Raw genomic sequence first — 144179 nt, 5'->3', positions numbered from 1 at the left:
TTAGCTCCTCAGCATCCCTCCCGGGTTAGTAAATCCTCCCATGGCAAGAATAGGATAAATATCTTGTGTTTTTAAAGACACTTTGAAGGTCCTGCAGCTGGCTCTGCTGGTGGTCTGCAGCTCAGGCAGAGCGGTGGGTTTTCCCTGGCTGAGAACAGGCAGGAGTCTGGGCAAGACAGGGTGGGTATGGGCAGAGAAACTACACAATGCAGGGGGGGTACAGCAGCAGTGCCGGATACATCAGGCTCCTGGAGCAAGCACTGCGCAGGAGATCTGACATCTTCAGCACATGTAGAGCTTTCTGACCATATAGAAACCTCCTCCAACATTTGTGCACAGCAGGTCCAAGGTGTCCAGGATGCACTCAACATATTCACCATGTACGGCTTGAAGGTGACAAAGGCCTGTGGGATTTGGAGATGCTGTCAGCATGCTGGGCCCCTGTGTGGGAGCGCACATGAACCGCAGAGCCCATCTGACCTATGTCTGGAAACCCTGGGAAGAAACCAGGCTATCACCAAAATTCTGCCTTTCGGGAGGAGCAGCAAGAGACTGATAAGAAACTGTTTTCTTGACAGTTTAGCAAAAATCCCAGGGGGAACAATAACTGGAGAGGGGCTTGGACAGTCTGAGGTTTGGCAATGGGATATGTCTCAGCAGGGACGTTTCTACCTATCAAAGCCTTCCTGTTGTCTGGGCCCAGGACAGAGGGGACAAATTGTTTCCTTTTGCTTCCTTCCGTTGGCACATTGTGGGGTCCAGTCTTCCATTGGAAACATGTTTTGGGTGTTGAGGACAGCCTGATCCTGTGCCACATGGCTGGGGCATAGAGAGGTGGCACTGGATGTGCCCAGGTGCCTTCCCATCCTGCACTGGGTGGTAGCTTTGGCCTGCAAGCTGTGCCGTGGATGTCCGTGCTGCTCTGGTGTGGCACACAGGTAGAAAATTACCGATCCTTCTGTCCCTGACTGTGCAATGTGCCTCTACCTGCCTGGCCAGAGAAGGAACATTTCATGGAGAGCTAGTGGCTGGTGGCATTTGTCCTCAAGAACAAAATAAAAGGGAGATGTGGAACTTAATGTTAGGTGGGGAAAGGTGATGTGGATGCTGTTCCAACACTTGCACGGATGCTTTAAAGGGAACAAATGGGTGGCTCAGCGCTTTCTGCCAGGAGTGGCACTGTGTGTTGGGCCTGTGACAATGGCAAACGCCATACGTAGCTAAAGGACCTCTGCAAACTCACTTGAACTGTAAAATCATCAGCTGCAGGGGATTTGCATCTAATGTATTTCTTGGCACAAACAGGACCTTCCCACCAAATCAGCCATCCCCTATCTGTTTTTGCCATAATAGATAATGCAGATCAACAAATCATCACCATTGGGGAAAACTAGACACTTCTATAAGCAATTTCATAAAAAGATGCTTCTCTGAGCCCACGTACAGCAGAAGCTGAAACAAGAGATACAACACAGCGACAAATCCATCCATCACCAGCAAGGTGTTTGGGAAATTTCATGTCTTTTTCTGTCTCACACACCTATTGCAAAATTTTGTATCTTATCAGTTTTTTTAAACAGTGTTCAGCTTTCCTCTGTAAATCATTTTTAATTCACAGCCATCACTTTGTAACTGTTAATGACATTATTTACAAGACATTTTTTACAGTTACCAGAAGCTTGATGTATATTTATATTCCAGTGAAAAAAATAATTGAGCAGCAGACCAAAGCATGGAGGTTAAAATGTCGTTTTACGACTACTGAGGTGCAACAGGGAATCATAGAAGAGATTCACAGAATGAGTTGGGTTGGAAGGGACCTTAAAGACCATCTAGTTCCAACCCCCTGCCATGGGCAGGGACATCTTCCACTAGCCCAGGTTGCTCAAAGCCCCGTCCAACCTGGCCTTGAGCACTGCCAGGGAGGGGGCAGCCACAGCTGCTCTGGGCAACCTTCTCTGCCTCATAACCCTTGTAGTGAAGAATTTCTTCCTAATATCTAATTTAAATCTACCATCTTTCAGTTTGAAACTTTTACCTGTCATCCTATCACTAAATTCCCTGATGAAGAGTCCCTCCCCAGCTTTCCTGGGGAAGGAAGAAAGTCTTGGTGGGAGAAAGAGAGAAACCTCAGCGTCAAAGTCTCGGGGCCATGGCTGTGCTTCCTGCTGGGGATGCTGGGCTGGGGAACAGGCTTTGCTGTTTTCAGCCAGCTGGAAAACCCTCTCCTTTTCCCTGGGAGTGGATTTTCCTCAAACAAGCCTTCATGACTACAATCCATACTCCCAGGGGTTTTCATCGAAGGCACAAGCCCATGGAGTGATGCTGGTGAGGCAGCCACCACCACTGCAGCCCTTCCCCGGCTAATGGGCTACCCCGGTCTGGGACCTACCGCTCACCCCCTGCCCCAGCCTGCAGGGACTCGCCGGCAGCGCCGAGCCCATGGGCAAGCCAGACCTTGTTCAGGGCTGAGCACACAAAAGTCCTTCCTGAGGTACATTCCCGGCCTGACCTCAGCGTGCAGTCGGCCCACAGTAGGGACATGTGCGTGGGAGAGCAGAAAGGGAAGGGAAGCGTAGCTGTGAGGAAGGGGAGAGGCTGAGAAGGAAAATCTTGGAGCACCAAGAGCCTGAAGGGAGAAGCCAAAAGGGAAGTGGCAGGAACTGAGATGTAGAGGAAGGTCTGGATCCTGCAAATGCCACCAGGGCAAGGCTGTCACAGCCCAGGACAAAGCACATCAAGACCTAGCAGAAGTGTTTGTCAGAGCCACGCTTCTTTGATGCTGCTGTGGCCAAAGTACATTGAAAAAACCCAACTCATTTAAAAGAAAATAAAGGGTTTAACAGAGCGTATCAATTCGGTAATAACAACACTTATAAAACCCTCAGCTCTCTGCTGGCCTCCAATGCCTCGCTTAGTCATGAGCAATTACTTAGTGCATTTTGCTTTCTAAATAACAAGAAGTTCCCTGCAGAAAGCAAACTCAGAGGTGCTTCTTTGGAGAAACTAATATGAAGTGAAGCAACACCCCAATTACTGAAACCCCTGCTGCGAGCCAGCATGTCAGGGAAGGAGAGCATCTCTCTCAGCTTCTCCTCCTAGCAAACATTTCAGAGGAAGCCTTCATCAAAAATCCAGAGCGTGCCCCCAGCCCAGGCCCACTCCTTTTAAACGTCATCCCTTTCCCCAGGCTTTGCAGCAGGCTTGGGTGGGCTCAGCTGAGCCTGGCATGACAGGAATTTCTTAAAAAAATGATCTGCATGACTCCCTTGAGCCTCCTCATGCTCGCACTCCCCCCCACCCTGGGGAGGCAGGAGGACTTTTCGAGGCTGCTGTGGTCCAGACAGACTTGAAGCAGCTCCACAGGCATGATTGATGGGTACTCTGGTGGTGGGAGTGCTGAAAATAATCCCAACACATGTTTCCCAGTAGCACCTGGCAGCCAACCAGAAGACAGAACTAGCATTTCCTAAATACTGGAAAAATGACTGTCACCGCAGATGCCTCGCTAAATATAACCCCAGTGAGGTGGCAGCCTGTGAAAGGCTGGAGAGGGGCAGCTACCCGGGACGTACATACAGCTCTGGTCCCATCTGAGCACTGGTTGTCATCCCTGGGCTGCGAGATCCCCAGTGCTGCTTGCTGCACAGGCTTCGAAGTCCCAGACCTGATGGGGAAGTGTCTCTCAAGGAGTAGGTGCCAATAAAATATTGGAAATTGAAAATAAGGAGCTATCTGAGCAAGCCAGACTCTTACTGTCCATGGGCAGGAGGTATGATTTTGGGTGTGTCTCCACCCCTGGGGCTCTCTGCGAGGGGGTTTGCCCCCTTTGAGACCAGGTACTTGGGACCATGGGGTGTGTGGTCCTCCATGGTGCCTCTGCAGAGGGATCCAGGCAAGTCCCTTCGCGTGGCAAGCTGCTGGGCAGCGTGCACACCTGAAATTTCCTGGCTTTTGTGAGTGTTTCACAGAGCAGTGTTATGCAGTGTCAGAGAGGTGGAACACAGCTTTTAAGTTTTTAAAGGAGATGGGGATTATCCTTCTCAGTGCACCCCTCTCCCCTTTGCCCCCCAGCCTCACCTCAAGGATTAGTTTACCAGCAGAATCCAGTGGTTCCTCGGGTGACAGCACTGCAAAGCATCAGTCCTAAGAGTCGCTTTGTATTGTGTTACAGGGCGCGTCAAGGGGCAGTGCTGCCAGTGTTTGCTTTAGCAGTTTGCTGGGCCACCATATGCATCCAGATACATGGTTCTGACTCTGATACGTGAGTCTCATTTTCCCAAGTTAGCTTTTGTAGGAGGGGAGTAGAGTTGAAGGGACCTCTCAGGTCATTCTTGAAATCTGGCCTCTGGGACAAGCCCCTGTCAAGTGTTTCATGCATCTGAGACTCAGATGTATCACTTTAAGAGACAAATGTTGGCTAACTTGCCTAGATTTGTGCTTCTAAGACAGAAGACTTTGTCTGCAGAGGTTTCATTTGTTCTTCAGCCTGCTATCGCCCATCAGCATGAAGTGCATAAGGTCAGTCCTGGGCATGGCTGCTCAGCTGCAGATACCAACCTCTGTCATGAATCCTACGAGGGTAGAACCGAAGGGCAGAAATCAGAATTTTTTTCTTTGCCACTTACTCCCACCATGGGACTTGTGAGCCATGAGGAGTGACAAGCAAGGTGGTGGAGGAGATCCTTCAAATCAGGGAGCACAGAAAGCCCCCAGTAAGGAGGAGATGAAAGCCTGGGTGAGGTTGCGGAGCAAGGCGGTCACTGTAATACGCCCAGTCTATCTTTGTCTCACTAGCAAGAGGAAGAGCAATGAAAGCACCATGGCCCTGCTTTTACCTGACTGTTAATCAGGTCCTCAGCAGGTTTGTTCTCTTGTTACTTGTCCTTGATAAAGCTCATGTCATGGCATCCTTGCTAGAGATGTGCTAGCATCTAACGTGTGCAGCAGTCATGCTTCACCCTGCTGTGTGGAAAGACCCACAGATAAGGCAAAATAACTCATTTAGAATGTACTTTTCTGGGTTTGTATGCTAGGAAATCATGGGATGTATCTTGGGAAAGTGACAGGAACAACCTTGCTAGACACTAAGCCCAATCTTCTAGCAAGCATTGCCCAAGAACCTCTGCCAGATAAAGAAGGGCTAAACAGCATGTTTCTGGTCTAGATTTTGTAGTCTAGGTTGGCCTACTCGGTGCAGTCAATGGGCATTTGTCTCTTGGCTGAAGAAGCTCACACCAATATTAGATGCCACTGCTGGAGTATTTGCTGGTGCAGCAATTTTTGATTGGTTTTACAATGTCTGTTGTTGGATGTTTGGCATCTAACAATGCCAGAATTTGAACGTCATGTTGGACATCAGTTTAATTTCAGCAATGCAGAGGGAGCATCCGAGTGGGAGATTTGTTTTTCTGGATTTGGCCTTGCCCTTTGATTCTGAGCTGTGTGAAGCTGCAGGTAACCTTTTCCCAGCTCTTATTCATGAGCAGAATAAAAAAAAAAGAATAATGAGCAGAAAAGAATAAAAAGCCCATCCTGTGATGTTACTGTAAACTCTGGGCTATGTCCTTTCTATATGTTTGCACATTGCCTGCTACAGCAAGCCCAGGGGTCCTGGACACTTATCATCAGACAGGTAGTTAGCAAAGGAAGGCAACTGCAGACTTTAATTGAAATCCATCACGTAACATGCTAGCAGAGGGGAATTTTGGAAATCATTATCTGAAGCTGCCATCTTCTCGATGCAACTATGCAGCTCTAACCGCTCTTTGGAAATCCTCGCTTGTCCCCTTTTTTAAACGATTCAGGCTTCAACCCATTGAGATGAACAATTAATTTCTGAACCGAGGAGCGCAGGGTTTCAAACTTGCAGGTGTTCTCTCTAATAGGAGCTGTCATAGGAACAGTTCCTACAGCAGAGTAGGTAAACAAACGGATATAGAACATAGTCCTCCATAGGACAGCTGGCGAGAAAAGCTGTAAGGGCAGAAGTGTCATTTAAACAAAAATATCTAATTTGGGATCTCCTGTACAAGACACAAGCCCTTATGAATTGCCAGTGTCTGCCCATACTAGAATGTATGGTTATGGCTGATCCATTTTTGCCTCCAGCATTATCTGTACAACCCAGAATGGAACGTGTGAATTTTTTTGATGTAATACTCTGCAAGAAACAGGCAAACCCAATCTCAATAAAAGGGACGTGCAGCTTCATCAGCACTACACGCATTTCTTAGTTTCCTTTTTTGCCTTGCACTTCCCTCCAGCCTGTCTGTCTGTGTCCACCTGTTGCCCCTGCTCTTATGTTTCGATTGTAAGTGCTTTGAGATAGGAAGTGTTATCTTCATCTGGGGCACTTGTGCAGGGTGTGAGCTGCTGGCCTTAATGCTCTGACATTATATGTAATGGTCTCCTATAGCACTACAGAAAGATTTAGGAGCTTTCTGCACTCATAAACCCACAATTCTGCCTGTAGGCATGTATGAAAGCATGTGCTCACACGCATGTGCACACTGAGTGGTGTGGCATGTTGTGACCACTGGAGGATGGTGTGTGAGCACATGGGAAGCGCTGGGGTCGGACCAACAGGCATGGAGCTGGATGTGAGGGCTGCTGAATCACCCGCATCCCAGCTGGGGGAAGGGACACCTCCTGGCTATCTTGGGGTTCTGCTGGAGCATGGTATGGTTCCCCCGGGCAGGCTCCTGGGAGGCTTGCAGGATGGGGCAGCATGGGGATGCAGTGCATGGAATCAGCAACTCCTGATCCAGAGCGAAGAGTAAGGTCTTTGGGAGAGAAGCACTCAGCTGAGGCATGAGCGATGAAATTCAGTCCCCTTCCCAACATGTTGCAGGGTAAATCACCTTCTCAGGGCCTTGTTCCCACCCTCCCATTTGTGTCTTTTCATCCTTCATCTCATCTCCTTCCAGTGTCCACCGCTGCAGAGCTGGCTGCGTTTCATACCCATGTTTGTGGCATGTGCTGAAGCAATGAGGAGGGAACGGGGTCCTTCAGCCCACCTTTCTGGTGCCTCCCTGCCTCCTGCACAGCTGTCCTTCAGGCAGTGGGAGCAAAGTGGCTCTGTCTCCTGGCAAATCAGCTGAGCTTGACTCTTTGAGACTTCATTGCACCCAATCTCATAACCTGTAAGGAGATTTTGCAGGGTTCTCCCTCACTCCAGTATGCTTGACGATGCTCTCAGGTGGTTTGGGAAGAGCAGTCCTCCATGGCTAAGACTAAGAGCTCTGGGTGTCCGCACTTCAGCTGCCCTACAGCGGGATGCTGGCTCCCAAGAGGCGTTTAGAGGGCATGAAGTAAAATCAGCATATCAAAGGCTCGCTTAGTCTTCATACTCATCTTCTGGAAGACCCATTGTGTGTCTTCCATTCCATTCAAGTATTAGCAGAGTTAACAGGCACCTCAGGATCCATTAGGATTTTAATATTCACACACTTCCATAACTGTTCACTTCCCAGTGCCTTTTCTTCCTGCCAGGAGATGATAATGTTCCTTGCCTAGAGCCAGATTCCTCCAGCTCCCTGACTAATTTTCCTACAAATTTTGCAGCAAAAGCAGTTGGCTAGTAGACCTGTTCAACGCTAAAACGGTACCTAGGGTGAACTTCATCTCCCCATCTCCAGGTACCTCCATCTAGCTGGTTGCCATCTAGCCTGCTGTTGTCTCTTTAGAGTCAGTAGCTTCAAGCGGGATTTATCTCATGATATAACAGATGCCCAAAGTCAATTACACTCATCCTTCTCTAGAATGTGTTACGTGACTGTGAAGGGAGGTCTGATAAGACACCAGTGTTGTGAATGTCTAAAATGCTGTGAGATAAATCTTACTCTTGCACCATAAACATTGTCCTCCAGTAATTAAAGCTGGTTAAAAAGGATGTAAGGAACTACGAAAAATCCACAGCTGCACAGAAGTCATCAAAAGCCCTGACTTCTTTATAATTGCTCTAGATGAATAGTTCCTACTACCTCCTAAGCCCAAACATCCTCTTGAACATCCCAATCCCAATGACAGGCCCCAGGAAGTTTATATGAAGCTTCTGTATCAGCTTTCTGGGTATATGCAAACAATTTGTTATATTATCTGTAATGAAGAGTCCCTTTCTGTATCTGAACTGCAGGTTTAGATGCCAGAAACAGCAGCTTTCAAGTTCTGTAGACGTGAATTTAGGGCAGGCTGATGAGCTGTACATGTGCTTTGCACACCCATGCCCTCACCAAGACAAACATGGGCAAAAAGAGCCCTAAATTCTCCTGAAAGCCTCCAGGTAAGGATGAGACAAAGTTTCATTTTGGTCATGAATCCTGCATTTTCACTATTCTGAGTATCTATAAAAGCTTGTAGAGTCTTTCATTTAGTGGGACTTTGGCACATGCCGAAAAGCAGCCACCTAGTGAACTTCCCTCCTGAATAGAGTCACTAAACACCAGAGCCCTTTGAACAGAGCATTAGTGTTTATTTTAGGTCTTCAGGCAGAAGTTATGCTCTTGCTGTATGGTTGTTCAATGAACTGGAGACTGTGAGTCTGCAGATAGACACATGCACAGACACACAACTGGTTTGCAAACTATCAATTACAGCACTAAAAAAGAAAGTTCGATATCTGCTAAGACACCCAGCTGAAGAGGAAAAAAAAAAAAAAGCAAAAAAAAAAAAAGCACAGAACTGGCAAGAGAACTGTCCAGAAGTAATAAGTGAAGTTTTTAAACTAAGTTTGAAGGCTAGCTGCAACTTGCCACACAGGAAAAAACAGAAGACAAAAGCACCATTATGCTTTCTTAAAAACGTAAGAGTACAGCACACACATTCCCTGACAAGGTCATTAAACATCGGTTCAGAGACCCACAGCGGCATATGCCCAGGTACAATGGGTGTTTACTCTTTGATTCAGCGAGGTGCTGGTATGCATAGGGGTTGCTGTCGCCTGAAGAACATCATTTTTGGACCCGTGTGGATCATAACCTCTTGGTTTGGTTAGTGCACAGAAATGCGGCTAAACCCACCCCTTCAGATATCTAATTTGTTTGGAATGACAGGCATGTCCTGACTAAAAATTAATTCTGCCAGGTGATATAACTTGTTTGAATTTGCAGGAATTTGCCATTTGGAAAAAGGAAAAAAGAAAAACATTTAATTAGGGATGGAGCTAAAGCAGCTAATTTGATCTTTCAATGGAAAAAAATAAATTACAGGTTAAAAATGAAGATTATGTGCTGTGGGTGAAGCATGTTCCCGTCTTTCAGGTATGCTTTGATGAGGCTTCTTCCCCTGCTAAGAAATGCAGTGCACGTTTCTTTCAAAGTAATGGCAGAACTAACTTGATCTCATTGTTATCCTCCTGCCTCTGTCCCCGAGCAGATGATCCAGCCATGCCAGGGATGTATCTGGGGAGTTGTGCTCTGCCGTTCAGCTCTTGGCACCATGCAGCACATCGCCCATGAGGAGGGGAAAGGCAAAGCTGGCTGCTGTAGCTGTGGGGTACAAACCTGCCTCTCCAGGGCTTGCCACCCCATGACTGTCCTGGCTCAGCCTGTCCCCTCTCCTTTCTGGGAAGCAGAGCCCGTACAGCCCTTCCTCTTCCCCAGAACCGGGCAGTCCCTTTTTTCCACACTGTTTTATCACACCAAAACCCCATGGCACAACCTTGGCAGCAGAAATGGTGCGGTGGGGAGCCAGTCGGGTGAGCGTGGTGCCACGGGGGTCTGGGCTGGCCCAAGGTCATGAGACCACTGCCCACAACTTTTCTGTGCTCTGGAAAGCCCCAGGGCAGCCCTGAAGGAGCATCTGGGTTTGCCATGTCCCCAGAGCCACCTTGGCCCCTGCCCAGGTAAAAAAACAAGCCTTGGAGATGTGCTTGACCTCAAGCCCACAGAAACCAGAGTAAAATCTCCGGTTGATTCCAGCACTGCAGATCTTTAATAGCACAAAGGACATGTCCCAGCAGCGATGGCTTTTGGGCTTCCTTCTCCCAGGGGAGGTTTGGGACTCCATCACTCCTGCTGCCTCCCCTGGGACACCCCACCCAGGGGCACAATTCAGGAGAGCTTCGGTGCCCATGTCGGAGCATTTCGAATGCAGACGGGTTCAGACCCGCCCTTTCCCTGGCCATGAGCAGATGGTCTAGACCACTGAAACCACACTTTCTGGAAATAGGTTCTCAGATGGACTCACTTCCTGACAGAACTCTTTGTCTTTTATCAAGAGGAGCATAATCAGAAAATAGCTAATTATTTACTGGAGGGATTTTTATTTTTTTTTTTTTAAATCTTTTCTCTTATTAGTGTCCTTCCAGTTTATTACTCATCTGTGGCTTTTTTACAAGTTGTCTTTCAGGTGAGGCGCAGCGAAGTGGTGTTACATTCCATACATGTAGGGGCTTAGCTGCAGTTTCATTGTGTATTCAACCCTATAATTAAGACTCAGATGGAAGACTTTATGCCTTTAAAGCAAAGAAATTCTAGGTTTCTTGGCAAAACATTTGGCTGAGTACATAGAGAGCACCTTAAGTACTTAAATGGTCTCTACGTGAGGAAACCTGATGCCAGAAACAATGTACCTTAAAGGCAGGCTGTTGGGAAAAAGCAAACAAACCAATGCTAAAACGCTTGATGTCTTGAGGTGCATTCTTTCTGTGTATTACTTTTTCTTGGAAGATGCTCTGTGAGAGGGATTATATTCTCAAAAACGACTTGTTGCTGGCACCCAATCACTATTAATGTGAGCCGCATAAGGCGTGGGAGTCAGCAAAAACTACCAGGCTGGTTTTCAATAAATGATGAGGGACTCGACCATTGCCTTTAAGCAAATCAATACAGCCCTGCTGTGGTGTGCCAACAGCCAGGAAAATTCAATGGGAGGAAGACGGAGTCTTTCTTAGGGCATTACCATGCCCAGCCGCCGCACCTGGCCCCATCGAGGGGGAGGAGGGATGGAGCGAGGCATGGGGCCGTGGGGCCGTGGGGCCGTGGGGTAGGCACACGGTAGGTTGGGCTTTCGGGAGGGCATGGGGCATTGGCACAGGAGGGCTATACCCATGAGAACACCCCTGTGGGGAAGGGGAGCAGAGTGTCCCCTCCAGCCCGCAGCTCTGCAGGGGACACACGAGGGCTGTGTCCCTGCCCGGGGAAGGGCTGGGGCAGCCGCGGGCGGGAGGAAAAGCTCTGCTCTTCACAGTGGTGTTTTCCCACTTGGGTGTGTGCCCATCGTCTTCCCCCTTCCCTCCTCTCTGCGTGCCGCCCTGCAGCCTTGGCTGCATCCCTGCGGGTGTGCGAACCCAACCCGCTGCGGGAAGAAAGGCTTCGGCGATGGGGGTCAGTGGAGCAGTGCTGTGACCCGCCGCTCCACAGGGATCACAGACCAGTTGGTCTTTTATTTTTTGTCTCCTGCTGGAAGGCAGCACAGATCAGCACAGACTTTGAAGCTGGAAACAGTAGTAGAAAGAACACAGTCATTAACTCAGGATAAGCTGCACAGGTCACATCTCCCCATGCAAACAGAATCACCCTGCTTTTGCAGAAGGGTGTGCTTGTGCTCCAACACCAGGGTGGTGCAACATGGGCTATTAAAACTGCCGTGTTTATAGACACCAGTGTGGTAATAAAAGGCAATAAGAATATTAATGCTAACAATAATGGTGTTCAATTCAGGTAGTTCTTTTTCCCCCAGTCGATCTCAAGATAACACAAAAAGAGATCAATAACATTTTTTTTTATCGATGGAGAAACAGTGGCACAGAGTGGTGACCTTGTCACTGTCATCCAGCTGGCTGGTGACAGAGCCAGCAACAGAATTAAAGTCACAACCCATGCTTTTCTCAGCCTAAAACAAACTCAGCTTTGCCATGGTGACTTTTCACAGTGCCATTTTAAAATTTGGCAGAGAAAAGCACACGTATCCTCCACTCACCTCCCCTGTGTTTGGGGTCTATCAAATGTTAAATGAAACGGCACAACCAGAGCAATAAAGATTTCTATCAATGAGGGACCTCCCACTGCACAAGGAATGTATTTAGTTTGACCTTCAAAAGTAAGCAATTTGCCAAAAGTCAGCCCAAGCTTTTTAGGGGTATCTGTGCTTCTTTCAAGGAGATGGTCTGTGTATCAGATGAGCCAGAATCCTTTGGGATGTGAAAATTACAACAGCCTCTTTTTTTTTTTTTTTTTTTGTTATTAAGCATCAGAGTAAATAAGTATAAGCCCTACATGGAGCATCTTGTTGGGGCATACACTGTATATGCTCCAGGGCGCAAATATTTTACACACCCTCCCCTTTGATTTTTTTTAATGGAATATGCAAATCGTACATGTTTCAGCTGGGATTGTCTCTTTTTGATCTGACTGTTCTCCATCCTGGAATTTCTCGCAGTGGGGAGAAACTGAACTGAGGCGTGCAGCGAAAGGGAATTTCACCCTGCACTTTCTCCAAACCCGTTGGGGGGCCAGTAAACTCACTACAAAGACCTTGGATGGTGGCGGCAGGTTTGGAATAAAGTCTCTACACAGGAAGGGCCAGAAAGCACCATCCCAGGCCATTTCAAAGGATGAGCAGAAGGCTTGTGTGAGTAGAAGGCCTTGTGTGCCTCCCTCCGTGTGCGAGGATTCACCTACAAAGAGGATGATTATGTGAAAGAATGTGATGGTTTCCTTTGAACTGCAATGCCTGTCCTCAGCGTGAGATGGTGGAGGCACTGACAGCTGGGTCTCGTGAGCGTGATGGGTGCATGCCCACGTGCAGCAGGATGGGGAGCAGCGTCTGGCTCTCCTGCCCAAGCGAAGACCCACACCAGCCCAATCCCTGGCAGCACTCTTTTTTAGTGGTGTTATCAGTTTGCCACTTTGCCCGGCATCTCTTGCCCCCGCAGGGTCTTAAAAATAACGCAGGGTGCAACCTGTCTAGGGGGAGGACCTTCAGGTGTCCTGCTAAGCATGAGCCGCTTCGTCTACAAGCAAGTCACAAGAAAATGGTTTAAAAAAATGCACCGTGGGGGAAAGGCTGGTGTGAGAGCCACCTGCATCCAGCGAGGAGGCCAGGGCAGGCGCCGCAGAAGAGGTCAGCTGAAACAACAAGCGGTGCCTAGGCTACGCTGCCAAAACAGCTCGCGCCGGGGCTTGAATTACCGCCTTTGTGCAAACACCCTGCGTGGCTGCCGTGATCAGTTCCCTTTCTTTGATGAAGCAGATAGGGCCGAAAGGAAAACAGAACAGGGAGAAAAAGCAACATATGGCGATACGAGTGGATTTGCTGGACGAAACGTGCTCCTGCTCCTGCTGGAGCCAGGGGAAGTTTTGCCTCTGACTCCAGTGACAGCAAAAGCGGAGCTCAGGGGACCAAAGGAGTGTTTTGGCACACAGGGACATAAGCTGTCGGTCAGGGACGTATCCATGGCCAGGAAGACTGGTCATCTGTATGCCAGGCTATGATGCAGCAAACCAAGCGAGTTTACATGTATTCAGAAAGAATTATTTGAGTTGTCTGGAAAAAATTATACTAATACTGGGGAAGAGAGAGAGGAGGGGAGGGGGTCCTTCCTGAATTTGGAAAGGATTCCTGTTTATTTCTGCTTGCCTGTGGGGGAGAGGGCAGCATAATGAACCATCCCTGTCACATAAAGAGCACAACTAAGATTTTACCTGAGAAGAAAGCTTTTTCAAGGCTCATAAATGCTTATTGATTTGTTCTTTACTATTTGTGTGCCTCTGCATTTCCAGGAGCACAAGTGGAAAGAAAACATCCGTGAAAAAAAAACCCTATTACCAGAGGTCTGACCCTCGGCCCCTTGACAGCATTGAAGCCACTTGCCTCCAGTAAGGGATTTAGTCCATCCTCTGCTGACAAAAGCAAACCATCCCCAGTGTGCGGAGCCCCTGGCCTGCACCAGAGCCCTCCTGTGCTCCCAGCTGCCTCTCACCTGCACACATTTGCCTTTCAGGCAAGCCCAGGACACTGCCAGAGGTCAGCGGGGGGGTAGCCAAGAGTTTGGCCCGCAGTGTCTTGGGGCTTATCAATGGACCGTTGTTCAGCTTGGGATTCCTGAGTTCCTTAGTCACGTCTTTGCAGGTAACTATAAATCACCTTCTGCAGAGCCTGGGGTTTTGCAATACTTGGCCCTTTGCAATTTTGCCTCTTCTGCAAATAACAGGAGTGGCCATTTTTGTTCTGCTTGAGACAGTCTTTCAAGTTACAGCTCTGGGTTCCTGAAGAATTAGTTGGACTGATTCTGCTTCCTTGCCAAAGTTATTAAATATGATTAAAAGCAGCTAGAAACACATTAAGTTCCTCTATGCTCTTGTTTTTCCATATAAGGAATAGTTGCCACTGGGCTGGAAAATTGGCAAAAGCATCCATAAAAGCATCTCTAAACAAGCTCGGGAAAAAAACTGGGAAGGGATTGCATACCTGGTCAAGTTTACATCTCTGATCCAGGACCTCCACTGGTGGGTGACCTTTCCCCTCAGGTGAGCTCAGTGTTGGTCACTAGCTGAAACCCTCCTGCTGTTGCTGTGATAGTGATCAGCTGGGCAGAGGCAGGTGACTTCTGGGGTCCCCCTTCCCCACCCCCATCAAATCCCATCCACCTCTAGAGGTGATGGAGTCCCAGAACACAAACCCTGCACCCACGCTCCTCCCCGGTATTTCATGCTGTGCAGCTTCGCAGTGCAGCAGTTTGGCTGAGAGCATGACTGCAGGGATGCACCTGCAAAGCTAAATGTGGGTCCCAGGGTGGTCTTGGCTGATGGTTTAGGAGTGCTGTGCCCATGGCAAGGCCTGGCATGGGGCAGGAGCCCTTGCCACCACTCTCAAAAGTGCTTCAGGACCAAGGGAAAGCGCTCCCTGGGGAGCCAAAGCTGAGCTGATTTGCACCAGCCATGGTGTCCCCCAGCCTCAGGTGCCAGAAAACTTCTGTGGGGGTTTGTTCTGGGGCAGCTCATGCAATGGCAAAGTGTCCCTAATCCCTCAGCCCTGAGCAAATTAGGACAGAAACAAGTGCATTGCAGGCTTTAACATTTACTGCCTCATTTTTCACACAGGCTCTTTCCCTTTCTAGGAAGTTCTAAAATCACGGAAAAATCCCACGCTATTGCAGCAAACCATCAGCATGGCTGTCATGTCTCTGTCTCACACTCGGTCAGCTCTGCCCATGAAAGCAGCTGCTGCATTGGCTACTGAGGCTGCTCAGGTCTGGATTTTTTTTTTTTTTTTTTTTGATTATTACGGGAATAGATTTGACTTTTCCACTTTTCAGGTTCACTCACCCTCTCGTTGGTGCCTTTCCCTCTCTGAGCTCGTTTAATAATGCATGACAAGGAGCACAGGCTGCTTGCTCTGCCACAGCCGCAATAATGCAGCGCGTACCCGCTCCGTGCCGGGTCAGGTTTCTGCCGCTCGGGAATTCGACAGATGGAAACGCTGGGATTCTTTCCATGGCCCTCCTCCTTCTCAGGCCCTCAGGATAGCAGAAGATTATCGGGGGCATATCCCAGCACAGTCACTGGCATGGGAGAGGGAGGACCTATGGTGAGGGCTGGGGGGAAGGAGAGATGGCAGAAGTCACTATTTTAATTAAACTGTTGAAGATGAGACCCTTTCCTCTGCCTGGGAAGGCAGCACAATCATAATTCTATTGATAATAAAATCAGTTTGGCTTCTTTAAGCTGATTTATTTTGACAGTCATGAGCCAATTAATTGAAAAATTCAGAAACAAGGTTCCCTTGCCTCCATCCTCAAACTGATGTGCTGGTGTTTCCTCTCCTTTTTGTTTTCTCTGCACCAAGTCACAAGTCCTCTGTTCCAAGGCAGTCTGAAGAAAGTGCCCAGATACTGGGGTCTGCCCAGACCACCTCACCCAGCGGGTATGAGGCCGTGGTTACAAGCTGTAGTGCTTCTATATGAACATTGTGCTGCTGCCCTCAAGCCACTGCTAGTTCTAGATACCCTCTTCTAGAGGCGTAGGGACTGGCCCATACAATCAGGCACTTCCCTGTTCATGCAGGGGACTTTGCTTTCAGATCAGTCCAATTTGTGCCAGATGCCCCATAGGTACCAGCCAGGTACAGCAGAGGAGGAAAGGAATTTTGGAAGCTGGTCTGGTGGATAGAGGGATATATATCTTACTTTTCTTATCTTTATTAACTGTGAGAGCTAGAGCCTTCAGGTGATAGAAAGATGGGACAGAAAAACCTGGATTAGGAGGAGCAAAAAAGCACATGAGGTCACTGAAAAGAAGAGCAGCTGAGAAGGTAATCATAGCCAAAGTAAAAAAAAAAAAAAAAAGAACTAAAAAAGACAGCTCATTTGAACAGGTTTGTATTCAGAAAACAAAGCATCAGTGGTGGTTTTCTGTGTCATATGCCTCTGTATCTTCTTTATGTTGAGAAGTATGGATGGGAGCAGCAGGGTGCCCAGGGATTTGGGGCTTCCAGGATCAAGTGTGAGCCCGTGTTGGTGTGTATGCAGGTGAGGCCATCCTGAAAGATGGGCTGAAATCCATGCTCAGCCCTCAGCCCTGAGGATGCCTCCCATCACCTCTCACATTCATCGGCATTGTGGCATGATGGTTTCCAACGCTGGCCCCAATCCATTCTATATGGGGAAAGACCTGGCCTTCTTTGTCACCAGGAGTCATCTTGCCTTCTAAAAAAACCCCATCTACCTTCCTGATTTCATCCCAGATTGAACGGCTACTTGTTTCAGCAATACTGTCTGTACTGTAACAAAAAGATTCTTCTTAATTTTAGAGTATGAAACATGGCAAAAGTCAAAGCTGACTATATTTTGCAGTTACATCAGAGCTGTCTGGAGCAGTGTCACAAAAACGGCATTGCTGTCAGAAATGATTGCTGTAATCTGAACACATCAATGTGGTAGATTTCGTGGAGTTTTGGGGACCATTCAACTGCGTCTACAGCTGCTTCCAATGGGGAAAGTATTAAACAGGCACCTGTTACCTAATGCCATGCGATATCAGCGTGTACTCAGGATGCTCAGTTACGGCACAGTGAGAGCCAGTTGGTCCCAGCCTGGGACCCCTGTTTGCAAGCCAGGGGCTGCCGAGCCAGGGCTCCGAGAAGGGCACATGCTGTGCTCCTCCTTCTGCATTTGCAATCCTCATTTCATCCCCTAACACTGCCCCACACAGCAACAAAGCAGATAAATATGAGTCTTAGACATATCCGTACTGTGAAGTCATTGATTTTTGTCTCAGCTGGGACATGTGGGGTGCTCTGGTGGCTGTGGGGCCAGAGCCTGCAGGAGCAGGAGTCAGGATGCTCCCAGGCACTTGGGAGGGCTGGTGCAGCCCCAGAAATCCATGGCCAGCAGAGCAGGAAAGGGAAGGACATCCCTGCTGGGCTTTCACATCCTCAGCTCCCGGTCGGGGTGGCAGGGAGGAGGTGGTGTGGTGCAGCGGGGCTGCCCGGGGCCTCTCCCGGTGGTCAGTGATGGACATCTGGTGAGCAGGGACATCACCACGGGGCATGGCGAGCCGCCCCTCGGCTCTGGGGAGGAGAGGCAGGGTATAACACAAAAAGTCGGGCAGGCGTATCGTTTGACTTTATCCCTTCGTGAGGCCACTTTGTGGTCTCTGTCAATCCCGGATGACATGATCTGTAGATGGAAGCCAGCATTTGCTCCATGTCTCAGTTTGCTCTCTCCAGCCGTGTACAGAGGCTTAAAGCGCCTTGAGAACGGGGACAGAGACATCTCCTGCACCAAAATATGTCACTGCTGGCTGACGCAATCCAGCCAGAGACAAGGGGACTTAAGACAGCTCATGAAAAAAATGCCATTAGACTCGCCTTTAAACCTTGCCTTCAGGCTTTTGGACTTAAAAATAACACACACTGTTGGCCATTTATGTTTAGCTCACTGAGGGCTTTCTTTCCTGCAGGAATGCGAGGATTAGATGGTCTTCTCTGCTTGTTCGGTGACTCCACCAGCGCCCTGCAAAGCGATCATGTTCTCTTCTAAAGCCTGGGCTGGATTGGCAGCAGCGGTGCAAAAGCAGATGCATGAATGAGATTCCAGCGTGCTGTGTCCCATCCAGGCGGGAAGGAGGGGACCGCTGTGCAGGACAGGCTCCGTGGCAGGCGGGAGCAGGACCTCTGAGCCAAGAGAAGACTCCAAGATAAACCTGTGTGGCATTTAGCTCCGTTTTACGGGCAATGAGACCTACTGATTGCAATGCCCCGATTTCTGAAGGTCAGATCCAGTTGCCTGGCTAAAACCTGTGATGAGCTGCCAGCAAGTTTCAGTGGACTAAAGTGATTGCAAATAGGATGTGGGTGCAGAGGTTTGTTAAACAAGACTGTGTTAGAAAGGCAGGTACTTAGCAGGATGCAGCAAAATCCTCAGAGCAGAGAGGTGTAACACTGCGCTGCAGTTGGAGCTAGAACTGGAGCCGTGGCTGGGGATGTTGGGGGCTCAGATATCTCAGTCTGCTCTCAGAACTCAGTCTGAGCTCTCTGCAGGACATCAAAATAGGGTGTGAGGTAAAACAAGCTATGGGTCCAGTGCTGGCTCCCCTCCAGTTCTTCTGCAGGACAGGCACCTGAATCTGAAAGATGCAGCCCCCAGCCTCAGTCTAGGGAGCAACTTCCTCTCTGCTTGAACAGTAAATATACGGGTGCAGTCTCAAGGCACAACATGTCAGCCTGCCAGGACAGAGCAACTGAATGCAATCTCCTCCTGCCCCATGGATAAGAGGCTGCCCAAAATGAGCAGCTCTTCTGGGCATCCTGGGCAGGAACCAGCACATTATACAAGGGGAAGAACAAAGTCCTAGACCCCCCCTTGGCTGCTGGTCTCACTGGTGTGCACCTTGGGGCCTGGAGAGCTGTCATTAGTCAGGATATTTCAAATAAATCAAAGTGTTTCCTGAGCTGACACTTTTTTTTTTCTTTTTTCTTTTTTTTTTTTAATTTTAGTTAAGCAAGGGCAAGTAACAGTTCTGGGGATGGTGGGGAAGATAGAAATAAAAGAGAAGGTTTACTGGAAGATGCCTAGCATTAGCAATCACACAACCCAAGAGCAGGTTTACTTCTGAGACTAAACCTGAGATGCAGGCTCTGCATCACAGTAGAAGACTACTTTGTCACTGGGAGAGAGACTCATGTTTTCATCCCTCAGGGGAAGGATGAGTGATGGAGCGGTTCCCCAGAGCAACCCCGCTGTGCCTGGAGACTGTTTTGCAGATACAGGGAGACAAATCTTCAGAAGGAATTTCGTTAGCAGGGACAGTGAGGTTGGACTAGGTGCCTGCTGCCATGCTGGTATTGCTGAGCTTTCCCCAGGCAGTACCAGCCCTCTGTCCTCGCGCGGGAGCACTCCCGCCAGCCAGCCAGAGGGATGCGGCAGCAGACACCGCTGAGCTCTGGGCTGTGCGCTTTGGGATATGATTCACAGAGGCGCTGGGCTTCCCCAGAGCTGGGGAAGTGGTTTCAGCCCAGATAACGCAATACCTTCCCATCCATCACAGCAGCTCAGGACATCAGTGCTGCCTCTCAGAGACTGCTGAGTTTGCCATGACTTTCTCCTTCAGACAGTTTCAGACTTTCTTAATTCCTCCTTCTAGGGTCATTTCACCTGTTTTAGGGTCTAGCTGAAATAATTCTGTGGCTCCCTTCACAGAAGTGCCTCTTAACACATTTCATCTCCAGCTGTGAGAAGAGCTCATGCTGTTACCTCTGTTTCACAGAGCCTCCTAAGGTGCATTGCATTCGGAAGCTCTGTTATGGTATCACTACTACACATGAGTATAGCCACCTCCAGACCACTGGATTACATTGAGGTAGGCAATCTTCCTCCAAAACTGCTTCAGCCTTCTATGATCTTTATGGAGCAATTTATTATGTTAAGTGTAGGAGGTAGCATAGGACATCAGGGCAGTGGTCCTTAAAATATGCTTGTTAGAGAAGGAACATTTGTAAAGGTGAACTTGAGGTGAGAGGAACACATAGCTCAGATGTTAAATGCGATACTGAAAAAGTGTTTGGAGCTGAAATAAAGATTGGCAAACCCTCTTGTGATGGCTGGTTTAAGAGATTGAGTATTGCCTTTGGGCTAACTGTAAAAATCTGGAGCATCTAAAGACACACAGGGACTTGTGAAAGAGAGAAGTGGTGTGTGATCATTCATACCAATCTAATAATGTTGGAAATAATTAGAAACAAATTAGTAGTGGAAAACAGACAGTAAAAAAAAAAAAAAAAAAAAAAAAAAAAAGGTTGTAGCTATTGCTAATATTTCTTGTCCTGTATGAGCGAAAAATATTCCTTGTGAAAAATTGGACTCTCCAGCCAAGTGAGAATGTGTAATTGTAATTCATGGGGAGAAGAAACTGTTGGTTGTCATCATTAGTGATAATATATTAGTACTGGATGTTCTGATGAGGGCCTGCTGTGGTCAAGTAAACATGCCTGCAAGGCTTAGCTATAGTCTTTTCCTTTTAGAGAGTGCCTAATTACATCTAGAGAGACCTATTGCACCTTAAATCATGATAAATTATCATTGCTGTTCTTCTGACACTACAGTTGCCCATCTGCTGAGCAGTGGTAGAGATCAGGAGACACGGTAGGTGGTTCCTTAGTAAAGCAGAAATCACTACCACCATCTGAGTACATCATTAATGGCTTATTTCCACACACCTTCTCATCTCCTGGGTCTGAGCTGGCCAAATGACACCCATGATTTTCTTTTCTTCTGACCTCCCAGCCCATTGCCAAGATCAAGTTCCCAAGAGGCAAAACACCAGGAGATGGTCTACCACAACCATTGACCTGACTCTCAGGATGAAAGGAGGTAGCTCACCCAGCAGGTCTTCACAGGACTGAGCGCCCTATGGAGATTCATGAAAAAGCCTATGTTCAACCATTGCACCTCAGGACAACTCCAGAGGTATTTACCAAAGCATTTTGCTTGTGAGGGGAAGAGGTCGTTTCTGCCTCCTGGGTCCTTTGAAGAAACTAGCTTGAAGAACACCAAACCTCCTGGTGATCCCCCTGTATTTATGCAAATTAACTCTTAATAGGGAAAACAAGAAATTCAGAGCAATTTTTCTGGTCACCTTTCTGATTTGCAGCTGCAAAGTTTTATCCAGTGGTACCTATTAATATGTTTCTTGAGAGCCGTTGGGGTGGCAATGTTCAGGCAGGCCAGGAAGAGTTCAGAGAAGCAAACTGGCTCTCTTGATGCAAATGAGCCCTCTGAGATAGCTGGAAAGCTCTTTCTTGTGGGCTTTGCTAAATACCGTGGTCTAACGGGCCGTTATTTGCTCTTTTGTACTGACTGTACATGCTGAATGCACACCCTGGCATGACGTTATGTTGTTTGTCCAGACTGCAGGTTGGGCACTAAAATTAAATGAGCACAGACCCACTGAGCTTGCAAAAACAAGAGGTTCAGAAACCACTTTCAGCTGTACACCAAGTCACACAGGTACAGGCCTTGCTCAGGCTGTGTTTGCCCTTGTTTTCTACTGGCATAACCCTGATGACTTCACTACTGTATAAATGGGAAGAATCACATGGTAAGTGTCTATATGCTGACAGAAGGACTTGAAGAGACAATCACAGAATCATCTCGGTTAGAAAAGACCTTGAAGATCATCCAGTCCAACCGTTCACCCAGCACTGACAGTTCCCAACTACACCAGATCCTTAAAGCACTAAATCACCCAACTCTTCAACCCCCCCAGGGATGGGGTCTCTCCCCCTGCCCTGGGCAGCCCATTCCAACACCCAACAGCCCCTTCTGCAAAGAAATGTTTCCTGACATCCAGTCTAAATCTTCCCTGGGGCAACTTGAGGCCATCACCTCTTGTCCTGTTGCTTACTACTAGGTTAAAGAGACTCATCCCCCCTCTCTGCACCCTCCTGGCAGGGAGTTGCAGAGGGCGATGAGGTCTCCCCTCAGCCTCCTCTTCTCCAGACTGAACCCCCCCAGTTCCCTCAGCCGCTCCTGACCCTGCATCCTGACCTGTGCTCCAGACCCTGCACCAGCTCTGTTGCCCTTCTCTGGCCACGCTCGAGTCATTCAATGGCCTTTTTGGGGTGAGGGGCCCAAAACTGAACCCAGGAATCGAGGTGTGGACTCATCAGTGCTGAGCACAGGGCTCAGATCCCTTCCCTGTCCCTGCTGGCCACGCTATTGCTGACATTGGCCTTCTGTTCAGCCAGCTGTCAATCAACCTCCCCAGGTCCCTCTCTGACTGGTGCAACATGCCTGCTTCTAAAATCAGGTGTGTTTCCTTCAAGTAACCGTATAGAAGAGACTGGAGAGGCACAGTCATGAGTGGATCTGAGACTCTGCCTTAGTGTGCTGCTGGGACAGCAGCTAAGCAAACTCTAAAGCACCAGAAAGCCCTTAGCTCACTTAAAAGGTACGTGATAATCCCTCAATGGCTAGGGAAATCAGGCAGGCAAAACCCTGTGGGTGAGGTCCCAATTCAGCAAAGTCCCCCGCCATGGGTCAGCACGTGGTCTATCCTAAAATACCAATAGCAGCCTGGCAATGATGTGCCTAATGTTGAGTATGAGCAGTTTGTCAGCTCAGTGCCAATGCGAATGCAGTCCCACAAAAAAACATTGTCGAGAATTCCTTAGTCTTGCTCGTCCCGAGACAGCAGGAACTGCGCCCAAAAGGCTTGAGCCAGTTTGCCACCAGGCTCTTCTCTTGTAGCCAAGTCAACAAAGCCCACACCACACAGGCAAAGCTGCAGAGAGCTTCTCCATGCACATTTTTGCTGGACAAGGTTGTCAGGCCATGGTGGCTTGAGGGTAGCTCAGGGCGTGCTGGACCGCCACACTGGAGCAGTCACGGCATCCATGGTGGAGCTGGGAAGAGCTGGTGGAGTGAAGAACTGCTGTGAGCCTTGGCTCCCCTATAGCATCCAATTGCAAGTTGCAGCTAGGCAAAGAGAGGCTGTTTCTCTGCACTCTTAGCTGCTTTTTGTCATCTTTTCAGCATTGGTTCACATCCTGTTCCCTTTTCACTGTACCTTTGAACTCCTGTCCATAGCCCTTCCAAGCCTGAAGCAGTGAGGATGCTCTGCCCTGCCAGGACATTTCCTTGGGAAATCTCCCTGCCCTGAGTCCCTGAGCCAGCCCTTTGCACAGGACAAGGGTACATAGTGACATTTATTTGCCACAGGGCATCAGGGCTTGAGACTCTGGTTTGCTCCTGCTTGCCTGCACATTCCCGCCAGGGATAACAGTATTGTCTCAAGGAGCGGCAGGCGTAGGTACAGGATCTGGAAACTTGTTTGGTCATGCCACAATCACAGCAAGAGCTCTCTTATCTGCTCTTATCATGCAGTGCTACAGCGTGGCTTTGCTGACGCAGCGGTCCCCCTGAGATCCGGTCAGCACAAAGGCTGCCAGAGCGGGACCGGAGACTCCAGCGCAGCAGCGCTGCCCAGAAATCGCTCAGGCTATCCTCCCTGCACTCACAGCCACCTTCGGCTTCCGTGGGGACCCCAGAAAAGCGCAGAGGGATGGGAAAGAGTGAAGGGGGAAACCTGTGCGTTCGTTGCGGCTTTCTCCCCTGGCTGGCCACTGCTCTGAGGCTGGGGCCAGCCTCTCTCCCTTGCAAGCAGCGCTGTGTACAGACACTACACCTGGCCATGTTGTAAACCCAGTGAAGGGGGTTTTGACTGCCCATGAGTCTGTACAGGGAGCATCAGGGCCCCCAGGAAGAGTGTCTTGGCATCGGCCACTTCAGAGAACACCCATCAGCCAGGAGGTGCCTGTGCTGCCTTATCCCTGCTACAGCCAGCTATCCTGTGCTTGTGTTATCTGCTTATGAGCGAGCTTCGAGAAGGCTAATCCAACATTTTGGGCAGCTTGAGGGGTCCAAAACAAGAAATAAACTTCAGCACGGTGTTTGCCACCCCTCCAAAGCCCAGCTGGCACTGTCTGCCCAGTTTCTGATCAAGAGCGAAGGCAGGTGCCAAGTCCGCTATGCACTGCAGCCCTTTGCACAGAGGGTGGCCTGTTTCAGGCAGCAGCAACCAGGAGCAGTTAATTAACCCTGTCTTCTTTGAAATAATTGCTATGCAAACCAGATGCATGCTGGGCTGGTTAATGCACGCCCTGCTCTGCAGTCGGTTGTCTCCTGGTGCTCCTGGACAGCCGGGGTTCAATGGTGGTTCACTGGACCTCACCTTATGGAGAAGCTGGAAGGATGAAAATTCACACCCTGAGAGATGCCCTGTGCCTCCCTGCCACACATCCCGCACACGTGGGACATGACGAGGCAAGAAAATGAAACAGGAGTGGAGATTTCTGATGGAATTTGAGCAGAAGGAGGGATTGGTCTTTAGAGACTCTGGGTTCAGGCTCGTTTCTGTACTGCCTGTTCAGAGGAAGTGTCTCTAGATTTTTCCAAACCTGCTAAAAATGATGGTGAGCTTAGCAACCATATTTCAGCATTTTGTCTCAGACCTTCGTCACCGTGAAAATACTGTGATATCCAAAAATACAGGGGTTGGTCATTGGTTTCAAGTCCTGAGAAACTTTGGGTTGCGTCCAAGTGTGGGCAAATTGATGTTGGGCTGTTGCTGTTGCAGCACCAATTCTCTCTTCCTCACTTTAGTGCCCTTGGGGCTGCTGTGACTGACAGCATCCTTACCGACCTCCTCCAAAGGCAAGAATGGAGCTTTTCCATCATGTGAAGACTGCTGTGATTTATTGCAGAATAATCTATGCAAGGGGGTGGAGGAAGTGGGCAGGACAGGGGAGGTCACCGTGTCCTGGGCAGGGGATGAAAACAAATGACACAAGAGGCTTTAGTGCAGAGCTGGGACATTGAAACAGTACAGCTGCAAGGTGTTAGCCTTAGGGTCAGCAAACAAAGCTGCTGACTTCAGTTTCAGGCTGCAGGATTGAACCCGGTGCAATTAAAATATTGCAGAGAAATGGGCAAAGACTGTTGTGGAAAGTAAAGCACCATCACTTGTTTGCTTTTTTCCCAATATACTGCAAGGAGCACTAGCAGCTAAGCAGCATCTCATGGGTTTGTCCTGCATGTGAAGCATTGCCAGCATCTACAGACCCTTCTTGTATATTACTTTACAATAAATCACAGCAGATCTTCCTCTGATGGAAACTCTGTTTGTTTTTGGATTTAGGGGGAGAGGCGTGCTGGGGGCTGACTGGGCCAGGATTGAATGTGTTTGCACATTCCCTCCCCTTATAGGATTGAATTCCTGTCAGCCCAGTGATGGATGCACTGCTGAGCCAGTATATCTGATAACCAGAATCATTAACTAAATTGTTGGAGGGTCAGGGGTTGGAGGGCCAAGCACTGTTCTTGCTCCTGGTTTTACAAGGTTCCTTTGTCGCATTGTGTGCGAGCACAAGTCGTGTAGGCAGGGAAAGCCACCGTGGAGCCCTGCAATAGTGGTCGAGCCACAGGGGGATGTGGCGAACAAGAGACAAGGTGTTTGCACAGGGATGGGGAGAAAATTGCAGGGCTTGGGTCGCTCAGCCACTGGATCTGCCCTGTCTTTGGAAACAAATGAAAGATTTCCCCACGCTCGCAGCTTCGTTTGAGAATGGCGTTTGCCTTTCCTCTCTGCAGGAGAAAGGGCACTGTGATTGCACTGGTGTCCCCCACCCATCTTCCTCACTGCCCTCCCCCTCCTCCTCCTCCTCCTCTGGGAAGGGCCATTTACGGGACACAGCCTCTCTCCCTGCTCCATCAGGGCCTCCCTGCAATTTCTAGCTGTCACACACATGCCCAACAACTTTTCTGGAAAATTGCCCTCCATTTACTTATGTCTGATGCACAAACACATGCGGAGGCAGCTACTTTCCCAGGCAGATGTCTCCAACCGTTAAAAAAATAATCAGCTGCAAGCTGGGATGCTCCTATTCATCCTGGAGGGCAAACTGCAGCCAAAAGAAAGGGATGTGTCCATCTCCTGGCTCTTTATGGAGGGTCTGTGGCTTAAGAGACTGTTGAACCAGATTCAGTGCACCACTGATGCATCTAAGAGGGGATTTAGGGACTTAAAATTTGCCTGCGGGCACTGATACACACTTTGTGAACAAATGGCTGCAATCCCTGAAGAGGTTATCAGGCTGCCAAAAAAGAGGGAAGAAGCAGTTGGCTTGTGTTGGGTCAGACAAGAGGGAATGGGATGAAATGGCAGCAGGAGGTTCAAATGGGCCCAAAATGGGGAGCAAAACCCCCAGGATGAAATTCCTGAGCAGAGGCATGTGCTGCCCAGCAGCTTTGGGAAATGCGCTGGGAAAAGTGTCGATGGAAAATGTGCGATATTAAGTACATCCACTTCAGTGACCAAAAATACTTTTGCTCATTCTTCAGTGTCACAAGAAGACATTTTTGACATAGCTTATTTAGACAGCTGCCTGCAAATATTCAGGTTGAGTCCTTTTCTGTCAAGAAAAAAATAAATAAAAAGAAAAAGAAAAGGAAAAGTTCAGTTTCACAAAAATATTGAAGCTTTCTGTGGGAACACAGAGCTTTCAACCAAAAGTGACTTTGCAAGAAATTACACTGGCACTTTCCTGCCAAGGTCAAGATATTCTCTCGGCCTTTTCCAAGCATCTTTTTCCTTTTTTCTTTTTTCCTTTTTTTTTTTTTAAAAAAAAAAAAAAAACACACACATTTTCATTAATTTTTAATGCATATTCTATTACAAACAGCAGTGCAGTTCAGAAAAGACTGAGCCTGGAATGAGGAGCATCGATTGTATTGATGGAGAATGTTCTTTTGACATCTGAAATCCCACTTGTGCCTCTGGAAGGATATTTCAAACTTTTTTTTATTACATTTTGGTTTGGAACCAATATTTCAAACTCAGATAAGTTTGAAATCATATAACACACACACACACCCCCCCTCCCAAAGGAAATTCTTATCCTACGTAGCTTTACTCGTTTTCCCTGCAGACCTGTGAAATGTGTCATCGCCAGGGCTGCTGCCAGGCAGAGGGGTGAGGAGCTGCAGAGCTGGCAGAAAGCCACTTACGGGCTGTGGGGAATGGGAAAGCCTGCGAAAAAAAATCCCCATCAACCACCTCCAAACATGGGTGTTCTTAAATCAAAAAGCTGCAAGTATCCAAACACAGAGCGCGGGGGAGCTTGCCCCTGGTGCAAATTTATCGATATCCACTTAGCATCAAAATGATTGCAGAGAAAATTTCTTGAGGAACACCTATGAGGAGCGTGAAAGGCAGTGAGGTGTAGTGACCCTGTTAGCATCCCTTGGTGAGGGGGGTGCTGCAGGCAGCACAAAAAGGACTTTTTCCGATTTTGGTCCAAATAATGCCCAATGCCATTTGTGGCCTGGGCTCCAGCTCAGGAGGACTGTGCTGTTGATTTGTGACTGTATTAATGCTACCTCTTGCTGCCCTTTGAAAGGAGACAACCGGGCTGCAGTCCCTGGGGAGGTGCAGGCAGAAATGGAAACAGGAGATGGAGATGGACCCCAGGGGATATCCAGCTTCATGACACACTGCGGTGGGGAGGAAAAAATGCTGAAAAGCAGAGTATGCAGAGGTGCTTTTCTTCAGCTGCTCTTGGCGTGATTCCACTCCCAGAGATGTCAAAGGGTCATCAGGAAGCCCCGCTGCAGACTGCCTGGCACGGTGACACAGCTGCAAGGGAGGAAACTTTGCAGAGGGTCTAACAGCCGCAGGACCAGTGCGGGCACGCAGTGGAGATCAGATTAGAGGGGACCCAAATTCCTGGGCTGTGGAGCACTCGTCAAACAGGTTCTCTCACCTGCACCACCAAAATTTGAGGGCTTCTGTGGACACGATGGATGCACACCACAACGTTTGTGGAAAGTGATGCTGCACGGCCGCGGCCCATGCCAGGGGCTGGTCCCACACCAGCAGCGCTGAGCTGGACTGCTGGGCATGCTCTGCAGTCCTAGGCAGGCTGGGCATCCCTCCCCCACGGCTGGCTCCAGACCCAGACACAAGCCCAGAGCCAAGGAGCAAGCCTGGGAGTGTTTCTGTGCATAGGTAGAAACTAAGCAGGTGCTCTCAGAAGGTCTCATTGACTCTCCATCAAGTAACTCAGCCTCTGGATACATGGGGGGAAGGCAGAAGAAAGAAGCTGCACTAAACTGGACCCATGCAGTCAGTTTTATGCACATTTTCCTCTCGTATGACATTCTCCCTCTCCTATGAGATCCTGCCCAAAGAGCCCTTCGGCTCGCTTTGTTCACAGGAGATCCACAGCTGGATGGTGTCCCGGTCCCATTGCAGATGTGTGGGCTCCAAACCCTCCACACCTGACTCCCCATTTGGGAAACCACCTTGAGGTCACTTGGGAAATTTGGCACCTTGAGGTTTCAAAATTGCAGCTGACTCGGACAGAAGTGTGCAGAAGCTGCTGCCATGACCTTGGTTTGTGAGACGACCGCACACATCATCTCCGACACGAGAGCTGATTAATGCCACCTGGGCCATTGCTGGGGCATTTGCTGAATCACTTCACTCCTCTGCCTCCGATGGGCCTTACTTATTCATCATGAGGAGGACAGCTTCCTCGTGTTTGTAAGCCATAGGCTGCTCTGTGGCGTTCTATTTGTTTTTCAGGAGAAGTCTGCTTGGTCTCGTGTCCAGATTAAAAGCAACAAATATTAAACATTCCTTCTTCTGAGGACGGAATGATTTACAGTAGGCTAGTAGAAAGGTTTGAGTATTCCTGTGCAAAAATTTCATATTTTAAAGGAGAAATTATTTGATAAACAAACAGACCTCATGCTATGACCCCTTTTAGTGACATTCTGTGGATCGGTGGATAAAATGGTCAATTGCCCAACTCTGGAGTCAGCCAGCTGTGGGCAAATGATTCTTAAATTGTCATCTGAGATGCAACACTACACAGAGGGCAAGAAAACACTTACTTTGAATCAAGCTAATAATTCCCAGCAAGGAATTTTTTTTGGTGAACATGAGTGAAGTCCCTGTGAATTCCTTGGAATCATTGATTACAGGCTTGGGTTTTTCTTGGCAGATTGTAGGTGGGGAGTTTTGTTGGGGTTTTTTTTTTGGCTTGTTGTCAGAATTTCAGGTGCATTCTGATGAGAAATGCAGGCTGTGGCACATGTTTCTGTCCCCTGATGAACCAGGTAAAACTCTGCAGAGGATCTGCATTGAGAGAGAACTTTCTGTAGCAGGAAGGACCATTCAGTGGGGATCAGTAATTGTGGCCAGGGCATAGAAATGGGGGTGAACTGAGCTGCTTGGGGCACACATGGAAGAATGAATAGAGAGAAGGAATAAAATAATAATACAATGAGCTTAGTTTGTCAGGCAGTCCTTGCACGTTTTTATGAAGTCCCACTGTGCCAAAACTGACAAGCCGTGAGACTGATGGTCCTCTCGTAAAATAGCCATTACCATGGCTCCAGTGAGGGTTTGGTTACAGCTAGCTCCAGGGCTTTAGCAAGTCACTGCTCCAAGACACTAGCATGTCATTGCTTAGGATGTTAGCATGACACTGCTTCGGGACACTGAAATGTCATTACTCCAGGACATTAAGGTGTCGCTGGTCTGTGAAGTGAGCAAAGCCAAACGGGCTAATATCAAGCGAGTCTTAACAGAGTATGCAGGCTCTGCAGTACATTTCTGTTCTGTAATGCACTAAACCCAGCTCAGGGAAGGAGCTGCAATTGCAAGGTGATTCCTGTGGACAGAAGGACAATTCAAGAAGTGTGGCCCATGGTACAGATCCAATGTGCCATTTCCCTGGTTTCTTACCTCCAAAACTGGATGTGAGACCATGTGTTGCCAAAACCTGGGCCCAGAATGAGGTCCCAGGAGCTCTTTGATTTTTCTGTCCTAATGGGTACCAGGCCAGGCACTAGCTGGCCAGGGAGCAAGTGGGTTTTTCTCCCTGTCCCTGGTGCACATCACAGGTGCTCCTGGTTCTTCTCCAAATGGGGCGAAGCCAAAGGCACAGTGAGGTAAGCACAGCTCTTGGGCTTTGCCTTGGGATGGAGGGAAGGAGGAACGTGGCTGTCTGCTCTGCACACCACAGGTGGAATGCAGAGGGAAGGGTGCATGGGGGGGCTTCCTTTGGGTGCTGAGCTAAAATACATGCTGTGGAAAGGAAACCTCTTTCTCCCGTGAGTAGCTCTGTCAGTCAAGGTCCTACATCCTGAACTTCCTCATTCCAGCCCTCTCTCAGAGCTCTGGGGCCTCAACGTATTGCTGTAACCTGACATGAATAGTCCAGATTTTAGATGGTGGCATTTTTCCTCCAACATTCGGGTGCTCTTGGTTTTTTTTCTCCTTTTCCTAAGATTATTTGAAAAGCCCCTATGTTAATGACTTGAGCCTGCTCCTCTTTCCGTATTTGAGTCAATAGCCCTCCTTGAGCACGTGATGGACTCAAAACACCACTGATTGTTCCCCACAGCACTATCATCAGACCTACCCTGGCTGGTCAGGGATGTTGTTTGGGATGCCAAACCCCATGTCCACTGCAGTACCAGGCCCTGAGTTGTTTCTCTGCCCCCATGTTGTGTTTTCATCACCTTTATCAAGTCATGCCATCTCTGAACAGCACTTGGGTATTTTGTCAGGCTTCACACTGAGAGGAGGCTGGTTTTCCATCTTTTAAAATTCATTGTTTGTTCTTTGTTCACTTCCTTCTGCTGGTTCCATCTGCTGCAGAAATGAGCTGTTGCAAGGTGGCTCCTCTGAGGCTCTGGAGAAGCTGTGCACTTGGGCAAGGTGCAGCTATGACCCTCGCTGCTCTGCAGAAACCATCAGCTCCGTGTCCAGTGGTGATCATCTCCCATGGAGGTGCTTTCCCAGAACCTGTTGACAGGAGGATCAAAGACATAGGGAGGGTCTATGGGTTAAACTCATCCCAAAGAACCTGGTTTGTTCACAGGCCCTTTCCAGAGCCTGAGGAAAAATGAAACATCCTCAGTTTTGAGAACTGGAAGACCAGGTTTCCCATGCTGATTGCCAGGGATATATATTATCCATCATGGACATAAGAGGCATAGCAGTAGTACAAGGACAGGAGAGGAGGGCACATCTTAGAGGCAGCCTCTTAAGAAGCTGGGTCTGTCCTTAATTTTAGCAAAGAGTACTGAGAGACAGCCTGATATACCTGCTTCGAAGGGGTGACAATATTCACTGGGATCTTTAACATTATGAAAGGTATAGGCAGTTTGAGAGTTAAGGACAAACATATTTGAACCAGAAGGAAAGCACACGACTGAACAACGATGGTGAGCAGTTATTGGGACAAAGAGAAAGAGGCACTCCATCTCCCAATGTTGTCAGAGCTATGTGAGCTTTAGTGAAACAAGCTACTGAGCTCGACCAATTGAGCTCAGTGATCTGGGTAAATCCAGATTTAGCAACTACTTCTGCCCATAAAAGCTACGACCCTGCTGGTTCTCACAGTTTACTGGTGGGAAAGGGCTGAATTTGGTAAACTCAGACAGAAATGTCATGTGCTATATTTACACAGACCAGCGCCGTGTTCTCCTTGTAGGGGAGCAGCCCCGTCCCTGCGTGGCAGCAGTCATTCACCGAAGGGTGGCAGCAGGTCTGGGATGGGGGGCCACCCGCTGGGAGGGTGCCTGGAAGCCGTCCACAGCTGTCCCGGGGTAGCGGTGGTGCTGGCATCCCAGACCGGCTTCTCCGCTCCCAAGGAAGCTCAGAGGCAGAGAGGGAGGGTTTTGTACACCCAGAAAGGCACCTCTAAGAGGTCCAACATTGGCAATGTCCTGCAGCACCTGGAAATCAGCCTAACACAGAGGACCATGCTGTTTCTGAAAATGTCAGATAAACAGCATCTGCATTGCTGTGACCAGATCTGTGATGGTCTGCTTCATCCCACATTCATGTAAACGCAATTCTTAGAACACGCAGAGACCCATAAGCTTTACCAGCCAACTACACTAGCCCTAACCCACCGATCCCACCAATAACAACCCCAAATGGGTTAAAACACTCCAAGAAATACAAGCTTTGTAACTCCCCAAACCCAGTTTGGTTCCAGTACTTTGCTTTTGCAGGACAGAGGGCAGTTTCTGGCTTTTGCCTGGAAGACAGCTTCCCCTCCTGTGCAGAAGCCCCTGGCACCAGCCCTGCACTCCCCCGCAAGGCACGCACACGGGTAACCAGAAACGCTACCCCAAGCCCAAAGCTGAGCTCGGGCACTAGTTTCTTGTAAGACTTGTGGTATCAACCAGGCCTCCTATGAAGGGATCTTGAGCGTGGAGGGTAACACGAGGAGCAGCATGAAACCCATCGGGGAGAGTAACCAGAGCAGCAGCATCACTATGGCAATGGAGATAAGGGGCAGCCCTCACACCACAGCTGATGAGTGACATGTTTTCTAGCCCTTTCAATGCCTTGAAGTGTTTTCCTTCTTAACTCAAACTAGAAGTAGCACAACTTAAAAACAATTAATGTCCCCTTGGAGGGAAAAAAAAAAAAAAAAAAAGCAGCAATTTTTCCTTCAATTTTTAAGTCTCACTTCACCACAATAGCTCCAATATTTCACTCCTGACTCAAAGGCAAAGTCCAAGGGAGCAGGATATGCTGTAGGGTATCTCTCTTGCCACACTATTCGTGTTATTTTCAAGTTCCTCTCTCCCGGGTTGATCTTGGCAGCAGATCACAGCGCCGGTACAGCACAATGTAAACCGGAGCCATTGTTACTCCATCTCCCGCTCCTCATTGCTGCAACAACATTTCCCCACACGCCTCCCAGCAAATTGTTGCCATGTCCCGTCCCACTTCCCTCCCCCCTCCAAACTCCATTAGACTGCTGCAGTTCAGCTATTCATCTAGCCCCCTCGGAGGCACCAAAATAAAACGGTTTCCCTTTGTCGGCTGACATTACGCAGGGCTTTGACAAATGGTCTTGGTGACAGGGGTAGGCAACTGTGCTGCAGGGCTGCCTGAGGTTTCATGTCATGTGCGCTGAGCAGGCAGAAAAAGGTAGTAGGGAAGGGGGCCACTATCAAAATGGCCTTAAATTGCTTTGTCCCATTCCATCACCTGGTGAAGGTACTGTGGGAGGTCTGGTGGAGGGCTGGGGAGTGAGCCCTGCACATGGGATTGGCCCGTTGAGCCATCCAAGGAGTGTACCAGGGTTTGGACTGACATTCAGGGGTGGCTTTTGCTGATGGAGCCAGAACTGAGGATGAGTTGCAATACCAATGGAGGGCTGAGGACCTCAGTCTTCATCAGTGGTGACCAGTCAATAGCAGCAGACACTATCTGCTGGGGCTTTTGCTTACAAACTGTTGGCTAATGAGGCCCTAATATACATAAATATGATATATATATCTGTGTGCATGTCAGATCACTCCTTCAGCAACACAAACCACGTTACCCTGGCCCCAGCAGCTGCAGCAGAAGGATGCTCAACCAGCAAAGTCAGCCCCATCCCTACAGAAATCCTCACGGATACGCTCTGCCCAGGCTGGTGGACGGTTCCCAAGATGGGCTGGGAGCAGCGATAAAAGTGACGTCCGTGGGAGTTCACCGCCAGCTTCAGTGAAACAGGATCAAGTCTTCTGTCACTTGGCAACCCACTTTATCAACGTGAACTTGTATCTCTCTGTGCTGCTGTTTTTCCAAGGGCTATTCATGGTTCAAAGCTGTAGACAATACCATTCCTTTCTTCACTCACCGCCACCTAGTTATCTCTGGCAGAGTGTGACTCTGGAGAGAAGCAATTTGAGAGAGGAAATACATTGGCGATGGAAATAGCATGGAAGATACAACAAGGACTCGACTTTCTTGTTTCTATCTTACTCAAGATTATGTTTCCTGACTGCATCCCCAAAGTCATTTGAGTTGTTCTGAAAATTATGAAAGGAACAAAAAAATTGTTTCATGCACACTGCAGAAAATCCAGAATAATTCTGCTGACTTTCACAGTGTGGAAGTGGGAAATGAGGGTCAGCACTTGGCCCTTGGCTAAAGCATGAAATACAGGGAAGGTGCAGGGAGGAGCATGGAAGAAAGAAATGCCATGTCCCAACCAGATACGTACGCGGCAATGTTTCTCTCAGCATCCCAGTTCATAGCTCACTGGAAAACACACCTTGGTCTTTGCAAACTTCAAAGTCATAAAAATTCAGTAGGTGGACAGAAAAATATTAAAATGGAAAATTCTACAAGACTGTGGCCGGGCAGGTTTAGCTGAGAGAAATGACTGATGAAACCCAAAGCCATAGGTGTCAAATCTTGGGTGTGCTCCCCTTCCCTGGAAGTCTGCTAGATGAATTCACCTGTAAGGCAAGGAGGTTTGTCATCTCATCCTGGGCTTACCCCAAGTTTCCTAAGTTTACAAATTGGCTAAGAAGCTCTCACAAGCTTCACTCATGGAAAGGTGAAATGAAATCAGTGCACACAAAGACAGGACAATTTTATAGTAAGGACTTTTTAATCTCAACAAAGCTTTTCTTGGAAGGCTGAAGTTATTCTCCCGTGGGTAAATTTGATCTAATTGATTTGATTTGCTGAAAAATGTACACACAAACATCAGGTGACAGTTTGTAATGAATTAACAAAAAGGCATAATGAAGAACAAACAGAACAGAAAGAAAATGACAGGGAAGTTGTAAAAATAATAACCTTGAGAAACCACAAAAAAAATCCAATCAGATTTTTCCCCACTTAGCTTACCTGCAACAATTAAAGCTAAAAGGTCACCTAGGCTCTGTCGGGAGGGCACAGTGGCTCTGCTTGGAGCAGTCCCCTGAGGCTGGAGGGGGCTCAGGAAAGCACCCCGTGGGGCAGAGCTCCTGCTGCTGTGCCACCACCCGGGACCCTTGGCACCAGCCAGGACACCAGTCTACAAAGTGGCACTGGGACATGAGCTTATCCCCTCCATATTTCTGGGTCTGTGTGTCAGAAAGCCTCACCGAGAGAGCGGTTCTGAAGAGATCCTGGGCTGCCAAAATGCCCAAACTAAACTTTCTGTCTGTTTTGATCAAATCCAGTTTGATCACAAAGCTGCCTGATCACAAATAGATTTGCAGACTGGGAAATTTATGAGAAATAAACAGCTTCAGTTAAATAAACACTTGCAGGCCTCTGGCTATCCTGGCAGAAAAGAAAAAAAAAAAAAAAAAGAAAAAGAAACCTGACAGCAAATATTAGCAACAGATTTTTAACAGGTGGAAGAATTATCGTATGTATCTAGGAAAGAAAACAAAACAGGCACTCCTAAATCACCAGCGCTGATTTAAACATGAGCTTTTAAATATAGTGTGTGAGCAGCAAATGAGTTCTAATTGAGGAAAGCTTGTAAACAAACAAGAGCTTTCATCTGCAGCATCACGCGCAACACAGGCTTTGTGCTGGGGTTTGGACCGTGCTGCTGTAGACCAGGTCTGGGAGTGGAGATGGGTACGGGCTCTAGTCTTAATGAATTTCAAAGCAGAAGCATCCTGGAGCAATGAGGAACAGCAAACCTGGACTCGCGCTTCTCAGGGTCCGGATGAGCAGAGGGAGCAGTGTTGGGTCAGTGAACCAGGCACAGGGAAGGATCCTGGGGCTGCTCCATCTCCTCCAGGTGCTGCAGAGAACCCAAGCAATGTCTGGAGGCAGCCTCGGAGCAGTCAGCCCACGGTGAGAGTCACTTTTTAAAACCACCTTTGAGAGATGTCATTTGTCATGAAGTAAGAGAGTTGAGGGCCCTTTCCAGCGCTCATGTGGGCATCTGATCCTTGCCACGTTCACTCTTCATCTCCCGCTCTGGGTAAAGACTTGCCTCAACATCAAACGTCTATCGAGCACCGTGAAGAAGTATCTGAGGAGCAATCTGGGAGAGTGGGAGTAGCATAAAGGAGGGAACGTGGCTGGAAGCAAGCCACTGAAAGACAGTTGGGGCTGTGGTCAGGAAAGAAAGGTCTGTTGCAGTAAAGCATGCAAAATTAATGCTCGGCCTGTGATGCAAGAGCAGGGGAGATACAGCATGTCAGGAAATGTCTAAGCAATGCAGATACAATCAGGCTGAAAACACACAGAGCATGCTAAGGAAGTAACCTTGAATGTCTCCTGGTATTTTTCTCTGAAAAGAAACAACAGGATATTACAAAGGGACAGAAACATGGACATCATTGCCAGAGCTTACCTAGATACATAAATTACCTGCCCTGGAAAGAAGCATGAAAGGGAAAAGTGTTAATGTCTGGTTCCAGACCAGGGCTCCTTAAAAGGCAAGCGCTGGCTCTGCTGGCAGCGGTGCCCTGCCGAGCTGCCGCAGCCGGCTGCAGGTTTTGACAATAGGATGGTTGCATTCAGCATTAGAGCTCAGCATTTCCACCGGGTCTGCAGGGGACAGGCCATGAAAAACACTCCCGTTGCAAGAGAGAGGAACTGCAGCGGCCGAGCTGTGCGTGCATCAGGCATCTGCTGATAGGAAAAAGTAGTCTGCCGTAATTCAGTTTTTATTTCCACAAGTTTTAATTGCTCCCTGCTCCAATAAATGATTAATCACTCAGATGAGCTAACCAGAAACTGGCAAATCAAAGCCACCCTTGTTTTGAAAACCCTTTGCCCACAAACCCCAGTTTAGTACCATACCCCACAGCAGGAGAAACACAAACCCAAGCAGAATATAGCACCCGCAGCTCCCAACCCAAGTACCAAATTTAGGCATGTAGATAGAGCAGCTTAACCCTGAGGATTGCTGGGACCCATATAGACCACCAGAGTCAATGGAAGCAGCAGGTGCTTGGAAACACTCTGCAAATCAAAGCACTCATTTAGGGCACTAAATATAGAGCAAAATTTAAACACCCAGGCTGGAAAATGTCGGCCATGTAGTCCCTCCGCTGCATTTCGCTGCGGGTCCTGCGCACCCAGGCTGCAGCCACACGATGCCCGTAGAAGGTGCTGGGTCTCCGCTCCCACCACCACTGCTCATTAACACGTTTTTATCCATGGTGACACAGTGCAAAGTAGGTTCTCCTACTCACTTTTTTAGAGGATATTGCTGCACTTGAGATAACCTTGCTGGTTTATCGGTACTGAAAGTGATGTCAGCAGGCTGTCAGAACACCTCCCTGCTGACCTGCCATGTCCGTGGTACCTCGGGGACACGTGCGAGGGTTCTCCCTGTGCCACCACTCCAGGGACCCTTGCCAGGCTGAGGTTTGCATCCAGGCAGCCCCCAGCAGCCCACTGGGGTCCAGGGAGGCAAGGCAGCACCCTTGTGCTTCCCAGTGCATGCTCAAGGCCAATGGCAAGCAGAGTTCTTTGTTACCTACTTTTTAATCTTTTTTTTGGGCTGTCATTTTATTTAAAAAAAAAAGAAAATGGAGGGCAGAGGGAAGCAGAGAGGAGACCCTGCTGATCCAACAGTCATCTTTTAACTCATCCAGGTGCTCAGCTCCAGCAATGTCTTATTTTGCCTCCTGTTGAAAAGCTGCTGCACTCACCATTTCCATCTGCTTTTCAGAAGTGGAGATTAGAAAATGCTGCAGCAGTTGAACCTTTGGTGTCTTGCAGCAGGGCCCGCCCTGCACAGGGACTTCCAGCCCCACGGAAGGCAGGCCAGGTCAGGGATGTCACCCTGGCCAGAGCGAGGGCTGGCTTGCACATCTGTGCAGGCTAACTTGGATGTTCAGCACCAAACGGCTCTTTTTCACATCCCGTTACACCTCCTTGTAAGTAACACACAGAGGATTTCGGAGTGTAGCCCAGTCGTGTAAACATACATCAGTGAAGTGACCACCAAAGAGGGAAAAGTTAGATAAGCCATGTGGCAAAGGAGAAACAGATACAAACAGTTCCTAAATTTCTAATCCACAGAGAGACGACAGGTTCTGGGACTGCATCTAGTAAGGATACCAAAGGAGGGACAACCCCTCTCTCCCCAACAACTATCCTAGATTATTTATAAATTATGTAATTTTATATAAAACTACAGCTCCTAAATACACAAAAATGTAATTTTGAGCCGTTTCTGAATGGAGTTGGTTATGTTGTTGCTTTTTCCAGCACTGGCAGGTACCAGGACCTAGAAAAGCCCTGCCACAGTATTTCCTCTGCTCCTGAAACAGGGAGCTGTCTGCAGCAGTTCTTCGACGTGAGCTTCTCCAGGGAGCCTGGCACCCAGAGCAGCGGGATGCAGACAGCTTTGCACCCTCGCTCTAACAGGAACCAGGCTCATGCAGAGCCAAGGCATGAAACAGCCGTCTCCATTTCCTCATCAGTCTTGAAAGCAGCAGGGACCAAAAAGTAACCAGCCCACCAGGGAGTGTCAAGAGAGGATCTGAACGAAGTGGAGAACAGTGCAGGTCTGTGTTGGGTGCTCACGCAACAGATGCTGTTGAGTTTGGTCATCCCAGCTAAGTAGTGGCAGAGAATAATTTGGAAGGGCACAGAGCTCATACAGGAAAAACAGCTGGAGATGTGGAACAGCATCTCTGCAAGTGGAGACAGAAGACACTGGGACTCTGAAAGCTAAGATTTAGGAAGAGAGGGGCATCTGCACTGTAAATCCCAACGTTGTGGAGACAGTGGAGAGGGAACAACTGGTTGCTGTATTCACATCACCTTGCCAAGGAAGAGGTTCACAACAAACAGAAGGAAGCACATGTCCACCCAATTCATGGTGTAGTCGTGGAAACTCATTGCCACAGGACGTTGTAGATGTCTAAACCATAAAAGGGATGATATGACGCCGTGGAAAAGAAGTGCGTATCAAACATGTCTGGCTCAGGAAGCCCCCAAACCACTGATCAACAGAAGCTGGATGGGTATGAGAAGGGCTCACACTGCAATTTGTACTTTCTTGCTCTAAGTATCTTCCAGTGGCCACTGCAGGACACAGGATACTAGACTAGATGAACCTTTGATCTGCACCAGCATGGCTGTTGGTTGAATCAACTTCCACCCACGGGTAGGGCTTTGTTAATTAATAGGTGGGGTTATGCCCAGAGTTATGCCTCCAGGCAGATGGCCAAACCTTCAAAGGACCTTATGTGTGCCGCTGCCACAGCAGTTTCCAAACCTGCTCCACAGCTCCCTGCTCAACCTTTTTTCATACGTAGCCTATCGGCACGGCAAATCTGCCGCAGGGAGAAGTCCCCTCCAACCCCAGCCTCCTTCAGATGGGTGGGAGAAAAAGATAGGAGAGCAGCTGAGAAAGATCTACAGGTTAACAAATCTTTCCCTACCAAACAGGACTGCAGGATTTGCATTTGGTTAGTTTTGTGGGGGTTTTTTTGACAGAACATTTGATAGCGATAGACTCTCTTGGAACCTGTAAGCCAGAAAACAGCATGACTCCCTGGTTGTGGTCCTGCATCTTTACAGGACTGTCACATTTACACCTGCAAAGTAATCCTTCTGCCTTACTCACCACTGAAGAGACCTTAGTTTGGTTTTCAGAAGGGCACAGATTCTTTGTGTCTCTGTGGTTATAAAGAATAATATGGATGGAGTATCATTAATATGAACAAAAGTATAATGCCTCCTAAACAATGCCTATTTAAGGTTTCCGTGATATTTTCGCCCATTTAGAAAAATTTGAAGCAGCTTTGTTGCCAGGGTAAAAAAAATTAACTGAAGTTCCTCCTCTGAGTTTCTAAAGACCTGGGGTCATTTGTCACCCAAGCTAGTTGATTTACATGCCCCTTTCATAAAGGCATTGCCAAGTACCCTTTGAGAAGGATGTGCTCCACCTGCATAGCTGCAGGAACAAGTTACAGGTATGAATTATGGAACTTGTTATTGGCTGCAAGAATCATCAAGACAGCATTGTTCAATCTTTGGGAAATTACATGCCTTGTGCAAATCATGCTGATTCTCTGCAAATAACCTGGATCATTAACTTTGAGGCAAGAGAGTTGGATCCCTGTCTAGCTCACTTGTAAGACTGACTTGGTGCTATGAATACAGACACCATCCTGTACAATGTCTGTTTCTTCTTGCTCCAGAAGTAGTATGTACAGTGTGGAGATTCATATAAACCACCCAGATTTTACTGGCTTTTACAAGGAAAAAGGTGACCCAATGGACCATGAAACTCAGTGATGCTTGCAGAAAAAAAAAAAAAAAAGAGACATCCTATTTAAGAATATTAGCTATGACATTAATTTATAAACAGTCAACTGCAAGCAGATGCTTACAATTCAGTGTTCGAAGAGAGATTTTTCACTTAGGCTAAGACCCTGGCATGCTGAGAGAAATCACTTGCATACAGAGCAAGAGCAAAAAGTTCCACACACCCGTACAGAAACACTGTGTGCATGAGAATGATGCTGTAAAAGGGATGATCATGGGAAGGATTTAGTCATATCTCATTCCCAAGGGGACATTCTGTTCCTTTACTGTTTTATAACCCCATTTTTCATTCCACCATCTGTGATGAAATTAGAACAAGAGGCTAGTTAGGGACTTTGCAGTAATGAATGGAGCAAGTCTGAGATTCACACAATTTTTCCAAAGAGAGTGCAGGATTCCTACTACAAGCAACTCAAAACACCTACTTTACCGTTAAGAAAAAGCACAGTCACGCTCTACCCTCCTTGCTCACAACGATCCCCCAAAGGTCACAGCCAGAGAGCCTAGCAGAAGGGATGCTGACTGCCTAGGACACTTCATGAGCTATTCGAACTCCTCTTCAGGCTCATCCTTTCTCTGTTGCATCCAAAGGACTATGACAGCCCATCAGCACCATGAGACAGATACACCACACATGCAACTGAACTAATGCTAATTCCTGCGAAAGTTAATTCCATGCTACCCCAACCCCTTATTGTCCAAGCTACAACTAGCATTGCAACTAGTGTACTCTGCAGCTTCCAAGGCAGTGACTAAAATGCCTTTCAGCTTTTAGGTTGTTCTTGAAAAAGTACAGGACAGCAGTGAGCTACTTTGCTATACGAACTAACTTTCTATCCAAGCAGAGTTTGACCTCAAAAGGACTAATTATATAGTCTGCTGGAGAACAAACGAGACAACAGCAAATGGCCAAAAGAATCAAGCTCACCAAGTCTTTCAGGTTGGCATCAGATCATGAAGAGAGCAGCATAGGAGCAAAATTAACCTGAAACTACTAATTGCTTAGAAAAATCTCAAGGAAAAGTCCACTTAATGGTTTTCCTCCTTACATAGTTCATGTAACATATGATTCTGGAAGGAACATAACGCTTAGCACACAGGCACAGCAAGACGTTGAGATGTGCGAATTCAACATTTCATGCCAAAATAAGTCAATAAGAAACAAAATTACTGAATAAGGTGATGCGGAGCAAGTAGAGATGACATGCAATTAATTTAAGAGCACAGTAATAGAATCTGTATAAAACAGATCGAGGTTAAACCACCCAAGTCAAAAGGTTTGTTCACCCTCCTCTTCACCCATCTTGTCTCACATATCTCAGTCTACATAGCTCACCCTTGGTCATCACGTGAAGGCGGTGTAAAATAATTCTTGGCAGTGCTGTTTGCCTGCCAAAACCAAGCTGAACATTTGTCCATAATGGTTTCATGCATTCACAGGGGAACAAGTCCTGGAGACAGCATCAGCCATCAGGGAACACTCTGACCCTCCGCTCAGAACAGCGGGTGACCACCACTGCTGTGACCCCATTACTTTATAAACTGTTTCAGTAATATGACACAGCAGAACTATCACCTTCAAGAGCAGGGAGCCAGCTCCCTGCTGCACAACAGAACAGCAACAGCCCTGTGCTATACAGATATAAAAATCTATTCTTTCTCCTTTTGCCTACAGCTGCCACACCCACCACATTTATTTGTATTCATGTAAAACCTCCAACAAGGCGCATTCTCTCAGCTATTTTAAGTACATCGTGGGTATCAAAAATTGCTTTCTACAGCAGGTACTCACAAACACTGCAGGCTCAGAGAATAGCACACCTTACAAAAAGACATTTTTCTAACCTGGAACTGTCCTGAATGGTTACAGCATTGCTCCCACTCTTTCTGAGGAGCTAACGCCAGCCACCAAATATGCCCAAGGCACTGCAGAGTTTTTTTCCCCAATGATGACATTCTAAAATTAATGTTGGTTCCTTATCTCAGCTTTGGATTTCCCCTAGCCCATCAGCCTTTCTTCAAGCGCAGGAGACAGATATTTGAAAAATGGAAATCAAAGTTAACAACAGAATTTGATTGAGAACTAACTTGGAAACAGCTCTCACATATCAAGGTAAAGACAAACCAATACTCCAAGGAAACTAACAGCTAAGTAACTGTATGATGACTGAAATAAAAACTCTGCTAGGATCTAGAATTCTGCTTCAGAGGTTGATAACTACTAGGAAAAATTCAACTATGCTACTCCATATTGTTTTACGTAAGAGTTCACCTTTTACTACAGAAAATATTCTGTATAAAAGCCCTTCCAGTCACCATAATAAACAGGCACAGACCTACTAGCTGAAATTGGAGCATGATAAGTTAAAAAGTCTGAATGGCTGCAGAAGAGAGGAGAAAGGCATTATTTAAAAATCCAACCGAATTTGGCAAGAATACCTCAAGCCCCTGCACGCTCAACAGCCCTCATATCACCCAAGAAAGGAAAATGACACTGCTTAGACAAGCCTCTGCTCAGCAGCTGAGAGTAATTTAAAATCCAGCACATTGTACACATGGTCAGTAACTGTCAGCTGAAAACAGCCTCTGTACTTTGCACAGAGGCAGCGCAGGGAGAGCCCTGGTTTAGGTCCTGAAGGTGCCTGTCTCTAGGCCACGTGTGGGATACCAGCTCCTACGCAAACCGTTAGTGGTGCGGCAGTGGGCAGAGGGCAACGCTGCCAAGTTGGCTCAGGAAGTATCGGCACTTGTATGGAGGCTGTAAGCTCAGCTTACAGGAAGCACCGTGTTATTAAATCAGGACTTTCGCTCCTCCTGCGTTCAGCCACATCACATCAGAACTCCAAGCACTTAGAAAGCAAACACAATCTGAGGTATCTTACACACAATGAGGGAATCATTTTATTAGATTATGGAAGACAGCAGCATTACAGTACAAAAAGTTACAAGAGTAGCAGAAAAAAAGTGTTTTTGGTTTAAATACTCAGGATTATACTGGGGAACATGAGAAGGATAGTACCCTTTTCTAAACTAACTCCTAACCAGGTTATCAAAATAAGTTTTGAATATTTAGCACAAGTAAAAAAGTTACAACAAACATCATTATAAAATGCTTTAATAAATAGTTTCTTCTCTGAAAGATTTTTTTTTTAAGAACATGTCAAAAAAAAAGTACTATAACAGAAGATCCTGCAAAGCAAATCCTGTGTTCCTGTATAAAAGAACTGGTTTTGAAACATTCATGTTGACATTGTTCGTGGGCCAGAGTTTATACTCAAACATCCGTTCCTCTCACTGGTGGGGTAACTAGGTGTATGTAGTGTGTATGCTTCTTCAGTAATTAAAATAAACTTATAGTTTGCCCAGTTAATAGTAATAATAAAGCCTTAAAAAAAACAAAACAACAATGCTTAAGCCTTCCATTACAAATAACCATTTCTAATGAGGTACTCACTCCCATCTTCTGAGCTTGCCAATCTTTTTTTCTTTAGAGCGAAAGATGAATAAAGCACAACAGAAACAAGATTGAGGAAAATATTGTTCCCTTCATTAGGCCTGTATTTAAACGCAAAAAAGTAATACCACATGTAATTAACATATTCACAAAAGAAAAAAACAATGCCTTGCTATGTTGGTACTGTACAGTAGATGCACCCGTTAGTGTTCTTGAGATGGGCTGAACATGGGGATAAACAAACATTTTTGAATCTATTTACACATAAGTGGTTATGTTCCTATGTAAATACAAATGACCAACAGATTCCTAACATTGATTGTATTAACATCATTTTCTAATCTTGGACATAATACCAAAAAAAGTCGTATAAACTGCCATAAAACCTCCTTTTCTGCAACATAAATTAAAAGGAATGACATGTAAAAAAAAGACCAAAATATTTAAGTTATTAAATCAAATATACAGAGTGATTCATTTAATATGTACATATTTACAAAAAAGCACTTTCACTATTAGAAAATAAACTGTGTCAGTTGGGGAACCTAGAGTTCTCACAATTTTACTATATTGATATGGCAGTCTTTGACAGTTGCTATAGAAAAAGTTTAATCTCAAGGCACTTGTCACATGCTTCAATACTGCAATTCTAAAGTAATTAAACAGAAATAAAAAGGCCACTTTTAAACCACAGTTGAAAGATCTCTATAATTTTTTTTTGTTCCTATTACAAAGTGTGTAAGGCAAATTTGGAAAAAATCTTACAGAAGCTACTAACGTAACAAGTGCAGTGAGCTGCCATTAATAGAGATTCAAAGTCAAGAAAGCAGTTTAAAGTTCACACAGTTTCCTCAACCAGGAGGTTTTAAAGCCACCATTAAATTAGAGCAAGTAATAAAAAGAAATACATTCTGTAAACAGTGTACAGTCTTTTGTAATAAACTTTACACATATTGAAAATACAACCTCTCCTCTGCCACACAGCGAGTGTATTATAAGTAAACTTTACAAAAATAGCAACTATCAAAGATTACTCATTTTTTCATCTGACAGTCATTGAATAATTTATACAAGGCTAAAGAAACAAAATAAATTTTATTTATTTTTATTTATTTTTTTTTTACGCAAAATAAAGAAACTATGAACATTTGACTCCAGATATTTTTAGTCCTTGATGCAAAGCGGAGATGTCAACTTTTCACCTCCCCAGTAAGCGCAGGCGCAGTCTGCCTACGTTCCAAATACAGGTTAGTCTCTACTGCCTTCAAAGTTTGATGCATTCACATTTTTTACAGATCTGTTGTCCATTTTGCCTATTTGATGGGATTTCTTTACTGGACTGCTCTCTGATGTGTCAGATGCCTTTGTCGGCAAAGGCTTTGCAAGTTTGTGAGAGAGGAATTTGTCCATTTCCTCATCTCTTTCCTCCTCTTCATCCTCCTCTTCCTCATACTCTACATACTCCTCTACTGCATCACAAGTTCTTTTTTGAGGAGATATGAAATTTTTGCATTCATAACGAATGTCTTTGTTACTGTAAGATCTGTCTATAGGATTTCTTATGGGATTTAAAGGCGCCCACTGGTTATTGGCACCCTCTTCTCTGGGAGGACGACTTCTCTCTCTCTCTTTTCTTCTCTTCCGAGTCCACCACACGCAGATGATTATACAAGTCAGCCAAACAATGCTAAATACCGCACAAAGAATTGGAACCAAATAATCTAGGGGGCAAATGAAAACAAACAAAGTCTTGAGTTAATAGAACTAGATATGTAGCACTGGACATCTGCAAGAGAAGTATCCATAAATAACTGCACGTTAGCCCTAGAAAGATTTTTAGAAGAAAGGAAATAAGATGTCATTACAGCACAATGACAACTGTCTGAATGCACTAGTCCATGCTCTTTACTACCTTAAACTAAATTAGAGTCTTCTCTGTTTAATGGTGAGGGGGAAAATGCTACATTTGAGATTTCCCCTCCATCAAAGTGGTTACATAAGCAGCATCTCTTTCTCAAGCACCTAAGCTAAGTTGGCCCAGAAAACCTTAGTAAAGACTCTTAAGAAAAAAAAAAATAAATCAATCTATCCTTGCAGGAGGCAGACTGTAAAGATTACTATGCCTCTAAATTGCTCTAGAAGTACTGGCACTTAAATCAGAAATATGTCCTGCATTTACTATCAGAAAGAAGAGTCCTTTACCATCAAACTCCACAGCCATTTATGTATCAACTATCTCAAAAAACATTCCGGTTAGACCTATAAAACCAAATCAATCATGTACTCTTTAGGATGCTCCACTTTAAATTCAGAGTAGAACACGAGAATATTGTCACTAGAGATAAGCCTTCACTGCTCAATGAATAAACAAAAGGAGTTGAGGCAACTGCTTTTCTCTGCATTCCCAATCACAAACCCAATAGTGCTCTCCCAGCCACACAGACTCAAATCATTCCTCTAGGAAATCGTTCCTGAAAATTTATGCCTTTGGACTTTTTTCCCCCCTCCTCAAGAGCTTTACTAGTAGGAATAGAACAACAACATTCTTCTACTCTTTTTGATGAGCAAGGGTTCACGCATGGTTAAGAGGCCATAAGACACGAGGTGCTTTGCTTTTTGTAGACTGCAGGATTGCTCAAAAGCTCTGCAGACAAATGCTGTCAACCTGCCACTCCAACCTCTGATCCAAATGTAAATTCCCTCTGCAGTTTTAAGACAACTGCTCACAGAATAACCTGCAAATGGCTGTACAAAAACAACCGACTGCTTCAACCATGGCCGTTTGTTCTAACACTGAAGTGTCTTCTGAACATATTTTTATGTGGAGTATGACACATTCTTTACCTTCTGGTAAAGGGGGAAGAATAAACTGCTAACTGAGGTGGTTGGCCTCAAGGGATCTAAAAATTGCATTTTAGTAGTCTGGGGAAGGATTGTACTCTTTGGAGTAACTGCTATTTTCTCCTAATTTTTCATAAACAGCATAATACTAAACCATGAATGGGGGGAAACACTGCAAGGAAAAAAGCTCTTCATAGCAGCTTCTCCAAGATTAGAGTACAAAGCTTGCATTCTCACTGTTATCAGATCTATTATTTTGTCATATGACTGTGGATCCAAGTTCACTTAATAAAAGGTTCTTAAACAGCAAACTGTCTTTATACAGATTGTAAAATCAGAATATATTAAGGAAGTGTCTTAAATTACCATCTCCATCTAGACACTTGAGCATCCCACAGAAATGAGATTCTCAACACAGACACAGGGCTTTACGCCACATTTTGTGATAGGTTTCCACCTACCTCACCTAATTAAAGGGTAACAATAAAACAAACCAAATCAAAGAGCATGAGAGTTCAGGTCAGTTTACTTCATAACAACTCCACTTAAAGAACTAGGGACCACTGGTCAATACTTAGCATCCATATTAAAATGACAAGTCTGGCAACCATCCTCTAGCTGCAAGGGAAGTCAGAGTCTATCCAGTTTCTTAGGAGAATCTTTGAATATGACTGAGGTGGGAGGCAAAGTAATCCCCATTCCTCTTGCCCTAACATTTAACACACAATCAGAAGAAAGAGAGGCTGAGGTATGCCAGAATCTCAGCTCGATTCTTTATCGTCTACGCAATTTCTGTTCAAGACAAGAACAACGCTGGTACACTCCTTCAGGGGAGCTGAGGAAACAGTACATTTGCCAAGGCTCTAACAGATGAAAGGCATTCCCTAGAAGGGAAGTGCAAGGGAAGTGGAACCAGGCAATTTACTAATTGTTTAGACTATGGGTGGAAGATCTTCCAGAAGATTATGTTGCAGAGTTCTAGGAAAAAGTTGGGAGAGTCTCCTACCATTTTATGTTTTCCACTTTGGGGCTTAGTTGAACTGGAGCCTAGCACAGGGGTCTTCCACAAGACCATCTCCTGCCTCCCCCAGGCAGAAACAAAGGCATGCGAAGTCTTCAACTGTTCATTTTGGCATAGCTCTTAGAGAGCCAATATTCAGAGATAAAGGTCTCCCCAATCACACCATATCCTCATTAAGAGGAACAAACATTAAATTTTAAGCCAGCTGTGCACTAGTGAGAAACACGTGTTGAAAGAGAATGCAAAGTTTAATATTAATCATGGACACATATTGGAAGATACTAGACATCTTTGACTCTTGTTAACATAAATAATACATAAGCACTGCAGAAGGGACCTGGTATCACACTATGTGTCTTCCCCCTCCCCATATTTTCATTACCCCACAGCCTCAGTTTCTCAGGGCTGAGGTTGGGTAAAGTTTAATGTAGGAGAATCAGAAAGGATTTGAACAGCATGAGAAGAACTGATCTTGTGAAAGGTAAGCTTAGACTGGAGAATGGGGTTGGAAGTCAGAGCCAAAACAGTGGCAAGGGTAGGTGGGGATATTAGGCTAGGGATGAGGTTAAATTTAAACTCACACACAAGCACAGAATCTTGACTTTAAAACCACTTTCTCTTCAGTTAGTAATAGCAATTAAAGAAACAACCCGATCTATAATTTTCCCCAACATGTAAAGAAAGATAAGAAAAGACTGACAGCAGGGGAACAGAAAATGCTAAAAACATAGAGGGTGTATGCATTAGGAACCTTACCTGACGATGAATTCCCAACAACAATGGTCTCCACTTTGACTTCAGTTACTGCCAACATAACAGTGCTGTTTTGCCGCTTAGTGATTGCATTTACTATTGTATTAGCAGCATTCTGTATGAGACTATTATCTTGTTCATCTCGATGTGGGACAAAAGACTAAAGGGAGTGAAAGGAAAAAAGTTACTGCAATCACTTAACTGTGGAAATCTACTTTTTTAATCCAGCTACATCTTAATTGAGTTCACTAGGTTGAATTTACCTGACAGTAGTTACAAACAGTACCCTAGAAGTTTACTATAGCAACAGCATGGCTGGCTCTATCCAAACTGCACATGCATTGTCAAGACTTGGTGGGCAGCACACCTACTTGCTAATCTAGCATACTTCAAATAAAAGACAACTGACTTCCATGTTAGTTACACTGCTGAGCTAAACCTAGTCATAGTTTGGAGCACTTCAAGTCATGTGGATTATCTAGATAGAAGCTTGGACTAATAAGTCTGCTCTATTTATATCGTATACTTTGTTTCCCGCATCATGGCTCAGCATGTTCTTTACAGTATTGGTAGAGACAGACAGCCCAGCTTCTGCTTGGATAAACACTCTACTATGAAAATTAAGTCTGTCTTGGAAACTGAGCAATACATAAGCATTACACTGACTGGGCTCTAAATGACTTTAAAGCAAGTCAGTAGCTCAGTAGGGCAACAGTTACTTTCACCTACTCAACCTGCACCTTCTTTCACTTCCCACTTAGCATTTATGTACTTAATGAACATCCTGGAGCAGCCACACTTTAAACACACAGCAGAAACTTCTTCACAGGATCCAATTCAGCCACCTGCAACTACATCTCCTTACCAAGAAGGTCAACAGCCCAAGGTTTCTGACAGAACAGGTAGACACCTGTTCACTAATTTGGGCTGAATTAGTCTTTAGAGTAATTTATCAGGAGGTTGCAGTAGCCTTCTGTCATTAGTGAAACCTGCAGTTTCGGCTATCTAGATTACAGGAAATTGTGAGATCACAAAATTGCTTTGCAGTCAGACTAAGCCCCGGATTGCAGTACCTGCATTGAAGGGAAACAAGCTTAAACAACCTCTTCCCCAGCTCAAATGAGAAAACATTTTCCTATACATATTAATACAAGTCTCATACTTACAATAGCAACTTCCACTGCATTCTCTGTGGAGTAAGACAGATCACATAATATTATCAGAGTTCTGTCCCTAGAAACAGTCCTAGTAGCTGGTAAATACCGGATTTCAGAACAGATATTTTCAGTTGTAGTGCCCTGTTTGAAACAAGGGAGATTGTATGACTTTAGTTCAAGTAAGAAGTAGTACATAAAAATAAACATCTTCAGTTTTTGCAGTTACTGAGACCTGAGGAGGGCAACAAGAAAGGGCAGTGAAAAAAAGTGAAAAACAGTGGTTTGTAATAAAAGGTGAGAAACTAAGCTTGCCTAACTATCCTAGTACAGTCTGAGCCTCATCTTGAAATTTAAGAAAGTAGTTCTTTGAGATTTTAGAAAAGAAAACAAAATATTCAGTACAAACCCTAATTTTGCCTCGCCCTTCAGGCAAAGCACAAATAATAGCAATTGAGGAGTCTAATGATAAATTTTGCAAGTTTATGACTGCAAGGAGTCATATTGGAAACATTAATCATCCATGCCTTGACATGGAATACATCCCTACATATACTGCCATACTTCATTACTAATTCTGTTCTCACCTGGGGGACTTTGTCTCCGTTAAAAATTAAAGTAATTCTAGCACAGTCATTGTCCAAGTATCCAGAATTAGGTAGACACTTGATATTGGCAGGCAGAGGTTCAGAGGCACTGCATTCTCCCCAGTCCGTGCATGGTGGCTGAAAACATTTCATATACTTCTCCTGGCATTCTTGACCCATAGGACAGTGGTTATTTGAATTATCCCACTGTTTGTGTAACAGACAAGGTTTTTTCCCACACCACACCTAGGAATTAAAAAGAACAAAGTACTGTTACAGTTAATTGCTCTGATGCATCAAATCAAAATAAGCAATTCATGTAAGATGGTCATGATCTACTGACTACAAAAAAGTAAATCTCCATATTTTGATACTGGCGTAGTCCTAGTAGCAGATAGAGTTGCTCTTCCACAAAACAATGACACTTTGTATGGACAAAAGAATAAAAACTCTGCAAAGATTACCCAAGACAGCAGTGACTGGGAATACCTTTAGAGACTTATGGATTTGTCCCACATAACTGGGTTACACAGAAGTTCAAGCATTTATTTTAAACTAGTCATCTAGGCTTCTATAATCTAGAAAGAGAAACACCTCCCACAATGGTTAATTTCTTTTCAAAATTTGTATCAAGATCCTTGACACAGAATGATGATGTTAAGAGCTGATGCACACCGGTGATAAGCACCATCATTTTAACCACTCCCAAAAGAAAACAGTATGCTGGTACCCCAAAGTTACTGAGGTGCTGCAAGCTTCCAAACACAGCTCCATTTCATGATGTAACCTTTAAGATTCTCTTTAATACTACAAAGCTATTAGTTTAGGAACTTTATGGATTTCTTAAAGCACATTTGTTCCGTTACACATTAAAGAACCAAACACCATATATGGTTAAGCTGCATTTACTGCACCACCATTTCTGAGATTCTAGTTACCTTCACATACTGCTATCTTCAGAAGACATCTCAGACTTGAAATCACACCACCATAAAGGGTCTAAAATAGCATTTCTAAATGACTGACACATTTAGTTCTTTGTCTATAGTGCATACCTAGCTAAACAAAGTAAGATTAAGGCAGATAGATGAATAAGACCTGGAGGTTTTTAAAACTGGTGCTTCTAGTGAAACGTGGGAGACTGCTGTGTGAGGCAAACTTGTGTTATTAGAGCTCATCTGGAGCCACCCACCTAGCCCAACAACTTGGAAGCAGCACTGATCTTGTCTCTCTCCAGCTGTGATGTAAAGCTGCACAGACACCACAAATCCACTGAGAAACGCTCTCAGGAGGGCTGAAAGGCTTAGAGCACGTATACTGACATGTTCAAACTGCATTTAGTCTAGTCTTATTTTTTCTAAGTCACAACCACCAGGATATAGTCCATAATAAATACACAGAGGTTATAATTTGTCAGTTCATAAACCTACTGAAGAATAATACAAAAAGGTGATTATTACCCACTGAAGAAACTTTTCTTCCTACATGTCCTTTACCTTGCAACTAATGTTTCACAAAATTAGGAGCTCTAAAACAGTGTTTGCAAAGCTTTGGCAGTGTGGTTTGTTTATCCTTTCAAGGGTCATTATTCCATTCCAGTTCATATTTCCTTTTCTGAAAAAAGTGCCTGTCTGCTTCTAGAGAGCTTGTTCTCGCAGGTAGAGAGCAGGGTAGTAGCTTATGATTATAAAGAAATTAAGTATTTCCACAGGAAGACATTAGACACTTTATTTTTCTCTCTTATTTTTTGTTTTAAACAAAGGCAGTTTGGGGGAGACCTATGCAAGAGTCTAGACAGAAAAAAAGACTTTATCATGAACAGTAACTTTGTTTCAGCCAGAAGGATTTAAGAAAATAGGTCAAAACGCTTACCTTAGTGCAGTCAATACGGCCATCCAAACAGTGGCAGTTGTTGCATTCTTGATCCCACCTGCTGCCATGAGGAAAGGTCATTCCTTTAAGCCAGCAAGGCTTTCCAATTCCAATCACTAAGGGAAAAAAGCACACTCAGACACTTCACCTCTGAGTTACTGAAGCTATACAAATTAAAATAAAAAAATACTAGCTACTGTTCCTTACACAGACTACTGTTTATAAACTCTATACTGGTTACACTGTACCCTACTGTTTTTTGGGTAAAGGTTGACAGCAAATATAGGAATACCTTCTTGGCACCTAGGACCAATTCTTCCAGGGGGACAAGTGCATCGGTATCCGTTTATTTCGTCTATACAAGTAGCACCATATCCACAAGGAGAAGACTGGCATTCATCAATATCTAGATAGAAAATAAGGTAAAACTCAATGGCAAGGACATAGAACATTGTAATTAAACACTTACCGAGATGAAATCTGACAATACCCGCTTTTTTAACAAGCAAAGGACTGTTTGGCTTCAGAATTAATCTTCTAGTTGGATAGTTCTACTATTTCAGCAGTAACCTCTTAACAGATTTCTCATAATTACACCCTAATTGAAGTTCTGGTGATCAAAGCAGCAGTCACATGCTGACTCATTTCGCAGAGCAGAGGTGTTGGACAGCTGAAGTTGCTAATGCCTTCTCCACATTCAGCTATAGAACAGAAGTCCCACATCCTGTTCTGGCACTAATCTCAGACATTTAGGCTTCCTAGAAAAGCACATGCTTCCAAGAAGTTATCACAGTGCAAGAGCTGAACAATAAATTGGCTCAACAGCGCTCAAAAAAAGTGACTTACTGCAATACAATTCACCATAAGGAAGAAGAGTAACATTTTAGTTTGTAACAGACATTTGATGTTACTTTATCTTGAAATAGTGAGTAGATTGATTTAGTACATACACACTCAGCACAAAAGCCTCTTAAAAAAAACCCCAAACAACATTCAAAGATTCAGAGGCTTAGTCACAGAAGTCTACTGAGAAAGGGAGGGAAGCACAGTCCAGTCAGATGCACAGCAATGTGTTATTTGTTATCCTGGGGAAGTGACCAATACTAATTTATGCAACAGTCTACCAACAAAGGCAAGAGGAACCACCCTGTCAAGTTGTGAGCCACAGGCACTAACTGCTTCATTTTCAACAATAGCCATCCTCTTCCAAAGCATCTTTCAGAACGTTTCCTTCCATTGAAAATGAATGTCCACTCCAACCTCTCAGAAAACTGTTTATACACCAGTTCTTGACTGATGCACAGAATCAGCTCATCTGTGATTGAAGGACTGGACTTAGAAAATGAACGTGATAAATGGTAGTAGTGAGACTGTTACCCATGTAGGCAATGGAAAATACCAAATGGATACAGAAGGGCTTTTGTTTTTATTCTAGCTTCCTTCAGAAGTGCTCCAAGATGAAGTTTTATGTAAATACAGATGTATCTAAACTACTATAGGGTTTAAATACTCTTTCCTCCTCTATTCAAGCTATCTTGGTTTAAGGTTCTCCAGTATGCTGAAAAAAGTGACTGTTAACTCTGTTTCTGTTATCAGCCATAAAAGGTATTTTGTCAGAGCTATTCCTTTTGTCTATACCAATATTGGAATACAAGAAAAAAGTCTGCAGTCCAAATGCACAGTATTTGCCTTTGACTACAAGTAGTCCTCTCTGCATTTCTTGTCTGGACAAGGAGAATTCAGTATCCCTCACTGTGTGTCTGGATGTAGATACATCATTATCAGCCATTCCTAGTTCTACATCAAGATCACTAAGCAGATGTTACCAGAAGTGCTACAGTCACCCTCTCACTACAGGTGTTGGCTCATTCACTATTTGCCAGAATGAGGATAAAATCTCAACTTTAAAGCACACCACCACAGTGATGGAGTGGAAGGACCAAGCCCAACAGCCTTGGGGCTACAGAAGACTCGAAGTCTGATCTTCCAAAACCATAGAAATACCTTAATTTTTACTTTATCTGTCACATGCAAGTCAAAATAGCAATATTCCATTTAAATTAAAAAAAAAAAAAAAAAAAGGACTCTTCCACAACACTTCAATGTAATTTTAAGGTCTTTTCTATCTTTCAGGATAATTGCAGCGTAATAGGCCTGTTTTATACCTTTTGAAGACCTTCATCGTAATTTATCCATGTTATCCACATGCCAGCACTACACTCCTGATGTTTTTGTTTTCATTTGCAATTTCTCAGTGGATATCAGTTTCTAATGTTAAATGAAATACCTAGTGATATATGTCGTTGCTTATCAAGAAAAACACTTTAAACTTAAGCTTCTATGAATCCAGCACTCCAGAACCTTCAGAAATGTCTAACAAAATCCATCAAGTCTTTGAGTACAATTTAAGCCAACTCATTTCAGTTCCATTTAATGAAATGAAGCAAGGGACATAAGTTGCCATTATTTACACGGTATCAATACCTGGCTGAGTGACAAGATGGTTTCTGCTTCATTATTTAGAATTCAGCTAACCTAAAGCAAAAAGGGTGTTGCAGGGCGTTCTTTCTAATATGTGCATCAGGATGGTACCACCTTTCAGGTCTTTACTCACACAAGTACTTACTAATTCTGCAGTCAGGACCAGCAAACCCAGGTGCACATTCACATCGAAACCAATTCACACCATCAACACAGATGCCTCCATTGTAACTGTCAAAACAATAAACCTATCATTACACCAAGCATTTGCATTGTAGATTCACTGAAGATGAGCAAAAACCATAGGCTTCATATGCAGCATGTTCAAATGCAAGTTTCTGTTGTCCCTATTTACAGTACTTTCTCAGTATTCAATCATGCAGAATTAAAAAGTCCCTGCTAAATCACAATAGTCTACTTAAGCCATCTACGCTCTTTCACTGGTCTCTAAGTAAAGCTTTGTTAATTAAACCTTCTGCTGCTGTTGAGGGGGATGATCTATTCCCATCAGAGAAAGAATAATGTTAGTTAAACAATACTGCTTAGTAAGTCACCTGTTAAAACAGCAACATTCTACAAAAGTGTGTGCATGTGTGGGAAAGTATATCAACAGAACTCAAGGAGATAAAGCAGCACTGTGAAGTGAATACAGAAAAAGCCCAAGTTTTTGCGAGGTGGTTTTTTTAATACAAGAAGTACTAGTTATTGCATCAGAATGAACAACAGAGAAAGATAAGGTAGATGCTTTGCTTCATCCACATATCAGTATTTTCCCCTTCAACTATAAATATCAGGCTGTATATTAAAAATATTCCAATTGTATCTTCCAAAAAAATAGTTTTGTTTTTAAAACACATTTATACCTCGTATTTGATCTAACAGGACATTTTTATATTATCTAAAATTATTTATTTTAAACTAACAGGTTTTGATTTCTCATTTTTATTCTAAAACTCAGTTGTAGATGCCTGAAATCTTACCAAGTCTGACTCATTTCATATCACAGTAATTTACTAGTCAGTCCTGGCATAAAGACTACACTAAAATACTTTTAGCTGTTCATATATGAATCAGCTCAGGATTGATTTGTGGTCTTTGTTGCCATCAAGGAATAGATAAGGCATGGCAAAAAATTAAGATTTTTACAGAGGCTGGCTTCAAATTACTTAAGGGTAGAACTAGTCCTGATCTGGAATGGAAATTCATATTACTCTGCTCACTTTTATTTTCACAATAGGTACAGAACTGGAGTTTGCATACTTACCATGGATGAGGGTTGCAGTCATTGGTGTCTATAAAAAAGAAGAATGCAGACTAGTGTAACTAGTGGCATATTTATTTTCTAGTGTACAGTATTATCATTCAAGACACACTATATTTGATAAGGGAAGCAAAGAAAGATAACGCAGAATTGAACATTTTCTTCTACACTTGCAAAGGAAATTCAGTTAGACCTAAAAGTCCCATGAAATACCTTAAGTTTTATGAACAGACTGACAAATGCAAAATCTTACAGCTTCAGTGCACTCTCATGCATCAACAGCACAGACTGATATGCAGCATGATGGCAACATAAGAGAAATAAAACAGGGCATCAGTTGCATTGGTAGTGGATAATTCAACCAGACTCTAAAAGCTTTCTAAAGGATTACTACTACTTTGCTGCTTCATATGTGTATGTGCAACTAGCCAGACTTCTTAAACAAATCTTTCCTATTATAAAAAGGCTCCTCATTATTTGTTAGCATCTATGCTAACACTGTCATCTTGAAAACAGCTAATTAGGGCATCCATCAATACTTTTCTTTCCCCTGTTACAACTTGGGAAAAGAACTAAAAATAATCAAAGTTGCAAGCTTTACTCCACCTAACCAATTCATTGTATTGGTATGACAAAGTGGTTAACTGCTATCCTCAAAGAAACATGACGAAATGTACACTACTGTCTGCCTCTCCACATACTTTTCATTATTAAAATTAGTGTTTCTGCAAGGATTTTTGTTCTGCACATGTTCCTGAAAACTATATTGCTACAGAAGGCTGAAAGTCTTAATTTGGCAGAGACTGGGTACAAGAAGCATGACAATCTCTTCATTCATTACTTGAGCATCATCTTCTTTACTTACCTCCCACCCTGAATGATTCAGATATTTTGGCACATGAACTCTGTAAACTTGCCTTGTTTCAGTTAACAGCTCTGTGCCAGACACTCCCAATATCAGGGGAAGAAAGGAGAAAAGCCTTACTCTGTGTGCATGTACGTCCTTCCCATCCTTCTTTACAGATGCAAGAAAAGGAATCTCCACTGCCAACACATGTTCCACCATTCATGCAAGGGTTTGGAATACAGCTGCTGTTTTTAGCTTTGAAAACAGAAAAGGTGTCTATTTAGCATTGAAACCAAACAATATCTATCATCTGGATATATCAATATCACAATTCTGAACAGCATCTAAGTCAACAGTGCAAGACCTACAAGTCAAAAGACTCCCAAACCAGTCACATCATCCCCATTCAATTGTTTGACTGAACCATGAAGGTTTTTATAAGAAATCAATTTTTTCCCTATCTGTGTAACCATCCTTCAAATACTGCCAAATCCCTACTTTGGCAGTGAATTACCCAGGTCATGAGGTGTATTTTGTAATAAAATACTAGTACTTAAAGTTCAGATTTTGATTAAATGCTGCAATTGTACCTAAAAAGTAGAAAAACTATACTAAGTTACCTTCATCCAACTTTTTAGTTCAAATAAAAGTTTCATATTCAGAAAAAGGTACCATGGAGACTACAGTCAATCCCCGAAGAGATCAAAAGTAGTTCCCTACAGTAGGCTGCAACCCTGCAAATCCCCTAAGAACCACCAATTCATTTCGTTTTCCCCCATATATGTCTGCTCATACACCTCTGAGTCATAAACTTATTCACTTCAAGCAAAGTTGGGGAGTAAGTCCCCAACAAAACCTCTTAAAGACTAATAGAGAAGTCAAGATCTAAGTCCAAGTGTTCCAAATCTGCTTAGGAGAAGCTACTTAAAAGACTATGTAAGCAGCCTGTAGGAGAATAGCTTCCTAAAAATCAGTACTATATCAGGTCAGTGGAAGAAATTACTCTGAACTTCAGTCACCAAATAACGGGAACAGTTTTGAACTAGCCAGCTAGAACAGTGTGCCCATTCAGTAAACAGTTAAGTATTACTTAAACACTTCTCTGCTTTTGGCTTTATCTGTAGATGATTTTAAAAGCTTACCAGTGTTGCAAGTACTTCCTATCCACTCTGGAGGACACGAACAGCGGAATGTATCTCCATCATCATAGCATGTTCCACCATTGCTACAAGTATTTGCATCACATTGGTATTCGCCTATATATCACAATAAACCAGTTTTAATTTCCATTCGTCTTGCTGAATTTTAAGACCAGATACTTTTTAATCACAAGACTACTTTTAACAGACTTCACATTTAAATGCAACAGTACTGGAAACGCATAGTTCCACTTGCTGTATTACAGTAAACAATCAAAAGAGTGGACTCTAAGGGCATCTCTTACAACACTATTTCACTACGTGAAGGTATCCATTTTTTAAATGTTCCGTTTTGTTGCTGGGAAACTGGGAAAGGCAATGAGAATATGCCTATTATTTCACTGCAATTGTTTTATTTTAAGTTTCAGGAACTCTAGTCTCATGAGAAGAAAGAAAACAAGTCACTGGGTAAACTAAAGATCAAAGTAAGGAACACTTACGTGAGTGGCAAGTTTTGCCTTTCCAGTCATTCTTACACTCACAATAGAAGTCATTTACCAAATCAATGCATCGGCCACCGTTGTGACATGGGTTAGGAGAACAGTCATTGAAATCTAGAAAAAGAGTTATTCAAATCAGATGATCTAGCCTAGCCAAGGCCACGAGAAAGTATAAAATACTTCTTTATAAAGGAAATAAATTGTGTACAAGACAGCATTCCTAATTGTGATGGAGTTATCTTTATACAAGCAAGGAAAAAACTCTGATTTAATACAGAACAAGAATTATTAAAGAATTTCTGACAGCTTAAGAGAAAAGTATCATCCAGCATGACTTTTAAGCAGAACACCGAAGTAGTTTCACTTTTCCAGCAAACAGCTGTATTGTGAACTTCAGAAGAAACTTTCTAGTAGAGACCAATGTCCTGAAAAAGAAGCCTCAATCCAGGACACCTGCATGAGTCGGTTAAGGGTCCCTCTCCTGTTTTATGTCTCAAAATACAGAGTGTTAAAGACATTAGATGGGTTAACCATTTATACACATATATGTGTGTGTACACATAACATACACAAATGAATTTTAGAGAAAGTTCTTTTCACTTGATTAAAACAAATGTTTTAACAGGTAGAACATAATTATTCCAGACTGAACTTCATCTAGACCACACAAAAAGCTCTATTGTCAGTGATAGCTGCCAAAAGCTTCTCACTCTTATTTCACATCTCAATTGGTGCATGTCCTGTGATAACTCTCAGCAAGTCCTTTCTGTCATGTTTTAGAAGAGGCTTCATACAGAGTAGAAAAAAACAAACAAACTACAGTTTCCTCTGAGGTAACTTAACCATGAACTGGCCTAGTACAGTTCTCTGTCAACTAAGGTCCAACGTGTCTTGAGCCAGGGCAGCAAGAGTAAAGGCTTATTCCTGCTGAACCCAGAATACAAAACACTGACTCATGATATTCACTGAGTAAGAAGTCAGGCTTCAGCAGTTCACCTACTATCAGAACAGATATTAAATTTATAAAATCCTTCGAGAAGATGAAAGCACATTATAGCCTGCACTGGCCTAAAGCTAGAAAGCTTTTCAAGTTTGTAAACTGCCATGTATGAGTAGATTAGGTAAGGGACAAGCTTTTACATACAGGAAGCACTAAGAAGTACATATGCTTATAGCAATAAAAGTAACATAATGAGTGGACCCCCTGACAGGGTATATTCGTTTTTGCCTCTTCTCAGGAGAAGACACTGACCCCTCCTGAAATATCCTGTATTATACCAAAGAATCAGATTACGGTCCTATTAAAAGAGCTGAGCTTTTTAGAGCTGCTACCCAAATATATTCTTGAACATACTTTTGCAAACACTTGGTAGACTGTAATTATAGGACAGAGAAACTACCCCATTATTATTAACCACATACCAACCATCACTGTTCGAGCAAAGCTGTAATATTTGACCCTGAGATGCTTCGCAGTACTCACTTGTGTCACACAATTCTCCTTCCCAGCCACTTGAGCAGAAACATCTAAATGAATCAACTTCATCGATGCATGTCCCACCATTCTTGCAAGGTTTCCCAAGACAATCGTTGATATCTATGACAAAAAGACAACAATTATTGCTCAAGGCTGTCTTCACCCTACCTAGGTGTGATCTACACTGTGTCTCTAGGAAAAGCAGCACAAAGTTATACTCCATTTGTTCATACATAAGAACAGCTCAAGTGCCTGTTTTCAATCCTGATAAGGTTTCTTGACATCTCTCTCAAGTAGCAAGTCAAACCAGAGCATTACGTTTACCTGGCAAAAATATCCAGTTGTTCAAAAGAAAAATTATCTGGAACAGCAACACACATGCTCCTAAACTGTGCTGTCGAATGTGTGTGTCCCTTCTTTATAGTTCCTATGTTGGAGAAATCCATGGCTTCTTATAAGACTGTACAAAAGGCAGTGGATATAGCCTCATTCACATTGAAGTTAGACTAAAACCAGTTTTCTTTCACAAAGGAAGTGTAAACTGCTACAAAGACAACTGTTACCAGAAGAAACTGGATTTCAAGCAGTACACCTGAAACAATGCTCTATGCAACTTATATTAAAATCTATGTTTTATGTTGTAAAACTTTATAACAAAAACTTTAAGAAAGTTCTAGAGTAACAAAATCATTTAGAATAAACTCATACTTACTTTCATGACAGTATATTCCTGTAAAACCTCTCTCACAGGCACAAGTAAAATTCCCTCCTGGCTGACTAATACACCGTCCATGAGGCCCACAAACATTAGATGAAATGAAACGGATTCCTTCTTGGGTAGCATTAGTGAAGACTTCTATTGTACAGCTGTCTATTACTAAGAATGAGAAGTATATCATCAGACTAATAATCTGCATCACCAATCAGTTTTTAGTTTTAAAAAATTTATCAAAAAATTAAGACTAATCACAATTTAAATGTTACATTAACTGGAAGTTACCCTCTACCTCTCTATAAATAAGCACTGTTACAAGCATTTCTTCTCACTGCCTCACAATTTAACAGTCCAAGTGAGTACAATAAAAATGTTTCTGCATTATGCTTTTCCCAGAAATATTTTCTTTTTTAACATACCACCAATACATTAAGACAAGTTTCTGGACAACAGCAGGTACCTTTACAAGAATTGTTCTTGCAGTGGTCCTTGAGATGAGAACAATTCTTTCCATCATAGTCATCAGGGCAGGCACAGTAATAATCTCCTCCCAGATCATAGCATTTAGCCCCATTCTGGCAAGGGTTAGGTTCACAGAAATCAATATCCATCTGTAAGAGAGACCATAGTTAGCAGCAGCTGCTTCATTTCCCAGGAGTAAGCAGCATTATCTGTGTTGCCAAAGACACAAATAAAGCTAATGTACAAAGAACCTCAAGTTTTAGGAAGGTTTATGAATCATATATATTGCATTCCATCCCACAACACAGAGAGAAACTTCAGGTTACTTTAGTCAATCCTAATACACAGTATTTCTGATACTGCCAAAAAGATATTCCTTTGCAGGAGGCTGAATAAGCACATTTGCAATAACTTAGCAAAGAACAAGCCATTAAGAGACATCTTATTGTGACTGTTCTGGATCATTGTAAATCACTTCTCTGTCCTTCACACCCACATACTAAGTGCTATAATGCAAGTTAAATACCAATGCACTTGTCAACTTTGTGTCTGCAAGACACTTAAAATACACTTAAAAAAAATCCTATTCTCCAGAGCAACTTCTCTTCCCATCTCAATTGGCATACAGAGTTTGTCAATTTGTCATACAGAATTATAGAACCACATAGCTTGGAAGGGACCCCTACAGGTCAGCTACTCCCAACTTCCTGCTCAAAGCAGGTCTAGTCATCCCAAGCTGCTCAGGGCCTTATTCCTACTATCTCCATGCCAACTTATACACAGAAATACTAGGTACATTTTGAACACTTCTTCCCATCTGGTTCAAAAAGATTCAAACATAGCCCTCATAATATAACCCTTAACAGAAAATTGCTGTAGCAAAGCATTTCTGCTTCTTCTACATCTGGTGATGCCCTAAACTGGCCTCAAAAATCCACAAAGCAGCCTCAAAAGGGATATTATTACATCACAGTATCTTTTTCTTAAGGATTGCTTTCTTCCCCTTAAGTGAATTTTTCCCTCCTCACATCTTTCTTGTGAGAAAGATAGCTTTCTCAATCTTACAGACATAAAATTAAGTCTGATAATGGATTTGATCACTATTTTTAGTAATTCTGTAGCTAAATAGGAGAAAAATTCAAAGCTAACCAAAACAGAACACAAATAGTGTTAAGTATCTAATTCACAGAAGCACATACAATTCCAGCTGCAACAGAGGGATTTTCAGCAAGTTATTTTATGCTCTAATATGGAACATTCAAAGCAAGCTACAAAAATCAGCTAAGGTCTGAGAAAGATTCTCAGATCTCCTCTATCAGATGTCTCCATTTGTTTCCTTCCATTAGTGTAAATTTCCCCTTCCCAATGCAAGTTCAGTAGCTGGTACTTTAGCATCTGGAATCAATGGTAGATATTTCCTGCAACACACAAGGCAAGCAGCCAACTCCCCCCTATTATTCAAACAGATTTGCTGAAACTTTAATTACACAGTTCAGTATGAATCAGCCAAGAGTAGAGCACTCAAGTTATGATCCTAATGTAGAAATGGTACATCAGCTATTAGGTACTGCACCAGTTTTATTAAACTGGTCAGTATCTGCAACTCTAATTTTGAATAAAAGGAGGGCATTGTTTCTTTAACAATGCAAATAAAAGAGATTGACATTACTTTGGCATTTAGAAGAGATCACTCCAATGTCCTCCATGAAAAATTCTGGAGCAAATCCAACAAAATTCTAACCCAATGCCCCCAGTTGATGCTGTCTTTCTAACCATAACACTTACATGAACTTGGCTATCAGCAAAAGCCAGAAAGTGCATACCTCAGGGCAATGTAATTTTACAGTGAAAAGTCTAATGTCCTCCGTAGAAGGAGGAAGATCTTCATTAACATGAAGTACTATATGAATTATCACTCGCTTGGGGATTTCAGCTCTTAAATCCTTAAAGCACTAGAACTACCTGTTCCTAAAATGATCTCAAACAGAAAAGTTCTCAGAGCAAATACTTGCGTATCTGCCTGCCTTTAATTATGTGGATACTCCTGCCAACCAGCAGTAGGATTACTTGAAAGGTAATTCAATTCTACATACTTCAGAGTTATTAGGGTGAAGACCTAAAACATTCTAGTGTGATAAAAGGACAAAATTGCAAAGAAAAACGTTTCAAGCTTAAGGAATACTTGCAGACTTAAATAATTTAGGAGAGCCAACACCTATGTGCAACAACTTGCAGTTTATCAGGCTGCAAATACAAGTGTTACAAGCTACTATGACAGCACTGCACAACAAATTTGCTTATTCAGAGTGTCAAGTAACAGCTACGTTAGTAATACTTTAGCCTTGGGCTACACCCATTTAAACCCAGAGATATGTTTCTTTCAAGAATTCAATCCATGAATAGTATTGCAGTAATGTCACCACTGCCCTCACCTCGCAGAAGACTCCTGAGAAGCCCTGTGAACACAGGCAACTGAATCCATTCACCAGGTCTTTGCAACGGCCTCCATTTTGGCATGGACTGCTTTCACACTCATTTGTTTCTGTCTCACAGTTTTTTCCTGTGAAACCACGAGGGCATAAGCAATGGTAACCATTCACTTCATCCTTTTCAGAGCGAGGGGGAAAAGCAAAAGTAGAAAGATTTGTTTATTGATAAAACTTACACAAAAGAATTCAAGTTATTTCTACATTCTGGATTTGTGAACAGCAGTAGCACCACAAAATTGTTTTGTGAAATGGTGCAAGAGTCTGCAAGTGCAATACTACACTTTTAACATTAACCTCTTTTAACCAACCCGTAATTCCAAACTACAGAATTCATAACTAGCCGGAAAAAGACTGATTTTCAACATGACATGTAATAAACAAGAATTACCTTACAAGTCCCTCCATGTTGACATTGTCCATGACAGTCATTAATATCTAGGGATAAAATATGCAAAGCATTAGAACTTACACTGAAAGACTAACCTGTAAAGTACAGGTCTAGCATAAAAATCGAGAACAATTTTCAGAAAGGCTTTTTTAGGTGTTTCAATGGAAAGCAAGGATGCTTGATGTCTTAAGAGATTTTTATTTTTAAAAATATGTGATAGAAAATTCCATATTCCATATTCCTATTACAGTGTAATAGAAATTAAATCAAATGATATCAGCCGATTTCATATCTAACTTTTTAGCTATAAAGTATTTTAAATTGAATCAGTACATTATATCATTCAGAATCAGGGATGAGTGAGTAGGGAGAGATTTATCAGAGTTATATAAGTGTATATCTAAGCTCATTTAATACCAGTTACATCCCTAAACAAATTTTCAGGCAGTATTTTCAGTTTACACTGCTGGAAGTTAGAAAAATCCTGACAATGGGTGTTTCTTCTTGTACATGTATGATCATTCATCATAAAACCTTTTGTACAGAACAAAGCATCCTATGGTCAACATACATACTAAAGAAATACTAACTGATATGACAATTTACTCCTGTCCATCCTGGAATGCAGTCACAGTAATATCCACCAATGAGATTTTTGCAAGAGTAAGCATTAACACAGGGTTTCCCCTCACACTCATTAGCATCTGTGAAAGAAGATAAAAGAAAGAAGAGAATAAAGAACAAACCCAGAAACAGATTACCACAGCACCAAGCAAAGTTTCCATGCAATCCAAGCATCAGAAGCTCATATTATACATTGATAGGGCCCTAATACCATTTACATACCACAGGTTTTTAATGCACACTTGTCTACAGTAGCACATGCATGTTATCTTACTTTTTCCTTTGCCAAAACTCAAAAAGGTAATATGTTAGTCAGGGCAAATCCCTTCCTTGCCTCCATAAGCTTATAGTCACTGTTCTGCCACCATGAAGAAGGAGCTACCATCACCAATGCTGTATTTTGAAACAGGAAAGTTATGGGGTATTCTAGAAGAACCATTATAAGCAAGCTTAAGTTGGGCTTAAATAGTTATGGGTTCATTTGAAACTTCTGGCTTTAAGATCTACTAAAGAAGAGCTAAGATACCATTAGCAACACACACCTTCAATGTTTTCTCCAATAAAAACAATGTCAGAAACACACTTACACAGAATTATTCATTATTTAGGAATAATCTCTGGTAGCTTACAAAACTCGAGAAGGTAATTACTTACCAAGCTGACATGTTGCTCCAATCCACTGCTGTGGACATATACACTCAAATGCATTAACACCATCAATACAGGTCCCTCCTTGAGCACAAGGATTAGATGCGCATTCATCAATATCTGGAAAGTCAAAGCATGCCTTCCGTTACATAGTTTAAAACTTAGCTTAACCTGGTTTTTTATTTTCTTTTTTATTTTTTTTTAAGTTATTTTGAGATGAAAGAGGAGAATGCACAAACAAGATTAGGAACAGTCTAATAATTCTAACCTAATTTTTACTTAGGCTTTTCTCACATCTTTGAGATAGCAGAGAGGAACTCTGAAAATTTCTGTCAGCAAACAGCAAGATGATTCAGTTAATCTCCCAATGATGAACACATTCATTGCAAGTCATGTTCCTAGATCACGATACAAGTTTAGCCAGTGGTTCTAGTGGGTTTTTTTGAGGATAGTTGAAAAATGGATAAAAAAACCCACATCACTGGCAACATGCAAACCAGTTACATAGGTGCACAATACATTTCAAATACTCCCCTGTCTTCCCAAGCAGATTTTTAAGTGAGTAATTTACTCTCCTACTACTTTAAGAAGGGCAGAACCTTCCATATTCCACTTATATTCCTTAAAACAATTCTATTCTGTATTTTGCTTTAGACTGGCTTCAGAGTCCTACAAACTTTGGCAACAGAGCATTTCTTTGGATATGGTCCAGCTATGCTTTTGATAACCTGTAGATCTCAACTGCATCAAATAGATATTGCTGGTTGCACAGTACCCTTACTCTTTTCAGAGTATTCCAATGCATAACTGTTAAAAGACAGGTAAGGTGAAAGAGTACTACCAAATTCCATACCCACAGAGCACATTATCAAGTAAACCGTATCAACCTTTCCAGCCTAACAGGTCGATCATCAGTAAACGCATACCCACCAATAGCACATGTTGGTCCACTCCACCCCGATGGGCAGTGACACTTGAAGCCTGATGAAATTTCATGACAAATTCCACCATTAGCACAGGGATTAGATACACAAGCATGCTCCGCTGGGAAGAAAGAGGAAAAGAAATTCTTGCTAAATGCTTTTCCAGTATCAATTAAGGAGAACTTACAGAGAAATTGCATTCTGACTAAAAGTGACCAAAAGCATGAGCAGTGGCAGGGTGCCTGTACGGAAGTTTGAAGCCTTCCTCCCCCAACTGCAAAGAGTAAGATTCCCAGTAGGAGACTGCACAAGGATTTTACTGAAGGTGTATCATCCTTCATATTTACTGACTAGAAAGCCTAAAGGTAGGCAGGTCACTACCTCAATATTCCAGGAGCTCAAGAAATTTTCCATTAGCCTAGTGCTTCCAGCCACACACTTCCACCTCCAGAGTGCTCCAGCACTAGTTTTTTTTTTTTCTTCAGTGAGACAAAACAGATATGCTGTATGAAGAGGTCTGAACAGTGGTAGTAAAGTATCAAAGGTCTGCTTCGCTTCATTCTAATACTGTTCCTTGGAAACAGCAAAGGAGAGAGCCACTTGCTATTATAAGCAGTACTTGCTTGTTGTCACTCCATATAGGGCCGTAACACTTGCAAGAAGCTGCACTAAACAACAATCAAGTTGAGGAGGGACAAGTTGTGTGCCATCACTTTTGATATTTTTCCTCTGAGAAGCAAAGGAAGCTTTTGGAACAAAGAAAGCAATCCCCTTACTAGGCAAGACTTTCTAACTGTTGCTAGCACGTGTATTTCAGAATCTTTCTTTCAGGGATGTTATCGACTTTGCGAACTGAATTTATGTTGTCCATGATGTCGGGTACTAGTACCTAAAGCACCTCATATACCAAACAACTGCTAATTATCAGTATGTAACTCAAATGTATGGCTCCCTACCTCCTCATTGGACGAGCCAAGGTACTTCCCCACAATTTCCAGGGCAAGTTAAGGCAAGTTAAGACAAGATTTTATCCATTTTAGCCAAAACTTTGCATCACATTCTACCAACTGAAGTAAAATTCAAGTTTTGACAGTATCGTTCATACCACATAGCACTTTACAGAAGTTCAGGGAAGATCTACATCCTGATAAATGTGAAAACCTGCTGAGCTTAAGGCCAAACAGTTAACTGAAAGAAAAAAAAAAAAGGTTCTTTTCATCTATGCTTAAAACTATGAAAGAACAGCAAAATTCAAAGTGAGGAGACTGGGAATATCACATTAAGGTTAAAACCTTAAAAAAAGATTTTAACAATCCAGCATGGCAAAAAAAGTCACTGCAGAACCAACTGAATACTACACGTGAAAAGGCTGAAATAAAAACTTACATTTTTCTCCGAACACCAAATCTTTAAAGCAAAATAGGAAAGAAATAGAAATTGCACATTTGCCTCTATCTCCAGAGACAGAATAATGACGAAAAGTCTCCAAATACCAGAATAGTCTCCAGTACATGAAAATTTTGGTCTTTATGTAACACATACACAGTTATAAACAAAAAAAAGCAATAAGCTATCTTTGTATTGTGGTTGAGATAGGAAGCAGTTTTTCATGTTGGATAAATACAGATTTGTTAGACACTAGTCAAGAAGGCATACTTCATCAGAAATATGGTTTAAACGCTTTCCTCCATTTTGCCAGTGGGAACAGGGAAGGCAACTTTTTGTTTAGACTGCTCAAGGTGACGCTGTAAGAGGGATGGAACACATTTCTATCATAGTTAACATCTGCATTATTAATCCAAGCGTATTAAAAGTCCCATATTAAAAGATAATTCTAAAAATCAAGTTTCAGTTGATCAAAAAGGATAGTCACCACATTCAGGCAGCTAGAACTTGAGCCTAAACACCACACCCCAGTTAAAACTGAAGCATCCATCACTACCACTTTCCTTAGTCCCCAGGCTTGCATAAGATGCGTTTGCAAGCAAGCCGGAAGACAAGAAAATGGATAGCAAGGTAAAGCACACCTGTAACCCATTTCCATGAGACTATGGCCTAATTGCATGTTTGGACTAGGGAGGTGAATATATCAAAGAGAAGAAATATTCTCAGTCTTATCTAACTCCAAGGGAAACCGTTGCAGCATTTCTGCTGTCTTCAGTGATTTTCTGAAGAGCCAGCCTAAGGCACGAGACAGGAGAGACAGAGCTGGCACACTCTCACCGTCACACAAAGTAACAATCAAATTGAAAGGACAAGTTGCACACCATCACTCTTCAATCTCCCCCTCTCACAAACCCATCTAGCTTTTGCAAAGGAGAAAACAGCTCCTCTACAAACAAAAAAAGCAACAGTGACCATTATAAAAATGCCACCTGTGTAACTAGAATGTAGTCATGCCTAAAACAGTTTCAGATTTCTGAAGATACATGCAACATTCAGAAGTACCAATTTCGCAGTTCTTTCCAGAGTAGCCGTCTGGGCAAGCACAGCGATATTCATCTGGTTCAGTGTTCATGCAAGTCCCACCGTTCACGCAGGGGTGGTGATTTCCACAGTAATTCAGATCTGGACAGAGAAAAGAGTCAATCAACAGGGAACACAAATCTCACTGTTTTAATCCTTAGTCAGACATACAGATACCTTTTCTGGCTTGAATATCATTCACCCACATCATCCCCGTATTCCACTAGCTAGCCTGTCATCTGGTAACTATCCACAGAACAGGGAAGGATGAGCAAGAGACAATTGCATGAGTTAGAAGAGTCAGGACCATTCCAAAACTTTGTCTTAAACTTCCTACCCTTATGATGTTTATGCACCATCTGCCATAAAAGAATTAGACAAATTCTCAGGTAGTTGCACACTAGCAGAAAAATAATGGTTAATGAGTTATCAGTTAATCATGCAATTTTACTTTTTTTCTGTACATTAATGTTAAGTACCTTTGTTACAGAGCAGGCCACCCCAGTTGGTTTCACAATTACACTGCCATGGTTCATTACAGCTCCCATGAGCACAGCCTGGGTAGCGGACACACTCATCACAGAACTGTCCTTGCCAACCATAATGACACCTAAGATGTAAGTTCACATGTTAAAAGTTAGCAACATGATGCTTAATTATCAGCATTACAGGTATTTAGAACACTACACTTACCGTTCAAGAACAAGGTAAACGTTCAATGTGCAATAGATAACAAAACTTTATTTCTCCTGTTTAGAAGGGACATACTAGTCCCGTTGAACAATCTTACTGGAACTCATCTTGCTCAACTGTATTACATACCATGGCAACAAGCAACACCAAGCACTATGCATTATGAGAACTGTACATAAATTAGTTGTTCCTTCACAAGAAGTTCCATCTTCACATAATCATCTCATGCTAAGATAAAAATTGTGATTGATATAAAAAAAGTTGAAATTACTTTTCAAAAAGGAGACTGCTGCCTTATTGTACCAAGTATCATAGCTTTTTTTTCTCTCTATGAAGACAGATTTCAAGATACTAGTCGTTTGCTCTAGAGTGCTAGTCTTGAAAGACCAGCCACAGCCTGAGAGGAAGCTGTCTTGTCAATTTTCTCAGCACTTAGTTTCTCAAGAGAGCCCTTTTTACAGATTTATTCTGTTATATCCTCAGTGTTCTCTAGTGACATTATGATAAAAGTGCTCTTTGGAGAAAGGGAGAGAATAGAAAGAAAAATCATTTGTTAATAATTTGTTTTAAGCAGAGCTGAAATCTTGTCACAAGATTTCTTCAGAGACCAGTATCCTTACGTTATCTGTAACAGAATTCTGCTAACAAGAGGAATTATTTATGCTACAGGAAAAGACAGAACTTAAAGGAAAAGGACATAGGCTAATGCTTTTTTTAAAAAAAAACCCCTACCATATATTTCACATTTTAATCAAAAAGAAATAGTAAGCTTGCTCTTTTGGGACAACAAAGTGTTCTGCCTGTTATTTTAAGAGTATTTCTCATAAATTATTTAAGAGCCATATTAGCAACAAAGAGATGCATAAAACCACACTGAATGGGAGTTGGGCACATGCATGCCAAGGGAGTCCTAATGCCTAGGGGACAAAAGCATTAGAAAGAAAACTGTACTTCTACAGATTTAACAACCATTCTATTATCAATATGCTTTGAATACCATAAAATAACAGAAAATAAATTAAGTCTTTGGTGGTGAGAACAGACAAGAGACAAGAAGTATAGACAAGGAGTCTTGGTCTCTTGTGAATCAATCCACTTCCACCATTTCAAGTAAACTGTATCAACCCCCAGAGGAACAGAATGGGTTATGTTGGCAGCACATTATTTAAATTCCTACTATTTACATAGGCAGAAGGAATCTAGACGCAGATCTTTTCAAGATGATTTTTTCATATATAGTTCTAGAACTACTTTGAGATGTCCCAGTATCTGCTCCTTCAAAACCTCAGAGCTGTGAGATCCCTAAGGAGGGCCTCAGCTCTGTACCTAGTCCAGAGGTCTCCAATCGCTCATCTAAGCAAGGCTGTCAGAGGCCTAGAGAACATACGTATTTCAGAAGTAGCTTTCTTTTGCTGTATTAGCAGTAAGAGGAAACAAATACTGCTCCTGCTAAATTTGATCTCTTCCTTCCTCCTCAAGGACAGAAAAGTCTTTTCAGGGCTGGTAATAAACAATAAAAAAAGCAGCTCACTGTAACTCACTTTACTGGCCCCAACCCAAATCTCCATCCATGCCAAACCTGGCACTACTGCCTGTGATTCACCATGACTATCGTAGCCAGAGCCAACTTCCCACCCACACACAACAAGCATTTTCAAGGGTTGAAAGTCTGCATCACAAAGCAAATAATCACAATAACTCAATTTGTTTTCTATACCCAATGGATAACAAGTTTCTTTGTTCAACACTGCACTGGTGATTAAGAGTGCAAAGAAAAATATAGTCACCTTCTCAGGACTTGAAGGCATCTTAAGCACCTACTTGAGTTTGTAGGCATGCTTGACTGCAATAAAATTACTTCATCAGAAAAGGGTTGCTGCTTTTTCATTGTATTCAACACAAAGTTTACTAGTAAAGTTACCACCAAGCCCAAGGGAAATAATTTCTAGAAGCTTAAAGCAGACCAAAGGAACACAGTGTTTACAAGTCAAAAGGTTACTATGTGGTAAGCTGATCAGCCTTCAGTTTACAAGGAAGAGTAAATTAGGATTTCCTCTTCAACAGGAAGTCTGGTCGCATCTTACATTAGCAGGTGCTAAAGCAGCTTTAATTCCACTTCCTTCTAAAAAGATAATGTTTACATGGATCTCAGCTCACCCCTAGAGCAAGATGTAATCGATAAAGTGAAGTTAATTCAGAAATGGGCATATTATCATTTGAGAAAAATATCAAGCCAAAACACAAGGATGAAAATACATTCATGATCCACTATGAGAAGCCCAGATAGTACAGATACAAAAGCAACATCAGGAAAACAAAACAACAAAAACACCCCCAAACAAGCAAACTATAATTCCTTTTCAAGTAAAACCCACTCGTGTAAAAGCCAAAATGATTAACTTAATGGTGGGCTAAAGTTACTTCTTCCTTGCTCCCCCCCCCCCCCCCAGTTGAGAATAATTTGTTGGGAGTTCTGCAATCCTAAATTTTTCACATCTGACTAAAGAAAGCCAAATTTAGAGAATTCATAAGGATTCCCATTGTTCAACGGACAAAGAAAATTCTTATTGGAATCAAGATTCTACTTCCTTTGTCCTTCCCCTCTGCTGACTTCATTGGCTCTAACTCGTCTTTACAACCACACACATGCAAAACAAAATCAGAGATGGCTTAATCTTAGCCCTTGCTGGGTTATTAGCAGTACAAAAGAAGTTACCATAAATAGATTGTTACAGTTTAGTAACTTCCTGATGGAAGGTTGAAATACAGGCATCTGCTCCCAGACCAAAGCATCCCTCCAGGTCAGGATTAACACAGAAAGAGTGCAATAGGAATAGAAGAAAAATTGCTGGTTTTCTTGAAACCAAGAACTTGCAGAAAAGTTCCTGATAATTCTACAGACATGAGTTTCCATTTTCCTTGGATGAGAGTCTGGTAGCAACAGAAAATGAGAATTTTAAATACAAGGCTGGAGGAAGAGGAGGCAGCAGGAGTTAACATTAGCAAAGCTTCTAGATAACATTTTAGTCTTAAGATTAGAGAAACTGCAACTGTGCAGGAAAAATAGTGTTGTCATTGACAAGTAGATAAAACCACAATAATTCAACTCATAGCATATACTTGATTACAGTAAGACAGTGGGGCTTCAAACAGCTCAATTCCAGGATAAGGAAGAAGGACTTTCTACAATAAATCTCAATGAGTTTATATTTAGTATCAAGAATTCCTACAGAAGCACCCATAACTACACACAGTTCAGAGATACATATTGCACTCTGAGGCAGGAGCATGGGCAAGTGGGGAAAGGAGAAAGAATATGTTCAGGTTTTTTGCTTTTCCTGGGGGTATCAAAAAAGCTAAACTGGTTAAGTTCAATAAAAATAGAGATTTTTCTACAGAACTATGCTTTCCCTATGTTCTTCTGGAAGTTGTAATTAAGGAAAAAGCTGATACCAGTCTTTGCTTTCCTCTGAGGATGTTTGTGTTATAATTAGTTAGTGAAAGCTAGGTTGAAACTGAGCATTTCCAAATCAAAACAAGGTGTTCAAAAGATCCCATGTTGCTGTATGTAAACAGATACATTATTTGTGAGGATAAGACCCTGAGCAATCTGGTCTGACTAGACTTCCTTTGGGCAGGAGGCAGGACTAGATGACCCCAGAGGTTCTTTCCAAGCTCCATAACTTTATGAAAAATCCTACAATAGCAGTTATGGAAGTGATGTAGAAAGGCAAAGTGATGGACTCAAATCCTGATGGTCTGTAAACCATGGTCCCTCAGCACCTTGCATGATTATCCAAAAGGAAGACACCTGTTACACAGCAAAAAGTTAGTGAAGGTGACCATTGAGAGCACCTTAACTCAGCTGTTTCATACAGTCTTCACAGATGGTTTATTCTCCTGGTTCAATCACATCTGGTTATTTGAAAGCCCTGAACTTTCTGTGCAGGAAGTTCAGCTAAGAAACTTCATATTGCAGGTCTCATCCAATCCCTAATCTACTCTAGTGAACCTTATGAAAAGGCTCATAATACACAAGAGTGAGAGGATACTTCAATAAAGTTTGTTCCACACCTAGCTACATAGCTTTGTCAGCACTTAATGCATAAATACACCTAAACCAACAATGTGAAAGAAATCAAAACTAAACTACTTCTGAAGTCAAGGTCAGAATATGGAGTCTAAAAATAAATTTTAAAAAAATTCTAGTGAGGATGCAGGCAATGTGGTATAAGCCTTTAATTACCACACGTTACATCTTACTGGTATATTGCACATCCTACAAAGGCTGAAGTAAAGATCACTGTGACACACCATTTTTCAAGCAAGCTTTTTGGAGGGAGCTTCTCCCACTCATATTTCAAGTGGAAGCTGTGGCCAAAATACTCGACACAGGAAAATGAAGCAAAACAGTGACATTAAGAGCAGAAGTAAAATGCATCATTCAGGGGTGGGGAAGAAATAACCCTCTTAAATGGAAAACCACTAAATTTTCTAATGACGTGAACAGGATGGTGCTGCATAGGCCAGAACAATAGCTTTATATTAGTTATTTACTTAAAATAACTATAAGAAAGTCTGTTTAATCTTTTAAGAGATTAGCTGTTGCATAGCAGGCAGCAATATGGTCTAGCTGTTAAATCCTACAATTCTGAGCATCCAGATTCAATGTCATGGCTAGTATGGTACTCACCAAGATTTGTCACAGAAATGCTTTCTCCACTTTCCTACCTTTGAAATAGGCATTATAGTTTTGTGAATAGGGAAGGAAAAGATGCTCGTTAATGAACTCAAATAATTACCTGAAAGCTTGTCATCTTTTCCTCTTACCCTCAGCATTCTTAGTCCAAGAGGTACAAACCTTTCCCTACAAACTTTCTTCTCCTTTACTAAAGGAAGTTATTGAAAGCTAACATTCCCACTCCAGTGCTTTATTTAGTTTTGTGAAGGAGCTGATAGAGGGGATGGTTCAGAATTGTTTAGCCAGAACATACGAGGAAGCGTTGCTCAGTTAACCTGCACTAAGTGGCTCAAAGGGCGCGTCTATATTTGCACTAGTTCACACCAGGAGCACGCTTTTTAAATGAACTGCCTGATCATTCCTGTTGATGGTGCGTTGGTTCACATCACAGAACTGTGTTGGACCAAAGGAATTGGATTCCTTTTAGGTTAAACTAAGGTAACATTAAGGCAATGTATGCCAGGAGCACACCTAAGTGTGTTCCAGCTATAAACAGGCATTCAGTCCACAAGAACAGACTAGAGCTAGTCTAAAATTAAAAAAGACTGAAGTTTTTTTTAGTATGGATATTGGCTTCAACACTGCTTTGATCTACTGTTCTAATTTGTCTGCACTGCCCTACTATTGTAGACACAAGTTAAAGCACTACATGTCTTTACTTCCTTTACATCCCGTTCATGTTCCCGAGGAAGCAGCATCCACCTTCAGCATATATTCTGTGCCTTCCTACCCACTAACCACCCAAGGAAATGACTGCAGAGTGTGCCTCAGTTCCGTGACCAATAAAAGAAAAACATGGGATTCTTTTCTGTCTACTTGTGAAATACTTGCCAACAATCCCAGAAGGCTTACTACTTGGACATAAAAGCCAATAATATAAGCATACTGGTTATGATAACAGGAAAGAGAACTTATATGATGAGACACATGGCAATTTATAATAATTTTACAAGTTCTTTGAAACTTGAAGCTGTGATACAGTATCTTGCATCAAAGAGGAGACAGGAGATGATGTCCAGGTACCCATGCCAAGTGCATCCCCCTGCAGGCCCAGACAATAGCCCTATGCTCTTTAGGGGCCACAGGTAGTCCAAGACTGCAGGAACTGAAAGGGTCAGTGGCACAGCAGCTAGCACACTGCTCAAACAAGATTTCTTCCTAGTTTACTGTTCAGAGCAGCTTATGAGATTTCTCATAATTCCATTCTGGAACAATTGTGGAAAGAAGCTGTATCATTTAGAGCTGGTATATCTAGATAGTATGGGAGTTGCCCATCTCTTACTTTCTGCCCACTTTTGGAAGCAGGCAGTGTACTTCCTTCTATTTTCAGTCCTCTATCATCTTTTGTTAGTCCTCTAGTATTTTTCAATAACTACCTATTTTGAGATGCCTCACTAGATCTCCTTGTAAACCCAAGAATGAGTTTACAAGAACCCAGCTGCCTTTTTTTAAGTTCAGGCAGAGTTCCCCAAGGCTGATTATCCAAGTTATCTACCCAATTGTCATAAAAGCACAACCAAAACATCAGTGATATTGGTATGCCTCCTACTGAAAAGGTTAGGAAGACAATGCAAGCCTTTAACAAAGGATCTCTAGAACACCACTACACCTCCAACACTCCAGGTAGTTGCAGCTTATTTTGCAACTCAAGCTTTTGTTCCTGCATCTCTGTAAAGAAAGTATTGAGTAACAGTTGAGCAGGTTCTGGCCCTTATAGTGATGGACTAAGGGAGTAAAATCACTTGGGAGAGGCCTACAGCATCTGCAGGCACTACTGGATGCAAGAAAGAAGCCTCCCTAGCAGGGCTGAAGTGAAATACAAGGACTGCAAGAGGCATGGCACGAGATGGGAAGTTCAAGAAATCTGTTTCAACAGGACAAACATAAGATACACGATTAAACAAAATCACCAACACTGTAAAACCAAAATTATGTCACATAGTTCAAAAGTAATTCTAGAATAAGACAGTTCAAAACACAGATGAAACAATTTACTTTAGAAGTTTTAAAAACAGTATGCTTGCCTTGTTCACCTTGCATGAATTCTCCTTAGAGTACTAGTAACAGTCCCATTTGTAATTCATTTCAGTCTACATGTTCTAAAGAAATTTTGGTATCACAGTTGTGTGAAGTAAGACTTGCATTTCCCAGGACATAATCTAGGTCCTGCCATAGCTCCAGAAGCTGAACACAAGCTGAGCAGTGTTAGAGATTTGATCCCTTTGTTTTTCTTTGGAAGAGAAATTTAAACATTCAAAGGCAAAAGGAAAAGTAGAAAGACTTCTTAAAATACATCACCCTGGCAGGAATATGACAAAGTAGGCCAGATACGACACATATCTGGACTTCTGCCATACCACTCTCGATCACAAGTAAAGATTAAGCCACCAAGCCTACTGACAATTTATGAGTAGTACCAAAAATACTCAAGTCAGCAGCTTTACTCAAGGAAGGAGACTGTCACTTGTGGTTTCTCTATATTCAACTTTGATAATTTCATAAGGTGACTGAGCCTAAGCCAGTTATAAGATCAAACTTCATTCTTTAGGCAGTTGAACAGAATTTAGCAAAGTACTTCAGGTGATGAAAAAACATACAAAAAGCACTAATTAACATGGCTTGGCAATGTTCCTTCTTTGACAATCCTTCCTACTACTCTGGGCTGGCGAAGTCAACCAACAAGACCATTTGGTCTGCCACTGCAGGCTAAAAAAAAACAATTACAGTGGCCAAACACTTTGAGTCTAGATATGGATTTGTTTTGGTTTTTATTTTAAGATAATTGCAATTCCCGATCTTTGCAAAATTCATCTAAGTTGCTTTTGCTTTCCTCGAGGCTGTAATTTTCTATTAAGTAAATTTTAATTTTTCCTTAACTGCCTCCACAATGACAAAAACCTACCACCTAGACCCGGCCATACCACAAAATTGTTTCCTATATCAGGTCATTTTGAGACATCAGGTCATCCCCTACTTATTTTCCAATTCTTTGATGAAAGGTCAACAAAAGAAATGGCACAACACCATAACTTCTTCAAAACAATGGGTACATGAGCTTGCCCAACAGATGATGTACAGTTACGGCTAATGGCATATCCCTTATTAACAATCTGCAGTCATTTAGTTACTTTTAAGATATGTTTCTGATATAACATTTAATCCAAGAACAGCTCTATATTACATTGGAACATCGAAGCATGGAGGATAGATCCTTTCTATGAGTTCGGATGAAGCCTCAGAGCCATTGTTTAAGTAACGTGCATGTTCATGCAAGTTGAAGATGGAAACCGTTTTCCAACTATTTCTATTTATAAATGCCACTGCAGATTTGGCAACCAAGTAGCTATTGGCACCAGTAGATTTCCATACATCTCACACCCATGTTTTTCTCACATTTTCATTTTCTTTCTGAATTAAAAAAAGGACATTGTTTTCACCTGTTAAATGACAGTGGCAACCGTCCAAAAACTAGGATGAGGGAATCAAGATTATAATTCAATAGCACCAAACACAGCAGTTTCTTTTAAATAACAGCTTCCTTTGTACTGCTGAAGATAAAGGTCATGTCTGTAAGCCTTTCTTATTTTTAGTTCAGCATCTTTTTTTTTTCCCCCCAGAAAATATTATCCATTTGGGTTAAATGCAAAATTTCTAATATAGTCTAATAACTATTACAGAACACAAGCTAAAGATCCCTGTGCGAACAAGCTCAGGCTCCCAAATCACATTTAAAGAAGTAGCCAAGAACCTTCTGCAATACTGCAAATAGACTGGGGCCAGACACAGAAAGGCCATTGTTTTCCTTCAACCTGCTGCTGATCACAGATCTATCGCTTCAGCAGACAGGCATTAAGAAACAAGGCAGATGGCATACAACCCATCTGAAACATTAAGTCCCTTATTCCTTCCCTCAGTACTTTCATTCAGATGAGAGAATGCATAAAAAAAAATAGTGAGATTTCTGGTCAGAGTCGTTCAGACTCAGTGGTATTTTTGTGAGCTTTGTTTAGCTGGGCAGGTTAGAAGGGGGTACCTAGACTTGCAACACTAGATGCTTCTTCACCTCAGTGACATGCTGTAGGGAAAGGTGTCGCTCATATGAGACTACCTATTGACATACCTTGAAAAAAGTACCATAGCCACCCAGCCCCCCCATCTTCAAGGGTTTTGTGTTCCCTTTAAACCCTCCTCCTCCTCTCCAACTTTTGTCTTCCCAGAAACAGCTGCTATCACAGAGAAACGAAAGCTAAGAAGGAAATGGCACCACCCCCTCCTACCCACACCCTACATCCCCCCCCCTTACCACCCCCCCAAAAAAAGGGCACTGTTTTGCATTTGCTTAAACCTGTTGCTTTTTCACCTTTATTAAAAGGCTCCTTGCATTCAAAAAGCAAATATTCACAGGCCCCTAAGACACTCCTTTGACACCTACAGGACTCCAGAAACCCTTACATGAATCAAAGTTCATTACAGTAGGTTCTCAAGTGGAAAAATGTGTTCTTGGAAGGCTTGAGGGAAGGGGTAGTGATACCAGCCCAGCTCTCAACCACAATCTCTACTTGCAACCTAAAAAAAAAATCACCAACTGCAGCATGGGCACACAATATTTGAAATCATAAGTAAAATATTTAATGATATGAAAAGATCACAAATAACATTAAATAGAAATATTCTTTCTTACAAAAAAGGAAGCCATGTTTAAACATCTGCCTTGAAAAAAATCTTTTAAGGGAGGTTTTATAGCTCTGTAGAAGTCAAACTGCACATGCACTGAAGCACTGCATTTCATATACCGGAATTTAGTTTTCAGTCAGATTTGAGGGCTACAACATGCCAAATCTTCTACAAGTCAACCATATCTGATGGAAGTTTCAGGGCAGCAAGAAACCAGTCTGTGGTGCAATGATTTAAAACTTACTTTGTTATCTGCCATACCCCACTGTCAGAAACTGTAGGCTCTCCAGCAGGATGGAACTTGTTCATGTATCAGCTCTCCCAGATCACAAACTGGCACTTCAACCCCAGTTCAGCTCTAAGCCCAGCAAAGCTAAGCAACCTGCATCTTATTTCTGCCACTTCTGTGATGGCTGTAGTAGTTACTAGTAGGAGGATGTAGCAAAATTGGCTTAAACTATCACAGCTTGCCACAAATAGTATTTGCCAGCACACAGGGGTTCTGGCAGCCAGTTCAGTTTCACATCATTCCAAGCAAGAAGATTCAATACAGCTTACAAAGGAACCACTGCACAGATCTACTCTTACAATGATGCATACAACTCTGACCACAAATAGATTCAAGAATTTACACAGGATCCCAAACTTGCAAGTAAACCTGTCCCATTTGTTCAACAGCCAGTGTAAAAATAACACCCATTTCCCCTTGACCTACTACGTTGGATGCCTGAACTTTTACAAGGAAACAATCAGCTCCTCTTGCTATCACAGAGACTTCTTAAGCTTCATCACAAAGTTTAGGGAACATTTCATACTCTGTTCTCTCGTATTTAGGGACCAAAAACCAATTACCTGGTGTAGAAAGTTTAGGTTGGGGTTGCTAACGTATCTCCATTACTACCAAAAAACCTTTTTTCTTGGAAAAGACAAGTTTACTATATTTTGCTGATCAAATATATATATTGAGTGTTCTAGGACTGCAAGCATTTCCTAGTTGTCACAGTCCAAAGAGCAAGTTCTCCATTTTGAGGGGAAACAAATAGTACACAGAAATCAAAGCTACTAAGGATTTTGAGAAAGGCAAAAAAATAAAATATTCTCATTTGATAAAGGCACACTTTTGGATTACATGAAGCAAATCTCTTCAGTCCTATAAGCAAAAAAAAACCCAACAGAATAGGATTGCAAAACACTATGAAGTATATGCAGTTTTTACACATGTGATATCTACTTCAGATTTATTCCATCTATGTCCTTGTATATTTTTTTTTTTTCCATTTTAAAGCAGCAACATACATGGGAACTGCTAGAAAGCTCAGTACTCAAAAAAAATACTCAAGCATGCAGACTTACTTGCATTCCCCAGGTGTACTGCAACCCCCATGGAGCAAATTACATCCTTGTTTACACACAGCTGTAAACAGAAAAAGATTTAGCCATCAGTCAGGGCAGCTAGGTATGCATTAGTACAGCAGCAATCTGGAACTGTTCAGCTAGGGCTTCTGTCATTGAGCCTATTTGTTGTTTGTGCAAAGTACACCGCCTTTTGCCATGTTCCAATAGCTGTCGCTTCCAGTTAGATATGTCACAAAACACAATCCCATTACAACACTTTATAAAAAAAATAAGGTAACTCCTTGAAAAAGTTGCTACCAGATAGGTTTGCAGCAAGAGTGTGAGCACTGAAACATTTATCAAATACAGTTATTTTTTAAACCTGGTATTAGACTAGTATTATACTGGAAATCCTAAGCTTCAAAAGATACATATGACCTTGAGTAAGCCCTAAAAATGGTCTCCTCGGTCATTAATAGGCTTTTTATTGACGGGAACAGAAAACAAAAACAAGCCCTCAACAGAAAGTAGATTATGTCAAGTAATTTTAGCACTAATTACTCACTGAGACTGAAGGCAAAATGCAAAGAGATTTGATTGAACGGTACATTAAAAAGGATGACTACACTTGAATTTCTCATTACACTTGAAGTTCACATTAAGAACTATCAAAAAGCTTTCAGCTCTGCATATATTACACTTAAAACTTTTAAATTTGCAAAAATAGTGTTACAAGGGCATTTTTGCAGGATTAGAGTCTACAGTATTACTGATATCATCACTGTTCAATAAAATCTTACATTAACAGATGTAATACATAATTTTGCTTTCAAGTGACACCACCATTGAATTAAGTCAATTAGTAAAAAAGATGTTTCACTATTTCAAATCGAAATTTTTTGTATAGGCCCCATAGCACACATTGCAACCAACACTGTATCCTGCACTAGGCTCTACTCTTCAGAGAACTTTTTTTTTTTCAAAATTTGTATTCAAAGGACAAAGTCTGTATGTGTTAAAATTAGCATGCTACAGCACTGACACAACAGAAACACCTACTGCAGTTTATACCTATTATATATACACTGGAGCTAACCTAAAATGAAGCAAACAATACTACCTTGTTTACATTCTTCTCCCATCCAACCTTCCATGCAGGCTTTGTTTCCATTTTGATCACACGTGTAGTGACCAACGAAGTCATCTCGAGGGCCACAAAATTTATTGCACAGAGCACTGTAGTAATTTTCATCACACTTCACTCTTATTTGTACTTCAAAATGGGCAACAGGACCATTAAATTGTAGTGTCTTCCATCGATCTTCTGGGTTGATCATACCAGCATGTGCCACTCGCTCTATTAACAAGTCTTCACCTTTTTAAAAAAAGGTAAATTCAACAGTTAAGTTTGACAGCACACAAGAGCATACAAATCCAAATCAAAAGTATTCAACTGGTTAAGAGAAAACCTAGTAAAGAAAACGTTAAGATGATAAAGATCTACTGTATAACTGAATTTTCCTTTGCCTTGCAAAGTTCATTACAGGAAGGCCAATTTTAAAAAGTGTCCCAAAGGAAATATTAAAAAACCCTGGAACATAATCCATAGGAAATAGCTTATTTTTCAAGGCAGCCAAACACACCACACCCGCACGCTGACAACTAGCAGCTTTATCTTGATCTGAGGCTCTTTTTGCCTCCTTTTTCTTCTTATAAAATTGTAAAATCTGCATAAGCTAGTAACTGAGATATTAAAGTTATCTGGTGCTAGGTTAATTTTAAAAATAAAGCAAGACACATGGGATATTCAATTTGCTGCAAAATTACTAAGCAATAGTAAATGCTGTGGTAGGGTTGCATGATGTACATAAAGAGCTTGTTTCCATTTTATCATTCTCTCTATAGTAAAGGCAAAACATATTTAACAAGCATTTCACAGAACACCGTGTAGCTAGTATTTGACATTTTGAGAGGAAATATATAAGTGAACCCAGGACTGTCAAGGGGCCATTCTCAACCCTGATTCCTGCTTATCCTTATCCCCAGTGGAACTACCGATAATTGTGATCAGTGTTGTAATACACTCTACAAGCATCCTGCCTTGCCCTCACAAAAAGCAGCAGCACTGCTACTGTCAGGTTCCATTAACTGAAACAAAATGTGCACTAAGTATTATCTATCACATGGGACACGAGGATTCTAGGATATAAAATTACAGAACTGCCAACACAGAGCATTTTCATTTCTATGAATATCCATTTTGTATTTTTATCTATTTTATTCTTTGTATAGAAGCTTTAGTACTAGAAGATGAGACAATTATAGACAGTACAATGAAATTATACAAATTGCTTCAGTAAGTGTTAAGAATAAGCAAAGCACAGTAAGGGTGCGGGTAGATTGTGAGTAACCCCAGTGAAAGGAGTTTTCAGAAGTTTTCACTATTCAAATCTAGTAACATCCTACTGTAAAGAGTTTTTCTAGGTGACTCTGCAAACTGCAGCTAGAACTTCAAGCAGTATTTAAGGACCAGAAAAAGGTATAGAAGCTCCACTTGTATACATGAATTTCATACCCACTTATGAAATAGCTATAATATTGCCAACTCAGAGCTTCAGCATCCATTTTCTTTAAATAAAGATTCTTTAAAAACACATGTTAAAAGAAATGAAGAACAAAAAAACCTGCAACCAGCAAGAGGCTGTAATAGTAGCAAAATAAAAGTCTAAACTTCAGATTATTAATAATATAAAACACGCCAAGATGGTAGCAAGCAATACTAAACTATCATTTTCAGCAAATGCATTTCACCTCCTTACTTTCTAGAACCCATTAGAAAATAAAACCAACAGAGTGACTGTTTCTCACCTAAGAGGTCATTGACAGCTTAGAGGTACCCCTGTATCTGCTACCAAAGCTGCACTTCCCCCTCAGCATGTAAAAGGACTCAAAAGACAAAAGCAGTCACTCCAACATTAAAGGAAAAGGAAAGCTACAGAAGCAGTAGGCTATGCAATGCATTTTGTTATCTTAACATCTTTTTACAAGCTTGCTTCTACCATAAAAACCTTTCCTCTTAAAGAATATTGAGCTTAAAAAGCTATTTTATTTAAGCATTGAAAGGTTCTCCAGTTATTAAGAACTCATGCTATATCCCTCTGCTTTAATATTAAAATTGGTATTGCCATTTATAGGCTACAATTCATGCTTGTCTAGACTAGTCTGCATAAAATATTTTATGGCTAGACAAGACACACTGAAGTCTATCCCTGTTCTTTAACTCTCTAATTCCTATATGTGAGCTCTATCATCCAGCAGCATGTGGTCAGTACAGAGTGGACAAGAAACCTGAAAGCTAGAAAAGGCTGGATGCATTTTATGTTTGACTGAACAGGATATTATACCACCAGTCACCATTAAAAGCTTCATGATTAGATTCAGCATTCTTTTATAATCTTATTCTTCTCTAATGACTATTGATCTGAAAAAACTATAAAGGAAAAATGCTGAATCACTGGATGGTCAAGGAATTTGAACAAACAGTAAGTATGCATTATAGAGCTATTTTCCAGCTATAAACAACACAGGCTCATTAAAACCAGCTGCAACAGCCACTGCTATAAAAGTATTTCCTCAAAGTGCAGAGGGACTGAAGAACAGGTCCTGAGATGAAAGGAGTGACTTATATAATAAAAATCTTATCAAGCATCTTTAGGCTAATGCAGATTCATCAGACCCAGTTAAACAACTGGAACAGGCATTACAGCTATTGCAAATATACCTATGCAGAACAGTACTCTTGATACCTGGGGAAATAACCCAACAGTGTTTGTTTTTCCAGGTTTGGGTGGGGTTTTTGGGTTTTTTGTTTTTTTTTTTTAACACTCAAACTTTATCTTCACAAACTCTTCTGAAAAAGAATGTATTCTGAATCTTAAGAGCTTTTCCTCTAGCTTATATCAGTATAAGTAGGGCTTAGCAGCCTAAAGCAAGCCAAATAATTTATCCTGAACCACAAAAGGCATCAGGAAATCAGCTCCAAGCCATTTTGTTTCTAATCCTAAATTTAAGTACCAGAAAAAGTATGAAAATTCTGCTTTACTTCAAGTTTAAAACTGATCCCAAAGAGAATGTGCATCTTCCAAAGAGATCCGTACTTGCAGGGAGGAACGCGTTTATCAAGGTTCCTCCTTCCTCCCCCGCAACACCAAAGTGTTTCTGAAGATACTCAGTCTCTCACATTTAACATTTTGATGAAACATTTGCTCCCTACATCTGGTTTACCATTAAACTTCACCTTAGGAACTCACACACATTATGTTTAGCCGTCAGTAAAGGCAGTAAGTTGCATAACTGAATTTGTCTGCTTATTGGTCAATAAAGCAGCATCCACTACTTGAACCTCCCACACGCACACCTCGGAAGCAACAAGGCTTCTTTTTCTTGATTACCAAGAGGTTTTCTACAAGCCTCTCTAGAAAAGCAGATAGTGGCACAGTCATTTGCATAAAAGGAGATGATGGCTAAAAGGTGGTTCTTTAATTAATGTTCCCAAAGCATCTGCTTATTGGAAGAGGAATCCTTATCTGAAGAGTATCTAACTAACTGTGCAATCAGGACCTCTGATTACACTTAAATAAGCACACTGCTCATCAACACCCTAACTTCTAGCAGAGGTCAGACATTCCCAACAAGCTACTCACAGGGCAATACAGAAGGTGATGCTGGCTGTTGTTTGCAAGGAAACACACAGGGTAGTATATGAACTTCATGCCCAAAGGAACAGGAGGTCCCATCTCAGGAAAAATAGTCTCTTCAGCATTTTTTCAAGCAAACATTTCAAAAAGCCACGAGGACAGGTTAGTCTTCTAAAGATTGGCACAAAAGAGGAAGGCAACTGCTGCATCCCCACAGTAGACATAGTCAAACGGAAAATTATTTTACACATGAAGATGCCAGCTTGCTTCACAACGGCAGCGCTGGGTTAGGCGTTGCCAAGACCTCTGCTATACAACCAGGAGTTTGCCAAGTCAAATGACTTACCTGGAAAGTAGCATGAACTGCTGTGACAGATGACAGAGAACAGGCCTTTAGAGTGACTTTGTATCTAAGGCAGTTTCCTCTCCCCCCTCCTCCACCCTCCCAAAGCAAACAAGTTGTAACACTATACTGACACAAGCTTCCCTCAGAGACAACCCTATTGCACAGGGGATGAAAAAAGCACAGGGGTAGTTCAGGAATCAGGATCTGAAGGCCTCTCAGTTTGTAGTCTGAGGTAAGTACTGGGGAAACATTTGCCCTAGTAGACTTGTTCTTTGGAAGTACTTCCTGGATGTGCTCTGAGCACCCTTGCCTTGCTTTCGATGGGTGCAAGGATGAATACAGAATGCTAGGACACAGATGGAGGGAGGAATGACAACTGTTCCAAAACCTTCAAGTTGTTCACTGGAAACCCCTCATTCCAGGTTTTGGTGGGGTTTTTTGTTTGGGGTTTTTTTTGTTTGTTTTGTTTTGTTGTTGTTTGTTGTTTTATCTGGAGGGTGGTTTTTTTTTGGTTGTGTTTTTTTGTTTTTTCAAACACCCACTTCAAAGTCCAAGCTGGAACACAGGACCTGCACTTAACTTTCAGCCTTACTCATCTCCATTAAAGGAAAGCAAAACCTGACTTTGGAACTAATTAATCAGTTTATAAACAGACTCTGGCAATTACTTTGATTAATCTTTCTTCCAGTAACAACAGAAGACACATGTAACCTGATCCAGAAATCAGCTCAGTGTTCAGGATACGATAGGGAGTTCAGCTTTCCACAGATACTCTCTTCACCCCTCCAGGATGCAGGTATTGTTTGTCTTCTATGGAGGATTTGCCATATTCCCTTTCCTATTCTCTTACATATGAATTTGTACCAACCTCTCCCTGTTTGGCAGTTTAGTAGTCCTTGCAGAAATACAAGGGAAATGTCTTTGCATCTTGACAGATTCACAAGGCAAAACCTACTGGAGGACCCCCTGTCAAGGCCACTAAAAAACCCCCAAAAACCTACAACCATTAAGAAAAAAAAAAAAAAGAGAAAGCAAAGCATTCAGCATTAAGGAATTCTTCCCGGGAATCTACTATGCAAGTCTAAACTGCTGCATGGCAAAGTAATAGGTCTTTATCATGGAACTGGTAAACAGACTACTGAAACATTAAACATTTAACCAAGTGTTTAGTTTTCTGCCAAATTATAGGCCAGAAAGCCTTCCTAAATACACAGGACAAACCTCTAGGTTTCAGATGCAATACTACTCAACAGCATCTATCTGGCAGCCTATATTAAAGAGAAGTTCACCTTCCATGGGCAGTTTCTCATGACAGTTAAAATGTAATCTGACACTTATACAGATGCCCACAGTTCATGGAAACTCTTAAATGAAGGAGATGGCCCACTGAGCCTCCAGAAGACTATGTATTCTGTTGGCCTGAAGTTCAGGAAGAAAAATAATTTATCAATGAAAGTAAACAGATTTGTTAGAGCATGTTAAAATAAAAAAATAAGAAAGACTTAACACAAGCTTAAATAGACTGTCCCCTTATGAAGCATAAATGAAACTTGTGTTTTAAATCTACAGGTTTGCAAGATGGTTCTGCAGATTCTAAGACATAAAAATAGCAAGGTACAAGACCATTATTCATTAAGTAACTTATTAAGAAATAAAATTCAGCACTTAATTGCATATGGATCTTTTTTATAGGATAGGCTCTTCATGTTCACCCCTTTCTACACCATCACGAGTTCATCTGCCATCTAGAATTAGGGCATTAATATCCGCTATACTAGCTGCCCCTAGGTAAATTATTCCCAAACTGGAAACTATTTAAAGCAATTTACTTCAGGTAGTACTTTTTGAATAAAGCATTCAAGAGGACGTCTCCAATCTGTGGCTATGGAAGATATCTAAACTTATTCAAGATTCAGGCTTACAGCACGGAAGATCTCATTTTGAATACCATGTCCAGCTTTGGGAATTGCCATTTAAGAAGGCTGTGGACCAACTGAAGGGTTGCAGCAACATGAATTACCAGAGATCTAAAGAAAACATACCTATTAGAAAAGTCTGAAGGAGCTGTTAAACAACAAGACAAAAGAAGCTTAATTCTAACAAAGGGAAAGCTCAGGAACAAATTACAAACTTGTTACTTGGTCTATTACTGGAGACAGAGTATGTTAGGAAAATCTTTAACTTAGGAAAGTCTGTAAGGAAAATGCAAGTGGAACGGATCCCAACCTTCAAGGAAAAGGGCCCTGAAACTCTAACATAGCCTTAATATCAATTGAGCTTTGCCAGTTGTTTATGCTTGATACATCTCGATAAGGATGGTCAGTAAAGCAGAGAAGGAACCTGTAATTAGAAACTGATGATGATTTGGGACATAAACCTTAGCTATCTTAATATCCAAACACTTATCTTCCTCTGTATTAATCCCAGCCAAGATTAAATAGTCCATCATTAACCACAATGAAAGTCTGAAGTTTGCTTAAAACTTGTAGCTAAATGCATTGATTGTTTTAAGACAGGTTTTGTAAACTGTTATCAAAGAGTAGATTCAAACTGGAGTCCTACTTTAGCAACAATGTGGCAACCAGGATCTCCATAATATTTTGAAGTATTTATAATCTTTTTTTTTTTTTTTCCAGATCAATAGCCCTGCTCTGATATTGAGAGATTTGATATTGATATATTTACAGACAAGAAATGCAAGATAACTTTCAGTACTTGAGAAACAGAGAAGGAATCATACCATGAATTAGAACACTTTCATCAAAAACACCAAGCATGGTTTCTTTATGAGGAGTAAGAATGCTTATTTGTTTATCTAATCATGAAAAGTATTGCACAGTCTGGCTACTGGTAAACTAAGAAGAATTTAAAGTGCAATTCTACAGCATAGACAATTTTTCTTTTAAAAAAAGGGCCTAACATTTTTTAAAAACTTTTTTTAAAGCTAATTATTAAGAGTCAGTTATTACAACATTCACCGGGTATTGTCCATTTTTCCTATCAGTAATAATTTTTCACAGTTCTTAACCCAATATTCACTGCTTGGATTTGTATATGCCCTTTTCTTAGATAGCAGGCTTGCATTCAGACTGATTTGGAGGGATGGCTTATCACAGCAGCATACCATTTCCCTCCCTCTCCTGTTGTGTACATAGAGCACAGAGTAAGTGAAAGCTGCGAGTTTTATACAAATACTCACCAGATTTTGTATCATTATCCCAATCCCATGCTTCTATTATTAATGTGAATGATCTCTGAAAAGAAACAAGACACCAGTTAGATAGTAATAAAAAACTACTGTTACACACCAGACAAAAACAGCGATTTGGAATAAGCAGGTCTTGTTGCTGCAAGAAAGCCAACTGAAAGCAGTTAAAAATTTCACTTCGCTGCTGTCATGTGAAAGCCCTTGAAGGCATCTTCTCAAAAGCATGAAATATAACAGCATTAAAAATTGTAGGGCAAAGCATGCTAACAGCAAAACAAAAACATCCCCCCACACACACACCAAGGACTGAATTATTATTATTCTTCTCCTCCTCCCACTGCATCTAATTCTCAGCTTTGCTTAGCCACAGAAATCCTTTTCAGCTGTAGCCCTAAAATGTTTGAATGAAATGAGGGGTTCTGAAGGTTGGGAAACAGTTAGGATATTAAGACTTCAGAAACCGAAGACCAAAAAAAAAAGAAATCAAATCAGAGTCATCTTTTAGGAAGCGCACAGAAGATCAGTCTGTATCACAGATATACTTTCTTCCTTAGGTATGTTTTTCTATAAGACAGAAACGCACAAAAATCCACCTTTCATCTATCAAGAATTTAGACTTCTTACTCGTGAAAGGGGTAGTGTGAAAAATGGACCTGCAAAAGGAACAGTAGAAACATAATTTTCCTTTCCCTAAACTTCCAAAAGGAAGCACACTTGGTAGTATACTCTCCCCTGAGGAAAGAGGAAAAGCATGATTTCAGTTTAAAATTATTTTGAAGAAACATGAAGGCTTTACTTAACTAAAGCAAGGCTTCAGGCATTTTTCTTGGTTTTATGACCATATATGTAAGATAGATGTTGATATTCAAATACTAAACTTATTTCGTAAAAAGTTACCTTACGCATACATGTAACATTTACCTATTTTGAGTTTAACAAGAGTAGCTGTCAAACCCTTCAGCTTTGATAGTTTCCAACTTGTCCAACACAGAGTCTCACATACATTCAAAATCAAGGCAAAAACCTGCAAGAACAGAAGGGGTTATTGCACCAGTATCCTAAAACCCTCCTGTATACATCTCTGCACTTAGAGGCAAGCCACACCAAAAACTGAAGCTCGTTAAATACAGTGAGCCAAGCTTAATGTTTGCAGAATTCACAGGCTAATGATCTATGAACTCATATGGACCTGGGGACATTCAGCCAAAATTAAGAGCACTGTTTTAGGAAGAGGCTTATGTAAGAATTCAGCAAACGTTCCTAGTGTGCTTAGGACTGTTACATCAAAGGATGTACATTTTTACTGAGACAGCTCATGCTTTGTATGCCCCTCGCCTGTCAAGGAGGGTTGACAACACTGAAATCTCCCCGTTTTAGAACAGCAGCAACAAGAAGAAAGATCAGTGCAGCAGCCTAAGCAGAAGGGCTCTTTTCCTGAGATCCTTCATGACTACAGCAAGCGATCGGTCTATTCAGAAATGCACCTAACTGTGTAATTTTCTATTCCTTAGTTACATATACATACATATAAATCACAAACTATGCCTCTGAAAAACATCTGAAGCTGAAAGTACAGAAACACAGACAAAATAGGGAAGACAATTTTCCATCATTGAAACAGATAAAGGTTTAGTGGTAAACAGATTACACTCAAGGAAGGAGGGGGTAAAAGGAAGGCTCAGCAGTGACTACACTGGACAGAGGCATACTTGAGCTTGAACTGTCTTTGGAAAGGACAACTGATACAAGATAGCTGAGAAAGTAAAGACTTTGGCTTCTGAGGTATGACAACACAACTCCACAATTTTTTTGAAAACAAATGTTAGTGGAGCACTTCAGTAGCTTCATCCTCCAACTCCACGCTCCCCTCCCCTGCACCCCCAATTTCAGCATTTAGGGAAGAAGGATAGGGTCCTACTCTATTCTGAAAACCCTACCTGCCACCCTTCTCCTAAACTGTTACCTGAAAGATAAATTTAGAGCAAATAGTATTAGAAAATAAGTACTATACAGTACTGTCCTAAAGCTATCTTCTGGCAATTGCAAGTCTCCTTATTTTGTGTCAAAATTAAGTGTTAACGTAAGCAGAATCCCGCAAATCAGTGCATGATCCAAAGCTCCATTATCCACCTCGCTTGCTTTTAACAACCGATCTTCTAACACATCCCTCAGTTTTCCTGTGTTCTATTGATTTGTATTAGAAGTAAAAAAAACAGTGCTCAAGTGCTTCCAGATGTCCACTTACTCATCTTATGCAAGTGCTGGTCTTTCCTACTGCAAATTGGCTGCTGCATCTCACTGCCTACACTGACTAAGGCAGGAAAAAAAAAAAAATTAAGCTGGACTTGCTGTCTTGAGAAACAGACTGGTCAACTATGCCTTCCCAGCATTCCACTTGAAAGCAGATTCATATCTTTGCCTAGGATGATAGGGAATTTTTGTGGGTAAAGAGTTTCACACAATGCACTGTTCCAGCATGCTCATGCTGGAAGCAGTCAACGGGGATAGAGAAGCATTTTACCAATTTTAAGAAATGCTTACAATAAGGAGTCCATAGCCCCAGTGGCAGACCTGACCATCTAAGCTGGCAGAGACTCTGAAGTTGAAAACATTCCTCTACTGCCTTAATAGAACCTTAATAGTACATTACAAGCAACTACGAGTCTGGCGCACAGCGCTTCTTCCAAGATGCGGAACAACTGAATTTCTGGACAAATAAGTGACCTCTGCAGCCCACACGGCTTGTGCTGCCTCCTGGTGGCAGGCAGGGCAAGGACGAGGCTCTGAGAGCTCCAGGTTGCACAGGCCTGGGCTCAAGCATTTGCTTTTACTGTCCTCCCACTGGTGACCATCAAGTACTCTAAGCTCATCTATAAAGCTTCAAGAACAAACACAACAAAAACAAGACCCACACTGTTAAATTCTTTCACTTACTAGCATCCCATAGCCTCAGTTTCCCCATGTCTACTTAAGGGCTAACAGGCTAGCACTTGGCCACTTACACGAGCAAGCATGTGGAGTGTAACATTTTAGGAAGGCCTGTAGTCACACTTGCAGGAGATCAGAGATGTTACTCAAATGACAGTAAACAGTATTGATGGATAAACGTGTATTTACTGGAAGATCAGTTTCAGCTGGGACAGTTCTCAGTTGCGCAACTTCCTGCTTTCTACTGGCAGTTACACAGTCAGCCTTCAAAAACCCCTAACAGACAGAGTAAATATGTAACCAGAAGAGAAACTGATTTTTGTGGCTATTCTACCTCTAAGGAAGACGACAGTTAAGGTTACCAACCCAACTTGTCATCTCTTCACCTCCAGCTAGTCAGTAACATTACAGAGGAATTCCTCTCCGCAATAGCACAATGGATTATGTTAAAATTACTAAACCTCAAAACAGGAAACGGTTCATTAGTCTACTGGTTAAAAAAAACCCTCTCCCCCACCACAACAAGTATCAAGTCCTGCACTAGATCTGCTTAAACTCTTTTTAATTTGGTACATCACTAAAACAACAGCTGAAAACGTACAAAGAAGCATTCATGTTACTGAATATGTAACCATCAGTCCATGGTATGCTGCACTGAAAGCTTTCCAGTTATTGCTCAACTATCAGAAACATGTTACTATGAAAAATATTTATTATTAAATGGAAATTTTAATATCTATACACTCGCCCATACTGTAACCCTGCCCAATAATCAGAGCAAAAGCTATAGGCTGAAAAACACTAATGGATATAAATTCTCAGTAATATTTTTAGCTTACATAATGGACATACTCATTTTATAAAAGCTCTACCACTGGCTTGTATTAGTCATGTCTGTACTCCTTGACAGAAAGTCTCAACACAGACTACCCAGCACGTTCTTCTAGCACCAGCTGCAAGTAACTCTTCTGTAGCACAGATACTTACACCAGAAACATCTTACAAAAAACAATTACAGAACTTGCATTAATTTAGCTCTTCTCCAGACTAAGGTCTACCCACATCAAAAATCTTTAAACCCCCTCAAATCACCCAGCAGTGTATTGACTCTTTTATGTATCTTTTAAGGCTAGCTTAAAAGCTATTTAAGGTTAAAAGTTCTCCAAAGATACTATTGATATATATATATATAAGTATGTTCAAGTTCCTGCATAAATTTATCAAGAAAACTCTGTAGTTTTGTAACAAGTACCCTAAGAACGCTCCAAATTCATGAGTCTTTTATGCATAATACACACACCACCACACCCGCTTCTTTTCTGACACACAACTCTTGCTGTAGGCTGATATGACTAGCACCTCACAACAGCAGGACATGCACGTTCCAGTCTGTTCTTTATTTTTAAGAAAAGCTAGTATCTATTGTTCAACTAGTACTAGCAAACTATTAAGAAAATATTTTAAAAGTGACCATGGCAGATTAGAGGGAGAAGGGATGAGGATGAACATACAGCACTGAAAATACCCTTGATTCTACTGACTTTGGTGTCTAAGTGTATCTTCTGGAAAGAATTAAACACAAGGCAGCATTTGCACTCATCAAATCAAAAACCAGAAGATGTTAGGGAAGGTGTGAGCACACTTCTGCAGAAGCAGCTTTACAAAAGAACCATTTCGTGGGAGTTAACCAAGCAGATATGCCAAGTAGTTTGGAAAGCTACAAATTAAGCCTGTTTATCCTGGTGATGCTGCTTCAGTTGTGTTTTTTCTTACAATTCGTGTTGACAAAAGCAACTTCAAAGCATTATTCCCTTGTTTACACTAAACAAAACACTCCCCATACTATCCCAGCGACCTCTTTTCTGGGGAGGGGGGAAACAAGACCTGTAATATTGGTTTGGCATTGACTCTTCACGAACTATTACTATTACCTTGATATTTGCAAATCAACATTCAAAAGGTGGGGGTTTTTGGCAAACCAGACATGTCAGACTTTTCATCCCAAGAAAGATGATCAATCTGCTGACAGCACTTTCGGTCAGGTAAAGAACTTATATTCTCCAACTCAAAGTCTGAAAAATGCAAAAAGTGAAGGTTGAGCTGAAATCGATACTTGACATTTTCTGCATCAGTAACATCCTTTTGTGTATTAAAACACTTTCATTCTAACAGACAAAGAATTATCATTTTTGTATGATTAAAAGAACTGGAATTTCCACAGGGGAAAAACCTTGTGAGAAATCAGGAATCAGCTATGAAATAGAAAAAACTGTGGCTCCTAAATAAATCCAGAGCCCACCTTATCTTCCTGTTCCAGTCATACAGTTAACGCAGGATCTCATCACCAGTCAGTAGTTTCCTTTCAAACCTCAATCAAGGACAGGCAACATTTGAACATTTCAACTGTTAAAACAGGTCAAACAACAGTGGCATATCACTATTCCTAATACTAATCTAATTTCTGTAGCTTCCTTAATAAGTCATCACCAATATTTCTTGCAAACAAGTCCATTAAGTCTTGATCAACACAGTTAACTCTCATCCTTGCTTTTGTAAGAAACTTCTAGACAAGTGAGGCAAGCACAGGTCTGAGGGCTCCCCCCCTCCTTCTTTCAGCACCTCTCCCCCTCCCCTCCCCCAAGCAGCCTGCTTGCCATGGAAAAAGCTGACTTCAAGGCACACATATTCCATTTCCTTCCCCAGGAGCTCTGCAGCAAGTTCTTACGACTTCCTCATGTATAACTCAGAAGTACAAAGGGAATACTAAGGAAGAAATGAAGAAAGATTCTGAGAAGGTACAGGAGTAATTTTCAACACAGGTTTAAGGGTAGACAGATGGAACAAGCCTGCAAGTTCATCTTATAGAAGCAGACATTACAAAGCTGTAATGGTGACCTTTACTGAAGGAGTAACATTCCCCATTTCAGGGGCAAGTGGGGGCACTGTTTTTTGAAACTTGGAAGCATACTTCAGCCACACCCACATGCAAGAACTTGTCTGCTGAACGTAGAGGCCATTCCATCGCACAGAATCATAAAGACGCTCATCCTTGAAACCCTCATTTTTCATTTCAGAAGTAAGCACCACTGGTGAGTCCCAAACAAAAGCCTTCCCTTTGGAAACCAGGGCCAAACAATCCCATTTTGTTAGGAGTGCTGTGGATGGCCAGGTTAGAGTACTGCAAACATCGGCACCACATAGCAGAAAGCTGTTGAGCAAGTTGAAGCTTTCTATTTGAGGGCAATTACAGAAGTTATACTCCTCTTGGCCCAGTCACAAAAGCAGGATGATGTTTACAAACTTTGGAGTCCTACTGTTGTGTGACAGGAACTCTTTATGTATTAGCCCCACCTGAAAAATCTTTAGGAAGTCTGCAAAGGCAGGGGAGAGAGGGGGTATTTTTTGCCATGGTTAACAGCCAACAGGCTGATATCTCCACCTACATGAGTTTGAACACTTCATTCCACTCCTCCCCCAAACTAAGCAAAGTCAAAACTGGAGGGGTGTGTATGTGTGTACGCATATGGGGGTGGCAGGGGCAAATCTAGATGTCTAGACTATTAAGACTCATTTCATTGCAAAAGGAGAACAAATAAAAACAACAGGTAGAGTCAGTCTTGGAGTTAATATATCAAATTTAACACCCAGGTAGAGACTCATCTTTAGTTAAAGAAAATTACCCAGCAACTAGGTGGAAAAATCCTACCAACAACCAGCTGCATGCATCTAAAAGATAAAACAACTTCAAGGAGGAACTCAAAGGAGTATTACAACATCTACTTGGCAGTGCCTAGTGCTTTGTGAAACAGGAGCATAATGTGCTTCTCTCCAAGGTGATCAAGCTACTAGATCATGACATACCTTACCAGAGAATATATCTGTAGAAAGACCTTGAAGCGAAGGCTGAAGATACTCTGATCCTGCTGCAATGGCAGACTGTAACAGCAGGTTCTTGCTACGAGGGGGTCTTGATATATTATGGGACAGCAAACGTTTTAGCTGTGGAGTTCTAAAAATCATCTGAAGTCACATACTAGCTTTAGCTAATACCTGTAGAAACAATGACCCATTTTCAGGTAGCTCACAGGAGGCCAATGTCTCCAACTAAAGCTCCTCAAGGAAGAGCATTAATGCTGTCACCTCAGACCACATACAAAGCAAACAAAGCCCTCTGGAGATCCATCTACGTATGAGAGACTAAACTGTTGGAAGAAAGAATCCATAAGCTTCTCGTAACTTAGCAGTCTAGACAAACTCAAAGCAAATCTCAGCCAATCAACCTTGTGACAAATGAGAAGTGAGAGACAGTATTTGTTCGCAATACCTCAGTACTGGCCCTGACCTTTGACAGCACCCTGTCAGGCAGCTGCTGAAGACAGAGGAGCAGCATCCTTGAAAAAATCAGAAACATGCACCTCACCATTTTCACAGTGCCAGAAGCAAGGCATTAGCTTCTTATTTAGAAAAGCTGCAGGACATCTGACCAGGCAGTTGTCATCTCAGGACTTCATCTGAAGAAAAGCTGATCTGCTAGCTACTCTCAGCTCACAGGACACTAAAGGTTCTAGAAGAGCCCATCCCCATTTTAAAGCAGTGCCTTTCACCATTACACACATAGCAGCAATGCTAGTCCTGTGGAACAGAAGTAACTCCTGCCTCTGCTTTTTATAGCTATCTGCCATTCATCCCCACCCTACTCCATCCCCCTCCTCCAATTCCAGCATACACACACCTCTGCTGTACTCAGGGAGATTAAGTTCCAGCTCTGAAGTCCAAGCTGTCAATAGTGGTCCCTTAAATTTAAACAAACACCACAGGATTGACTTCCAAATCATTTACTTCCCTTATACTTGCAGAACTAACCCCCTCCAAAAAAAGCATCAGTGAAAAATTAGCTACTCAGGTACAAGGACTCCTGTGATAACTTACCTTTGAGATTTTCCAGCAAGAAATGAAAATATTCATGTTTAATACCAATCCATGCTATTGGCTACCACATTTACCAGTTTTGTTGAAGTACTGCTGTTTCACTGCAAATGTCTTCTGCCTATGCCATCTCCGGGCACCTCTGTGTACCACAGGTCTCAACAAAAGATTGGGTTTATAAACCCATCAATACATCAAGGGCGACAGATTTAATTTTTTTTGGCAACTGGACAAGGAAGCATAATGCTCATGAAAAAGATTTAATCATTATAATTAATGATCTGTAACTACAATTTTATTCTAGTGACTAGAAGACTGGCATTCTAGGAGGTCTTTAAACCAGTTCTTAGACTAACACATACACAGCTTAATCTTATTAACAATTTCTTTCTCTTTCCATAGTATCTTTTAAGAATTGTTTGTACCGATTGGTCATAATGGGAGTACAGTATTTCAAGTCATATCATTTAAACTTCCAACCTTGCTGAATGTAAACTAGTTTTCAGGGAGCCTCCTATAACCCTGAGTTAATGACACCTGTGACTTTCTTCTTCTGTGCCAATTTTTATTGATAAACAACTTTTCACAAAATACATCTTGTGACTTGGCAGTTCCATAAACAGCTACTCCTTCAATCCACCAAAGCCATCTTGTTTCTAGTTAAGCAAGTGCCCTTCACAAGCTTAACACAAGCTCTTTGATCAGATCACAGTAAGAGATCTGCTTCACACTCTTATCCATGTCTTGACTACTGAATATTCAGATGTCAGTTGGAAAGTGCACACTGGCTAGAAGGGGAGCTTAGAGGACAGGGGGAAAAACAGAGAAAGAGATTCAGTGTTATGCCACTGTGTGATTCTGTAACTGAAGGTGGAGGGAAGTAGTGTGGTTCTCCCATTCCCCCTCTCCCAAGAGACAGAAGAGTAGCATCCAGCAAAAGAGGGATCTTAGAAATCAAAGCTCCAGAGAAAAGCAACAAGAAGGAACAAAGAATCAAGTTACTTCCATGAAAGGAGCGAAAGTGTTGGTCAAAACTCTTCAGCCTGGAAGACAGACAACAGGAGTATGCAATAGAAGTCTGTAATGCTACAAAAGGCCCTAGGGATGGTTAGGAATAAATCATCCATTTTCTTTTTCTTGACAAAAACTAAAGGGCATCAAATTAAGCTAATAGGAACCACAGACAAAAGAAAAGAAGATAAGAAGTCACTTCATGCAAAGCTTGGCAAAATGTTATATAGGTTGCCTAAGGGCAAAGTGGTTTTAAGCGCTTTGTGGGTCCAAGGGCAGACTGGCACAAATACATAGGAGAGAGACCAATCACAACTAGTTCAGGAAGTTCCCAGGTTGAAAACAAAGCCTGGGAGAAGGAAAAGAAATTTCCTATATTCTTGCCCTTAGCCTTCCATGAACATTTTCTTATGTTCCCTGAACTCTGGTTGCAGTATGGATGCTGTTCTGAAGCAAGTATTCCACTTTTTCTGATGGCTAACATTAAATAAGAAAGTACAAAAAAAAAGTTACACTTTAGAATATCTGCATATCTGACTGAGCCATTAGTGTCTATCCTAGGGTAATCAAAATTGTGACCAAAAAAATGTTGGAGGAGAAAAAGAGGGAAGCCAGAAGGAACAAAAACAATTCTAAATTAGATTTATAATTATACCTCAGAACTCCTCTCTGAAAGCTATGACAGAAGAAATCATAATTGAAAAACCTAATCAAGATTTTGCTTTCTCCAATACTGAAATGTCACATGAAATAATTGCGACAACCACCAAACCATGTATGCAATACATGCACGGCAAGCCAGGTACCTATTACAGTAGATGCAACAAATGGTAATTAGAAAAAGACAAGCTGAGCTAGAGTCATTACCTGAGAGATCTTACTATTTGGAATAAAGGTTTAGAGGACTGTAGGCTTCTGAAACTTCCCCTGAGGAAAAGGTAATCCAGACAGTCTTTTTAAGAGTGATTAAGTCAGGTGACACAAAGCAGAACACACTATCATCCAAGGCAAGATAAGAGAAATGCAAATATAGAGCAAGTTTTTATCATTTATTAAGCAGCTGAAGATTGACAAGTGTCAAGTGAAATATTAAGCTTACTGATTTTACAGCAATTTTTCACACAAAAATTTGTCAGCACATTTGTGATAAAAATCCTGGTTTAACTATAAGAAAACCAGTATGTGTCTTGGGGAAGACTAAACTGAGCTTTACACAGAAAGGTGTCTGAAGCAACAAGGCAATTCCCCTCCAGACTTCAGCTATTCTATTTCCAGTAGTCGAAACCAATCCTTACTGGCTTCTATGTAACACAGATGAAGGCTGGTGCTATTCCTAGTTACTCTTACTCCACTAAGAAAGTGATTCTGCACTGTCTATATATGTTGCTGAGCCAAGTACCACAGTGCCAGACAGACATGTTCTGCCACACTAGCTGAAGAGCAAGCAAGAAATGCCTCCCCCATTAAAAGCTGGATCTTTCAGTTACGAGGAACCAGTCTCTCTAAGAAGGAACAAAACAGCTTTCAAAACATCACCTATACTCTCCAGGAGGAATTAGGGGTAGAATAGAATAGAAAGGGTGAAGCTTTGGTTAATATGACTGGCACAAAAAGCTGGGAAGACAAGAGCATCTGTGACAGTCTGGAAATACCAGCTAACAAGAAAGAAGAAGTGTCAGAACTTTAAAGCTGGAAGGGAATAAAAAAATAAAAAAATTCACAGACTTATTGCAGAAGTTTCCATAATGACTGAACCACCTCAAGCGCAACACTGCTATCTGTAAAACCCACCTTCAATGTTGTAAGGAATACCCATCATTACTGAAGATCCCAGACAAACTGCAGAGAGAAAACCCAGTCTGTTCAGAGTAAGCCAGATTAGTTGCCTAGATTTCCAGACGATGCTCCTAGATACGCTGCATGGATACTTAGAGTACTCCTGATAAAGGGAAACATATATCTGCTGAGCCCTTTGGATCTCCCTCAGTAGCTATGTACCTGGCAGTTACTATAGGCTCAGCCAACACAGATTCAGAATTTGAGCAGAGATCAGACTTCTTAGTGGCCTCAGGAAACACATTTTAGACTTGAAGGGAAAGGGGTGTGGAAGCAGGAATTAAGACATGACAGGCCTTCTAGAGCCATACTTATAGAGGTAAAGCTATCTCAGGTAAACTTTTTCATTTGAACTTTTGCACACAGTTGAGTAGGAAAAAAATGCCTTCAACATTTTGGTCCGTACCCACAGAAGACCTCCTCCAGGTCTCTAGCAAGCCATGGGAAAAGATTTCCAGAAACTCGACACCACTCAACAACTCAGTAAAACTGCTTTTCTTCTATGTAAAGGAAGCCTACCCCACAACACACATTCCAATCTGCAAAAAGCAAGGTAGATTTTTGCCTGCATCTTAGAGGTGATCCTTAGCTCTGCTGGACAGAGGTTTCGCATCCCACAGAAAGCCTTAGGCGTGTGGAAAACAGGCCTCAAAGGACAGCTTCTCCCAGCCACCGGCTCTTCCACAGTTGCCTGAGCCCTGCAACACTCTGTTCATACATGACCGCTGTGGAGGAACCAACACTATAAAGAAGGATGATATGTACACAAAGTAAAATCCACCTGAAAGCATCCTGCTGGTCACTTAGCTTTGTTTCAAATAGCTGATCAGAACTCATGATGAGTGCAGAACATGAAAGACCTAATGCACCCAGCAAATACCAGTGCTCAGAAGAAGCATTAATCATCTTTCCTACTGCCACAGCTCCTCTCTACTAGTTAATTTACCTAACATTATATACACTACACCTTTACACAACCTGATTAAAAGTTAACCAATCTTTAAATATCCTTTGATATAGGTATTTATGTGGCTGTTCCAATTGGGTTTTTTGAAAAGCAAATTGGGATATAAAATAGCATCAGCAAGCTTTCCTTCTATACCTCAGAATAAATCAGATGATAGAAAAGCAAGCCAATTACCAAAACAAACCTATTTTAAATATAACAGCTACCAAAGCAATAGAATTTGGTATGCTATACTACAACCACACAAGAAGAGGAGACAACATCCTACTCGTTTACCTAAGGGTAGTCAAACAAGTGCCACAGTTTGTATCATGCCTTTCTCTCAGACAGGAGAACCTGGTGTAACCTCCCCAGGTTTCACTTCTCTTTTTGACAGCTCTAGAGCAGAATCAGCAGGAAGGAAAACGAAGTTAACCCCACATGCATCAACCCTGAAAACCTGTTAGAACCTCAGATAGCAGCCTTCCCTTCCATCCTATGCAGGGAGAACACAAGGTGCCGATATTTAATTGAGATTAGAAATTGAGATTCAAGTTCTGTACAAGAGAAAAGAGTAGCCATTACAGCAGATGTGTCTCTGCTAGTATTCAACTTTAGTGGAGAGGAAAAAAAAGTCAGAAATCTGCCAGAAAACACTGCTTTAGATGGAGGGTCAGAGAATTAAGTTTCAGTAGACTTTTTGGTTGTTACATAAAAGGAAATAAACAAGATATTTACATATTTAGATACTTTCATGACTTCACAGCTATTAAGCTACAGTCCTCTCTGACACAGCTGGAGCTAGCACTAGCTTCCAGGAACCCACTGAGTTAATCCAATAGCAAAGAACAGAAGAAAGTATTGATGAAATTAGAGAACAGAGAAAAAAAGCCTTTTAGGAAGAGACATGTACAAGTACAATACTGTGCAGACAGTTGGGTACCATCTTAACATCACTTTATTAGATTTAAGCAGAAGCTCTCAGCCTTGTTACCACCTTTGAACTGTTTCAGACAAACTTGATATTAACCAAGTATCCACATCCTATTCTTTTCCTAAAGTTTTGGAAGAAGGCCAAGATAAATTAAGTCCATTATACATACACTTTCTTGTTGCATTAATGAAAGTGTAGCTAGATTGTCTCTTTTGAAGTGTATGTAACAACCATGAAGACCCATTAATGGTTAGTGCAAGACTTCTTTTATGCTAATATTTAGAATTCAAAGATGAACTAGTAATTAATACTGCTCTTCCCCTCCCCTCCACACTCCATGTGGCATGGATATTAGTGTCCTCTGGGCACTTCAAGCCATGCATCATTATAATTTCAACTTGAAGTCAAGAGGGAATTAAGCTAACTATGTAATAACATACTTTAATTATTGTTCTAAACACAGAACACCTGCATGCACTCTCTTTTGTATTGGAAATATGCATACTAAGAAGCTACCCAAATACAGAAAAAAAAAGATATGCCTCCAAGTTCTATGTATGCAAAATTCCCAGGAATAGAGAGTAGGGTTTTAATCTTAACCCTTTTAAATAATTTTAGCTGTTGATAGCACTGCAGTCTCCCTTTGTTTTTGAAAAAGCAAATGCCCACAAAACCAACTCAAGCTAATGAGCCTACATATCTTACCCTAGGAAGAGGAGAGTCCCATACTCAGCCACTGTTCCTAAGGGAGCGCAGAGATTAGGGAACTGTTTTTCTAAATCCTCTTCAACTCTCTCACTCCTACCCAGAAGGAACTCTAGAGCTGATTGGGCAGCATCAGTCACAACTGAAAGAGGACACAGGAGGCAAAGGCTTCGCTGGCCCACAGTGACAGCAACAGCTCACTGGTCAAACATTTGTATAGCTCCAAACAAGATGCATCATTTTCCTCCAACGCCAGTGGCTCTGAGCACAGGTATCGTCACAGACCCTTCCACTGTAAGGAACACAAATGGCTAGGTTTTACTGCTACATGAATTGCATGACAATTTCAGTCTCTTGGGCAAACATGTTCAAATTGATTTATCAAGTAGATTATAGATCTCCTCATGGCTCGTTAACAGAAGTGTCTCTAATCCAGAAAAGAGGTATAATGCACTTAAACTGTCCTTCATTTCAGCCCTAAACTGAACACCAGTTTAGTTTTGAATTTCTGCGCATGCTAAAAATGGCTAGCAGAGAAACAAACAAAGAAAACACCTTATTTAACTTCCTAGATAACTGCTCACATTCCCCTTAAAACCTCCTCAGCTCTCTGAACCAGGACACTGCAGTCAACCAAAGCTATATCCACGTCTTGCAAATTTACAGAAATAAGTTAACCAGAAAAATAAGAGTCACCACTCTAAGGAGATGGTGCAAGTTCTTTCATGTACATCAACACATGCAAAGAACTTGAATAAAGGATTAAACAGGGATTCTACACACAGACATGCACACTTAGTTAAATATACATGGCAGTACCAGTGTTTAATTATGTAAAAGCTAAGTTTATAAAGATGTTCCTGAAATAAACGCTTGTATCATATTCCAGCAGCAGGACTAAATCTTCTGAACAGTACTTAGTGGCTACAGTAAAACTTTATTACATGCTTGCAGCACCAACCATTACACCATATTTAATTACTATTAAAAATTAAGTGCTTACAGCAGCAAGAAACACATCATACAACAGTATACGTAGCCTGCAATTCCAAGGAACCTATTTGAATATATGACAACCAAGACTTGATCAATCCCACCGTAACAAAGCAGCATCAGAACTTTAATATCAAATAATATCAGATAAATGTAAACTGGAGGGGATCTGAAATAGCTTTATACTATTACAAATCAGGCAAAACCCACAAACTGGCAGACCTTTGGAAGGAAAACTTCGTAACGAGTGTAGCAAAGTACATGGAACTACCTCTGAAAGCAGGCACTTGCCCTGTAAATTTACTCTAGAATTAATCGTGCTTCTCTATTTTTTCCTTTCTCCTCCCATTGACATTGATCTGGAAGCTATGAAAGGAAGATTATCTCAGCAAGTCTTTAATTTTGTTTCGTCGTTGACCCCTAGTTACATCTCTGGTGCCTACCAATGTTACAGCTCTCCTCATAAGGGTGAGTATCAATGGAGAACAGAATGAAGCCATGGAAAAGGAAGCTAACATTAAAAAAACATGGAGACTAACTTTGCTAGTCCAAAGCTAGACTCATAACCCAGGAATGTGTACTGATGAATACTTTTCCAGTTCTTTAGTACTTCATTTGCCACTGACTCTCTTCTGCTGTTCTGTCTTCTCCAGATTCCTTAGCAAGCTGAAGTGTTACAGACTACCAAATCTTGAAAATCCATCCTAAGGGCTTAGGGACAAAGTATCACCGATAGCAAGCTGCCACAATGCAAGACTATCTTATTCTGCCAGCAAGAGCTCATTTTATTTACCTTACATTTGTGGTGATCTAGGAGTAGATATGTACCACTTGAGAATATCTGTTGATATGCAAAGTTTGTTCTTCTGTCTAAGCCCTGTGACAATTACATTCTGACAGTCCACAGTTTAAATCCAGGACATGTGGCATTAGAAAAAGGGGGGCTGAATTCTGGAGAGTAACATCTAAAGAATTGCCACCACCTAGATTTGAGCAACCATCTTGGCCCTCACCTCTTAAAGAGGAGGAGTTGTGAAGTGACTACAAGCCATAAACCAAACTGTGATAACTTCAGGGTTGTATAACAGCAAACATCAGAAAGCACTGCAGGAGCACTAAGTATCTGACATCCAACATCTTAAGTGTGTATGCAAGCCTAAATATTCCAGTTTCTCTACTTCCTTCCCTTCCTCACCTTCTGACAGAATAAAGCACCAGTCTGTGTGGATGAATCATGGAAACAATACTCTGTTCTACACAGCTCTCCTAGAGCCAAATTCAACAACAAAACATTTTGGGCCCATACATAAACAACACAGGAGGTGCAATCAGCTCACTGTTGTGTACAAAAAAAGTCATTAGAAAGGGTCAGCAGATGGTTATACTTGCTCTTAACAGTCCAAGTAAACATTGTCTGACTTATAGACTTTGCTGATTACATGTAGTCAATTACAGTAAAAACTCCACGTTGTGACATAAGGAAAATCACATTATTGCAACATAAAAGAGAATTAGAAATACCAAAAGCACTCCAAAAAAAAGTTTTACAGTATAAAAGAAAGGAACTGCCACTAGAATCCATTAAGCAGCAGCACAGATTACCAGACCAGTGCTATAAAAAGTTGTCCTCAATCGATAGGAAGAATAGTAAACGGTACCAAAAATTGCACACCCTAATAAACTTCCACCTCAGTCTTGACTAGAGTAGATCAATAATTAAGCTATTTACATATTTCTCAACTTACTGCTTAAAGCACATGTCAGTCAAGCCTTCCGAGTATGAACAAGCTCCCTAATTAGAACTTAAGTTCTCCAGCTGGAACCCCAGTCCTTTAACATTAAAAGTGTTGATTGTGTTTTAAGGTAGACATTTCAACTTTACAATGGTATAAACAGAATTATACATATTCGGGGGGGGGGGGGGGGGGGAAGACTGAAAGAATCCTATTTGATGTTTTAGGTTAACTGCCAGTCATACAATATTTCACTACCGTTTGCACGTACAAAACTGCTTCAGAAGGAGTAAGGAAAGCTAACTCTACATGAAACTAGCATTTTTGACCAATGGCAGGATATGGCATCAATGAAAGTCCAGAAATGTAAAATTTACTCATACTGAATGTTAGATGCTTAAAATTACTTAAGCTGGTAAATTCAGAGTACTAGAAAGCATAGGAGAGACTAGAGACCTACTGGACTATCTGGAAGCAGAAGACGCATTGCAGGAACAATTTAAGTGTAATAATAACCAAACAGTAATGTATTGAGCAAAAAACATCAGAACACATCCTGATGGAAACAAGATATATATATATATATAAAAAATCAGGACTGTCAAGCCTAAAGCAGGATGTAAACAGATTGCAGTTCATGTACTAATACTTCAGTCTTATCTCAGATTTAAAAAAAAAACTTCAGAGAATGAGCACCTGTGCATCTGTCCAAGGGGCATATAATTGGTTGCTCAAGGACTATTAGGCTGTTTCTTAGCAACCTCTGCAAGCTCTAATCAAGTAAGGCTAAGATTGTCATTTAGCCTTGAAATGCCTTGCCCCTTACATCTAATATAGCATTCTAACTGCTGTTGAGGAGCAAGCAGTCATTCCAATCACTGATAAAAATCCATGCTTACTACGTGTTTCAGCTGAGAGTTGTCTCTTAGCACTTGCTGTCAGAAGATCTTCACATCAAATATGCTTTTTACACTTTAGTATCCAAAACAGCAATTAATAAATCTTTAAATTTCCTCCTTTTTATACAAAATAAAGGCTAACTACAAGTCTTAAAAATTACATTCGGAATAAAGTTTAATAAATGAGCATAGGTTACAGCCCAACTCTTAACAGTAAAACATTTTCCAGACATAATTGCAAGAAAAAGTGCTTAACATCAAAAGCAGCAGTAGAGACATTTCAGGGAAGATAGCAATCATTTATCTTAGAGATGGATGGTATTTAAATGTTTGGTGATGCTGAAACATACCTACTACGGTTGGATTTCTAAATACAAGTATCTTTCAGCAAAACTCTGGCCATCAGTCCAAAAAGAAGACAAAGGAATCTGATTAATTGAAAAATAAACTCATCTGTTCAGTCCTAGTCTAGCTTCATTGCTCATCTATAATATCAATATGATAGTCTCCACTTAACAGTCTCAAAGATTTTATACAGAGTATTTTTCCCCATATAGTACACAAAGGCACCAAAAGTCTATATAGTTAAATCAGAGATGGCCACTCCTCCCCAACTCAAGACGATCCACACAAGAGACATCACACAGCTCTCTGCAGCTGCCTCCCTCCCAACAGGTCTCCCTGTGTGTACAGCAGAGAAGGCAGCAGCTCTAAAAGGGTCCCACCGCCCCACATGAGGCAGAAGTTCAGCAGGTGCCCAACATGACCTAGCACAGATGGTCTTTGCCATCCATAGTGGTTCATTCCCCAGCCCTGGGCGCAGGGGAAAGCGGTCAGGCTACACATCCACCTCCTGCTCATGTGACAGCTGGACATGCAGCTCAAAAGCCACCAACTGGATATGGCAGACAGTACTGTCAGTGGTCATCTCTGGCCAAAACCCCATCGATTTTAGATACCTACTAACCAGAAGCCAGAGAAGCTTTCTAGCAGGAAGCCCAAAGGCCTATCAGAGTGCTGATGAGGAAGAGCATGGTGGGGTTACTGCCAAGGAACAACTATCCTTTGGGTAAGCATCTGGCCGAGCATTAAGGAGACAGATGCAATGCCAGTATACCCTTATTCCTTGCTCCTTGAAGTAGCCTCTCTCCTTCCAAATTGCTGCTCCCAAGCTTTTTCCAGATCAGAGGATTACTACCAGCTAGCATGGGAAAGGACCGAGGGAAAGAAAATTATGTGCTAGCAAGGAAAGCGACCCTCGCTTTTTAGTCTCTTCATTAGGCCGAGCAGCTCTGAACATGAGCAATGCAAATAGGACCCACACAGAGTTGACAAAACATTGGCCTTGTTTTCAGAAGAGGGAGGGAAGCTTTCAGGCACACAATAATTTTAAAGCTTCTGCAGATGACTAAGTATACGATGCAATCATAGCTGTTTTATGAACTTAATAAAGTCGTTCCTAAAGTATGTTCATAGCATGTATTTCAGAGCCAACACTCGCACAAAGCAACACCTACAGGAAAAACGAGTGAAGGAGAGACTACACAGAAAGGATGAATTCCACTCATCTGACATATAGTGACTTGATGGTGTTGCTCATCAGAAGGGCCAGCCAGCCACTGGCCCACAGGGATAGCACAGGAGTAATTTTAAAAATTACAAAAATAAACAAATCATCATTTACCTTGCACATCTGTCTCAAATACAATCCTTCTCATACAAGAACAACTTTGTGGCAACTGAATAATGACAAACAGATTAAAAATGTACTAACCCATTTTTGGCATTTTTTACATCCAGAAAATGCAGTTGTTTCACATCATTTATGGTCTGACAGAAGCTTAATTTTTTGCAGCTTTTGTGCTGTCAAACAGTGAACTCATAGTAACTCAAAGCGAGCTGGGCTTGCACAAAGAATACAAGCAGTAGCATCAAACACAGAAGGTAGCTTTTACAACACAAAGCTTCTCAACTGCTACACCAACAGATTTCCTTGAACTTCAGAGGATCACTCAAAGTCTACAATCCAGTGGGAACACAGTCCAATTAGGCCAAACATCACAAGTCTGATATAAACAAAACCAATTATGGTTTTACCCCAACCAACTATGCTAAAGAGAAACCTGATTGTTTAAGATTAAAGCTACAAGTAGTCATGTCTTTAGCAGACCTTTCATATGCAGACTTTTTTTTTTTTTTAAGAAAACAGTGTCTGAAACATCTTCAAACAGCACAAAGACAGCACTACGAAGCCTCCATCACACTGTGGTGAAACGAACACACTCTGTTTCTACCTCACCCTCTTCTTCAGCTCACATCCTCTAGTGTAAGAGTAATCCTGAATACTTTAATACCTATTCCATTTTCAGTCCAAGATTTAATGCCTGCACCAGCTGTGTGGCTAGGAGTGTAGCATTTCACTGATAGGCTGGCTGGAGTACCTTCTGGAATAAAGATTAGAAAGCTGACAAGAGGTGTCTAAGCATACCACTCTCAGTGTCTGGGAGGTAAGGTTATTTGTCTGCAAGTTTTGAGTTCCCCCTCAGTGTTTCTAATAAATAAGCAAGTGTTTATTTAAGGAAGCTTTCAAGGAGTATAAATAGAAGTGTTCTTTACTATCTGACCATCTCTGTGACATTCAAAAACCCCCCAGAACTTTAAGGTATAAAAGCTTAAATAGTTAGCAGAATACTGTCCTCTGAGACATGTTTATTTCAAAGACGTAAGAAATTCTAGACTTAGTGACATCAAGGTATGAAAGATTAAGAGTGCAAAGAAAATTTCTGCTTAAAATTAGAAGACGGATTTTCTATAGTTACATGAAACTTAAGTCTTTAGGATTTCTATTCTGGGCAAGCTGCAAATAGTTGCTGGCACACACAGCATGCCAATAATAAATCCCTTTTTCAAAGAGTGGTTCTGAAGTGCTCACCATTAAGGCCTTGATTCTTTTTTAGAGGTGACACCTGCAGCTGCTATTGAAATCAACTGGAGTTGTCACTACCCAGCATTGCTGAAGTCAGACTCTAAAACATCACCAGATTATCTTCTTTTAGGAAACAGTGTAACAAAACCTGCAAGCTACTCTTTGCATCTGTGTAGCCTGAAACTGAAGGAATATAATTTATATAATAAACCATTCCCCAACTTCAACCTTTCACTTCTGATCAAAAGAAGTTTGAAGGCAAATACAGTACTGAGCAGGTAAAAGCATACGATTCCCTCATCTGCTTCCCCAAGACTGAGGAAATGTGGATCCCTGTGTTCTCATCCACAGTACATCTGTCCACCAATTGCAACAGGCAGGGGAAGGCTTCGTGAGTACGAGGACTGCGGGTGTTTTGTCAAAATAAGAAACAGTTTGGCATGCCAGTTACCCCAGCATCCCTGGAGTCTACTGACAAGCAGAGTTAGTAAGCAAGCAGCAAGCTCAGGGCAGGGAAGGAAAACTGGTCAAGTATTAAAAAGGAAGCTTTGTGCTATCAGCAGAGCCTTCCACCTGGGAAAGTTAGGCTGCTGGCAAGTAAGACATCAAACATTTATGTAGGTCATCAATATATGGCTATCAACTTCATTACTTTTTCCATGCTGACTTCCTCTGCTAACAAAGTGTGTACATTATAACTCATAACCATACCAAGTGAATTTTACATTTTGGCACAAGTTCTCGCTTTCACTTCTTATTCCTTGCCCTCAGGTCTTGCTTGGGACTGCATGTTTGCATGCACTTTTTTTTTTAAAAGGGAGTTTCAATGGAACAAAGAACAACTACTCAGAGGTAAAGCTTGTTGTGTATCACTTGAAGATGCTTCATCTGCAAAGTTCTGACTTCTCATGAGAAAAGTGTACATGCTGTGCCTTGAGTACAGCTATGTACAAGCACCTTTTCCAGTGCTAAATGGCCTAACTTTAACCTGCTTAAGTATATCTGCCACGATGGGTTGTCATTCAAGCTGACAGGATGCATGTTTAGTCTATCAGGGAGCACGGAGTAATCTAATCCAGGATGTTTTCATTACAAAGCCTCAAGATCCTGATCAGAGAGTAGTGATGGCTGTGTTAAGACAGAAGGTAGACCAATTGTAGATCTACCAGCCAAACAAAAATAGACATGAACATTTCCTACAGTCAGGCTATCTAGCTCCCTACAGGCACCAAGGATCCCAGATAATGCACTTCAAGGCTAGATGCCTTCCAGGGCCTAACCACCTTCGTTTTTCAAATTAGAATGATTGAGACAGCTTGATGCAGGATCCTGTAGTGAAGCAGACAACATCTGAAAGTGCCAAACAGAACACGGTACCCATTAAGTAATAAAAGATATAAGGTCAAGTATTCCTGCTCAGGCTTTGGCAGGGGATGGGAGAGGTTGCTTTCGAAGAAATTCAACATTTACTGCTGCAGCCAAGTTATCCTCTCAACAGCTTTACGTATTTGATGGTTCATGCTCCTGCGTATGTTTCAAATCAAGACTGAACCCTTCCAGGCATTTGGATGAGACTCACATGTGGACTGCACATGGATGAAACTCACACAGAGCCTTGATATTAGACTTATATACTTTCACACATTTTTATCTACCTGAAAGTTAACAGTACTTTCGAAATTGAGAGGTGCTACAATCACACTCTAAATAGGAAAAAAACTGAAGATCCGTGCTTACAAAACCAATAAATTAGTTGCCCATATTTAGTGGTGAAGGCACCTTTTACCCAAGTAAGTTGTGAGGGCTGCCTGAACCTCTACTACCTCTTCTTCAGATGGGTACCTGGAGTCCTAGCTAAGAACCAAAGAAAAAGAGAAGTGAAATTACTTGTGTCTGCTATTTATCTCCAAGGCCCTGAACTCTGAAGTTCACCTGTGGAGTTCAGAGTATATCGTACTCATACATATAGTGCACTGACTGTCAGTCACACTAGAAGCTCAAAACCAGAGGGGCTGAGGGGAGATAACAATGCATACTGTAATACATGATTTCAACATCCACAACTAGTCAGAACAATTCCTCTATATGACTAATTAACTGAAGTAATGGATGCCATACCAATATTTATGGTGCAGGAAAAGCTGTGAATTCCCCGAGGGAAGGAACAGGGTGGAGGGAAAAACCACACACACACTCAACTCCATTTCGTGCCATCTTTCAAAGGAGTATGAAAAATGGTTCCACGTAGCCCATTCGACAGAATGCCTGTAACTTTAAAACATCATCTTCAGAAGCAGCCTTCAATTCACCCCAAATCTAAAATTCTGCCAATAACCAAACTGTTATTGATAAATATTGCTGTGCAAAGTAGTTCTGAAGCTTCCGTGTCTGAACAAACTGCTTTGTGCTAGAAAAAAAATGCTCGTGTAAGTGATCAGAATAGATTCTTCAAAGCTACTTGAATTCGTCCATCTTTTTGTTTTAAAGTTGCACATTAATTTTCATAGCATCATTTGTTTGTTAACAATTTCAAATGAGCATTAAGCTTCAAGTTTTACAGCAGGAGACAAAGAAAAAATGTGAGGTAGGTGGGTGAAGAAGACAGCTGTATTGTTCTAGCTGTTCCTCAGCCTCTCCCACTGCCAGATTGCTGGGGATGATGTATCCCAAGGTAGCAATTTTAAGAACTTTTTGGAAATATCCCAAGCTCCTCTTGCAAATCAGAGATCACACCAATGATATTAAAAAAGACAGGAAATAGGAATAAACTGGATAACTGACACTGTATCGAACAGTGGAAGCCACTGAACTCTGGTACTGCAGCTTTACAGAAAAGACACTTGTCCAAATTTTAAAGTTTTACCATGTAAAACAAAGAAATCAAACTAAAAATCAGTGTAACAAAACCAAGGCAAAAAACCACACCTTTCAAGATACTACTTGCCATACAGCTACTGCTAGCTCAAGAAAACCTCCCTCGAGCAATTTCTACATTAATACATTAGTCTCCTTAAGTGAGGGAGTTGTCATTCAGATGAGGTTCAGTAGGAAGTCCACATATACCAATGCTGGGTTTCATTAGGGTTTAATTCCTCAGTCTTCAAAAAAACCAATCTACAACTACTGAAATAAGTCCTTCACTCATTGCCAGCACCAAGGCAAATTTGTTTCATAAGCAAAGGACGCAATTTCTGATTCTCTTTACTCTTGCCCCTTCCCACAATATTCAATGAAGGAACATTAATTTCATTACTATTGCATAGCAAGAAAAAAAAAAAGTCATATGAAAAGACTACGTCCACACCGTTGTTTCTCGTTTCCAAACTTGAGTAGAGAGAGAATATTATTTGAGAATAATTTTGAAATTACACTAGGGAGTTGAAACCTAACCCATGAACTCAATCTATTTCAAAAAAACGCCCCTTGCATTAAACCAGCATTACAATTAAGCCTCTCCTTGCAGAGTCTACACAGCTTATGTATAGATGTGACAAAGATGCTGCATTCCCCATCAAGAGACTGAACGTCCAGAGCTCAAGATGTAACACACAAACATACAGAAGGGACTTCTTTTTGTAAGTGCATCCACAGACTGCAACACAGAGACTGTTTTTAAAAGTACAACTACTCCATACAGCTTATATTTAGAATCAAGGGTGGGCAGAGAGAAGATTGGGTAAACCTTCAAAAAATCAGCCAGCCACCCACTAAACTGCAGTGGCACCATTTAAATAAATTACAGGCTGCTTTGCAACAGCTGCAAAAGACAGTGGAAAAAGACCAAATATTTCAAGTCCTTTAAAATGCTGGAGGCAATGATACAAGAAACAGCAGCAGACAGAGCTGTATGCTAGAGACAGTGTGGTAATTTACCTGCAAGAGGTAGGTCAAACAAGCCTTTCTTAGTACTGGATGAGCATAGAACAACAATATGCAGCAGCTGCAAGGTAAGAATGTGCTTATTCCAACAGAGAAAAGCCAAAGGAGGCTGGGCTTAGGGACCTGCATTGTAAGGATTATCAAACTCTCCTCTTGTTTCAAGTAGCAATACTAGAAACTGGCAAAATAAAAGTGTGAGTTAAGTTACCTTTACTTCCTCGTGCAGATAACATATATAGTTTGAGGTGCTAATGTTACTGAAATCTCCTTGCTGAAGAGTTTATGTTTTCATTAAACGGTCAATAAAGAGAAGAAAGAACCTTAATTTTCCCTTTGATCTTATAGCTTAAGAGCAGAGTTCCAAATAACCCGGTTTTATGGTATTGGTATACCTGTTAATAGGAACCTTTCTACATTCAACATGCCACAGGACCAATAAAGGGAAAACACCCCAACTTGGCAACTAGAATATAAGTGCCTCTGTGCAGAGAAATTTATTGATTGTAGCATTTTTTTAGCACTCTAACTCCTGTAAAACCCCTACCTTCAAATAGCAGTCAGTTCGTTAATTTTAGGTGCAGGAACATGAGGTTGTGAGGCCCCTGGCAGCACAGAAAGTTGAGAGATTTATGCGAAGTGGTTTCCTTTCGCATAAAATACAAGCGAGCACTTTTGTCCCTGACCATTCCCAGCAGCAGCTTTCCAAGTAACAAAGATCCTGCAAGCCACGTATCTGGAGAGGTCGGTAAGGGCCATTTCGTCTGTTTGTCACCCGGTGCCAAACGCAACCCGCAGGTACCGGGGTTTCCGATACTCATCTCCCTCCTCAGCTCGGGCACGGCACCATCCCCATTCCTCAGCGCCTCGCAACTTGCCAGCTTCCACCCCGTGGCCCACTTGGAAGGGCCGAGAGCAACAGCTGTGAAACTCGCTGCAGGATCCTACCTGCCTGCAGCCGGGCATGGAGCCCGGCCTCTCCGCCCGCCCGCCGCTCCCCAGCCCGGGCCCCTCTCCGCACCCACCACCCCGGCAAGCCCGAGGAGGGGGACGAGCGCCGGCCCGCAGCCCCTCCGGCCGTGCCCCCTCGGTCAGGCGGCGCACGGGGAGGCGGGGGCTGAGGTGACGGGCTGGGGGGCGAGTACGGAGACCCCCGGGACCCGGAGGGAAGGGCAGAAAGGGAGGGGGGCAGCGCCAGGCTCTCGCTCGCCCACGGCTCCCGCCGCCGCACAGCCGAGGCGCGGACGCGGTTTCTGGCAGGGCCGGCGCGCGGCTCCGCTCCGTGCGCTCCGCTCCCTCCCGCTTCGCGCGCCCGGGAGCGGGGCGGGGGGCGGCGGGGGGTGTCACAGCTCCAGCCCCCGCCGCGCTCCCCCCTGCGCAGGTGTGGAGCCAGCCTGCGCCCCGGGAGGGCCCGGCCGCGGCCCCCGCCCTCACGCCCACCGGCGGCGGCTCCTCCCGCCACCGCCCCCCCGCCCGCCCGCGCGCGCGCCGCCGCGCGGCCCCTCCCGCGCCCCAGGCGGGGCGGCAGCTCGCGCCCTTCGCGAGCCGCGGCACGCGCCCCGCGCCGCGCCCCCCCACCTGCGCCGCGCGCCGCCCGGCAGCGCCCCCTGCCGGGGGCAGCCCCGCGCTGCGCCCACCCGCGGGGGCTCCGCGGCCCCGGGTCGCGCTGCGGCCGCCGTCGGGCTTCGGGAGGGGGGGGGGGGGGGTGTCCAATATTATTTATATTTTTTAAAAAAAAAAATTAATAATTTTCGCCCACAAGGCGCCGCGAGCCGCGCCTCCAGCCTCCGCGGGAGCCCCGTCACGCCGTCAGCCCCCAGCCGCCCCCCGGCACCCCCTGGGGCCGTCCCCGCGGGGCGAAGGCTGCGCCCCCACCCCCCCCCCGCGTCCCCTTTTCCCCGGCCGTGCCCCGTAGCCCCGGGAGGCGGCCGGCCCCGCCCGGGCAGCGCACCGGCAGCTCGCCCGGCTTTCTAACGGGGGAGCGGGCAGCCGCGGCAGAACCGACGGGAGGAGGCGGCGGGGAAGGGGGGAGCAAAGAACAAAACCAGCGCGATCATCAACCTACCGGCCACGCAAACTGAAAGGGAATAACAATCCTGCCCGTCTCGGGGGTTCTGCCTTGATGGGAGTATTTGTTGCTGTTCAAATAGAAAATATTTCCACCGAGAACGGGGGTAGATCCGAATCCGTAGTTGCAGGGTCCGACCGGAGTGATCTTGGCCTGATATTCCTTGAGGCAGACTTTCACGTAAGTGTCGCACTCGTCCCGGGTACAGTCCAGGTTCTGGGGGCTTTTCATGCCATCGCAGCATTCCCCATTGAACAACTCGCCGTTTACATTCCGCACCGAGTTAAGCTGCAGCTCGAAATAGCCCGTGGACCGGGACACCTAAAAATAAAAATCAAAGGGGAGACAAGCCTCGTTACTACCGCGGCCGGGGGGGGCAGCGCGGGGCTGCGGCGGGGCGCTCCCCGGTCCTCCCCTCCAACTTTCGTCGGCTGCGGGCTTAACCCCGCCGCGGCGGCATACACATATATAAAAATATATACAGAGAGAAGGGATACGCGCAAGGTGGCAACGGAGCGGGGAGAAGGGAGACGCGCGGCCGGGAGCGGAGCCCCCCGCGCCCCCCTACCTGCACGCAGGAGGCGAGGAGCAGCGCCAGGCCGAGCGCGGCGGCGCGGGGGGCCCGGCTCCGCCGGCCGGCGCCCCTCATGCCTGCTGCTCCGCGCCGCCGCCTCAGAGGAGCCCGCCGAGCCCACCGGCCACGGACCGGCGGCCGCTCCCGGCATGGGCGGCGGGGGAGCCGCCCGCAGCGCGCCGGGGGGCGCAGGGCATGGGCTGCCGGTGGGGCCGCCCGGAGCGCTCCGCCGCCGCCGCCGCTCCCCTCCCGCGGGCTCCGCTCGCCCTCTGTGCGCCTCGGCTCCGCGGACACCCAACAAGTAGGTGCCGGAGTGACAGCTTCATTACCCATTCGCCGCCGCGGCCGCCGCCTTCATATTAATGAGGGGGACGGCCCGGCCCCGCGGCCGGCGGGTGGGGCCAGCGCCGCTCCCGCCGCGGCTCTTAAAGGGCGGCGGGGAGCAGCCCCCGCCCTGCGGGACCGTGCCCCGCCAGCAGCGGGGGCGCCGGCGGGGAGCACGAGTGGGGTGCGAGCCCCCACAGCCGCGTGTAAGGGGGGTACACCCCCAGTGTTGGAGGAGCAGCCGTGGGGGTGTGTGCCCCCCACGGCCGTGAAGGAGCAGGTGGGGGTCGTGCACCCACGCTGGTGGAGAGCTGCGGGGGGGTGTGTGTGTGTACAGGTGTGGAAGAGCACGTGTGGTGCAAGTACACGCAGTCACGGAGAAGTGCCTCGCTGGGAGCCCCCCAACAATGTAGGAGCATGGTATCCACAGCTGAGGTGGGGGGGGGAAGAGGACTCGGGGTGGGATCCCCCACAGCTGTGAAGTGCTGGGGGTGGGATCCCCCACAGCTGTGAAGTGCTGGGGGTGGGATCCCCCACAGCTGTGAAGTGCTGGGGGTGGGATCCCCCACAGCTGTGAAGTGCTGGGATCCCCCACAGCTGTGGAGGAACTCGCACCATGCATGCCCTCAACAGTCATGGAGGACTGTGCTGGCCGGGTGTGCTCGCAGCCCTGTAGGAGCACACATGGTACGTGCAAATGTAGCTGTGGAGGAGAACACAGGGTGGGATCATCCACAGAGGTGTTAGAGCATGCATGGTGCACTTCCCCACAGCTGTGGAGCGGGTGCACCCATGGTCGTAGAGAAACACAGAGGATGGGAGCACCCGCAGCCTCAGAGGAGCGTGTGGGGTGTGTGCACCCACAGCTGTGGAGGAGCACGGGGGGGTGCGGGCACCCACGCTCCTGTGGAAGCACAAAGGGTTTGCACGCCCACAGCCACGTAGGAGCTCACCCAGGATCGCTTGTAGAGTGCTCTCAGTGACATGTGCGGTGCACAGAGCAGATGGCCGAGTGGTGGGATCATGTCATCCTCCAGTGGTGGCTCAAGCAACTATGAGAGTAACCGAGCAGAGATTTCTCCTTTAGTTTAAGCACCCTGTGATTTTGATCCCTGCTGACAACTATGAAAGCTATACATCTAGACAACTGCACGCTATGGATACGCTATCAAAGCCCAGATCCGCATTTAGGACCTAAGTTTTCCTTCTGTTTCTCTCCCTCCCCCCTCTCCACATTTTAACTCTTTAGTACCGATCATCCACCGGAGTGGACAATTGGAGAACAAACAGCTCAGAAATCAAAGGGCTGTCATGTTCCCCTGCGCGGAAAAACCTTTCAGAGAGTCTCCCCCTGCCTTTTCAGCGCCCCGGCTGCCCCCCGTCCCTCCAGCAGCCAGCCGGCACGCTGCTCCTCTGCTATTCATGGCCAGTGTGCAGCTGCAGCTACTCTCCTAGGCTGACACAGCAGCAGCTGCTATATGTGTGCCAGCTGGCTAGCCGCTCTCCAAAATCCTCTTGTCCGCCCTGCTCCCCTTGCTTTCCTTCCTCCCCACCTACAGACCTGCCTCTCCTTCCCCAGCCACGGCTCCCACTCGCCACGATCTGCTCCGGTTTCCTATCTCCCCACTGTCCTGAGCCTACCCCTCCGCTGTCCTGATTCACCTCGCTTGCTCTCCAGGAAGCATCCCCTACTTTCCCTCTCATCCCGCCTGAGCTCAAACAGGAGCTCTCTGAAGTGGAGTGGTGAATATTGCTTTTAATTATTTTATGTGTCCTCTCTTTGAAACTGTGCCTCCCAACATAACTGCATTCAAGCATTTTTTTGGTTAAGATAACCTCTGGTATAATCAGCTTTAGAAGGCGGCAAAGGGAAAGCGGGGGGAGCTGAGGGAGGGCCGGTATCTTGGTTTGAGGTATTTTAAAGTTGCTACGTTTTGCTAATCAGAAACTCTGCTGGGCCCCTACCCTTGCCCAGCTGCACTGCTTGCTGGCTTCCAAATGGACAGGCAAATGCATTTTAGGTTTTAATTATTTTTTCTGGTGGCCAAAGGGAAGGATTTTCTTAAACAAGCTTTCTGCATAACGATTATTTTGCTGTGGATGGCAGCCAAAATATTTTGCAAGACAGGTATTTTGTTTGCATGTATCATCATAAACAAACATAAAACTTCATAATCTACATTCAGCATTATGCGGTCAATATGCCTGTGGAGGAAGACATATATTTTTATCACCAAGCTAAGCAAATGTAATACAGAAGAAAGATGATCCAGTAGTTACAGCATATGCTCTGTCTCTACAGAGCCAAGCTCGGTTACCTGCTGTATCACAGAATTTCTTTGTTACCTTGAGCACTCTGCGTGCTCTTTTTGTGCCTTGGTTTCGCCTTTGTAAATATTCTACAGTACTCAAAAACTCTGGTGCCATTTTAAAATGCCTTTTCCCGCTGTAACCTGACTTCACAGGAGCAGAGAGGAGAGGTACAGCTATTTCCAGACATTCTCTCTGCTCAGGGAAATTTTCACTTTGTTCTTCTTGGTGCTGCAGCCCTGTTTTCAGCCTGAACTCTTTAGTTCTTGCTGTGGTTATTATTTTGCATGTGCCATGGACTTTCACTCTATTCTTCTTCAAGTATAAAAAGTTCTTGCATTATAGTTATGCACAGATAGTGACAGTTTTCAGGAAACGTAGCAAAAATATTTCTTAACACATGAACTTTGAGCTTTTAAAAATGTCTGGTGGCCAGATCTGGAGGTGAATGCTGAGCAAGGCTAAGGGGAGCCATCCCTCACAGCTTGGACAACCAGCATCAGACCGTCCCTGTGGGACCAGCCCTGAAGCAGGACCGTCCAGCCTCCAGCACAGTCACTCCTTCCCACAAGGGCTGCCTCCCGCTAGCATTTTCTGGGAGATGAAGTTCAGTAAGATGAAAAGCAAAAGGTCCTGAGAAGCCCTTGGGGTGCCTCAGTCACTTCCAACGGGCCACCGAACTCTTCTGTGTCCAGGGGTGCAGTGGCAGGATTTCCCCCCTCTTGCTCCAGCATTTCCCAGGCTCCAGACCCCTGCTGCAGGACAGCTCGCAGGACCAGGCTCCCCTCGCTCTGAGCAAGCACACTGGAGGCGGCCAGCTCCATAACTCATTCCCAATCAGCTGCGCTTTTCAAGGCCTGCTCGAGGTCCCGGCTGCCAAGTGTAACGTGTCTCCTCTTACACCCACACCTGCAGCCCAGCCTGCTGTCACCCAACCCGCCGCCTTTCCTGACCGTCCTGCATCTGGCTGCATGCTGCACCCGCAGCCGTCCTTTCCCCAGTTGGGTGAGGCTGGGACCTTTCTTTCCCCACTGCGGGGTCCTCCTCCCCTCCCCTCCCCTTCCCCCAGGAAGGGTCCCTGTGCCTTTGAGTGGAGTCACGGGGCTGTCGGTGTGGTCCCATGCAGGCAGGCACCTGCCTGCTGCTCAGGGGAAACCGATATATATTTCCCTATGCTGAGCACAAGCTTTGAGGTGCTCTTCTTTCACTCCCAAACAAGAGCTGTCAAGATCCAGATTAAAAAAACCCATAAATATCCTCCCATTGCTGCTCCCTCGCTTCCTCCGACTGCTGCTCTTTCTCCTTTCTCCAGCAACCCCTGCTGAGGGTAGCAAGTGGGAACTAGGGGGTCTGCATGAAAAAGGGGTGGAAATAGGGCTGAGAAAACGCATGCTTGACTTTAACCGGGGGTTTGAGCTTGCAGTCAGCAGTTACTCATGCTTCACAAGGGACATGGCTAGAGAACATCGGTCCCTCTGGCAGGGGAGGGATGCGCTTACCGCCCGTCTCAGGCAGGGTGGAGTGCCGGCACCCCGCACCTCCTCATTCCCAGCCCTCTGGGCCAGGATTTTTGCTTTTGTGCTCTGGCTGTGCGCTTGTGCTAAGTTTATGTCTGTATGCAAATCCTTTGCGAGTATGCTAATTAAATCATTTGCATAAAGTTTCCCTGGAGGATCATAGCAGCTAGGAAAGGGCAGGGTTTATCCGTTTGCCTTAGAGATGGCAGAGGTATAGGGATGTCGTTTTTCAGTATGCATATGGATATGGACATATATCTCATTTACCCAGGCCAGAATGTGTCCGCTTGGGAGAGTTAAAGGCAAGAAGATCATTTTGGATGTTGTCCATCTGAAACTTGGCAGGGTAGGAGTTAACCCTCCCTTTCTGGCCAGAAAGGCTACAGCTGCCTGTCCTGAGAGCAAGGCATTGCAGGACAGAACCAGCTGTGAAGAATTAATTTCTCTCTTTCCTCTCCGTGAGAAGCCTTGTGGGCTGGGGCTAACAGATGAATGGAGAACACTGCTCAGGAAGAGAGCTAGAAGGGTAACTAGAGGAGAAGGATTTTTCTTTCTCTCGTCTGTGTGGAACTTGGCTGGAGAAAGGTATTTTGAGCTTTGCTGTGGACTTGGCAGGGTAAAGATGTGTCTTCTCCTTTGACTTTGACTGAAGAGTCCTGTTGGATTTGTATGGCTCATGTAAGGTCTTTAACGACTGTGTACATGCATGTGCATGCTCTTTGTGGAAACACAGCAGACTTGAAGCGCAAGGATGTTGTTTTTAAATATCTTCCAGTATAAGTCTTGGGAGTGGTTTCTCTTAGGATTGAGCTGCTACTACAGCCCAAGAGAAGATCAAGTAGAGAAGGCATAAGGCAGTGCTTATATCTGTCTTCCTTCCCAATTACTACTAGGAAAGTGAAGTTATGCTTGATGGAAATTGTGCCAGGAAAGAAGCTGAGATCTTGGCACACCCTTTCCTATTTCAGTGGTTGCCCAGCTTTGAGCTGGCGCTGGTCTCTGTGGGCTCCGGAGCAGAAAGAAGGTGGTTTCCTATCGTTTCAACTTTGCTGCCTGGCATGCTTTCTGCTTTTGGGGCCTGGTCTTCTGCCAGCAGAAGCATATGCTCAGTCTGGCCCAAGAAGTCAACTGGGCTCAGTTTGTACAGCTTGGTACTAAAGACCAGCACTATTAATAAAATGAGGGAGCTTACTGAACACAGGCTTTGAGAGTTCCTCCTAGCTGATCACCTCCCATGTTTCAAAGCCCTGGCTAAAATGTTAGCGCTTGGGGTGAGGGTGGAGGTCTTCACTGGTCACTTGGGAAAAAAAATAATTTAGAAAACCAGCTCAGATGATCTGACTTCTGAGACTCAATCTGCTCCCTTAAAAGTGAAGTTCTTGCTCTCCTAGTGGCTTATCTTCTTCGTGGATTTTCAGAAAACAGCCCATCCGAGAAAGCCTCTCAAAACTGACTGAACCATGCTGTATCCACTATCCATAGCTGGCCTTTGCTCTTAAGGTTTATTGCAGTCATCCTCAAGAAATCTCTACCTATGATTTTCCTGGTGCATGAATCATAGAAAATAGAGATTATCTAGTTTATCCTGTTCCACAAGGAAGGACAAATGGTGCCTTGCATAACAGATGGGTATCCGACCTCTTCATAAAAACATCCCCAGATACAAATTTCATAGCTGTGATAACCTGTTCTGGTGGTTAACCATCATGCTACTCTATTGCTGTGCTTTGATCCCACTTCTTGACCTATTTGCAACAGCCATGGAGCACAGCATATTCCCTTACTTTCTGCTGCTACCCTTTATGTATTTGAAGACTATGATTGTGCCTTCCTCTGATGTTTCTTCTTTATAATGAAAAAAAAATATATATTTCTGGTCTTATATGATTGTAGACAATATTTTCTGGGCCCTTGATCATTCTTGCAGTCCTACTGTAGTCTCTCTGCCCTTGCCCATCAATTTTCTTAAAATCCAGTACCCCAGATTGGACACAGAGTCCCAGTAAGACCTTAACAACCCTGGATAAGGTGGGAGGAATACATCACAGACCAGGTAGAAGTCACTCCTGGCTATGCACATGAGCACGATGCTTGCTTTAATGTTCCTTTTTTTGTTTTTTAACTTGCAGCAGCATGATGTTGTTGTCTTCAGTTTGGTTTGCCCTCCACTGAGCAGCTTTTTATCCTTGGAGATTTAGATCATGCTTTCTAGTTATGAGAATGTGATGCGAGTGTCAAAATCCCTAATAAAAGATAGGGGTTTGCATTTACTAGTTCTTGCGTATCTGCTGCCCTAGTGATAGGAAAAAATATCTGGATGATTTAACAAACTTGTGTTAGCTGTTACTCACTTCCTTGTTATCTTCCAGATGTTTATAGAACATTTCTTTATTTGTTCCAGTTCTCTCTGGGAATTCAAATGAGGTTGGCTTGTGCTTTATTCTTCAACTCCTTCCTTTTCCAAAAAGGCATTATGTCTCTCTTCTCTAGTCTTCTGACACCTTGCTGGTTCTCCGTTGGATCCCAGATTGCTGCTAACAGCCATGAGGTTGCTTCAACAGGCAGTCTAAACACAGAGTATTTAATCCAGCTAAGTATTCTTCACTTATTCTTTCTTCTTACTAGACTGAGATCTTTCTCTCTCATCCATGGCAGTAACTGTGTTAACCATTTGAATGCAAGTGGTCTTTGTACTGAAAGCTGAAGTGAAAAAACAAGTATTTCTACTGTCTTCATGCATTGCCAGCTTTCCTTCCCCGTTGGGAAGTTCTATGGCCTTCATGTCCCTGCTAATGTATTTTATGTTTTCTTGATGTCCTTTTGATTCTGTTGGTTGTATTTCTTTTTACATCTTAACTTTGTTCCCTACAACTTCAGCCTATGCATTTACATTCACATGCAAGTGAATCTCTTCCATTTTCTGCATGCACTCTTTCTTGCATTAGAGGTCAATGAACTGGGCATGATTTAAGTAAATCATCCGTCTCTTACAACAGTTGCTTTCCCTTCTCTGCTGGGACTGTTTGAATTGATGTCCTTACCATTGTTTCTTTAAGGTGCTGCCAACTTTCCTGAATTCTCTTTTCTCTGAGACTTGTTTCTCATGATTATCAGTTCTATGAGGTTTTTGAAATATGGATTCTGGAAGTCCATTGTATTTATTTTGCTGTTCTCCTTCCTTCCTTTCCTATGACTTGTGAACTCTGTTGTTTCATGGATGTTCTCACCCAAGCTGCATTCCTCTTGCATGTTATAAGAGGTTCCTTTGCTTTAGTTAGAGACAGATTCAGTTCTTATTTTGATTATGTATCCAGGTTTTAATCTCTTCTTATTTTATTCCTTATGCTGTTTGCATTGTTTCCTCAGATTATCCATTATCTCCTTCAGCATCCCTCTGATTATTTTCTTATGCTATTTCCCCTAGTTCATACACCTCTACCCAAGTACTTGATGCTTGTATTTACCTGTTCACTTTTGGAAATGGTCCTTGCGGATCCTAGTTGCATTAATTCAGCAGGTAAGGACACAGAGATACTCTTCCTCCTTTGTGAGTTGAATGCTGGCTCTGATCAACAGTTGTTTTTCTTGGACTACCCATCCAGGGTCAAGCAAGTCAAAACCTTCCGGGTGATACCACCTGCACGGCCATGCATTTATTTCCAGGAAAAGAGTTTTAACTAGCTGATGCCACTCCTGGCCGAAATAGCAAGTGCTTTATTCATGGAAGGAATTTTTTCTTCCTCATTTCATACATGAACTGGTCTGACCAATGCTAAGAAAACTCAGCCTGGATGTAGCCAACTGCCAACATGTCAGATCTCTAATTCCCGTGGAAAATTCACAGGGAAATTATCCAAGATGCAGTTAGAAGTTTATTTAATTGAAACCCAATCCAGATTCAGACTAAGACACTGATATCTTGGATAATCTGCTGTCAGAGGAGGGAGGTCTGACATCCCTCTCCTGCGTGTGAACCGCTTGGCAGAGCAGGAGCTGTTGCTGACCGGAAAGTACTGTTGTCCTGCCAAGAGGAGGTGGCAGATTTCAGGAAAATGCAATAAAATATCCACTTCTGTGGAAAGGACATACTCAGTGAGTAGAGAGGAAAACAGACATGTATCTATTCAATGAATTGTCAAGGTGCAACAGATTGAGGTATCAAATGTACGTAGATATGACCATAGAATCATAGAATAATTTGGGTTGGAAGGGACCTTTCAAAGTCATCTAGTCCAACCCCCCTGCCATGAGCAGGGATATCTTCAACTATCAGGTTGCTCAGAGCTCCATCAAACTTGACCTTGAATGATTCCAGGGATGAGGTACCTACAACCTCTCTGGGCAACCTGTGCCAGTGTTTCACCACCCTCATCATAAAAAATTTCTTCTTTATATCTAGTCTGAATCTATGCTCTCTTAGTTTAAAACCTTTACCTCTTGTCCCATCAGTAGAGGCCCTACTAAAATGTCTGTCCCCATAACAGTACATTCCTCTTCACACAGACATTCCTTTCACAGCATTAGCCATGTGGTTGGCCTTGACCAGCTCGCAGCTTGTTAAACTTAAGTGTGAGTAAGGTGGAGAGTATGGTAGATCATGGAAAATAAAAATACTAGGTGTTTAAAGCTATTATTCCATCTTTGTTTGAAAGCATCCTATTCACCATCAGTGGAGTAGTGTTCATGCATCCCTCACAGATATTAGGCTATTGCACAGCAGCATCCTCAGCTGATACTGCCCACTAATTCTGGTAACCTGAAAAACCTACTCAACACTGGAGGAGGAAGGATTGCTTTTTATTAGGATCCTCTGCCACACAGAGATCACTGTAGCACAATGTGCTTGAAACTAAAGCAGTCATACCTAAGGAAATGCAGATTTGTGCATGGCACTGCTGAACCCCACACCGGGGATGTCCCAGTGTGAACAGTCCAGCCTCAGCAGCTCAGATGTTCAAGACAAGCTCTACCAGAGCAAAGGCTGAGTAATGTGCTTACACAGTGACACTGATTTTTATTTAAAAACAAAACAAAACAAAAAGACCAATAGCTATGGCATTCCTATAGATTTTTTCCAGTTACTAATACATTTATTTGAATTGCTGCTTGATGCATAATTTGACCTGATGTGCATGTTCATGCAATCTTTCTTCTCGCTGATACCTCCAGCCCCTTATATTTTGTAAAAGTCATGCTTCTTTCAAAAAAATTCTCTCTCTGGGCTTCTGTATAGCTGAGGTTGTCCAAGAAGTGAACATCCACATCAGAGCTCTTGAACTAAAGCACTTGTACCCTCTGTCTCTGTTAACATTCGGTTCTTGATGAGTCTTTGACCCTTCCTTCAGTCAGTGCCTTCCAGTGCTCTCTGCAAGAAAGCGATGTGCAGGAGCAGACCTCTGGCTTGCAGAAGACAGCTCAATTCATTTGAGATAAGTGACTCAGAGCCAGGACCATGCCATCCATTGTGCTGGATCAGAGTCACATTCACAATTCCACTGTTTATTCCCTGATTAACCATTCAAATAAAATTTTTATCACTCCTAGTTAAAAGCAGACATAAATGAGAGCTTCCTCTTCTGAACAAGAGACCTTGCTCTGAAACAGAATTCCTTCCTCCCGGAGCCAGGCAAAAGAACCAAGAGGGGTGACAGATGATTCATCTACCAGTGCTCACCATCAAAAACTGTAGCTAAAACAAGATTAGTAAGAAGAAGAGTGCTATTAAAGGAGGAAACTGCTGCTGTAATTTTGTTAAGGAACATGAGATTATTTAAAAGCCTTTTAAAAAGTGCGTTTGTTCCGGGAGAGGAGGGGTGAGGGAGGATTTTAGAGGAAGGGAGAAGGGAGAGAGATTATTAGTCTTTCTTGCCTATAAAGATTCATGCTGCTTTCTTTGCCCTAGCCAGCAAGGGTAGTGATTTCAGGAGCCGTTGTAAGTCATTACTCCAGCCCTAATGAATAGGACACAACCTGCACCTTTACTTTGCAAAGGCTGAAAGCATGGGAAAAAAAAGGTTGTGGGGCATAGAGAATTTGGTGCACTGTGCTGCACAAAATTGCAGGTTAAGATTTTTTCCAGCCTGCGTTTTTGTTCCTGGCCATGATGATCTCTAGAGTACTCACACAGCAGCAGTCTCGCATTGTTCAGTATTTCTTTATAAACTCTCAAAGCCATGAAGGAGCAAGCCTCAAAGCGTGTGCTTCTCTTCACTTGCCCATAGCCAGTTTTGCACCTGCTTAGCACACGAAGCAGTGATGAAGCAGGTACTGAAACCGGCTGCCGCTGCTTTCAGCAGGCTCCGCCGTATCTCATTCACAGCGAATTACACAGCACATACGTGTCAGTGCAGTGACCCCGTAGGAAGCAGTGCGGGGACCCAGGGGGCAGAACCCCAGAGCTGGGGGGACTGGGGATTTGGGTGAGTCTGCTGGGACAGATCTGGCGCTGGCTGCAGACCTTTGCCAGGGACTGCTGCCGGATCTGCTCTGCCCCCAGTGCGCTGGGTATCCCGCACAGCCGTCCCTGGGATCAGGGGCAGAGCCTTCGCCTGGAAAGCTGGAGATCCCATTCTGCTTCTGAAAGGGACTTCTTCACATACCAACTAGAGGTGTTTTAGGTATTATTGAGAAAGATAGAAAGAGGATTGGTGCCCTGCAGACACAGATCACTGGCCAGGAGCTAGACGTAGCTGCTCCAAATGTGGTTCTGTGTAGAAAAAGCTATGGGACCAAAGGGATCCATTAAACCAGATGCTTCAGTCATACAAAAAGCATTTTGTGTACAGTGTCAACTCACAGTCAGAGCTGTGCATTTTGATCAGATTTTCAAGGTCAGACAGAAACTTGATGGTGAACTAGTCTGACCTCAACTGGTTTTCAGGCTTTAACTCTGCTGTTATTAAAAGAAACTCTGCAGCAGGGCTCACCACATTTGGTTCAGGAAGGGCCACTCACTGGGCAGGATTTGTCCCAGGGGCTGCCTATCAAACTGAGAAAACACTGCTGAGAATCAGAGAAAAAGCTCCAGGACCTGGCACAGGTTGTCTCTGTGCATTTCTCCTGGACAAATGAAGAGTGTTCTGGAATGAAGCTGATAGCTGTTCGTTAACCATGTGTTGAAGTTGTGCTGCTATTGTAAATTAATGGTATGTTTTAAATACAGAGCTCCACTGAAAAGAGTGTTATAAAATTTTGGCTTTGTAAAGTGGTGGGATGGGGGATTCAGGGGAACTGAGGCAGTTCTGGACTTCAAAAAGAGAAACGTTACACAAAAGAGCTTGGAAATTGAGAGGAGTTCCAGTAATGAAAAATTCTGAATAAAAAGATTGAATTCATTCTACAAAAAAATGTTCAGGATGTGGCTTTTTTTTTTTTTTTTTTTTGTAGTTAACCCCTTCTAAATATTTAAGAAAGGAAAAGGAGAGGGAACGGAAATGGTGCTTTTTTTAAAAATAGGATCAGATGTTCACATGAAGAGATCCCGCAGTTTGTTGTACTGTGGGATCCCTCCCCTCAAACAGGCTCACCCTACTCATTGCAGTCCTGGAAGAGCTAAAAATGAGTTTGCACTTTAAAAATGTACGTCTAGGAGTTGGTAGCCTCCGAATTTGGGTTTAGCCCTCAAAGCATGTGTCCAAAGCCTCCGTTGCACACAGCGTATGTATGCCAGGCATGCAGGGAATCAGACCTGCTGTTACTTTAATGTGCAAACTGACCCCCGTCTGGAGAGAGACCCCCCAGCTCCTGTGTCAGACCCACCGTAGGGCTGGCACAACCTCCCCTCCCTGCCATGCCCTGTGAAATCTCCCTCCGCAGGCCAGCAACGTGCCCGGGGCCTCCGAAACCCTGGATCCATCCAGCATGGACCAAAACACACGGAGCTGGCTGCACGCCCAAACGCAGGGTTTTGTGGGTGTATTGTGTCCTTGCATACATTTCCAGGCAAAACATATTACACCTAGCTTCAGATGCCAAACTTTTCCAATTATGAGAGAACAGTAATTCACCAAGGAGTAAGTATTCCTTCAATTTCCTTTGCTTGGAAATGATACCGAGAATCTGTTCTGAATGGAGGCAGATGAAAAATGCTACATGTTAATGCATATTCTGGGTTAGCTGTCTTTGTTAAATTAGAATGAATGCTGCTCATTTCCCATCTGGTCCTCTTTGACATTACTTCCAGAATATATTCACAGCTCTTATTTGTACAGTACAAATGGCTGGCTATAGTACCAACTTTACCTTTTATAGGCTGCTAAAATGTTGGTGCCAGATCGCAAAATAACGTTCTACTTCTAGGAAGCATCTGTGGACATTACTTGCTCCAACAGCTTTCTTTTTTTCCTCCTCTTATTTTCTTTAACTGTAACCATATATGTGAAGTGAGTTTGTTGTCAAACGGAGCGAAAGTTGACGGTTTGACAGCCCTGGAGCCTGCAATCTTCCTCGCGCAGCGAGGATGCAGCAGGCAGATCAAGCAACGTGCTATCAGCCTTCTCATCTCTTCTGCACAGCCTTCCCCGAGGGCTGAAAGAGCAGATATTTCTCCATCTGCAGCTGCTCGTTGGTGCCTTTGCTGGCTGCTGTGCTGAGGGATTTTGTGCTCTGGATCCCTGCACACTCTGGGTTGCCCTGAAAAATACCAACGCAACAGAAGCCAAACAGCTCTCAGCCAGCGCTGAATCCGGTGCTGCTGACCTGAGCTGGTTTTCTGATTATTCCTCAATCTTCCCATCCGTGAGTGTTTGTTTCTGGCAGTTTCCTTAGCAGGCTCCCTGTTTCACCAACCTCCGCCCCTGCCCTCCGATGCATTTCAGACTTACCTCAGTAAACAGAGTGTTGTGATCCGAAACGCCCACGTTTGTCTGCCTGGAGTGACCAAGGGCTGCAGCGCCGCGCCGGGAATTCTCACCATAGCAACTACCAGCATTGACAGAATTTGGTACTTATTAAATAGGCTGTTTGTTTACCTCTCGGGCTGCAAGAGTAGACTACAACCTGTGGTGAAACACTGCAAGCGGAACAATGCTGGGCTGCTGCTAGTATCTTCATGTGTAAAACAGATAATTACTGTGTTCTGTAAATGAGACAGATATAGGGAAAGCCTGCGTGTGGTAGGGGTGTTGAAGATGTAGGGTGACATGGTATTATTATCGGAAGATCTGCAAGCATGCTCGTCAGATGCTGCTAGGCAGTCTTGATGGATCCAGCAGAAAGTGAGTCCTGCTGGTCACATCTTCTCAACAGATGATTTAAGTGACCATGTTCACGGAGGTCGGTTCATGAGCTTAGCCAACAGTAAATGCATGGGGCTGAAAAAAATGAAAAATAAAAAAGAAGTTATTGGTCCCCCTGCGGAAAATAAGCAAGCATGCAGATAGAAGCTCAGGGCTCAGCCTCTCAGGGATCAAATGTATAGAAGTGGTTTATAAGAAGTTTCTCAATGCCCAAAATGCAGAATCCCATAACAGTGCAAAAGTGATTTTCACCACACACCTCCCATCATCTGTGCAACTGCTTCAGTTCCAGCAGTGCGGCACCTGCCAGCTGCTGTGCCACCCTGTGCTTCCAGTGGGCTGTAACCTGGTGTGCGGCTGCTGTAAGCTGTGTTCAACAAAGGATATGGGGGATAAAAACAGGAGGAAGCACCCCCAAGGTCGAAACTCTTCTGCCCAACCCCAGAGCTGCCCAACCTCTTTAGCAATGCCTCTGCTGGGCACCCACCACTGCTCGGGCAGGAGCAGGTCGATGCTCAGCCTCGGCACCGGCTCTCCAAGCTGTGCTATGCCATGGGTGCTGCGCATTGGGTGCAAACTGCCCAGGCACATCCACCCTGGCAGCAAAACCTTGGGGCAGCCCTGTAAAATCAGCTAATGAGTCCCCAGCATGGCCAAATCTCCGGAGAAGGGGCGCGTGCAGGCATGGCCAGAGCACAATCTGGGATCACAGAGATCCCAGCACCCCATGGCACACAGCTGCAGTTTCTGTCCAGCGCCCGCACGCGGGGCCCACTCTCCCACCTGTCCCCTACGAGCTGCAATCTGGGTGGGAATTCCTGCTTGCCTGAGCCCTGCTCAGGTTTAGGATGTTGTTGGCAGTGAGGGGCTCAACCCGGGCAGCACATGGCTGTGAGATGCTGAAAAAGGAAAGAGAAGCCATGCTGCATAACCCCCACCTGGCATCCCCATCAAAAGAGGCCAGGGCTGATGCTCAGGTCCCGACCCTAGGCAGGGCAGGGAAAGGAGGTGGGCTGGAGTCACTTTCCATACCATCACCTAATTAGAGAATTTTTGTAAAAGGGACAAGTCCAAGCCCCATCCACGCCACCTTTTAAGGGAGCACGATAGCCGTCTGGTCACAGATGGGATGCTTAGGATTTTGTGCAGGCAGGTGCTTGTCGGAAGGGAGGGAAAAGGGCAGAAATACCTCCACGACAAAGCTGAGCCTGGAAACCAGCCTCCATAGCTGCACTGCTGCAAAAAAACCCAGGAGTCCACAGGCATATATTAACACTTTTTCTCAGGTCTTACCTTGAAGTAACCTCTCTCCCTTCCTTAGGCAGTAATTCTTGCTCTTTTTTTTCCCCAACCTGATCACTTTGCTAATAGTCTTTTCTTCTGTGCAGGTGCTAACCCTGCTCTTCACTTACCTTAATTAACAAAATCAAACTCAAGAAATTGTGCTCAGATATCCCTAGACTGGAACTGCTGCTTCTATTTCAAACCCAGAGAAGGGCTTTTAGACCTGGGAACCTGCCTGTTTTCCCTAACCATGTGAGCTTCTCTGATGAGGGTCATTATATCTCCATACAACCCTGGCCTTGCCTAATGGCAGGGAAAGGAAAGTCCTGTGTTCTTGTTCCTGTTCCCCCAACTCTTTCAGCATCTGTTTAATTTTAAATGCAGAGTGCTTTCCTTAGGAGTGCCCTGAGCATGAGGCTGGGGAGCTGTTTCCACTTCTCATCTCCTGGACAGTGAGAGCTTCAGTTATTTTTGTTTCAGCATCAGTGGGAGGAGGGATGGAGAATGCTGCTGTATCCCAGCCAGGTGTGTGTGCCCTCCTGGGGGACTTCCAGTGGATTTGGCTCCTCATCTGAATGTGCCCACAGTGGGAACAAAGGGCTGTGTTGCCCACAGCTGGACTCCTCTCTGTTCACAGCAGCAAGGAGATACCCTGGAAGGCAGCGGGGAATAAATTACTACTGCAGCAATGGTTTCAGCTACCAGGATCTTGGGAAGGCTTGTGCAGGCTGGGCCACCACAGCTTTGCTGCCACCACTCAGGGCGCAGCTCTGAGTATGGCTGATCTCACCCAAACCCACACCTTGATGTGTGGGGTAGCGCTGCGAGTCACTTGGTCATCACAGCCTCTCACAAATTCAGTATCCTCTGGTTCTGGGTGCTTGACATTGGGTGACAAAGATTTCATTTCCCAAGGTGCCAGACTCTCCTTGCTCTTGCTACAGTCAGGGCAGAGCACAGCAGAAGCATCAAATTAGAGCCTCCAGTTTGGTTAGAGAATGAGGATAGCAGCAGCAGCATACCTGGAGGGCAGAGGTTATTGCTCTCCCTTTAAAAGGACAAGGACTGAGTTCAGTGAAGGTATGAGGATTAAGCAAATGCTAATGGTGGGCATGTAAATGGGTCATCAGATTAGAGGGAGAGCTGCAGGCCCTTACATGTGCGGACAAGCAAATTGTGGGGCAGCTGCTGGCCACGGGGCTCTTGCTTTGGCAGTTCCCACCTCTCAGAGAGATGCTGCTGGGTCTTGTTTCCAGGTTGGTCATGGCAGGTTGATATCTTGCTCTTGTTCCAGCCTTGCCACTTATTACAACCAGGCAGATTTCACATTTCAAAGTATTTTTTTACTGACTGTCATACAAGCTAGGGTGTGACCTACAACGTAGCCTGTAGCCTTGAATATTTCAGGGTGATCATATGAAAGACCTTCAACAGCTAAAATTTCTTCAAGTGTCAGACATTTGGTGGGACTTGAAGATACAGGGGTGTTGAAAGATGGTTTCCTGACATTCAGTTCTGGAGAAGGATGATGGCACCTGTTGGTCTGTGATGGAGTGGTAATTCCCCACTCACCCGAAGGACCTTTCAGTCAGCCTTTTGTGGGGCTTCTTCAGTACAGGATAAAATCATGGTCCCTTGCAAATTCACCATGAGTTCTCATGGACAAAAGAACACTTAGAAAGTGTATCTTTGATCAAGAATTAAGCAACGTGCAAAATTAATTAAACAGGAAAAAAATATTTGTATGTGGATTTTGTGAATTAGCTAGGTAAGAGTGAGTATGTTTTTTTCACCTGATATTATTTCTTTCTGCTTTCCTACTTCCTTGATTTCTGACGAACTGCAGTTCCCCAGCTGTGCTTCCAAACATTAAGGAGGGTAGTTGTGGACGGTGTAGAGTTGAACACTAAAAGAAAACTGGCCCATTTTTCTCAGTTCAGAAGGGTGTCCCAACCTGAGTCTTTTGCTGGACTCAAACCATCCCTGAACACCAGCAGTGTTTCTGGTTACTGCTTTAGAATAACACCAGTGGCTTTCCTGGGGACCTGTTCAAAGCAGGGACTGCTCTGCAGCCGTAGCTGCAGAATTTCCCTGTGGAGAGGGAAGGATCTGACTTGGTGCCCATTAACCCTGCCATACCCACCCTGGCTGCAGTGCTGGGCTGCAAGGGAGGCAGAGTTCAGGAGCTGAGCCTCTCCCCTCCCAGGTCCTGAGCTACCGGACTGCCTGCACAGCCCCCTACCCACTTTTAACATTGCCCTTCCCACTGTGAAGCTTCACATCCTTGATTTGGGGCTGAATTGAAACTGGGCTGAGCCCAAACAAGACCTGAACCCCCAGATTTATCCTGGTTCAAATACCTGGGAAATGACTGCTCCGAATTAGACAGTAAGTCCCTTTGTTTCCCATTTCTGACTCATCCTCTTTTACTGCCTCACGTTTCCAGCAACGAATGAGTCCAACTGCCAGTTCGGAGAATTATTTTTGTGGCAGAGTGTGCCTGATGGAAGAGACACCCATTGCTATCCATTTCCATTAGCAGCCTGTCAATAGAAATTAAATTACATGAATAAGGCGCTATCAGTGCCAACATCACTGCAGGAAAACATTAATTAATCCTCATTTACATTAGTCAGTGCTACCATCAAATAGACTCTTCTGTTGCTACAAAAGACATTTCCACAAATGATTGTTGTTCTCTGATAAACAGATTCACAGAACCTCACTGACTCACTTGTTGGGCACTCGCCATCACATTTGGGGTCTGAACGAAGCAAATGCTTTGTGGGATCCTATTCAAAGCCCAGGTTGAACGTTGGGCCTCCGAGCCCTATCCAAACCAATGCAGACACCAAAGAGGTGGGGCTTCGGGCTTTAAAGAAAATAAATCCCCAATTAACTTACAACAGTCAAAGCAAATTTATTTTTCTAAGGAGCTCGTGAGGTGCCCATCACTGTTATATCTAAACATCACTACAGTTTTAACGATCTTTCAGAGGGTGCCATACAATAGGAGGAAAGCAGAGGGTACTGATTCTTCCCTTCTGGCTCAAGAAGGAAGGATTAAGAGCTAACCTCTTTCCCTAGTGAACACTTAAGACACGCCTCAGTTGAATCACCAGATGTCTCTACTTCAGGATTCTTGAGCCCTGCTGAAGTCTAGATTTGCAAACAGGCTCTGTCTTCACCACAGACTGAATGAAGCTCCCACATCCAAACACTGCTGCCCTTTGAGGGGCTCCAAGCCCCAGCTCTGCAGTGTGCCTCACCTCAGGTTCACCCAATCCTTGGCTGCCTGGCCTCCCTTCGGGGAAAAAAAAAATCATGGAGCAGTGCTACTGCATGAGGAGAGCTGTCTTCTGCACCCAGCTTTTGGGAGATAACAAAAACATGGAACATGGTCAGATCCACAGCTGGGGATCATCCAGTGCAGTAGAAGTGACAACAGTGTCACCATAAGACTCCTCGTGACCTCAGAGGCTTTCCTGGTGCTCCCACATTCTCCCCATCCCATCCCATCCCATCCCATCCCATCCCATCCCATCCATCCGTTGAGCTGGTACAACTGACTTCGCCACCCAACAACATGGATGTAGATCTGTCACATAAGCAATGCAAACTTCTTGCCAGCAGGCCTCAGTTTCTCTCCAGGATACCTCCTGGGAAGGGAGGGTGTGTAAGCTGGGATAGGTCAGAAAGCAGTTGGGAGAGGTCAGGTGCCTGGTTTGGGATTGTAAACCCTGTTCCTGGACATGCACACTGGATGCAGCAACATTTATGCTATTTCCAAGTCCTCCCACGGATGTGGAAGGAGAACCATGACACAGTCAGTCACCCAGATGGAGCACGTTGTTGTTCCAGGAGCCGTGCAAGTGTCGGCTCAGGCTAATGTCTCCAAATCATGGCAATGCCTTTCTAAATAAGTTGCATTGCACGGCTGGTTTTGCCAGCCACTGAAGTGAACACGTGTACCAGCACTGCAGATATTTTACTCTTCTACTTTGTTACAGGAGACAAATTGGTCTAATAGGAGGTGGGAATGAATGGAAATGGAAATTGCGATCACCAACAGCTTTTGCCAAGTGATAAGAAATGCCATTAGCAGTTCTTCTCCATGGCAGACTGCTGGGTCATGGGTGCTGCTCCTCCTCCCTGAGGGATCAGGAGAGCGCTTCATCCGGCCACCGCCACTGCCGGGGAGTTGCTTGGAGGCACAGACCTGTAAATTCTTATCTCTACGGGAGACCTGTGTGCTTGTGCTTGGGGTCGTTCTTTTACCCATCTGGAAAAGCAGTACTGAATACTGAAAGGCATCATTTTGAGCCAGTAATGGGGGGGTAGAGAAATAACAGAGAAATCAGCCTAAAATCTCTGGATTTTGGTAGGTTTTCAAGTCCTATTCAATGCTTTGGCTGTACAGTGTCTGGCACGAACTGCTGGTTACTGTAATAAGTCTCTAAATCTACTGTAAGTGCCCTTCCACTTCTTTCCTTCCTTTCAGAAGGCATGTTTTCAGCTGCCAAATGACTATATGGGGATGTATTAAGCAATAAACAGCAGAGTCCAGATAAAAAAGCTTAGCTGGGATAAAGATAAGGCAGTATCCACACAATCAGTGCATGCACAAGCAAAACCAAGAACAGGAAATGTGGGATGCACCTCATGAACACTGCGCATGAAAGCAAAACATACCCCATAAGCCTCCTGACATTTAGAGTGAGGAAGTGAAGATGTAAACAGCATCTTTTTATGGGTCCTGCCCCAGGACAAACTTTCCTGGGAGCGCAGGGATGGCCAGAGGTTTCCACCCTGGGTAGGAGATGTTGCTTTGAAGCTTTGCTGGTCCACACAGGGGCTGCTTTCTGCAGTGCCCAGCCTGGTGCTGCCAGGCGTGGGTGTGCAGATCACTGCTCTCCTGCTCCATCTCTCTCCACACCTGTCGATCTATAGGGAAAGGGCATTCCAGTGCTCGTTCCCCTGAAGCTGATGCTGATCTCTGCAGGAGATAATGGTGAGCAGCCCTCAATGAAAGCCTGAGCTAAATCTGATTCACAGCGATCGCTTGAAATGTGTTACCCAGTCATCTGCTACCTTGTACTGCGTGCCAACACTAATATAATGAACCGCTGATCGTTCACTTAATAGCTACACTGTGGCTGAAAAGCTGGGGACTCCTACATCATGTAAATTTGCCTAGATTTCATACGCCTACTGGTGACCTCCAATCCCTTTTAAAATGGTTTAGTTCCTCTGAATAGAATGGATTTATTCTGGTTTTTCAGTGAAATAAGAGGCAGGTCCCTAATATTACGTTAAACTTTGTTGAATTACCTGTGGCAGAAAATCTCAACTCAGATAAAATGGCAGGTATTTAAGATTTTTAAATGTTTATCTCTATCTTTTCTTGCACAATCTGCTTTTTTTTTCTCCCACAAAGAACCCACTTTTCCAGATCATGAACCTTTCTGCTTCAAAGCCAAGGGTGAAGATGAGAGGGCTGTTACTTCAGGGGATTCTCACCTGGGGGGACAAGTAAAATTAAGAGTAATCAGAGAAAAATAATGTGGTACCATGAAAGACTGATAGTGCTGTAAGCAGAGAATAGACTTTGGATAGTCTTACCTTGGGGGTTTTAAAATGCAGTGATCTAAAGAGCCAACTGCAGTATTCTCCATAACTAAACTCAGAGACTGGTTTTAGTCAAGACCCCTTGCCATCTGGCCAAGGTTTTATTCAGCACACAGCTGGGATATGTCCCACATGGCCAGTATTCCTATGGCATGGTGAACAACCTGATGTCCATGTCCCTGGTTTCTCTCACAGCCCGGGAATGGGCAGACAAGTGGGGCACAAGGGACAAACCCTGCCCAGTAGCAGTGACAGAGGTGATTTCCTTCTCTTTTGCTCCTGGACATGTGGTGAATTCCGCCAGCTGGAGGCTCAGTTGATTGTGAGACAAGGTGGGGGACTCTTGCTCCCCATGCTGTGTACCAACTCCTTCCAGCCTCTCAGTCCCGGTCCTCCAGGAGGGGCTGGGGGCTCGCTGGGAGCACACAGAGCTCTGGGGGGCTTTTTCAGTGTCTGCTAAAGAAAGCAGGTGGTGAGTTAGATGAGGGAGAAGAGATTGTCTGGGGAAGATGTTTGAACACCAGACTGGATAAACCATTTCTTCCCCTGCACTTCCCATCACACAAGTTGTACAAAGTATCTGGCAAATTTTTTAGTGTATTCCTCATTTTCTATGTGCCCAGCATGAAACACTCATTTATTTTACTGTGATACATTGCCACCCCGCTTTATAGCACCTGAGTGCCTTCCACATGAAGTGGAGAGCCAGGGTGAAGTCCCTGGACACCAACGATCATTCCATTTTCTGCTCTCTTGTCTCTCCTGTCCCTTCATGGGTCTGCTGAACAGGCATGTATGCGTGCACTGGGGGAGGGAAGAGAGGAGAGAGGTGGGACATATCCATTGATTTGGCTGCGCTTCAGAAGGGATGTAAGGACACAAGCACTGGATTAATACTTAACTTCGGATTTCCAGATGTCTGAGTGCTCACAGCCAGTGCAGAGTCTTTATGTTCAAACCACAAAGTCTGCTTGATGCTATAAAACATGGAGCATTCAGAAAAATCTCAAGCTGAGCACTCCTAGTTAATTGAGAAGGTGGCAATTTTGACCTTAATCTCATAGTTTCTCCTTTTTCCAGCTTTCAAAAAGAGGTATTGCCAGCAGGTCTCTCAGGGAGTCGTGCTGGTGGGCTCCTCCATGCTGGCAAACTGCTCAGCTACTGAAAAGACCAGTTGTTAGCAACAGAGAAAGAAAACAGGTTAGTTAAAGACATCCTTAATCCTGCTGGTTTAGTCTTCTAGTGCCATTTATAGTTTCAAAGGTATGAAGAGTTCCTCACCAGTCCATGAGAAATCAGAGGGAAAAAAAAGATCATCCTCAGAGACTGCAGTTTCATGCCTTGATGCTGGGATGGTTGTTCGTTGACTCAGTTAAAATAACTTGAAAGATTTTCTACCTTTAATGGGAGTTATGTCTCAAAGGAGACACATCAACATGGTGGGGTGAAAAGCTGCTGTAGAGAGGAGATGGAGAGTTGCCCGAATGGTGAGATATTGAATACGTTTGGCTACACACACTTCTTAATTGTGTTGCTGTAATCCTTGGAGGCCTAGCTGTGGTTCAGCACCCCATTTTGCAAAGTTCTTGTTGGTTCTCCTCCTTTGTTGTACATTTGCTTTGAGATAACAGGTAATTGCATGGGAAATAGAAACTGGGCAAGAGACCAGAACGGGCTTTTGCTCTCAAAGGCTACCCAGAAAAAGTGAGGCGTTTCTATGGATAAGTACATGCCAGACATCCCATCAGGATCGTGTTTAATCAGTCAACAGTGATGACCCCCCTAAAAATTGCCATTTGCCTTAGATAAGACGTATCTCCCTGATAACCTCACTATTTGCCTTATTCGAGATATTTCCCATAACAAGTACAATGAACTAGATGCTATTTGTATAAGCAAAATTATGTATGTAGGGAAGGCCGGCACTGTGACTCTCATACTCAGAGGCACCTCTGGGTAGCTGATGGTCGCAGCGATGTCCAGTTTCAAAGCAGTTATTTCCCGCAGGGCTATGGTGAGCCGTGCTGGTCCCCTGCCTACGGGCAGCCCTGCCAGCCTGGGGCAGCGAGCACAGCACCTCATGGCTCTTCCCACCCACTGCCCCCTGGAAGCTCACCCAGAGCTGCTACAGCCCAGCTTGCCACAGAGAGATGGAGCAAAGCTGTCAATACATTTTTATTCAGTGTTTTCAGTGTCTTTTTTCAGTTTTCAACCAAGGCCTTCCCTGGTTTTCAGGTGCCTTGGTGGCTGTGGTCAGGAGAAGGTGGTGAGCAGGGAAGGGCAGTGGGTGAGGATGTGTCTGGGTCCATCATTTGGGGGACATGGAGGTGGACTAGAGCTCGCGTGGCTGGGAAGGACAAGGTCGTGTACCCAGCCTGTGCCTTTCTTAGCTGGTAAAGCAAGAGGCTGAATGTAGGAGACATTGCAAGCCAAGAAAAGGAGAAAATGCTATGGAATGGAAATGGAAGTGGAAATCTCCTACCAAAAGCAAGGCAAGATTTCACCCTCAAGAAAATTTCTACAAAAGAATCAGCAAATTTTAACTTTTTCACTATGGTTTATAAATATATATATATATATATGCATGGATATGTGTGTGTGTGTGTGTGTGTGTCTATGACAAATCCCCCAGCCCAAGCATGGTATGCTGACCACTCAATTGAACCTGTGATGAACATTATACAGACCTACAGACCCAGGAATGACAAGGATTTTACAAGGGGCATATACACACACAGGACCCTGAAGCCTAATAAGGAAACTCTTTACCATTTGTTTAAAGATTACATAATTTATGTTTTTCATCATCTCATGGAGGAAAGAAGGTTGTTTACTTTGATTTGTTGATGCAGCAATTTTAAACATACTATATGGTATGTGGAGTCTATCTGGAAAAAACCCCACACCTCATTGATTAAGGTGTAACCAACCCAAAAGCCATGGCACATAGAGAAGAAAACTGTATGTAAAGGTTAGAGAGTGTACTGTTCTCACTTCTGTTATGTGCCAGCACCCTTTACGTTTGTGACTGAAGACACCTTGCAGGAAGAATTATAGGAAAAATAAAAAGAAAGGTTAAAAATGCCAGATTTGAGGTGTGCCTTGGGGGCAGAAGTAGGGAGAGGTACCCACGGAGTCACCACGGGCTGCACAGCTCCCCGAAGCAGTGGGTTGAGGTTTGAGCTCTCGGGGGCAGGTAGCTGTGAAACCAGAGGAACAACAGCGAGGCGACTCCACGGAAAATCTGCAGTGATAAATTGTTTGCTCTTAATATAAGCAGGTTCATAAACCAATCTGATCCTTGAAGCTTGAGAGAGACCAGATACCAGAAAGCACATTTTCAGCTGCAGAGCTGGCAGAAATCATACCTGGGATCCTGACCCAGGTATAGCATTACATCGTGCTTCGAACAGGTTTGATTACTTGTGATGTCCTCGCTGGGTTACCCGGCACTGTCACGCACGGTGAGGCTCTCAGAGATAAAACAAGCTTTGATTTTGTCACCGCAGGTAGAGTGTTGTGTCTTGGGTGCACACAGGTTGTCTGACAGCGCTTCATGAGCGTGGGGGGCTCTTTGCTGGGCTGCCCAGCGAAGTGCCATCGCCCTTGGGATGAGAGTGGGCCAGCACTGCGACCTGCAGCACCGAGCTGGGCAGCCTGGACAAGCCCCCGGGATGTGGCTCTCCCCACAGCTGCCCTTTCTCAGGGGGAACCCCTCTGGAAGGTCCCCTCCTGGTTGCAGAGCGGGTGCAGCAGTGGTGCTAACCCCAGCCCGGCCATGGGTACCAAGCTAAAACCGGGGTGACCCCATGATTTCCCTCTATGCACATCTCATCACCCCATCCACCCCTCAGTTCCTACAGCAAGGAGTTTAAAGCCCCTCCTTTAGCTCCGTTATCCTCGCATCTTCTGTTGTTTTCATTTGCAGTACACAAGCGTGCTGACGATTGTAAGTGAGGACAGCAGACCTTCAATTCTTCAAACTTTTTACAAGAAAAGAGTGCACTTTGCCTAATATGGGCTGCTCCCTGGGCTCTTTGCTTACATCTATAATTTTAAACAGAAGGAGTGGGTTTTGCTGGTGGCTTTTATTCCCTCCTTGCTCTCATTTGTTTTAGTGAAGGAAAATATGGCCATGTAGTCTTTCTTCTTTGTGCAAAGGGTTTGCGTTCAGGCAACAGACAAGAAGTAACAGTTTAAGCCTGACAGCACATTTTCATAGACCTGATATGCAAATGGTAGATGTACACTGAAAAAGCCAGATTCTGCCTTCAGTTCCTGAACCAGATTGAAGTAGGTGGGCTAACCAAAAGAAAAATCTAATTCAATCCTCTAGCTTTGTTTATAGCAACTGCTTTTTCCATCCTGAATGCTCTTAACATAATTTGTTACTCTTTTTTTTTTTTTTGGTAATGCTTGTCTTTTATGTTTACATCCTAATGCATCTGGGAATTTATTGGCATTATCTCTTATCAGAACTTCTTACATTGTGCCAAACATTTACTGAGGCATTTTGTAGAGACAGAAAAAATAACTTTATTATGCAGGGACTCTTCCCTGTCCTGAAGCTTAACTTTTTATTAGAGGTCATGAAATCAAGTTATCAAGCAACAAAGTGGCTAATGGCTAGAGTGGACTAGGAAAATCCTCTTATCTCTTCCTCCCCTTTTCCATCTGAGATAGTTTTTGACAAAATTAAGTTTTAACTGCATTGAAACATTTTGGTTTTCGTCAGGAATACCTAGATTTCTTTTATGGAATTATTTAAAAATTAGTGTTTCTGCTAGGAAAAATGTTTCAGCAGCAATGTTTCAACTAAATTTATTAATAGCAGTGTGACCTCTGTTCCTATCTATTAGTAGGATATATTCCAGTCAATACTTGACATTAAATAGGCAGCTATTAATACAAGGTACTTTCAGCCTCTGAATTCATATGTTCTGATGATTCAGTTTGAATTTTCTTTGTCCATGGAATAATCCTTATTCTCCCATTTGGGAGATGCACTTACTTTACCTTCAATGTCTGTTTTGCACCAAAGACCTAACCAGTTGCCAAGGGTGAACAGCATAAACATGCAAATGCTTTTCAGCATCTCACCCCTCTGTTCCCTTGGTGTGTTCTGTAGTGATGCCTAAGTTGTCATTATAAATACATGTATGACCTGCTGTTATAATAAACAGCATCAGGCAGTGTGAGGGAGGGGAAGCCATCACCGCATCTTCTCTTTTGGAGACTTTGGAGGCTTGAAGGCGATGTCTGCATGGCTCAGCGTGGTGGGCCAGGTGCCAGCATTGTAAGGAGTGGTCTGACACCCTTGCCCGGATGCACCAACCCAGGCCAGTGACCCATCTCTGGGCTCATCAGCTCCAGCCCCGCTGAGTTTCAGTCAAACCAACCCTTCCCACTCCTCTTTCCCAGTGACTTGCTCCTGTTCTGCTCCATCCTCTTGGCTGTGCTTGAGGGAGGGTACTGGGCTCTGGGAAGGACAGCGGCAGAGATCAGATCTGGCTGTGGGGGAAATGTGATTTTTATTTTTATTCCTTCCCTGTGTTATTTTCCAGCTGAATCAGTTTCCTGGGCTGGCTCATGGAGATGCCACAGAGCAGGTACATGGTGGGAGGGTTTCCCTGGCACTGGCAAGGGTCAAGGCAGGGAGAGATGCAGGGATGCCAAGAGTCAGCCATGCTCTTGAACGAGAGCACTCACCCCTGCATCTCAGCCCAGGTGGCCAGAGCAGCCTCTGGTGAAAAGGAACCCAACTGCCTCCAACAGGCTCTTGATTAAGCCATTATGTTTGTGACTAATTTCTTAAATATCTGCTTTTCTTCTTGTGTTTTCTCAAGAGCCTCCTGCCCTGCAGTTGACTCACACACGAGCAGGTGCTGTTGGCAGAGACGGCATGTGCTGTTTTTTCCCCCCCCTGCCTCTGTACTGAGCCCCAGCACGGCTCCCCCGGCATCCCCCATCCCCAGCGTCATGGACAGATTCTGCCCAGACCTGTCCTGCTGCTGATGGGGTCAGAGAAAAGATGCTGTGAAGTAGCTCACAACATCCAAAAACCCATTTAGGTGAAAAAAAAAAAAAAAAAAAAAAAAAAAGGCAATTTTACTGTTTGCTTTACCTCTCAATGAGGAAGAAAGGTTTTTGCACTGCACAGGGGGAGCCTGGCATCAGAAAACAAAGAATTTTCCACCCAGAAACTGTCTCATAGTTTCTGTGATGCATTTGTATTTCTAAAGAAATCTCTGTTTTCAGTGCTGAGTACTGCATGGAGCAGGTTATGATATCGTGGCCAGTCAGTCAGGGTAGGCCTGTGAATAAATTGGTCAGCTGCATGGCAGGGATGAGAACTGGATTTAACTGCAGCTGTTACACCACTGACAAATGAACCTGCCCTCCTAACCGAGTCAGTCTTTCTGAAGGGAATGACAGGAGGGGCCAAACTCATATGATGCTGTAATGAAATAATCACTGGAGCACTTGTTCGAAAATTGCAGTTCTTGCATTGCCTGAGAGTAAAGTAATTTTTACTGTGTGTACAGCTCATCATGAACTGAGAGAGTGAATGGGCACCAAAGTTGGACCTCGCTGTGCATTTAGGGAGAGGTCAAAGAGGAAATCAAGGGAAGGAAGGCATTGCATTTCCTCAAGTTAGGCTTCAGCAAGGGGATTTTGGCTGTGATGCTGCTGCAGGTGAGCCCTCTGTCTTCTGGCAAAACCCTGCCATGGTTAAGGCATGATTTGGGGTGCTGTGGGCTATGGGAGAGGAGAGCAGGCAACCATGTGTCACACACCCTCTTTGTGGTGAAGTTCCCTTGGTGGCCCCTAGGTCACATCCTGGTGCAGCAGCTCTGTCCTTCTGGAGAAGACAAGGAAAGGTTGTGCAAGCAGCAAACACTGTCCAAACAGCTTCCCAATTGCTCTGCATGGGTGCTGGGTTTGGTCCAGTTTGACCGAAACAGCACAACCCAACTATTTTGGGAGCTACAGCTGCTCCTTTGCTCCTGCAAGACATTTGCCAGCCTTGCTCTGCCCTCACTGCTGCTGGAGGCCCTGCACGGTGTTAGTCAGGGCTATGAAAACCAGCCGTCCTTGCAGAGGTGACAAACGTCACCTCAGAAAGCTCTGCAGCAGGAGGAGAAAGGGCAGCAGTTGCCTGTCTGCAAGGACCTCACACCACGTTATTAATGTTTGGCGGCAAGAAAAACATCACGGGGAAAGACTTGCCTCCCCAACACGGGGGCACGGCTGCGCTCTGCATCAGGGCTGTGCTGAGCCAGCCGGTAGATCTATACAATCTCCAGACCCCTTCCTTGCTCGTCCTTAGCCTGGGAGAGCAGATGCAGCACCACTGAGCTCATTCCTGGTTTTCCTTCCATATTAGGCAGACCCCTAAGTGTCGTGCCCTTCGCAGAGCTAACATGATCTCCAGATAGCAGCAGATGGCACTCAACGGCTTGTGTTGTGTCCGCAGCTCCTCACGCATGTTTCACCCTTCTCTGGGCTTCAGTTCCCTCCGCCAACATTGTACCCCATCACATCATCTCTTGGGAGCCCAACTGCTGGACCATGCTCTTTCTCCTGTCTCAAGATATCCAGCTGCCACCAGTGGATGTGGGCTCCTCATGAGTGGGTACCACTTGGATCAAGCTACTGATGCTGTGGAGAAACGTTCCCCAAATGAGTGGCAGAGATGTCTCTTCGCTTGGCCAGTGGCCTCCCTGTGACCTGTACCAAACAATAAAAAAGACAGCAGAATAACTGAAAAATGACATCTCTCCTTTGTTCGCCTTGGCCTCTGCTGACGCCTCCTCCTCCCCTCCCACACCGTTGGGCTGCAGGGGAGTGAGATCATCCACACTCTCACTTGCAGCGGGTCAGCCCTGGCTGGCCCACCTGGTGCTCATGTTGCTAAATATAACGAGCATGAGTGGCACCAGCAAACACATCTAATTGTCGTGTGGCAGATTTTTACAGTAGATGTCTCGGGCTGATTTACCACAGTAGTCATCTGAAAGATGGAGCATGTACAGGATAAAAGCCTTGGAGATGCCTTACAGACACTTGTCTGTAACAAGTGAAACTCGTACAGAAACTTGTCCTGGAAACAGTGGGATTTCGAGCCATTACAGATGTTTGAAATATCTACGCAACATATTTATCTTAGCTTGTGGCTTCAGCACTGAGCATGTTCCGCAGCCGGTAACCACAGAATAAGGGGGTTTTGCCTCTGCCTGGCAGACAAAATGGCCTAGCAATCAGTTTTGTGTGATTAATGTAACCAAACGTTAAGTGTGTGCATGAAATGGAAAAAGGCGTTCCTCATGCAACCCCCTCCCCCCCCAACCTGGCAATCAGTCTGGGTCAAGATCATGAATTTATTTTCTGGTGGGCAGATAGATAAAACCTGCTTTAATACACAGAGAAGTGACTTAACCCCAAGTATGCAAAAACAAAGGTTTGATTTCACGTGGCTGATTCCCGCAAATGAATCCATCATTTTGGCACTTGGTATAAACCAGAAGATGGGAAACAATAGGCTTGCTTGATAACGAAGAGTAGATTACATGGGTCACCTTCTTGGGCTGAAATATACCCTCTGCCTGCATGGATTATCTTTATTCCTCAGCTGCTCAGGGGGAATCCTCAAGCATAGATCATGGCAAAGACCAGCTGGCATAGCTCCCTGTGTCTCCTCTCCTTCACGGACCCTGCCAGCCCCACAAAATCCTCTCATTTTGCATTTTCATCTCTGAGGGTATTTGGTCTCAACACCAGTTTCTACAGAGTGAGCAGAAAGTTTCACCGCTACCTGCCAAAACTCCCTGTCTTCCCCCACTATTGGGGAATGGTGGTGGCACCCCGAGGCCTTCCAGCCTAGTGGGAAGGTCATTTCACATCTCGTTCTTAATGCGTGCAAGGCTAACTTCAATGCGGATGCTGTGCAAGGAGGGATAAGCTGATATTCAGGATGGTGTTCAAATTTTTGCTTTCCTCTCCCATCACAAAGCAGTCTTTGCAGCCAAGAGGAGAAGGTGTGCACTTAGCTCATAAAAATAAACAGTGTTCTCCGCTGCATTCCTGGACGTAATGTTTGCAGATCTGATATTCACTTGTGCCGCTCCGGCAAGCATTAGTTGGCTCAAATACTAAATATTTACATAGAATGTGTCACGTGCAGACTGTGAGGAGGGAAAGCATCATCGCTTCCACTTACGGGGAGCTAAGTGACTTGTCTCTGGCTGCTCTGGAAAGACCCTAGCCGGACCTAAAATCCAGCAGAGCCCCAGGGCACAGGGCTGCTCTCTTTCTCTGGGGCTTTGGGAGCTGCCCTTTTGGGAAAGGTGTCTCATGCCAGTGGGAAAGGAGCAATGGGGAATTCAGCACTGGCAACTGGATAAACCTTGGGGTGTCTCATGGAAAATCAGGCCCTCACATACACTGTGATGGCATCACCAAGACCAGGTGGCTGGACCCGGTGCACGGCTTAATTTCATGTGGGAGATGATGCCAGAGGCTTTAAAGAAGCAGCTGGCCCTTAACTCGAGAAATGACCCGCACTTCTGAGAAAACTCATCTCTTCCAGCCTGCACAGCAAACAAATTGTTGCTCTTTCTGTTGACAACAAGCCATAAATTATCCTGTTATATAAAAGGGAACAGCAGCCC

At 43.6% G+C, this 144179-nt stretch overlaps 1 protein-coding gene across 1 annotated transcript; it reads right to left on the bottom strand.

Moving 5' to 3' along the window:
• Window positions 1-42953: 42953 nt before the first annotated feature.
• JAG2 (jagged canonical Notch ligand 2) lies at window positions 42954-114542 on the bottom strand. Its single transcript, XM_074908863.1, has 26 exons — window positions 114204-114542; window positions 113633-113956; window positions 87846-87900; window positions 80724-80978; window positions 79622-79682; window positions 68640-68770; window positions 68143-68262; window positions 65702-65815; window positions 64778-64891; window positions 64090-64203; window positions 63500-63546; window positions 63055-63228; window positions 60621-60771; window positions 60158-60322; window positions 59452-59565; window positions 57969-58082; window positions 57472-57585; window positions 56468-56584; window positions 55486-55513; window positions 54367-54452; window positions 52033-52146; window positions 51741-51856; window positions 49869-50114; window positions 49294-49425; window positions 48131-48287; window positions 42954-45233 (listed from the first exon to the last, which is right to left on the bottom strand). The coding sequence occupies exons 1-26, from the start codon at window positions 114540-114542 to the stop codon at window positions 44761-44763; spliced, it is 3975 nt and encodes a 1324-aa protein (XP_074764964.1). The 3' UTR covers window positions 42954-44760.
• Window positions 114543-144179: the final 29637 nt, after the last annotated feature.

Source organism: Athene noctua, chromosome 6, assembly GCF_965140245.1.
Source record: "Athene noctua chromosome 6, bAthNoc1.hap1.1, whole genome shotgun sequence".
In the NCBI taxonomy this organism is placed as follows: Eukaryota; Metazoa; Chordata; class Aves; order Strigiformes; family Strigidae; genus Athene; species Athene noctua.
This window is presented reverse-complemented; position numbering and strand designations above follow the sequence as displayed.

Excerpts from the sequence above, each read along its gene's own strand:
- JAG2 (XM_074908863.1), bottom strand. The coding sequence starts at position 114,542 with ATGGGTAATGAAGCTGTCACTCCGGCACCTACTTGTTGGGTGTCCGCG. Across the intron at positions 113,957-114,203 it reads TCCTCGCCTCCTGCGTGCAG|GTGTCCCGGTCCACGGGCTA; the intron begins GTAGGGGGGCGC and ends TTTTATTTTTAG. Across the intron at positions 64,204-64,777 it reads TGGAGCAACATGTCAGCTTG|ATGCTAATGAGTGTGAGGGG; the intron begins GTAAGTAATTAC and ends CTTCTTTCACAG.